The sequence below is a fragment of the Dipodomys merriami genome, unplaced genomic scaffold (genome assembly GCF_024711535.1).
Source record: "Dipodomys merriami isolate MVZ:Mamm:240054 unplaced genomic scaffold, mDipMer1.0.p SCAF_247, whole genome shotgun sequence".
Lineage (NCBI taxonomy): Eukaryota > Metazoa > Chordata > Mammalia > Rodentia > Heteromyidae > Dipodomys > Dipodomys merriami.
In genome coordinates, this window is record NW_027203904.1 from 1,440,287 (window position 1) to 1,584,465 (window position 144,179).

General features: G+C 40.1%; 1 non-coding gene across 1 annotated transcript; it reads right to left on the reverse strand.

Moving 5' to 3' along the window:
• Nucleotides 1-120,731: 120,731 nt before the first annotated feature.
• Nucleotides 120,732-120,838, reverse strand: LOC138836039 (U6 spliceosomal RNA). Its single transcript, XR_011374880.1, has one exon. It is a non-coding gene; the product is annotated as a U6 spliceosomal RNA (small nuclear RNA).
• Between the last annotated feature and the right edge of the window lie 23,341 nt (nucleotides 120,839-144,179).

Sequence of the window (144,179 nt, forward strand, 5' to 3'; positions counted from 1 at the left end):
AACCAAGTTATCTCAGAAAGGCTCAAGGTACCAGTGGGATGAAAAGCTTGCTAGATTTTAAGGCTAAGATTAGGGCTGGGTCTCATTCCTCTTACTACCTCCATTGATTAAAAAAATATCTCCTTTATCTTTAAAAGTCACCAAGGAGGAAGCAGGTTATTACCATACCAGAGCCAAACTAGGCTGTGACCCTGAAGTGCCTAAGGCAAGCCAATGATAGCCTTGCCCCCAATATCCACTGTGGGAGTAGAGAAGGTTATTGGATATCACCAAAAGAATGTCCCACAAGATATTAGATTTAGGAGCTTTCAACCTGGAAGCCGTCTCAGGTGATGGAATCAGGCAGGAGTTCAATCTACTTTTACCACGATGGAGGTGGTCTGGATGATGATGTAGATTTCCTCTCGGTGATTGTCAGTCTGTCGTTGAACTTTACCCATTAGGGTGTGCAGCAGCAGCAGCAGCAGCAGCAGCAGCAGCAGGGTCTTTCAGTGGCTCCAAGGGACTGTCACACCACTTGCTGGGCTGCAAATTCCTACACAGACTGGTTAAGGATACATTGCATAGGCTTGGAAGGCTGTGACCCCACTGTTTTATTTTAAGACTATTTAGACAATAGCTCAGGACAATTTACCAAGATGACAACTTTTTTTTTTAAATTTTATATTATTTTATTTGAGAACATATTGTACAGAGGGGTTACAATTACATGTGCAGGATAATGCATACATTTCTTACCAAGCATTGCAGCCTCCTCTTTTGTTTACCCTTCACCTCCCTTCCCAGCCTCCCCCCTCCCCCCCACTCAATCATACCCCTCTCCCCCCCCACACCAACATTGTAAAGCTGGTTTTGACATGACATTTTGTATTTCTCATTGTTGCAACAAGTCCACCTGAATCCTTAAACGACTTGTTTGTCCCCATCTCCTCCACATGTTATACTGACAATCAAATATAGTGTTAGCGGGGGGTTACACTGTGGGGGAGGGACATACAAAGCAACAAAGAAATAATCTTACAAATGCGTTAGAAACACATGCATGAAAGAAACGAAAACATTAAAATACATATTTAAGGGTTCATTTTCCTAACATCATATTATCTGACCTTTTCTGCTTGACACATACCTATACTAGATATTGCAAATAAGGGAAACCATGGGACCTATGTTTCTTTGGGCATGGCTTACTTCACTTAATATAATTTTTTCCAAACCTTTCCATTTCCTAACAAATGGGGAAATGTCATTCTTTCTGATGGAGGCATAGAATTCCATTGTGTGAATATACCACATTTTCTTGATCCATTTATCTACTGAGGGGCATCTGGGTTGGTTCCATGTCTTAGCTATGGTAAATAATGCTGCAATAAACATAGTTGTGCTGGTAGCTTTAGTGTGGTCTTGTTTGTAGACATTTGGGTAAATGCCCAAAAGTGGGATTGCTGGATCATAGGGGGGATCTATGTGAAGTCTTTTGAGGAACCTCCATACTGATTTCCAAAGTGGTTGAACAAGTTTACATTCCCACCAACAATGAAGTAAGGTTCCTTTCTGTCCACATCCCCTCCAGCATCTGTTGTTGTTAGAGTTCTTGATTTTTGCTGTTCTAACTGGAGTGAGGTGATATCTCAATGTTGTTTTGATTTGCATTTCTTTTATGGCTAGGGATGTTGTACATGGCTTCATGTGTCTATTGGCCATCCTTCTTTCTTCTTCAGAGAAGCTTCTCTTTAAGTCTTTCCCCCACTTATTTATTGGGCAGTTGTTTCTTTGAGGATTTTTTGTTGGGTGGTTTAATTTTTTGAGTTCCAACTATATTTTAGATATGAGACCCTTGTCCGTTGTATGGCTAGTAAAGATCATCCCCCAATCGGTGGGCTTTCTATTGATCTTGCTAGCTATGTCATTTGCCCTGCAGAAGCTCTGCAACCTTATGCAATCCCATTTGTCCAAACTTTCTTTGATTTGTTGTGTTTCCGGGTCTCTATTCAGAAAATTTCGGCCTGAGCTAAGGAGACCTAGGGTTTCTCCTATTCCATCCTGTAATGTTTTCAGAGTGTCTGCTTTGAGTTCAAGGTCTTTGATCCATTTGGAGTTGATTCTGGTGCAGGGTGATATATAAGGATCTAGCTTTAGTTTTCTACATGTAGTTAACCAATTTTGCCAGCACCATTTACTGAAGAGGCTGTCTTTCTTCCATTCTATTGTTTTAGCTTCCTTATCGAAGATTAGATGGCTATAGGTCTGTAGGTTCATTTCTGGGTTTTTAATTCTATTCCATTGGTCCTGAGGTCTGTTCTTATGCCAATACCAAACTGTTTTGATTACTATGGCTTTATAGTAGAGTTTGAAATTTGAAAATACCAGATTTTTTTAATTTGCAAGTTAAAGAATCTTTTTCTGCGTCTATTGAGATAACCATGTGGTTCTTGTTCTTTCTCCTGTTGATGTGATGAATAATATTAATTGATTTGCGTATATTGAACCAGCTTTGCATCCCTGAAATGAATCCTGTTTGATCGTGGTGTATGATTTTTTGGATGAATTGTTGAAGTCAGTTGGACAAAATTTTGTTGAGAAATTTTGCATCAATGTTCATCAAAGAAATGGGTCTATAGTTCTCTTTCTTTGATGAGTCCCTGCCTGGTGTTGGGATGAGGGTTATGATGGCTTCATAGAATGTGTTCGGTAGTGAGCTTTCTCTTTCAATTTCATTGAAGAGTTGGAGGAGTATTGGTGTGAGCTCTGCTTTGAAGGCCTTGTAAAATTCCGCTGTAAAACCATCTGGTCCTGGACTTTTCTTAGCTGGGAGGTCTCTTATTGCTGTTTCTATTTCAATGCTTGATATGGGCCTGTTAAGATAGTTTAACTCATCTTGGTTTAGTTTTGGCATGTCAATATTTGCTAGGAAGAGGTCCATTTCTGCCAAGTTGTCAAACTTATTAGCATAAAGTTTTGAGAAGTATTCCCTTATAATGTTCTGAATCTTGGTTGTTTCCGTGGTGATGTTTCCATTCTCATCTCTGAGTTTATTAATTTGGGTGTGTTCTCGTCTTTTTCTTATAAGATTTGCTAAGGGTCTGTCAATTTTGTTAAGTTTTTCAAAGAACCAACTCTTTGTTTTGTTGATTCTTTCTATACTTTTTTTGGATTCTAATTCATTTAATTCTGATATAATTTTGATTATTTCTTTCTGTCTACTGGATTGGGGTTTATCTTGCTGCTCTTTTTCATGGAGGTTTAGATGTGTCATTAAATTGTTAGTTTCCGATCTCTCCAATTTGTTGATGTAGGAACTCAGAGCTATAAACTTGCCTCTGAGTACTGCCTTTGCTGTGTCCCAGAGGAGCTGGTAATTTGTGTGTTCATTTTTGTTGAATAGCATGAACATTTGAATTTCCTTTCTAATCTCTTCCATGACCCACTCATGATTCAGCAGTGTGTTGTTCAGCCTCCATGTGATACCAAACTTTCTTTGGTGGCTTTTGGTGTTGAGTTCTAATTTTATTCCCTTGTGGTCAGAGAGAATGCAAGGTATAACTTCAATGTTTCTGAATTTAGACAAGTTTGCTTTGTGGCCTAAAATGTGGTCTATTTTAGAAAACGTTCCATGTGCTGCTGAGAAGAACGTGTATTCTGATGCTGCTGGGTGAAATGTTCGGTAAATGTCTGTTAAGTCTAGTTGATCTGTGCAGCTGTTTAGATCTGCGGTTTCTCTGTTGAGTTTTTGCCGAGTTGATCTATCTAGTGGGGAGAGTGGTGTGTTAAAATCCCCAACAATTAATGTCTTTGGATCTATATGGCATTTGAGGGAAAGTAGTGTTTCTTTGATAAATTTGGGTGCTCCATTGTTTGGCGAATAGATATTTAGAATTGTAATATCCTCCTGAAGGAGAGATGCTTTAATTTGTATGTAGCGACCTTCTTTATCTCTTCTCACGAATTTTAATTTGAAGTCTATTTTATCTGATATTAGGATTGCAACTCCCGCCTGTTTATGAGGGCCGTTTGCTTGGTAGATTTTGTTCCAGCCTTTAACATTGAAAATGTGTTTGTTTTTACGGGCAAGATGTGACTCCTGCAGGCAGCAGATAGAAGGGTCTTGTTTTTTAATCCAACTAGACAGTCTATGTCGCTTAATTGGATAGTTCAGTTCGTTAACGTTAAGAGATAAGACTGAGAGGTATTTGGGAGTTCCTGCCATGTTATCCACCTTCTTGGGGGCTGCGAAAACTGGGTTCTTCCTATGGTTCTTGGATTCTCAGTTTGGGTGCAGTTTGTTGGCCTTTATTGTGGTCTTGTTGGTTTTCTATGTGTAGGACATCTTTAAGAATCTTTTGTAGGGCTGGTTTGGTGGAGATGTATTGTTTCAATTTTTCTTTGCTGTGCAAGGCTTTTATTTGGCCTTCAGTTATGAAGGAGAGTTAAGCTGGGTACAGTATTCTTGGTTGATAGTTGTTTGTTTTTAGGGCATGGCATACGTCATTCCAGGCTCTTCTTGCTTTGATTGTCTCTGCTGACAAATCTGAGGTGATTCTAATTGTTTTCCCTTTATAGGTGATTACCCATTTCTCCCTGACAGCTTTAAGGATCTTTTCCTTGTTCTGAGTTGATCCTGTGTGGATTATAATGTGACAGTGCGATGTCCTATTCTGGTCTGGTCTATTTGGGGTTATAAAGGCTTCTTGTATCTGAATAGGCCTATCTTTTTGCATGTTTGGGAAGTTCTCTGCTATCATCCTGTTAAACAAATTTCCTAGACCATTAACTTCTGTTTCTAGGTGCTCCTCTACACCCATTATCCTTAGATTAGGCTTTCTGATGTTGTCTTCCAGGTGTTGAATAGATCTGTCATATTTCTTGGACTTGTCTTGGATGGTTGTATGTTCTTTCTCTATGATATCTAGGCTGTCTTCAATCCCTGAGATTCGATCTTCTGCATGGTCTAACCTGCTGTCAAGACTCTCTACTTTGTTTTTTTATCTCTTTTTCTTCTAATTGGTCAGCTTTGATGGCTTCAAGTTCTTTGTTGAAGCTCTGTTTTAGGTCTTGTATGAATCTCTTTACTTCCTTAATTCCGTGTTCAGTGTTTGTCCTCAAATCACTTAGTTGATTGGATATTGTTTCTTTGAACTCCCATTCCTTCTGTTGGGTTGAAAGACCCTAGCCCCCTGGATACTTTCGTCAACAGGAGGGCACCCCAGAAAACTCAGACTCCAGGCCGGGAGATGCAATAAGCAAGAGGAGTTTATTTGACATTTGGGCAAGCGGACTCTCTGTCCCGAGCCTACAGGGAGCCCTGAGCAGCGGTTACAAGCCCTTTTTAAAGGCAAAAACCACAAGATTAACGCATAACACAAAGCATCCTATTATTAGTCCATTTAAAGTTCACCATATACACCAACAATCACTTTGCCACGTGGGAAATTTTGTAACACTCTTTGTAAAATGACTGGCCCATGGTTGTTTTAAGGGGGGGGGGGTTACATGGTTACAGGCCTATGATTGGTTGACATTTGGCTTAGCTTGTGGTCTTGCCAAGTGGTCGTTATCTCAAGGTCCTGTCTGGGGAATTTCTAAATGGGAACTGAGGAACACGTACTGTCTGTTCTGTATCTACTACCACTGACCTTGTCCTGGGGCCGGCATCTGGTCCCTGAAACTTCTTAACTCATTTTTGGGAAGGGAAGGGTCAGTGCCAGCGTAAGCAAGTTTACAGAAGCAGAATCAGCAGTTAGCAAGTTAGTAATCGTAATGGTCAATTTTTAATCTTTCATTTTCCCCACTTCTTCTCTGGACTAATTTTAATCTTAAAATTTAGGGTGTCTCTATATTATTTTGTGGGGTGTCAGTTGTTCTCAGTGCTTGGTATTGAGACCTCAGAACTAATAGACGGACTGCACTGATTTTTTTTTTTACAAGAGACATCAGTCTGTTGAATATCCAAGGTCCGATTGTAACAAAAATAACAGTACCAGAGCCCCTTACATTTTTTTTTATCAGTCATGCCTCCGTGTATCACAGTTAACTTCATTTTATACCAGCTGTACTTGTAAGCTCTAATTTTAAGACATACTCATACCATTTGTAACATACCCATACCATTTGCAACATACTAATACCATTTGCAACATACTCATACCATTTGCGACATACTCATACCATTTGCGACATACTTTAACTTTCTGAGGTTTGTCTTTTTTCCCTTTTTTTTTTAAACAATTAAAGACAATCCTTACTTTTTAAATCCTTTCTTATCTAAAGGGGATACCAATTTTTCCCCAATTCCCTTTCCAAGGCTTTCTTTATTATCCCCCTCTCCTTTACAATTCCTTTCCCAAGGCTTTCTTTACTACCTCCCTCTCCTTTATAATTTTAATTGATAACATACTCAGGTCATTACCATACCAGAGCCAAACTAGGCTGTGACCATAGAGTGGATTTTCAGTCACTATGCACTGAAGTGCCTAAGACAAGCAAGCCAGTGATATCCTTGTCCTCAATATCCACTGTGGGAAGAGAGGGTTTCTGGATATCACCCAAAAGAATGTCCCACAAGATCTGAGATTTAGCAGCAGTCAACCAGGAAGCAGACTCAGGTGATGGAATCAGGCAGGAGTTTCTCCAGATGGCTGTCAGGCCGTTGTTGAACTTTACCCATTAGGGTATGCAGCAGAAGCAGCAGCAGCAGCAGGATCTCTCAGTAGCTACAAGGGACTGTCACACCTCATGCTGGGCTGTAAATTCCTACACAGACTGGTTAAGGATACATTGCATAGGCTTGGCAGGCTTTGATCCTGCTGGTTTTTAAGATTTTTAAACAATAGTCCAGGACAATTTACCAAAATCACAACTTTTTTTTTTACTAACCAGATATTTTTGTAAATAGACACAGAAGACTCAGAAGGCTTAGTACAGATGCAGTCTCCACACCTTGCACACCGACGACTGTTAACACTGTTTTTTTATGCCTTTTTTTGCCTCATTTTTCCAAAATTTCTGACTCTGGACCCTTGATCTTAAAAAAAGAGGTAGAAGGGCGAAGGTCCATCTTCTGTAATTTCTTCAAGCTGACTTCAGGGGCGTTGATCTTACCTAGCCAGGAACCTATAACCTTAGCCTATTTTACAAAGAGGCCAGCAGGGTTAGATGTCATTAAGAACAATATTTAACTTTTGACAACTGCACAGACCTTTTCTCCAGCTACAGCAGTGTAGCTTGTTTAGCACTCTGGTTTGTAAAAGCATTTTCCTAGATGGCTTAGGAATGTAATCTCTAGTGATCCCAAATAATGCCTAATTTACCTTTGCAGGCCTTTAGACAGATATCAATAGAAACACTCTCTCAGGTTTACAAACTTTTTCCTGAGCAGATGAATTTCATGTAACTGGTGTCAGCTCAATTAGAGCTTTTGGCACATAAAGGGGTTGAGATTTAAAGTATCCCCCACATTTTATAACATTGGCTTTTTATTATCACATAGGACTGGCAAGTTCCTGTCCCTTACAAGGTAGTCATGAACATTAGGCATGCTTTCAAACTATCTTCCTATGACCTCCCGGCTCTGACCAGTTTTGAAGGGCCACGCACAAATGACTCTAGGATCTGACATTTCTGCCATCCAAGCAGTGGCTTACTGCCTCTGGATGCTCCTCCATTGCCTTTGTCCCAGGAGTGTCTTCTCCACATTGGGATAAATGCCTCATTGGCATTTCCCTTTAGCTGGTCGCTGGACTTGAACTCTGGGCCTGAGCACTGTCCCTTAGCTCTCCAGCTCAAGGCTAGCACTCTGCCACTGTGAGTCTCGAGCTTGGGGCTTGAGTATTGTCCCCTGACTCTTCAGTCCAGGGCTAGTACTCTGCTGGCTGAATAGAGGTGACAGTCTCACAGGAACCTTTTTGTGCCCGGGCTGGCTTTGAACCAGTTTGCAGATCAATGAGTCTTATAAAAGGCCATTTTACTCCAATTAAAAGCAACAAGGTGGTCAACATAGACGTAGCTTTTAAGCATGCTCTTACCTGAAACTTATTAAGAGTCAAAGTTACATCTGACAAACTTTTAAGAATCCTCTGTGCTTTGCTCTGGGCTTGCTGGAAACTTAAAAAAAACCTATAAGAGCAAATTGGAACAGCAATCATTTTGATAATCCTAATTTTTTTCTTCTTTGTGCACATTGAGGCCAATGTTAAGAACAATTTTACATTTAAACTTTATACCCAAAAATCCATTCCCTATTTTTTAAAAACTTCCTATTAATCACCTTTAATATTTTATACTTTAGTTTTTATTTGCATTTTATAAAAAACTTCTTAAAATCTTGAGGCCAAGTGTCACTCATTGTCTCTTGGCTGCTTGTTTTTACACATTAAAACTTTCAAACTCAAATGACAATTTTTTCTTAATGCAAGAATTACAGTCACCTTTACTATACCATAAAGCTAGATTTAACACCTTTATAACTTTTAAAAACATCCTAATTGTAAAATATTAAAAGCAAGTCACATTATACAAATAACTTTTTAGCCCTCTTTTTAAGGCCTTTTTAATTTTAATGTTAACATATTTAAGGGGAAGTTTTAGCAATAGTAATCAGATCATTACATCACTTATTTTAACCATCATGTTTTCAGTGTCTGTCTGCAGGGAAAAGAGAGAACAAAGATGGGCCACTCAGCCCCTTCTATGGAATGGGTACGCACCCAATCCGACTCTTTAGGGTTAGATGAACTGTGTTTGTGCCAGCTTGCCCCCTTTCACCATGTGTGGACTCCTCCCAGGGCCTGTCCCACCAAGCATGGCCAGCTGAACTGCACTTTTGCTTGTTTACCTCTTACCCCTAAAGACAGGTCTTCTGTTGGCTTCTAGTTTTCCCTTTTTTTATCTCTTGGTTTTCAAATGAAATACACAGTTTTTAGACAGACAGAACAAGTAACATCTTTGACAGTGTTAAACTAACATTTACATTTAAATTTTTAATATTTATCCCAAATTTTAGCCAAGGGAACTAGAAACCAAACAGCCAATGCATTTTTGTTAAGCCAGATAACTTGATTACAGTATAAACAGTCTTATGCATTTTAAAACATTAGTTATTAAAATACCAGATTTTTTTTAATTGTATTTTATTTTATTTGAGAACATACTGTACAGAGGGGCTACAATTACATGGGCAGGATAATGCATACATTTCTTACCAAGCATTGCAGCCTCCTCCTTTGTTTACGCTTCACTTCCCTTCCCAGCCTCCCCCCTCCCCCCACCCAATTTTACCCCCCTCCCCCCACCCAATTATACCCTCCTCCCCCCCACACACCGACATTGTAAAGCTGGTTTTGACATGACATTTTGTACTTCTCATTGTTGAAACAGATCCACCTGAATCCTTAAACGACTTGTTTGTCCCCATCTCCTCCACGTGTTATACTGACATCAAATATAGTGAAAGCGGGGGTTACACTGTGGGGGAGGGACATACAAAGCAACAAAGAAATAGTCTTATAAATGCGTTAGAAACACATGCATGAAAGAAACGAAAACATTAAAATACATATTTAAGGGTTCGTTTTCCTAACATCACATTATCTGACCTTTTCCGCTTGACTCATACCTATACTAGATATTGCAAATAAGGGAAACCATGGGACCTATGCTTCTTTGGGCCTGGCTTACTTCACTTAATATAATTTTTTCCAAACCTTTCCATTTCCTAACAAATGGGGAAATGTCATTCTTTCTGATGGAGGCATAGAATTCCATTGTGTATATATACCACATTTTCTTGATCCATTCATCTACTGAGGGACATCTGGGTTGGTTCCATGTCTTAGCTATGGTAAATAATGCTGCAATAAACATAGTTGTGCTGGTAGCTTTAGTGTGGTCTTGTTTGTAAACATTTGGGTAAATGCCCAAAAGTGGGATTGCTGGATCATAGGGGGGATCTATGTGAAGTCTTTTGAGGAACCTCCATACTGCTTTCCAAAGTGGTTGAACAAGTTTACATTCCCACCAACAATGAAGTAAGGTTCCTTTCTGTCCACATCCCCTCCAGCATCTGTTGTTGTTAGAGTTCTTGATTTTTGCTGTTCTAACTGGAGTGAGGTGATATCTCAATGTTGTTTTGATTTGCATTTCTTTTATGGCTAGGAATGTTGAACATTGCTTCATGTGTCTATTGGCCATCCTTCTTTCTTCTTCAGAGAAGCTTCTCTTTAAGTCTTTCCCCCACTTATTTATTGGGCAGTTGTTTCTTTGAGGATTTTTTGTTGGGTGGTTTAATTTTTTGAGTTCCAAGTATGTTTTAGATATGAGACCCTTGTCCGTTGTATGGCTAGTAAAGATCTTCTCCCAATCGGTGGCCTTTCTATTGATCTTGCCAGCTATGTCATTTGCCCTGCAGAAGCTCTGCAACCTTATGCAATCCCGTTTGTCCAAACTTTCTTTGATTTGTTGTGCTTAAGGGTCTCTATTCAGAAAATTTCGACCTGAGCCAAGGAGAACTAGGGTTTCTCCTATTCCATCCTGTAATGTTTTCAGAGTGTCTGCTTTGAGTTCAAGGTCTTTGATCCATTTGGAGTTGATTCTGGTGCAGGGTGATATATAAGGATCTAGCTTTAGTTTTCTACATGTAGTTAACCAATTTTGCCAATACCATTTACTGAAGAGGCTGTCTTTCTTCCATTCTATTGTTTTAGCTTCCTTATCGAAGATTAGATGGCTATAGGTCTGTAGGTTCATTTCTGGGTTTTCAATTCTATTCTATTGGTCCTGAGGTCTGTTCTTATGCCAATACCAAACTGTTTTGATTACTATGGCTTTATAGTAGAGTTTGAAATTTGAAAATACCAGATTTTTTTAATTTGCAAGTTAAAGAATCTTTAAAAAGCCATTCAAAACAATGTGAAGATTTTTTTTTTTTATAATTTTTGGTAATGTCCAAACCTCATAACCTTTTGAATTTTAAATTTAAACTCACCCAATTGTTACAGCATGCTGACAATTCTTATGTTTGAACACGTTCACAGACACACACAAAACACTCACACAGATCTTAAAGCGCGCAAAAATCAAAATCAGTTGTACGTACACCTTTTAAAGTTTTTAAACAAAAATTTAAGACAGTGTTTCTTTTAATCTAGGTACCTTTGTTGGGCTTTATTTTTCCAGAGCTTGCTTATCTAGCAAGGCAATTCACTAATTAGTCTCTTTGAATCCCTTCTGTTGGAGGAGGGCTGGGGGAGGGGGTCACCTAAAACTAAACTGGCCAGATTTTTTTAATCCAATTTTAGACAAGAGCACTTTACAAATTGTTACATTGTCAGGACTAGCTGAAAAAGTCCAAACCAGGCACACAGCCTTCCACACTCTCCCTGCTGGCAGCCTCCACAAGGAGAAAATGCAGCCTGAGGCTTGAAGGGAACCAAACTAGCCCAGTAACCTTCCATGCCTGGGGGGGTAGGCATAGCAGGTCTGTGACCTAGCCCAGCTGGAAGTTTTATTTCCCCAGAGATGTTCAAATAAATAACAAAAACACAGATAAACACAAAAACCAAGGATCCACATTTAAAACTGGTACCAATTCTAATACAGAACTAGACAAGAACTGAAGGCTGAGTTGGGGACTAATGGGCCCCAGTTTATCCCTACCGGAACTCTGTGCTGTTCTCATTCAGCAAGCTGAATCCAGAGTCTGCTGAGTGAGCCTGCCACACTCACCCAGAACTTCCCTACCCCAGAAAACATAAAACAAACACACTAAAGTTAACAAGACAAACAATTGGCCACAAAGACAAAATCAGGTCTCAGTGAATGGGGCGACATCTCACTACCATTCACTTACCAGGGGACTCAACCCCCTACTCACCTCCGGAGGATTTGTCTCTTAGATTCCTGCAGATGTTGACCCAGGGGCCTTCCAAGGCAGAGGAGAATTCCCAGTCATCTTGGGGCAAGGGAAAGAAGTCCCTAACGGCCGTCCCCTCAGACTGACAGGTTCTCCCCCACACTCAGACCCCCCGAGCCAAGGCCCAAGGCTGAGATCTAACTGGGGCCACTTGCAGATGGTCAGTGGCAGCTACATAATTGACAAACAAGCATGTTACAAAAGCAAAACCAGTGGTTTTTGTTTTTAAACTAACTAGGACAAGGTCTCAGGTGTCCTAGGAGTGGACTCACATGTTGACCCATTTCCTTGAAAGTCACAAAACAAACACCAAAGACAATTAACGTCAGACAGACACAGACAAGACTAGACAAATGCCGCGCGGTCCCCGAGTGAGCACAAATGAGGAGAGAAACTTCAGAAGGGCGAGGCCGGCCGTGCCTTAACTCCCCCAAACACAGAGACACTCGGATCTCATCCCCTCTCCACGCGACCCTGGAGCAGTACTCCAGGGTGGGACTAGGGTAGTGGGCACGTCTGCTTTTCCCTCTAGTCCACCACGAATTCACGCACCCTGGGGTAGAACCCCAGGGCGGGACCAGGGTAGTGGGCACGTCTGCTTTTCCCTCTGGTCCACCACACACGTCCTGTACAGGCACTTTTGGATCCCCAAAACATAAAACGAACACGACAAACATGAAAGACAAGAGTTCTATCTTACCTCCTGCCGGTCCTGGAATCTGGGGTTTAGGGGCGCCTGGTTCCCGGCCAACGCACCAAATGAAAGTATCCCCTAGGATACTTTCGTCAACAGGAGGGCACCCCAGAAAACTCAGACTCCAGGCCGGGGGATGCAATAAGCAAGAGGAGTTTATTTGACATTTGGGCAAACGGACTCTCTGTCCCAAGCAGACAGGGAGCCCCGAGCAGCGGTTACAAGCCCTTTTTAAAGGCAAAAACCACAAGATTAACGCATAACACAAAGCATCCCATGATTGGTCCATTTAAAGGTCACCATATACATCAACAATCACTTTGCCACGCGGGAAATTTTGTAACACTCTTTGTAAAATGACTGGCCCATGGTTGGTTTAAGGGGGGGTTTACATAGTTACAGGCCTATGATTGGTTGACATTTGGCTTAGCTTGTAGTCTTTCCATGTGGTCGTTATCTCAAGGTCCTGTCTGGGGAATTTCTAAATGGGAACTGAGGAACACGTACTGTCTGTTCTTTATCTACTACCACTGACCTTGTCCTGGGGCCGGCATCTGGTCCCTGAAACTTCTTAACTCATTTTTGGGAAGGGAAGGGTCAGTGCCAGTGTGAGCAAGTTTACAGAAGCAGAATCAGCAGTTAGCAAGTTAGTAATGGTAATGGTCAATTTTTAATCTTTCAGGGTTCCATTCAGTTTTCCCTTTGTGGTCTCCTTGACTTCCTTCAGCTCTTTGTTAATGGACTCTATGGATGCCTTTAGTGATCTTTGTATGTTCTCTACCTGGTCTCTTAATTCCTGTATTACTCTTTGATTAGCTTCCTCGCGTTCGTGGGATTCCTGCAGTTCTCTTTGAGTGTTCTCAGCCTGCTCACGCCATTCCTCCCTTTCTCTTTGAGTATTCTCAAGTTGTTCACGCAAATCCTGTATTAGTTTTTGAGTAGCTTCCTCACACTTATGATATTCCTGTATAAACTTCTGGGATGCCTCCTCTCTCTCCCTATCACGCTCATACAGAGTCCTTTGTACATTGTCAAACTTCTCATTTATCATGTTTGCTAGTAGTGTTTGGGAACTCTCTTCTGGATTATTCATTATCTGTTCTAATCCCTGATTATCAAGATTGGTAATTGAGACACCCGGATTTGCCATTTTTCTTTTGTTTTTCCGGCTTAATCTGCCCATTTGAGATGAGGATAGCACCAGTTTTGTGCTAGAACACTATCTTAAGGCAACCATCAACCAAAGTTTGCATTTGTACAGTCAATAGTCTACAGACACAATCTAGTTCAACAGATACATCTATACAACATCAAACAACTATATGTTAAAGGACTTCGAACTCCAGAAAAGAATTTGGAAAACCAGAAATTATTAGGATTAGGGAGAGATGTGGGTAAAAAATAGGAATAGATTGGTGTGGGGAGGCACAGAGAGAGTTAACTATGTCCTAGTCACAATGCAGAAAATGGGTTGGGTAGGATGCAAGTAGAGAGAGAGAGAAAGAGAAGAGAGGGAGAGGGGAATGAAAAGAGACCACAAAAAAAATAGAAACGGAAAGATTAATGTTATTATAGAGATTAAAAGACGGTCTATTTAGAGAGGAATGTGATTATGTTGAGAGAAAGGGAGGGACATAGAGGAGGTGTGAAAAACTTTAAGGATGGGAAAGGGAGAAGAAAAGATCAGAAGTTCAGTAGAGCTAGACAAAAAACAAAAAGATAATTAAGAAAGAAAGAAAAAGAGAAAGAAGACAAGAAAAGAAAGGAAAACGCTCATTCACATATTCCTAAAATAAAAACTATAAGGGGAGAAAAAAAAAGGTACTGGAAAACAATTGTTTTTTCAGAAGAGGCAAAAATTAAAGATTAATAAAAGTTTTAGAAGAGAAAAAAATTATATTATATATATATATATATATATATATATATATATAAGGTAACAAAAAACAAAAAACAAACAAAAAAAAGAAAAGAAGAAGAAAAAAAAAGTCTTTTGATTTTTTTTTCGGGTGGGGGGGAGGGGTGGGAAGAATCCTGTATCTCCCTTTTGTCTGTAACCAGTCTCTTGTTGGAGTCTCTGGTCAGCTTGAGGTCCTGTGGCTTGATTGGTTTCTTAAGTCGGTTTGTTGGAAGAGGCAGAAAAATGCTCTGCTTTACCCAAGATTTTGAGATCCCCCTCCCAGGTTAGTTTTTTGGGAGGGTGATCTGCTTTGAGAATCACAAAAGAGGGGGATGCGGTGATGAGGCTAGGTTCTGGGTAGAGTTGAGGCCTTTCAACAAACAGTAGCTTTTCCCTGGGGCTATTTTGTGATAAAACTCACAGCGCCCAGACTGGAGCCATTCTCAGGGTTTCTGTTTTTCAATTGATTGTGGTGGCTGCTAGAGGGAGGGGCAGCCTCTGGCTCTGTTTACCCTGTGAGGCAAGCCACTCCAATGGCTGGCGCCTGAGCTGGGTGACTTTTCCCTGGATGGAGCTGAGTCTGGCAGGTCACTTCACCATTAAGTTCTTGTGACCTGCTAAATGACTCGTTTTATTCCAAGGCCTGAGCTGGACCTAGCAGCTCCTCCGAGCTTTGTCGGTATCCAAGATGGAGATCACCGGTGCTGGGGGGGAGGGGTGGCCTTCCCTCCTCTGCTCCCTGAGAAGGAGTGAGGACGTCGGGCTTGTACTCACGCCGAGTCTTGGATCCTGGGTCGTCTCTGGTCTGCAAACTGTAGGATGAAGATGTCCGCTCCTTGTCTGTTCTTGTTGGTGTTGAGTAGAATCCGCTCATCCGCTGCATCAGGCTCCTTCGTCCCGGACTTTCTGTGTCTCAGCTATGTCCCCGCGGTGGTGGTCGCCACCGCGACCCTGCCGCCGCGACCCTGCCGCCGCAGTGGCAGCTGCTGGCAGGCGCTCAGGTATGTCTTTTTGCCTTGACTTCCCCTCTCTTGTCTAACTCTCTGTCCTGTGATGGCACACTTGGTGTGATTCTCTGGCTTAGGACTGTTCACTGGAACTCTAAAACTGCTTTCTATGCGAGAGCTTGTTCAGATTCCAGCTTCTCCTCCGCCATCTTCCCAGAACCCCAAGATGACAACTTTTTAAACAAATAGTTCTTTTAATAAGGCTAGGATTTTCTAGGCAGATATAGAGGGCTCAGGCCTGTTCTATTATTTCCCATGCCTTTTCCTTCTGTCTATTTTGCCACATTTTAAAAAAAGTGACTCTGGTCCCTTGTTCTTAAAAGGGGATAATGGACAAAGATTCATCTTTTGTCACTTCTTCAAGCTGACAGCGGTGTTGATCCTACCTAGCCACTAACCTTTAACCTTAGCCTTTTTGACAAAGAGGATACCAGGGTTAGATGTCATTAAGAACAACATTTTAACTTTTGACAAATGCACAGACCTTTTTTCTGCCTACAGCAGTGTAGCTTATTTAGCCTTCTGGTTTGCAAAAGGATCTTTCTGGATGGTTTAGGAATGTGATCTCTACTTATACTAACAATGCCTGAGTTACCTATGCAGGCTTTCAGACAGATATCAATAGAAACACAGTCTCAGGTTTACAAACGTTTTTCCTGAGCAGATGAATTTCATGTAGCTGGTGTCAGCTCAACAGTTACTGCCAATTAGAGCTTTTGGCACATACAGGGGTTGGAATCTAAAACTATCCTCCACATTTTACAACCTTAGCTTTTTAGTGCTATCACAGATGACTAAATTCCTGTCCCTTACAAGGTAGATAGTCAAAGATATTAGGCATGCTTAAAAACTATCTTCCCTTGACCTCCTGGCTCTGACCAATTTTTGAAAGGCCACGCACAAATGACACTAGGATCTGACATTATTTCTGCCATTCAAGCAGTGGCTTACGGTCTCTGGATGCTCCTCCATTGCTTTCATCCTGGAAGTGTTTTCTCTACACTGGGAAAAACGCCTTATTGTCATTTCTCTTAGTTAGTTGCTGGACTTGAACTCGGGGCCTGAGGGCTGTCCATCAGCTCTGCAGCTCAAGGCTAGAACTCTGCCACTTTTAATCCTAAAGCAACTCTGTTTGCTCTTTCAGCCTTCTGCTAGCTGAGTAGAGGTGACAGTTTCACACAGACCTTTTTCTGCCCAGGCTTGCTTCGAACCAGTTTGCAGATCAATGAGTCTCATAAAAGGCCACTTTACTCTAATTTAAAGTAACAAGGTGGTCAACATAGAAGTAACTTTTGAGCATGTTCTTACCAGAATGTAATTAAAGTTACATCTGACAAACTTACAAGAATCCACACTCTTTTGTGAGGATGTGCTGGGAAATGTTAAACAAACAAACAAACAAACCTATGAGAGCAAACTGAAATAGGAATTAAGCAATCATTTTGGTAATCTTAATTTTTCCTTTTTGCACTTTGAGGCAAATGTTTAGAAAAATTTTACTTTTAAACTTTATATACAGAAATCCATTCCTAATTTCTAAGCCGCCTATTGATCTGTTTTAATATTCTATAGTTTTTAGTTGCATTTTGAAAAATCCCTTGAACTCTTGAGGCTACATGTCACTCATTTCCTCTTGGCTGCTTGTTTTAAAACAGATACACATTAAAACATTTAAACTCAAATAATTTTTTCTTAATGCAAAAATTACAATCACCATCACTGTACCAAAAAGCTAGACTTAACACCTTTATGCCTTAAAAAAACATATCCAATGGCAGAATATCATTGAGAGCAAATCACATACAAATAAACTTTTCAACCCTTTTTTTAAGGCCTTCTTAATTTTAATTTTAACACATCCAAGGGGCAGTTTTAGCAATACTATTCAGATCATCACATAACTCATTTTTACCATCATGTTTCCAGTGTCTTTCTGCAGGGAAAAGGGACAGAATGAAGATGGGCCACTTGGTCCTTCCTGTAGAATGGGCACACACCCATTCTCAATCTTTAGGGTTAGATGAACTGTGTTTGTGCCAGTTTGCCCTCTTTAACCATGTGTGGACTTCTCCCAGGACCTGTTCCACCATGCATGACCAGCTGAACTCCACTTCTGCCTGTTCACCCTTCACTCCTAAAGATAGATATTCTGTTGGCTTCTAAGTTTCTCCTTTTTGTTAAGCCAGATATTTTGATTACATTGTAAACAGCCTTATGCATTCTAAACTAACACATTTTCAAATTTTCAAGTTAAACAATCATTAAAAAGCCATTTAAAACAACGTGAAAATTCTATAAAATTTTTCTGGTAATGTCCCAACCTCATAATTTTTGAATTTTAAAGTTAAACTCACCTAATTATTACAGCATGCGGACAATTTCTATCATGAACATGTTCATAAACACATACAAAACACAGATCTTTAAGTCCACAAAAAATAAAAATCAGTTTTATGTACATTTTCTAAAGTTTTCAAACAAAAATTTAAGACAATATTTGTTTTATACTAAGTAACTTTGTTGAGTTTCGTTTTCCCAGGTCTTGCTTGTTTAGCAAAGCATTTCACCAACTGGTCTTTTGAAGCCCTTTTGTTGGAGAAAGGCTGGGGGGGGGGCGGGAAAGGTCACCTGAAACTAAACTGGCCTGATTCTTATCCAATTTTAGATCAGAGCACTTTACATTGTTGGGACTAGCTGAAAAGTCAAAACCAGGCACACAGCCTTCTCTTTCACTGAGCCCAGCTGGAGGCTGGAACTTTTATTTCCCCAGAGATGTTTGAATAAATTTCAAAAACACAAAACCAAAAACCCACATTTAAAACTAGTCCCAAGAGGCTGGGAAGGTGGCTTAGTGGTAGATCGCTTGCCTTGCATGCATGGGGGCCTGGTTCAATTCCCCAGCACCATATAAGCAAAAGGAAAAAAGCTGGAAGTGGAGCTGTGGCTCAAGTGGTAGAACGCAAGCCTTCAGCTGAAGAGTTGAGGGATAGAACCCAGGCCCAGAGTTCAGGCCCCATGACCGGATCCCCCCCCCAAAAAAACCCCGAAAAATAACTAGTACCAATTCTAAAACAGAATTAGACAGCACAACAACCAAAGGCTGAGTTTATCCCTACCAGAACTCTGTGCCATTCTCACTCAGCAAGCTGAATCCAGAGTCTGCTGAATGAGCCTGCCACTCTCACCCAGAACTTCCCTGTCTCAGGAAATATAGAACGAGAACAATCAGGCCTCAGTGAATGGGGTGACATCTCACCAACATGTGTTGACCCAGGGGCCTTTCAAGGTGGAAGAGAAGTCCCAGTCATTTTGGGGCAAGGGAAATAAGTCCCTAGTTGCCATCCCCTCAGAGTGGCAGATTCTCCCATATAATCAGTACTCCCTAGGTCAAGGCTTAAGGGTAAGATAAACTCCAAATGACAGACAGAACACTCAGCATACAGACACAACTTACAAAGGCATGCTGCAGCATTGTAAATTGCCAACCAAAAAGTTCCAGACTACAGAAAGAGTTTCCCAAAAAACTGGAAAACTTCCCAATACAGACGGGAAACTTCCCAAAAAATGTCTGCATGAAAGTGCCAGACTACAGATGGAAAATTTCCCAAAAAATGTCTGTACTAAACAGCAATCTATCCAGAGGGGTCTGGGGACATCTCCTCACAGACCTCATTGACAGTCTTATAGCATGTCCGCCAAGACTCCTTGCCAACCAGAATACAGACCTCGCTGGACACCAGAATTACAGATACAGAACCTGCAGGCAACCAAATATACAAAACAGCAATGCCTAGACTTGACAGCTGGGTTTTTGGGGGCGTCTGGAGGGTCTTATGAGGCAGAATCCAGACGAGCCCCCAGAAATGTTTTATGGACTTGGTACCACCGAAAGACCACCAGAGACCACAACCACTGCGAACAGCAAAAGAGTAGTTTCTTTGGAAGCTCAAGCTTGGTCTTCTGTGCACTGGGTAACCAGTGACACAAAGTCCCCGAAAAATCAACACAAAATCAACACAGCTTTTATAGTATTGAACAAACAAGTTTAGGGAATTTCCAAGCAGTTACATGATTGGTTTGAGTCCACTCTAACCACACTGCCCTTTCTCTGAACTAATGTTATTTTCTGTTCCTGGAACGCTTGGGCAACTATTCTGCTTTCTTAAGGGTGGGCAGGGTTGGTGGCAACATGTGTTTTTTCTCTCTCTCTCTTGGGGTTAGTCTGAGGGCAGACTAGCACAAGATGGTGGAGTTAATCTCAAATTGGACTTATTTAGGCTCTTCAGCCTGAATAAAACATAGCATACCACATCCAAACTTTTGGTAAAACACAGGTCTGTCTTACACTGTTGGACTAATAGAAGTGTATGTCTAGTGCTGTTGCAGGTGTGTCTTAAGGTGTGTGGAGTTTTTCATCCTGATGATCTTGCAATGGTGAAATTGACCATCTCCATAATTACCTGAGAAGATCTCTGCTGAGACCTCTATAAGTCACAGCTTAACAAAGAGCAATATTTACAATGAAATATATTGAACAACCAGACATCATGACCAAAATTAGTTTTACCTGATTCAGTGTATTTTTTACACTCTGTATCACATGTACAAGTTCCTCATTCTTTTCTCTCATTATGTTGTCTTTCCTTGTTTTTTTTTTTTTTCAGAACCATGGTATAATAGGATATTTCTTATATTTTTGTCTTCCAGTCTTCAGAAAGTCTGCAGTTAAATAAGCTTAAGTTTCTTTCCTTAGAAAATTAAAAGCACATTGTGTGGGGTCTTCATCATAATTTTTTTATGATCTCAAATATTTTTTTATTTCTGGCATTTTACCTGTATAATCTCACTTCAATGTTTTCCAAAGGGCACTTTAGTGGAAGGAGGAAATTCAAAGTGAATTCTGGTAGAGAATTTCTGTTACTAAAAACTCTGGTACATAATAAGGTAAGCAACTCCAAAATTATTCATTAGAGAGATGAGTTGAAAGTCAGCTTTTTACACACTAATACTCTTTCCTCAACGAAAACAGAGGATTTAAAATAACTAATATTTTTTAAGTTATTGGCACAAATGTGCACGAATTTACTAGAAATAAAATGATCACTCACGGTCTGATACTACAAAGAATGCTTTCCAATAAGAGGAATCCCTTTCAGACATTTTCACACAATGTGTATCTGCCTGGTAACAGCATCCCAAACTAGACTAGCGCATTTAATAGCTATTTATTTTTTGTTGCTTTTTTGCAATACTGTTTTCTTATCATATTGATTAGTATGAATTCTATGGGCAGTATAAAATCGCATTTGTAATAAAAGTTACTAGATGGGACCTTCATGGATGAGGTGGTGTGGGGTTTCTGGTGGAGCCTTGTCTGATTCAAGGGAGGAGTTGGTATTGGCACAGTCTCTGTGGTGGAGCAGGGTGGGGCTTTGAGGCTGAAGCGCAGTCTGTGTAGGGCTTTGAGACAGCAGGGAGGGGACAGGAAGGACTAGACTTGTTAGGGGCAGGGTCTCTTGTGGAGTAGGCAGGATTGAGCATGAAGGCTGGCAAGTGGACCGGTTTTTAGTGGAAGAAGGTGGGGTTACTGGGGAGGAGGCTGTTGGGGGCAGAGCTTTGAGAAGCAAGAACAAGGCTACAAAGGAGGAGGGGTGCTGGTAGAGCACTGTGAACCCTTGTGGGATATTTAGGGTGAGGTTCCCCATAAGGCAGGGAAGGGAATGGAGGCAAGAGGCTGACGGAAGGTGGAGATTCTGGTGCAGGAATGAGGAGCTATGAGGGATGGGTTTTCAAGGTCTGGCTTTGAGAGGGCAGGGTGGTATTAGGAAGACGTCTGCTAGTAATTGGTGAGGTTTCTGGTGGAGAATGGCAGGCCTTAGGGAAGTGTGCTAGGGTGGAGGTGGGGTTTCTTGCACAGCAGGATGTAGTCACAATGTATGGAGGATTTTTTCAGGACCAGAGCTTTGTGAGAGCAGTGAGAGGATAAAGTGCACTAGACTAGTTAGGATGGAGTTTCTGGTGTAGCCAGTCATCACTTCAAAAAGAAAAATCAGGTTGGGTGGGGATTTCAGTGTTGCAAGGCAGGACATGGACTTTGGATAGGGTTTCTAGTAGAGCAAAGAAACCTTCAAAAAGGGACTATGGAGGGACAGGGATTTACAATTCAGTCTGGTGAGGCTTCCAGAGGGAGGCCAACTGGTGCAGTGGTTTCTAGTGGAGCAATGTGGGTGTCGGAAGATTGAATAGTGTGGTGGGTATTTTCTAGTGGGGTTTTTCTGGAGCAGGACAGAGTTTGGAGCCATGGGGCTAGTTGGAGGAGGGGCTTTGAGAAGGAGTGGAAAGGCTACAATGGTGTAGGATAATTATGGGCATGGTATCTGGTGGTGTAGTGTGTGGATCTGAGGAAGGAACCAATAGGGGGCGGGCTTATCTGGGGAGCAAGGCAGGGCATTGAGAGAGTAGATGTGGGAGGTGGAGAGGCTTGTGGTGGAGAAGGGCTGGCTTTCTAGGCAGGACATGGGCTGTGTGAGAATCTTTGGCCAAGCAAGGTAGGGCTTCAAGGGAAGTTATAGGCAGGTGGAGGGTTTTTGGTGTAGCATGACGGGCTTTGTGGGAAGAGGTAGGTTCAGGGCTTTGTTTGAGAGGTTAGGCCACTTAGAAGTAGGCTAGTTGTGGGAGGAGTTTCTGATGAAACCAGGAGGGGCTCGAGGGAGAAGGATGATCGGGGTAGGTTTGAAAGGAAAGGGAGGAGCTTGTAGGTAGTAGGATATGGGAGCAATGGGACTATGCAGGACTAGAGTAGTGAGGGGCGTGGTATCTGGTGGATGAGGTGGGGATTCGAGGAGTAGCCCAATGTAGACAGAGTTCTTGGTGCAGTCAGGTCGGACATAGAAGGAGATATGGATGTGACCTGGTTTCTGGTGGTGCAGAGCAGGGATTCCAGGAAGGGGTGGAGTAGAAGAGGAATTTCCCTATAGCAGAGAAGGGCTTTCAGGAAGGAGTCTGGTTTCAGTCAGGCCTTTGAAAGTTTATAGCAGGGCTACCAGGGGGTAGGTTATTTAAGGTTGGGCTTTTAAAGGAAGAGGCTGACTGGAAGTGTATTTCCAATGGATCCAGTCAAGTTTTATGGACAGAGGGGATAGGAAAGGGGCAAGGCTTTGTGAATAGTGGAGCAACAAAACATAAAGTTACTACTAATAAATACAATATAAGAACACCATTTTCTGTCAGTGTAGAATTATATTACTTTTATGTATGCAAGAGATACTAGTGAAATTTTTCTTTATTCCAGTTGAGTGAAAATAAACCACAGGTCATATCAGGCTCAGAGGCACACAGGAGACTAAGACATATGAAGCATTGGATTTGATTCCCCATCACCACCATTAAGGACCACAAATAAAAAGTTTAAAATTTCTCACTTAGTCATAATGGACACTATTGTCTTAAAATTGGAAATGAATAGAATTTTTACTCCGACCATTTTAGAAATCCTAAATGTAAGTAGTAATGTTTTAACTTTATACAATATTGGGATGTATACTAAAAATAATTAGGAAAATATAAAATTGTATGCAGAATGTTCGTTCTCCACCATCAATTCTAATCTAAAAGAATTTAAAACCAGAAAATTGCCATATAGTGAGGTTGCAGCATGGTTTCTTTTCAGTCATCAAAATGGTGACTTAAGCAATGTGTCTTTATCATTGGATGCATTGATGTTAAAACTTCTAAGAATGTGAAGCACTACTATACAGACCCTGAAGAAACTCAGAAGGAACTGTGAAATGATGTTGGAATAAAATTAATGACTAATTAGTGTAGGCCAATAAATACTTTCCACAAAAAAAAGGCTACATTGAAAAATCAACAGTGAAAAGGAAGCAGGCAGGCAGACCTAGAAGTAAACATTATCCAATGAACAACATCTACAGAGGCATGATTGCAATCTTCTTTTACCTAAGTTACAGTTACTGTCTTATGTTCTTCCCTAATGCCAAATAACAAAGACATGAAAATACAGTAATCATTTTCAAGGCATTAGAATTTACAGAAAGAATTCAATGAATGTATTGCTAGAAAGTAAAGATAGATGTCTGAGTTAAAGAGTGAAGAAAATATCCATAATCTCTGGCCCTCTGCTGTGACAGGGGTACAAGCCGAAGCACAAGGAGAATGGACAGAAGTACAGTAGGACATACCAGTAGTTCGCAAGATGCAATGATGAATGTAAAAGGGGAGAAAATCAACAAGATCATCACTTAGCACAAATGGAATGAGAGAGGGAGAGGGAGAGAAAAAAGGGAATATTAAGAGTTTAAAGTGAACCTGTCTGCCAGGACTATCCTGAGCATATATTAATTAATAAAAATGAGGGAAACCATGGAACTTATGTTTCTTTGAGTCTGGCTTCCGTTCTTTCTGATAGAAGCATAAAATTCCATTGTGTATATATACCACATTTTCTTGATCTCGTCATCTATTGAAGGGCATCTTGATTGGTTCCATATCTTAGCTATAGTAATAATGCTGCAAAAACATAGTTGTATATTTAGTGTGGTTTAGCTTGAGATCATTTCCACAATTGCCCAGGAATGGGATTGCTGGTTCCAGAGCTATATATATTTGACCTTACAAAATGATGCTAATTGAAATGAACTCTAAGTCATAGAAACAACAAGCCTTTTTTTTTCCCCAGATATCAACCTTGATGTAGTAAAGTAGTGTATCTAGATCTTATTTTATTTCATTTGTCTTTTTCCACTGGTTTATCCCTGGAAATATCTGTCTTGATTCTGGTACCTTCCATCTTGTATATGCATTTATCTGATTTGGAGAAGGAAAGGGAAAAAATATAGTGATGAAAGAAGTATAAAGAGTGACCCATTGCAACAATGATATTCACATGGCACTATATCAGAAATGAACTTTACAACTTTGGGGTGGGGGTTGTGGAGGGTGGGAAGGGATATGAGAACAACAATGGAGTGGGTAACACTATTCAACAAGGAAGGTACATTACTCATGTAACTGTAACCACTCTGTATAGTATTTTTGAAATAAAAAAATATAAAATTTGAATCTATCCCAGGAAAAATATCCTTTTCAAAATAATACATCTGTAAGTACTTGTGAGGGATTCTAGAGTCAAGCTATTAGACCTGGAAAGGGATAGATTGGGAAGTCATCTCAAACAGCAGTCAAAAGTCTGAGAGCTGTGCTCTGGAAAGGTCAAACAGTCAAGGGAAGACAGGGGTATAAGCTATTACCTCAAGAGTATTTAAGTTAGAGCTGTTGGACAATGAAAGATTAAGACTTTGGAGACAAGATGTATGTCTTTGTTATGGTTGTAATGACTATTGCTCCCTTGTGCTCCCTAACAATAAGGGATTCATTATCATTATGTATACAAACAATATCTCATGTCAATAGTTGTTGTAAACACCAGCAAGATTGATGTGGACATACCTGTAGCCACTGACCATGCCCCCCCCATAGTATAATGAATATAAAGCATGTCAAGCACGATTTAGGGATCCAGAAGCTGGCAATGAGGCTTTGGGTCCTCTGGTGTCTTCTTTCCTATCACTTCCTATGATTTCTCAGTTCTTTGGCCAGGTATCCCATCATCTTTGCTGTCCCATGGTTGTGGTTAGTGACAATACTGATATTCTGAACACCTCAAAACAAAATGGAAAAACACTTCCTCAAAGAAGATTGACGAATGTATAGGAGCACCTGGAAAGATACCAAACATCAGCAGTCATACTGTGATCCTCTAGCAAAAAAGTACAATTCAGAAGTATCTTAACTTCTGATAATATAAGAGATGGATAATTGTCCCTTTTGTATATTTGGTATTGCATAATTTTTCAGAAACACATATACGTTGTGAAATAATGTTATTTATTTTATAGGTCACAGACCACGTCACGGGAACGATGACCCTATTGTCTTATCTCAGTTGCCTGATTCAGACTTAGATGATTGTGAATTGCCTAATTATGAACATTTCTTCATGAAACTCAACAACACAGAATGAAGTGTCAGGGTCAGGCCATTCCATACTTGTAAGGATTTTTACGTATATTAGAATAATATACACCTACACTGCTCAGCACTCATGGCACATTGGTATGTTATAATTATCTTCAGATCAGAGAAACGCTAGAGCTTAAAATAGAATGATGGGCTATACATTTTCAGTGCAAGAGTGATGATCACCCCCTGCAATTATTCTCATTGGAGAATCCTTCCTATACATTTTACTAACTTAGCTTCTACTCTGTGCTTTATCATTATCAGGGAGTGTCACATTGTCTTGAGCTACAATACTGCATCAACCTTAGCTGCCTTTGAATTTTATCTCCAATATTGATACCAAGGTCAACTCTGCAACTCTAATCACATAGTTAGTTGACACCCGAAATTTTCAAGCCTGGTTAAAAATTCAGCTATCACTGTTCATTGCCAGTGTTAAAGATCTCACCCCTATAGATTTATTGTGTATCTTCTTGTATTTCCAACACTGCCTTAGATGTTGGTTTTTGAAGTAGAGCTTTTAGTTTGCATTTGATTTATGGAGGTACTAGTGATGCCAGTTGAACTGCACATATTATAATGTAAGTAATTTGATGTTTTGACATATGAATTTAATTTTGGCAATTGAATAAGTGAATACACATCACTCACAAAAGTTTCTTTATGAGTATTGGTATTACTTTATTGTGAACTTGCTAAAAGCCAGCCATGAGAGCACATGTCCCTAATCCCATCACTTCTGTCATTGAGACAAGGCTTGAAAGGTCCAGCCCACTTGGCAATTCATAGTGAGAACCTTTCTACAGAGAAGGGGGAGAGAATATCAAAAAAAGCAAATGAATCTTCCAACAGTTTTGTTACATATTCTTTACACTTAGCCATTAAGACCACTATAATAGTATTGTTCATGACTTCTTGCCTACTCTTTTCCTATTCTGAGCTGTTTTGTTAATGGATTTCTAAGAAATCATATAAGAATCGCATAAGAAATCTATATAAATAATATAAGAAATCATATAAAATAGTTTTGTTGAGATATGTAATCTAAAAGGAATAATTTCAGGAAACTATTAAGCACATAGAATGTAATGCAGGGCTTGGAAGGTGGCCCAGTGGTAGAGCACTTGCCTTGCATGCATTAGGCATTGGGTTCGATTCCTCAGTACCACATAAGCAGGGAAAAAAAGCCGGAAGTGGTGCTATGTCTCAAGTTGTAGCGCACTAGCCTTGAGCTGAAAAGCTGAGGGACAGTGCCCAGGCCCAGAGTTCATGCCCCACGACCGGACCCCTCCCCCCCCCAAAATGTAATGCATTGACTCTTTATTGAAAACTTCAGCAGTTGTAGTTTGTTTATTCTGATAACAAAGATTATAAACTAAGTTACAATAGTATGCCAAATGGAACACAGAACTAGAAACATGAAGGGTAGCACTAAAGAATGCTACTGCTACCACTAATAGAGTAAGAATGAAATTTAGGCAAAATTCCCTCAGAGTAAAAGCCACAAGGACAACCACTACATTGCTTTCTTTGTTTCATATGAAGAAAAGACTTTTTTTTAGTAAAGACAAATTTTCACAGTTATTAATATTAATTGGGTATATATTTCTTACGGCCTTCAGGAAGAATGCTGTGACCATGTTGATGGAAGCTGATTTCTCTGGGACCTACTACACAATGTGCAGAATCATTTCAAGCACTGCACCTGCATTAGGGTAATTTTAGTGCTCATGAGTATTTTTCAAGTTAGGAAATGAATTAAGTATTTTATTAAAAACAGAAGTAGGCATAAGGCTAAACAAATTTCCTAAGTACCTAAGACTTATCCGTTGTAGACCCATAATTCAAATCCAGGTTTCCACCAGGCACATGTGAGGATATTCTGTGTCACATTCATTACCTTTCGAGAGCTATGGAGCAGATGAACCCACATTATCTTCCTAATTATGGTAATAATGGCAATGACATTGCTACAGAATATAAATATTTTTAAATGAAAAGGGTGTGGGTAATGACATTGTAAGTGATCTTTATACCAAATAAAGTTCGGTATAATTTCTAAAGAAATAACTGAGTGAACATCATTCTGCTTCCACTGTTTAGTATTCCTGGAGTAATTGCTTAAGGAGAACAAATCCATGTCAAAGACACTTGTGCTGATGAACACAGGCTTTTAGCATTAAGTACCTTGAATACAAAGGGAATAGTTTGTTGTGGATATATAATCCAAAAGAAGTAATTTTTGTGGCTACTTACTTCCTTGTTGTACCAAAGAAAATCTATTCCCTATTCTAAAACATAGATTAATTTAATGGATATTAGTGATATCAGTATAAATTAGGTGTGCATAATATATGTAATATATGCTATTACATAACATATAAATATTATACTTATAATATATATCATTACTGATATTCTATAACTACTATAAATAATATATGTATAAAACTGGTTTTAGTACTATACTGTGAAGGATACAAGGAATGACAACTTAATTTAAATAAATATATTAAGTTTTAGTCACCTAAGTTATTTTTGTGCCAGTACTGAGACTTGAACTATGGTCTGGGTGTTGTCCCTGAGCCATTTCACTCAGACTGGCTTCATATAGCTCTCTTCAGATCTCAGCCCCTAAATAGCTGGGATTGCAGATATTAGTCTTGTTAAATTTTTTAATTCCATCCTTGGTAGGTTCTTACATAATTATTTTTGAATGTTCAATTATATTATGATATTCCATTTCTAAACCAATTCAGAATAAATAACTACTTATTGGGTAAAACTATATATTGCAATCGAAATTGTAAGGACCCTATTTTACTATCAATTTTCAAAGATATTGCTAGTTTAATTCCTGGACAGACAAGTAGAAAAATTAAATTATGTGTGCATAATACATGTAACGTACTATATTGCACAATATATAAATGATATGTTTATAATATATCCGTAATTAGGGATATTGTATAATTACTATAAATAATATATGTATAAAACTGATTTTAATATTATACTGTGAAGAATACAAGGAATGACAACATCCCTATCTTAACTATCTCATTTTCAACAGTATGTAAACTGTGCTATAAACATATATCTTCAAGAAAGCACACCTCTGTAATCACATATTCACCTTCAAATATTCTCCTCATCCCTATGAACATCCTCTAAGATTGGCTACACTTATCCACAGCAAACACTTTGTGATACTTTCTGGATAATGTTGCCTGTCTTCATCCTTATCAGCCTTTCAGCAACTTCAGTGAAGAGCATTTTCTCCTGCTTTGCCTGTAGACGATATCATCTTTGTTATTTCCCAGCAATGAAATTGTGCCTGGCACTTGAGCACTGGTACATTCAGAGGTTCTTTGGTTGTGTTTTAGTGTAAATGAAAACATACTGATTTGAAAATACTACAAATATTCGTTCTTTAAATTTATTGTTAATTCAAATATAATAGGGGTGGTTTTAGTGGTGCATGCCTTTAAATCTAGCTACTTAAAAGTCTGGAAACAGAGAAATGAACCATGAGACACTTATCTTCAACTAAGAACCAAAAAGCTAAAAGTGGAGCTGTGGCTCAAATGGAAGACTGGCAGCCTGAGCACAAAAGAAAAGTAAAAAAACCTATGCCCCTAATTTAAGTCACAGTATTAGCACTCATATTATATATATATATATATATATATATATATTTTACACACACACACACACACACACACACACACACATAGGTTCCTAAAATATCCTGAGTTAATTTGTCAAAACCTGGTCATAGATTACATATGAGGTGTGAAAAAGTATGTAAGTCTGAAGTGACCCCAAGGTATTTTGACAAGACAACTGGAAGAGTTATCACTTAATCAAATAGTAATGAGGGATAGGTTTGTAGATAAAGATCAAAGCTCACTTTGGGATCTTTTGAATTTGTTAAAATCAGTAGCTAGTGGGCTGGGAAGGTGGCTCAGTGGTAGAGCGCTTGCCTTGCATGCTCAAGGCCCTGGGTTCAATTCCTCAGCACCACATAAGCAAAAAGAAAAAAAGCCGGAAGTGGCGCTGTGGCTCAAGTGGTAGAGCGCTAGCATTGAGCTGCAGAGCTGAGGGACAGTGCCCAAGCCCAGAGTTCAGGCCCCATGACCGGACTCCCCCCCCAAAAAAAATCAGTAGCTAGGATTTGTCAGTACACAGGATGTTATTAAGGACTTGAATTAAAGAAAGAACAGAGCTGGAGAAAAAAAGCCAAATAATTACGTGCACTCAGTGGTAACAATCATGAGAAGGAAGATTACAGAACTAAGCCCTGAGATACACAAATATGTAAAACATGACAAATGAAGAAAAACTAATAAGTATTTAATGTGGACTTATACGGATAGGTATTTTTAATGTTTAAGGGTTACGAAGTGATTGTGTGATGACCTAAAATTTAAGAAATTGGTAAGGTCAACTATTCCTTGGGCCAACGATACCTGATAGTTTAAGTAAAACGGGGTCATAAGAGTATGTCTTGATATACCAAAGTGAAAACAGGCCAATATTTGGGAAGCCATTTTTTGGACATGTGGTTGGAGTGACAATTACTGCAGTTTGTTCAAGTGTCAGTAGAAGGGTACAGTTTTAGTACAATGATAGAAATCTTTCAGGGATCTGGTAGATTTTCCCTCTGTCTTCAATTTCCCTTTTTTTCTGAGAACTAAACTATCATCACTGAAAGCCAGTCCCAAATTGTGCCTTTGGCAAGTTACCAGATATTCAGTCTATCACATGCCCAAATAACAGAGAATGGGAACAGGTATACATTGAGCACTCACAGTAGACAGGTCTCTGGTCTTTCTCAGGAAGAGCCTTCTGCAATTGTGGGATAGATAGGGCTGGATAATATACAAAATAAACATCATATGTTGAAAGTATTCTGCTAAGTTGACACCTGAGATATTGGATGTTTTAACTGCATTGTATTGATTATGATGAATCAGTTAATCAGAATGCTTATACAATATGATGTTAGTAGACTGTGAAATGTATGTTTATTTATTGCATTTCCTTTGTATAACATATAGTATGTTTGGAAATTTGGTATAAATCATTCATCGTTTTATTTTTTCAATATGGATTAATACTAGTTCTCAAGCATGGGGAAATGCCCTGGAACTTTGTACCTTGAAGTCATATGTTGCCATGTGTCATATCCTATTTTCCTTGTACAGAGATGGTAATAAATCATATGTAATTTATTTTTAATTTTTATTGATTTTCTATTGCAGAGTTTGAACTTGGGCGCTGGGCACTGTTCCTGAGGTCTTTGGCTCAAGGTTAGCTCTCTAAAACATCAAGCCACAGTATCAATTTTAGTCTTGAGTGATTAGTTGGCGATAAGTGTCTCAAGGGAACTTTTCTGCCCAAGCTGGGTTTGAACTGTGATCCTCAGATATCAGCCTCCAGATTAGCCAAGATTACAGGTGTGAGCTACCAGCACCTAGATATATGTAATCCAAACTGAAGTTTTCTTCAAGTGTTTCATCCTACATTGAAGTTATTTTTCTTTCAAACTTTTTAATAAATATGTAATCTATTCAATTTTGAAAAGTACTGCTGTACCTCCCACTTATTTGTGGCATTTCTGAAATCCAAGTTTCTCTCTGTTTCAGGGTGGATACTTTTGCCTGCATCAAGTATTATTGTTGAACACATAACATCTGGCTGCTTAGAAAACAAAGGATGTGAAACTACAGTAGCCAGATAAAGAACTTCCAGGACAATTCAAGGGCAACTCATGTACTCTCTGTGTAGGTGAATAGGGACCATAGAAAAGAAATTTTTATAAGTGATTGAGTGTGTGTGCACATAGATGATCACTTGTTTATCTGTTGCTATAGATTTACACATTCACTAGTAAAACAATTATATATAAATATATATTATATTTATATATATAATTTATTTATATGTAAATTTATATTTTATATAAATTTATATATATAAACATATATATATATACACATATATATATATATATATATATATATATATATATATATATATATATATGCAGATCACAGTTTCCAAAATCCAGAGAACCACCTTCATGGGCATCATTTTCTTACGTTACTCTTTGGGTAATAAGAATGAAACCTGGAATTGTGCAGTGGTAGAGAAATTACTCAGAGATTCAAGCATTTGTCTTTCAATATGTTGCTTGTTCTTAACTCTAAAATTAGGAAAACTGTTAATATATAATATATGTTATATTATAATATATTTAATATATTATAAATAATGTATAATATATTGTATATTATAATATATGCTATATATAATACCTGACAGTAGTATATATTTACAAAGAAAAATACAATAAACCTATCAATGTCCATAATTTCCTAGCCTTGATTAAGTTCAGGAGAGTTAGGTGCATTACATCTCAATAGGAAAAGTCTACTGAAGTTCTAATGACCTTGAGCTTGATAAGGAGAATTCCTGTAAAAGAAGCCTCTTCTCAATTATGAGAAAAGGTAAGTTTGGAAAATTTTTTTGGATTTTTTTGGGGGGGCGGTCATGGGGCCTAAACTCTGGGCCTGGGTGCTGTCCCTCACCTCTTCACCTCAAGGCTAGTGATCTACCACTCAAGCCATAGCACCACTTCTGGCTGAAGAATCGAACCCAGGGCCTCGTGCATGCAAGGCAAGCACCTTCCCAGCCCAAGTTTGGAAGTTTTCAAGAAGAGGAATTTGTCATTTGCTTTGCATCCTTGATTAGTAATGAATATTTATCATTTTGCTCCAAATTTTGTTTCCTTTTATGTTTCCTAATCAGTTACACAGGATCATCATTCCATCGCATATCTTTAAGTCCTTCTTTTATTTCTTTTTATCATTAATGTTTCGTTGTTGCTGTTTTGCTGATGCTGAATCCTGAACTCAGGATCTAGGCAGTGTCACTGAGCTCCAGGCTAGTGCTCTACCAATTGAGCCACAGCACCACTTCTGGCTTTTTCTTCCTGGGCTTGCTTTGAATCATGATACTCAGATCCCACCCTCCTGGGTAGCTTGGATTACAGATGTGAGCCACCAGGGCCCAGCACGTCCCTCTATTTTAGATATTATTCTACAAGCCTCCTATCCAACGTCACTCCTAAGATAGTAAAAGGAACTATGCCAATAGTTCCTTCACACTCTCATCTCCTGTTATGGCTATTATGTGTCTTTTCCATTTTATCTTAAACCTACTTCACTGTTCTCTTCCTAATCATGGTTCTAGGTGTGTTTCTAATAATAACCTAAATTTAGTGGCTATAAACCCTAAATCACTCAACTATTAATTTCATTTAATTGTTTTTCAATATGATTGGTTTTCTGTATAAATATGAGCTTATACTCAGCTTCGTGCATCTACCTAATGGCATAAGCAGAGACTAGGCTTATTCTACCTCAAATGCAGGAGGTTAGCCAAATAATAGCCTACAGTATTCCTGCCTAGGAGTCAGTCAAGTAGTTGAGTGCCTGAAAGAAGGAATGCATTCCTGGCATGGGAAGGGGTGGGAGAGACAAGAGCCTAGAGAGCAAACTGGAAGTCACAACATTTAACAACTTCTCCTTTGGGGAAACTGACCTCCTGTAAAGTGGCAGTGAGATAACACCTAGTGAATTTTCATATATGAAGGAAGTTGTCATGTCTCACTACACAACTCACTTGTAGTCAAAGAAAGGGTCATTCTTTTGTGTCCTCCATAGATCCAATCTCACTTAATCTCCATATTAGACTTTGCCCAGACGACTCTATTCCTACCAGAAGATCCCTAATGAGGAGAAAAGTGTGATCTCTTGGCTTCTGACTGGCCCTGTGGGAACTGAGGCCACTTTTAGTTTTGAACCTGTTCCTCCTGACAAGGCTGTGGTGGGTGGTAGGAAAGCTCATTCTCTGAATTGTGTCCTAGTACCAAATCTCTTCAGAGAAAGTCAAGGAATGACAGATTCTGCCTGCGGTGGGGTGGGGAGGTGAGTTTCTCCATTTCCAAAGAGTTCAATTAATATCTGATTCTGAGGCCCAGATGTAGGTCCTTCACCAGATCCTCCAAGTTGGAGTGGATGTTAGCTCAGACTCCAGGCCATTCTCATATTTCTCCAGCTCTTTCTCATGAACAAAAAAGTCATGGAGTTGAGTTCAGAAACAAGGAGAAATGAGAGTAGCAGAAAAATCATAGGCAGGGGGAGGAATTAGAAACTTTGGGTGAAAAAAGGGCTCAGAAAATCTAAGATCACTCACATCATTTGGGAATCACATCATAAGATTAGGGAATAAAAGTAATAAATTACTACCTAAATTAGTAACTCCACTGCTTTGACTGCATTACAAGTATTCTGTCAAAAGGTAGCTGTCCTAAATCTATTTTGATGAGGAAAATGGAGCACATTCTTTCCTCACAAAGTTCTGAGTATATTCAGCCATAGCCAGGTTGTTCTTACTCTCTATTTCTCTGTTACTTTCCTTTGCTGTGTTCTATCAATGACACTTGACAGTGTTATCATCTTCCGACATGTAATTACATTTTCTTTTAATCCATTTGCTATAAAAATCAAACAAATTATGGAGAAAACTATGTCTATGGTACATTTTCTTCCATGACATATTTATTTTATGTTAAGTATTATTTTAATAATTTCATTTTTAAAACTTGAGGAAAATGTTTTGTTACTGCACTAATTATTTGTACCTGTTTTTGTATTTTCCTATGTGTGTATGTTTTTTTATTAAGCTTCTGAAATTTTCTTTTTCCCCAACTGTTGGTCTTCTTAAAATTTCTTCAAATTGTAAACTATATATGATGGTCCTGTGTGTGTTCATTGCTATACTTAAATTTTGATCTAATATCCACATATTATAGATTATCTTCAACCTATTGTAATTGCTCTGAAAATCAATATGGAGGTCCCTCAGTAAAGCAAAAACACAATGCCACAAAACCCAGTGAAATTAGGATTAGGTATCTATCCAAAAATATTTACCAATGATACAGTAGAAACATTCACTTCTCACCGGTTGCTGGTGCCTCACGCCTGTAATCCTAGCTACTCAGGAGGCTGAGATCTGAGGATCGAGGTTCAAAGCCACCGGTCAGGAAAGTCTGTGAAACTTTTATCTTCAATAAACCACCAGAAAACCGGAAGTGGCACTGTAGCTCTAGTGGTAAAGCACTTGCCTTGAGCTGAAGAGGTGAGGGAGAGCACTCAGGCCCAGAGTTCAAGCCCATGACCGACCCCAAAAAAAGCTGATAATGAGCTGCTAGAGGTAGTTTCCTTAAAAAATCTAACAGCCAAAACTGGACAGGCAAACCCAGAGCTCTGCACCACATCAGTCTGCCATGCCAATTGCTTCTACCATAGTACTGGCTAGCCAGTTTACCCACTCATGACCTTTTTACCCTGATTGTGCCCCACAATCCCTCACAACTTTTACTCTTTCACTTAGTCTATGCTTTCTTGTCCCCGATAAACTGTTCTGGATGCCTGTATTAGCTACCCCAACACTTGCAAAGCGGTTGCTGCTACCCAATTTCCTGCCAATTCAACTAAGTTATGACACTCACAATTACACTTTCCCTGGTATCCTAGTCTCTGCTACTCTTTTCTGCTACCCATAATTCATAACACCATGGTTCCAGCCACCTGATCCCTGACACCCTTGTCTCTGATACCACATTCCCAAACAAAACAAGAGAAGAGTGGGCACAGAAAGTCGACTTGGGTACTACTCTTGCAGGCACATTGGGACGTTATTCCTCAGGTATTTAACACAGGGGAATTACTGGTGGTGGAAAGAAATGATGTTATTCAGAGGTGACCAATATCCAAGGATATCAACTGACAACTTGTTGCTAGGAAAAGAAAGCCCTAAGGTGAAAGATAATGAGAAAAGAAAATTTTACAAAGATATTGGGGATGATGCAATAGGTTTAGCTTATACTCTTCTACTAGTGATCTGAATTATTTTTTGACATAGATATGTAACTACTTTGCATTTTAAAAATTATATGAGGAGGAGTTCCGGGAAGATGGCAGAGGAGAAGCTGGAATCTGAACAAGATCTCTCATAGAAAGCAGTTTTAGAGTTCCAGTGAACAGTCCTAAGCCAGAGAATCACACCAAGTGTGCCATCACACGACAGAGAGTTAGTCAAGAGAGGGGAAGCCAAGGAAACACATCAGCTGCCGCTGCGGCGGCAGGGTCGCGGCGGCGACCACCGCCGCGGGGTCATACCTGAGACACAGAGTCCGGGACGAAGGAACCAGACGCAGCTGACGAGCGGATTCTACTCAACACCAACAAGAACCAACAAGGAGCAGACAACTTCATCCTGCTGTTTGCAGACCAGAGACGACCCAGGATCCAAGACACGGCGTGAGTACAAGCCCGAGGTCCTCACTCCTTCTCAGGGAGCAGAGGAGGGAAGGCCACCCCTTCCCCCCCCCAGCACCGGTGATCTCCATCTTGGATACCGACAAAGCTCGGAGGAGCTGTTAGCTCCAACCCAGGCCTTGGAATAAAACAAGTCATTTAGCAGGTCACAAGAACTTAACGGCGAAGTGACCTGCCAGACTCAGCTCCATCCAGGGAAAAGTCACCCAGCTCAGGTGCCAGCCATCGGAGTGCCTTGCCTCACTGGTAACCAGAGCCAGAGGCTGCCCCTCCCTCTAGCAGCCTCCACAATCAATTGAAAAACAGAAACCCTGAGAATGGCTCCAGGTTGGGCTCTGTGAGCTTTATCACAAAATAGCCCCAGGGAAAAGCTACTGTTTGTTGAAAGGCCTCAACTCTACCCAGAACCTAGCCTCATCACCGCATTCCCCTCTTTTGTGATTCTCAAAGCAGATCACCCTCCCAGAAAACTAACCTGGGAGGGGGATCTCAAAATCTTGGGTAAAGCAGAGCATTTTTCTGCCTCCTCCAACAAACCGACTTAAGAAACCAATCAAGCCACAGGACCTCAAGCTGACCAGAGATTCCAACAAGAGACTGGTTACAGACAAAAGGGAGATACAGGATTCTTCCCATCCCTCCCCCCCAAAAAAAATCAAAAGACTTTTTTTTCTTTTTTCTTCTTTTTTTTTCTTTCTTTTTCTTCGTCTTCTTTTCTTTTTTTTTGTTTGTTTGTTTTTTGTTTTTTGTTACCTTATATATATATATATATACATATATATATATATAAATTTTTTTCCCTTCTAAAACTTTTATTAATCTTTAATTTTTGCCTCTTCTGAAGAAACAATTGTTTTCCAGTAACTTTTTTTTTTCCTCATCTTATAATTTTTATTTTAGGAATATGTGAATGAGCGTTTTCCTTTCTTTCCTTGTCTTCTTTCTCTTTCTCTTTCTTTCTTAATTATCTTTTTGTTTTTTGTCTAGCTCTACTGAACTTCTGATCTTTACTTCTCCCTTTCCCATCCTTAAAGTCTTTCACATCTCCTCTATGTCCCTCCCCTTCTCTCAACATATTCACATTCCTCTCTAAATACATTAATTTTTACGTTTCTATTTTTTTTCTGGTCTCTTTTCATTCCCCTTTCGGTCTCTTCTTTTCCTCTCTCTCTCTACTTGCATCCAACCCAACCCATTTCCTGCATTGTGATTAGGACATAGTTAACTCTCCCTGTGCCTCGCCACACCAATCTATTCCTATTTTTTACCCACATCTCTCCCTAATCATAATAATTTCTGGTTTTCCAAATTCTTTTCTGCGGTTCGAAGTCCTTTAACATATAGTTGTTTGATGTTGAATAGATGTATCTGTTGAACTAGATTGTATCTGTAGACTATTGACTGTACAAATGCAAACTTTGGTTGATGGTTGCCTTAAGATAGTGTTCTAGCATAAAACTGGTGCAATCTTCATCTCAAATGGGCCGAGGAAGCCGGAAAAACACAAGAAAAATGGCAAATTCGGGTATCTCAATTCCAAATCTTGATAATCAGGGATTAGAACAGATAAAGAATAATCCAGAGGAGAGTTCCCAAATAGCTCTACAAACACTAATAGCAAACATGGTAAATGAGAAGTTTGACAATGTACAAAGGACTCTGTATGAGTGTGATAGGGAGAGAGAGGAGGCATCCCAGAAGTTTATTCAGGAATATCATAAGCGTGAGGAAGCTACTCAAAAACTGATACAGGATTTGCGTGAACAACTTGAGAATGCTCAAAGAGAAAGGGAGGAATGGCGTGAGCAGGCAGAGAACACTCAAAGAGAACTGCAGGATTGCCACGAACGGGAAGAAAGAGAACTGCAGGAATCCCACAGACGGGAGGAAGCTAATCAAAGAGTAATTCAGGAATTGAGAGACCAGGTAGAGAATACACAAAGATCACTAAAGGCATTCATGGAATCCATTAACAAAGAGCTGAAGGAAGTCAGGGAGACCACAAAGGGAATGCTGAATGGAACCCAACAGAAGGAATGGGAGTCCAAAGAAACCATAAGCATTCAACTAAGTGATTTGAGAAGAAACACTGAACACCAAATTAAGGAAGTAAAGAAATTCATACAAGACCTAAAACAGAGCTTCAACAAAGAACTTGAAGCCATCAAAGCTGACCAATTAGAAGGAAAAGAGATAAAAAACAAAGTAGAGAGTCTTGACAGCAGGTTAGACCATGCAGAAGATCGAATCTCAGGGATTGAAGACAGCCTAGATATTATAGAGAAAGAACATACAACCATCCAATACAAGTCCAAGAAATATGATAGGTCTATCCAACACCTGGAAAACACCATCAGAAGGCCCAATCTAAGGATAATGGGTGTAGAGGAGCACCTAGAAACAGAAGTTAATGGTCTAGGAAATTTGTTTAACAGGATCCTAGCAGAGAACTTCCCAAACATACAAAAAGATAGGCCTATTCAGATACAAGAAGCTTTTAGAACCCCAAATAGACCAGACCAGAATAGGAGATCCCACTGTCACATTGTAATCCACACAGGATCAACCCAGACCAAGGAAAAGATCCTTAAAGCTGTCAGGGAGAAAAGGGTAATCACCTACAAAGGGAAACCAATTAGAATTACCTCAGATTTCTCAGCAGAGACAATCAAAGCAAGAAGAGCCTGGAATGACGTATGCCATGCCCTAAAAACAAATAATTATCAACCAAGAATACTGTACCCAGCTAAACTCTCCTTCATAACTGAAGGCCAAATAAAAACCTTCCATAGCAAAGAAAACTTGAAACAATACATCTCCACCAAACCAGCCCTACAAAAGATTCTTAAAGATGTCCTACACATAGAAAACCAACAAGACCGCAACAAAGGCCAAGAAACTGCACCCAAACTGAGAATCCAAGAACCATAGGAAGAACCCAGTTTTCGCAGCCCCCAAGAAGGTGGATAACATGGCAGGAACTCCCAAATACCTCTCAGTCCTATCTCTTAACGTTAACGGACTGAACTCTCCAATTAAGAGACATAGACTGTCTAGTTGGATAAAAAACAAGACCATTCTATCTGCTGCCTGCAGGAGTCACATCTTGCCCGTAAAAACAAACACATTTTCAATGTTAAAGGCTGTAACAAAATCTACCAAGCAAACGGCCCTCATAAACAGGCGGGAGTTGCAATCCTAATATCAGATAAAATAGATTTCAAACTAAAATTCGTGAGAAGAGATAAAGAAGGTCGCTACATACTAATTAAAGGATCGCTCCTTCAGGAGGATATTACAATTCTAAATATCTATTCGCCAAACAATGGAGCACCCAAATTTATCAAAGAAACACTACTTTCCCTCAAATGCCATATAGATCCAAAGACATTAATTGTTGGGGATTTTAACACACCACTCTCCCCACTAGACATATCAACCCGGCAAAAACTCAACAGAGAAACCGCAGATATAAACAGCTGCATAGATCAACTAGACTTAACAGACATTTACCGAACATTTCACCCAGCAGCATCAGAATACACGTTCTTCTCAGCAGCACATGGAACGTTTTCTAAAATAGACCACATTTTAGGCCACAAAGCAAACTTGTCTAAATTCAGAAACATTGAAGTTATACCTTGCATTCTCTCTGACCACAAGGGAATAAAATTAGAACTCAACACCCAAAGCCACCAAAGAAAGTCCGGTATCACATGGAGGCTGAACAACACACTGCTGAATCATGAGTGGGTCATGGAAGAGATTAGAAAGGAAATTCAAATGTTCATGGTATTCAACAAAAATGAACACACAAATTACCAGCTCCTCTGGGACACAGCAAAGGCAGTACTCAGAGGCAAGTTTATAGCTCTGAGCTCCTACATCAACAAATTGGAGAGATCGGAAACTAACAATTTAATGACACATCTAAACCTCCTTGAAAAAGAGCAGCAAGATAAACCCCAATCCAGTAGACAGAAAGAAATAATCAAAATTAAATCAGAATTAAATGAATTAGAATCCAAAAAAACTATAGAAAGAATCAACAAAACAAAGAGTTGGTTCTTCGAAAAGCTTAACAAAATTGATAGACCCTTAGCAAATGTAATCAGAAAAAGGAGAGAACACACCCAAACTAATAAACTCAGAGATGAGAATGGAAACATCACCACAGAAACAACCAAGATTCAGAACATTATAAGGGAATACTTCTCAAAACATTATGGTAATAAGTTTGAGAACTTGACAGAAATGGACCTTTTCCTAGCAAATATTGACATGCCAAAACTAAACCAAGATGAGTTAAACCAGCTTAACAGGCCCATATCAAACATTGAAATAGAAACAGCAATAAGAGACCTCCCAGCTAAGAAAAGTCCAGGACCAGATGGTTTTACAGCGGAATTTTTCAAGGCCTTCAAAGCAGAGCTCACACCAATACTCCTCCAACTCTTCAATGAAATTGAAAGAGAATGCTCACTACCGAACACATTCTATGAAGCCATCATAACCCTCATCCCAAAATCAGGCAAGGACTCATCAAAGAAAGAGAACTATAGACCCATTTCTTTGATGAACATTGATGCAAAACTTCTCAACAAAATTTTGGCCAATCGACTTCAACAATTCATCCAAAAAATCATACACCATGATCAAACAGGATTCATTTCAGGGATGCAAAGCTGGTTCAATATACGCAAATCAATTAATATTATTCATCATATCAACAGGAGCAAGAATAAGAACCAAATGGTTATCTCAATAGATGCAGAAAAAGCATTTGACAAGATCCAACACCCCTTTATGATGAAGGTTCTTGAAAAATTAGGAATCCATGGAACATTCCTCAATACAATAAAGGCTGTATATGACAAACCTACAGCCAGCATTATACTCAATGGTGAAAAACTAAAGCCATTTCCTCTTAACTCAGGAACGAGACAAGGATGCCCACTCTCTCCACTTCTCTTCAGTCTAGTATTAGAATGCCTAGCTACAGCAATAAGACAAGATGCAGACATAAAGGGGATCCGAATAGGGAAAGAAGAAATAAAACTCTCCCTCTTTGCAGATGACATGATCTTGTATTTAAAGAATCCCATGGACTCCACTCCCAAATTACTCAAGCTGATTCAAAACTTTGGCAAAGTAACAGGTTATAAAATTAACCCCCCAAAATCAATGGCTTTTCTATATGACAACAATGAGAAAAGTGTGGCTGAAATTAGGAAAGCAACTCCATTTATAATAGCCCCACAAAAAATAAAATACCTAGGAATTAACTTAACCAAAGAAGTGAAGGACCTGTATGATGAAAACTTTAAAATCTTGAAATAGGAAATCAACACAGAACTTAAAAAATGGCAAAACCTCCCATGCTCCTGGATTGGCAAGATTAACATCGTGAAAATGGCAATACTTCCCAAGGCTATCTACAAATCCAACGCGATACCTATCAAAATTCCACCCTCATTCTTCAAGGAAATAGAGAAGGCAATCCAAAAATTCATATGGAACAATAAAAGACCCCGAATAGCAAAAACGCTCCTCAACGGAAAGAACACTGCTGGAGGAATATCAATACCAAATTTCAAAATCTACTATAAAGCCATAGTAATCAAAACAGCTTGGTATTGGCATAAGAACACACCTCAGGACCAATGGAATAGAATTGAAAACCCAGAAATGAACCTACAGACCTATAGCCATCTAATCTTCGATAAGGAAGCTAAAACAATAGAATGGAAGAAAGACAGCCTCTTCAGTAAATGGTGCTGGCAAAATTGGTTAACTACATGTAGAAAACTAAAGCTAGATCCTTATATATCACCCTGCACCAGAATCAACTCCAAATGGATCAAAGACCTTGAACTCAAAGCAGACACTCTGAAAACTTTACAGGATGCAAGAGGAGAAACCTTAGGTCTCCTTGGCTCAGGCCGAAATTTTCTGAATAGAGACCCTTAAGCACAACAAATCAAAGAAAGGTTGGACAAATGGGATTGCATACGGTTGCAGAGCTTCTGCAGGGCAAATGACATAGCTGGCAAGATCAATAGAAAGCCCACCGATTGGGAGAAGATCTTTACTAGCCATACAACGGACAAGGGTCTCATATCTAAAACATACTTGGAACTCAAAAAATTAAACCACCCAACAAAAAATCCTCAAAGAAACAACTGCCCAATAAATAAGTGGGGGAAAGAGTTAAAGAGAAGCTTCTCTGAAGAAGAAAGAAGGATGGCCAATAGACACATGAAGCAATGTTCAACATCCCTAGCCATAAAAGAAATGCAAATCAAAACAACATTGAGATATCACCTCACTCCAGTTAGAACAGCAAAAATCAAGAACTCTAACAACAACAGATGCTGGAGGGGATGTGGACAGAAAGGAACCTTACTTCATTGTTGGTGGGAATGTAAACTTGTTCAACCACTTTGGAAAGCAGTATGGAGGTTCCTCAAACGACTTCACATAGATCCCCCCAATGATCCAGCAATCCCACTTTTGGGCATTTACCCAAATGTTTACAAACAAGACCACACTAAAGCTACCAGCACAACTATGTTTATTGCAGCATTATTTACCATAGCTAAGACATGGAACCAACCCAGATGCCCCTCAGTAGATGAATGGATCAAGAAAATGTGGTATATATACACAATGGAATTCTATGCCTCCATCAGAAAGAATGACATTTCCCCATTTGTTAGGAAATGGAAAGGTTTGGAAAAAATTATATTAAGTGAAGTAAGCCAGGCCCAAAGAAGCATAGGTCCCATGGTTTCCCTTATTTGCAATATCTAGTATAGGTATGAGTCAAGAGGAAAAGGTCAGATAATGTGATTTTAGGAAAATGAACCCTTAAATATGTATTTTAATGTTTTCGTTTCTTTCATGCATATATTTCTAACGCATTTTTAAGATTATTTCTTTGTTGGTTTGTATGTCCCTCCCCCACAGTGTAACCCTCGCTTTCACTATATTTGATGTCAGTATAACACGTGGAGGAGATGGGGGCAAACAAGTCGTTTAAGGATTCAGGTGGACCTGTTGCAACAATGAGAAGTACAAAATGTCATGTCAAAACCAGCTTTACAATGTCGGTGGGGGGGGGGAGGGGAGTATAATTGCGTGGGGGGAGGGGGGAGGCTGGGAAGGGAGGTGAAGGGTAAACAAAAGAGGAGGCTGCAATGCTTGGTAAGAAATGTATGCCTTATCCTGCCCATGTAATTGTAGCCCCTCTGTACAGTATGTTCTCAAATAAAATAAAATTAAATTAAAAAAATAAATAAAAAAGCTGATGTGTAACTCAAAAAAAATAAAAAAAATAAAAATTATATGAAGATGCACATTTATGTGGCACTTATATTAATTTATGAAATAGTTACATAAGATCACATTAATGATATTCAATATTTTATGTTCAATGTTATGCTCATGAGTCTGCCTTTGGCAATATGAATTGAGATCTCTAACAACAAATGGAATTTCATTGTCAAATACTACAAAGAGATTACTGATGCTAGTACCAAAATGAAAGCTGGAACAAGAAAGCTGAAAGTTTGAAGGGAAGGGATCAGTGGTAAGGGCGATGATGAAAGAGAAATTTTTCACCATAGAATCTTGGAAGAATAGAATGTGTTTTGTTGAATTACTAGCTTTTTAAACCTTCTTAGAAAGCAGAACATTATTTTTTATTCTTGCTTTTTGGAAGCTCTTTAATGAATGGTTTAACCAAAAATTATCAAAATTACTATGAAAATTAAATTATGTGAATTATCAGATTAACATTATATTCAAAGTTGCCTTGAGATGCAGGAAGATTGGATTCTTTTCTATTAAATTAATGGAATAAGCTTCCTTTGAATGGTTGGACAGTCCATGACACTTGTTCCAAAACAAGAAAAGATACTGGAGAGAAAAAAAAAGAGGAACGAGACTCAAGGCACCTGAAATTAGCATGTTCTCATTTGGATTTTAATGTTTTATTTCTACAAAGAATAAGTATTTCATCTTAACAAAATAATTTCAAAATGGATGTGCTACAGGATAGCTTCTAAATATAATATTTAATGTTGTTGGATTATTTGAAGACAAATGTTTACAGAAAACTTTAAATTCCAGAAAAAGTGTAATGTTCCAATAAACACCTAGAAGGAATATAATTTAAAAATTCACGGTTCAAAGCAAACCCTGGCAGGAAAGACTGTGAGTCACTTGTCTCCAAACAGGACGTGGCACTGTGGCTCAAGTGGAAGAGATCTTCTCTTGAGCTGAAGAACTCAGGGATATGCTAAAACCCAGTCCCTGAGTTCAAGACCTAGGACTGACAAAAAGAAATTTAAAAAATTAAAGCATTAGGGCTGGGAAGGTGACTCAGTGGTAGAGTGCTTGTCTTGCATGAATGAGGTCCTGGTTTCAATTCCTCTGCACCACATAAGCAGAAAAAACTGGAAGTGGCGCTATGGCTCAATTGATAGCCTTGAGCTGAAGAGCTCAGGGACCATGCCCAGACCCAGAGTTCAGGCCCCCCTACCAACAACAACAACAAAAAAAATTAAAGCATCAAACAACCTGAAGATGTTGACCAGAATAATGAGTGAGGCATTATCCGTTTACATGACTTAGTGACTTGAAACCTAGTTTACCAGGGGAGGTGGTGGGCAATTTGTGTGTTTGATGAAACCTGCGAAATTATTTTGTACTCTCCCAAGGATGGAGAAAGGAGGGAATGGGGGAAGTAGGATAGGTGTTTGGCGGCCTTGCCTTTTGGTTCAGTGATTGTTTTCTGGAGTCAAATTCAGAGAAATACTGCTTGCAATCCTAGTTGCATGGGGAATGAAGAAGCCATGTCCTGGAAGTGGTTTTTGCACTGCCCTTGGCCCGGTTCCAACCACCACTGGATAATCCAAGTCCCATTTGAGGACCAAGATACCTTGAAGACTACTAATCCACTGAGCAGGTGGACTTAACCACAGCCAGAAAAGGCAAAAAATTCAATGCGGAGGGCAGCACTGGAAAAATCCTGTACAGAGGGCTTTCAGTTACATGAGTAGGGTAATGAGTACATTTCCTATCGAGCATTGTTGCCTCCTCCTTGGTTTTTCCCCTACCATCCCTTCCCTCCCCACCTCTCCAACTCCTCCTTCCACTATCCCTGCCTGACAGTGTAAATTCATTTTCTACATAGTGTCCTGTACATCTCTTCGTCACAATGGGTCAACCTGCAGCCCCATTTAAGCATTTTGCTACATCCTTTCAACTCCCCAAATTACAAAAGTGAATATACAAGATGCACAACATTGGAATCAAATACAGTGAAAACAGGGGTTATATCGTGGGGGGGATGAACCTACAAAAGAAACACATAGTGCCTTATAAGTATATTAAAAACAAAACCAAGACTGATTTGGGGTATATTTCAGTTAACATCATCTTATATGATCATATGTACATAACCTTTGATCTTCTCTGCTTGTCCTAGACATGTACTAGTCCTTGCAAATAAGGGAAACCATGGGACCTCTGTTTCTCTGGGCCTGGCTTACTTCACTTAATATAATTTTTAACAAGTCTTTCCATTTCCTAACAAATGGGGCAATGCCATTCTTTCTAATGGAGGCATAGAATTCCAGTGTGTGTGTGTGTGTGTGTGTGTGTGTGTGTGTGTGTGTGTGTGTGTGTGTGTGTGTGTGTGTGTGTGTGTGTATACATACATATATATACACATATATATATATATATGTATATATATAATATTTTCTAGATCCATTCATCTACGGAGGGGAATCGGAGCTGGTTCCATATCATAGCTATGGTGAGTAATGCTGCAATAAACATGGTTTTGCTGGTAGCTTTGGTGTGATCTTTTTTGTGATCATTTGGGTAAATGCCCAAAAGTGGGATTGCTGGGTCATAGGGAGCTCTATGTGGAGTCTATTGAAGTACTTTCATACTGCTTTCCAAAGTTGTTGAACAACTTTACACTCCCACTAACAATGCAGTAGAGTTCCCTCCAGCATCTGTAATTATTACATTTCTTGATTATAGACATTCTAACTGGAATGAGGTGCGATCTCAATGTTGTCTTGATTTGCATTTCTTTTATGGCTAGAAAACTTGAGCATTCCTTCATGTGTCTAAAGGGCATTTTTACTTCCTCTTCAGAGAAATCTTTCTTTAAGTCTTTAGCCCACTGAGTTATCAGGCAGTTGTTTCTTTGAGAATTTAATTTTTGTGTCCTAAGTATATTTTAGATATAAGACCTTGTCCATTTTATGACTCATGAAGATCTCCCAGTACGTGGGCTGTCTACAGTTCGTGTTAGCTTTTACCTTTGCCTTGCAGAAGCTCTGCTGTTTCATGCAATCCCATTTGCCCAACTTTTCTTTGATTTGTTTTGTTTCTTGTTCTCTATTAAGAAAATTTTGGCTTGCACTAAAGAGCCCTAGAGTTTCTCCTATTCCTTCATGTAATGTTTTCACAGTGTCTGCTTTTATTTTGAGTTCTTTTATCCATTTGCAGTTGATTCTGGTGCAGGGCGATATATACGAATCTAGTTTTAGTTTAATAGGTGGTTAACCAATTTTGCCAACACCATTTACTGAGAAGGCTGTCTTTTCCCATTCTATGTTTTTTAGCCCTTGTCAAAGATTAAGTGGCTATAGGTCAGTGGATTCATTTCTGAGTCTTCAGTCCTTTTCCATTTGTCCTCAGGTTTGTTCTTGTGCCATTATCTCTTTGTTCTTATTACTATGGCTTTTTAGTAGAGTTTGAAATTTGGAACTGATATTGCTCCAGCACTGTTCTTTCTGCTAAGGATTGACAAACCTACAGCCAGCATTATAGTTAATGGCAAAAAGTTAAAATCATTTCTTACAAATTCAGGAATGAGATAAGGATGTCTTCTCTCTCCATTCCTCTTCAACTTAGTATTCGAATGCCAGCTGGGGCAATAAGACAAGATGCAAACTTAAAGGGGATCTAAATAGGGAAAGATGAAGTAAAACTATCCCTCTTTGCAGATGACATGATCTTGTATTTAAAGAACCCCATGGACTCCACTCCCAAGTTACTTGAGCTGATCAGAAACTTTGTCAAAGTAGCAGAATATAAAATTAACCCTCAAAATTCAATGGCTTTCCTGTATTCCAATAACGATAAGAGAGGCTGAAAATAGGAACACAATACCTTTTTAATATCCCCCCCTAATACCTAGGAGTTAACTTAAGAGGTGAAGGACCTCTATGATGGAAACTTTAAATACCTGAAAAATAAAATTAAGGCAGAACTAAGGAAGTGGGAAACCTCCCACGCTCCTAGATTGGGAAGAGTAACATCATTAAATTGGCAATACTGCCAAAGGCTATATCCAAATTCAATGTGATACCTATCAATATTCCAATCTCACTTTCAATGAAATAGAAGAAGCAAACCAACCCAGATGCCCCTCAGTAGATGAATGGATCAAGAAAATGTGGTATATATACACAATGGAATTCTATGCCTCCATCAGAAAGAATGACATTTCCCCATTTGTTAGGAAATGGAAAGGCTTGGAAAAAATTATATTAAGTGAAGTAAGCCAGGCCCAAAGAAGCATAGGTCCCATGGTTTCCCTTATTTGCAATATCTAGTATAGGTATGAGTCAAGCGGAAAAGGTCAGATAATGTGATGTTAGGAAAATGAACCCTTAAATATGTATTTTAATGTTTTCGTTTCTTTCATGCATGTGTTTCTAATGCATTTATAAGATTATTTCTTTGTTGCTTTGTATGTCCCTCCCCCACAGTGTAACCCCCGCTTTCACTATATTTGATGTCAGTATAACATGTGGAGGAGATGGGGACAAACAAGTCGTTTAAGGATTCAGGTGGATCTGTTGCAACAATGAGAAGTACAAAATGTCATGTCAAAACCAGCTTTACAATGTCGGTGTGGGGGGGGGGAGGGGAGTATAATTGGGTGGGGGGAGGGGGGTAAAATTGGGTGGGGGGAGGGGGGAGGCTGGGAAGGGAAGTGAAGGGTAAACAAAGGAGGAGGCTGCAATGCTTGGTAAGAAATGTATGCCTTATCCTGCCCATGTAATTGTAGCCCCTCTGTACAGTATGTTCTCAAATAAAATAAAATACAATTAAAAAAAATTCATATGGAAGAATAAAAGACCCCGAATAGCAGAGAGGATTTATGTGATTCTCATTTGGTATTACCACTTTTATTCTACAAAGTAATCTATGGATTTTAACTTTCTTCCCTCCCTTTGGATAAACCTCACAAAAACCCTGGCTCTAGCTCCCAAGACACCTAACTCTTAGGTCTGGACAATTGTTCCTAGATAGTGAATTACTTAGTTGTATTTTGAATGCATAAAACTAGCATATTTTGATCTCATGAGAAAACTGCCTTTTCCCTCTCTCAAATTCATTTCCTGATAGGCATTTTTAGAAAGAATATATTTTCATTTTTAGATGAAAGTATTGTAGGAAACTATGTTCATAATCTGGCTCCTCCTGCACCTCAACACCTAAACACAAATGTCACAAAGCATTTATAAGAAACAATACAAAGACCAAACACTGGGAAATGCTCAGATGCAGAAAGTTTTACAAAACCCAGAATATAACTCTGCTGTCTGAGGCAGGGGCTCTCTGTGTAAATTAACAAACCCCAAAAGAGCAGCCAGCAGTACCGGACATGAGTGTCCCTGGCTCATAATCCAAGGACAAGGAGCATGGAAGGGCACCCTGAGCCTGCAGGAGAGTGTCTGGAGGAAAGTTTCCTTGCCAGCCTGAGTACAAAAGTTAGCATCACCCCACCTGGGCCTGTATTTCTTGTCTTCTCCCCACAGCTGAGCACAATCGTCCACTGCTTCACGGATGATACTGTACAAGCTGATCCCCAGAGTGGCTTCTGTTTTGTCTGCACTCCTTTCTAGGTGGGTGCTCCCCCGCCCTGCCGTGTGTGTGTGCTATCACGGGCTGATCCTTAGGGCCCAGTCCCATGGGGCTGGTGGGTGCTAGATGTGGGTCAGTGGCACTGTGTCATTCACGCAGCAGCTTCCCTAGTCCAACAGCAGGTACACCCTGATATCCTCCCACAGAATCAGGCGAGATGCCCAGAAGCACCTGAGTTGGGCAGGCTGCCACTTGGATCCTACTTCATCAGAGGGACCAGGATGCCAGATGAAGTGGCTGCTTCCTCAATTAGTAATTATTTTATGGAGCAGTTATAAACAAATTGACCCACATTACTGTATGATATATAATGATATATCCTTGAGTCTCTAGTCTACAAAATCATTGAACTTGATACTAGCAAGAATGGATTTTATTGTATGCGTTTATAAGGCCTAATGGCAAACTGAAATAAAAGTACAACAAAACTCTTATCCAAAAAACACATTCTTAAATCTCAGAATTAAAAAAAAATTGTATGTAAGTGGTGCAATGTAGGGAGCCGGGGCGAACGCCATTAGATGGCGCCCACTCCCTTGCAGCTTTGAGGTAACCACTCCATTTCAGGCAGTGCTTGGCAGGACGGTGGGTCCTGGGCTTTGCGCATGCACGAGCCACGTAGAGTCCCCAGCCAATCCCGTGTCACCTGGTGACGGTGAAAGGCAGATGACCAATGATAGAAAGACACGTGTTCCTATTCCCTATATAAGCGGCCATGTTTCGGGTGCACGCGCTCTCGCGCTCAAGCTCTCCTATCAATAAAAAGGCTCTCCAATAAAGCGTGATCTGAGAAGACTCCTGGTGTGGTGGTCGTTCTTTCTCGCTGGCAGAGAAGGCGTTCGCCGCAGTGCAAATAAAGTTATACTAGAATAGTAAAATACACACAAAAATACTACATTCGTTACATTCAAAAGTAAAATAAGGAGGGGGGACCAAGATGGTGACGGGGCAGTAGGGAAACGCCACAGATCTCCCCAACCAAAAAGAGAGTTGAGTTCCAACGCTTAATCTCCCCAAGAGACCGACAACAACAAAAAGACGAACACTCAGAGAAAAACCAGAGGTGGAAAATAACAAAAAAAGAAAGAGAGGAAAAGAAGAATTTCAGAACAGAGAAGAGTGAAGACCCCTCTCCCAACCTTTACTGGCCGCATGGCAATGTGCCAAGCTGCCGGCCAGCCAGCCCAGCGGGGGCTGCCGGAGCCCCAGAGACACAGGGGGCCGCTTGCAGACCACCCGCACAGAAGCGGACTGAGGTACCATTTTGCAGAACAACTGTTCGCCAGGAACAGAGAAAACTACCAGCCGGGTGTCTGTAAGAGGATCCCACCCCCACCCCTCACTCTCCACCCGAGCATAGAGGCTACATCCTGCCAAAGCCGCCCGGCACTGGCAGCATGACAAAGGAACCTGTCTCCAGACCAACCGCGCAGAAGCTGCCGGAAGCACTAGACCCGCCCGTTCTTGAGCGCAACAACCCGGCAGGGGCCTCCCGGGTCCCAGAAGCACAGGGGGCTGCTTGCAGATCACCCGCGCAGAAGCCACCTGAGCATGGACACTGTGGCCCCAACAGCTTCGATAGAGGCAGAGACAGAAAAGAATCACACAGAGACACCACCGCCCAGCCCAGCCCGCAACCACCCCAACTGAACTAGGATTGCAACAACAACTGATGACCTACACCACACAGAAACAACCAGCTCCAGGGTGAGTACCCCACAGGGGACAGTGCATCCCTCAAGGTAGACCAGAGATGGAGGGAATCCCCAGACCCTGAACTAGACTCCCTACACCAACACCCGAACCACAGGACCCACTAAAATTGGGAACTGTTCGAGAGCTGCACCAGCCCATGGAGCACATTCCGATGGCCAGGCCAGAGAAAGAGTGTCCCTGGAAGGGAGCTTAAATGCCCAATATAACAGTAGAAGAAATTTGAACTGTGTCCTCCAGGCTGCATAACACATCAGCACAGGCCTAAGGAGCGTGGTCCATGCTGGGGCCGGAACCAGGCCCGGGGATCTGGCGCCTGAACAACACAACCAACTCCTCCCAACTGAAGTAAAAAGATGAGCATACGCCTCAACAGAGGGGAGAAAATCAGGAAACAGCACTCCCCGGAAAGCACGCCTGTGACAACAAAAGACCTGGAGGCCCAGGACAAGAGAAGCCCAAACACCACCAAAACTCCACCCATATACCCTAGGCTGGGAATTGGGAAACACAGGCTGCCAGCACCTGATAGTAAGCAGGAGCTCAGACTGTTAAGGCGGCTCAGCAATAGAGTGATAGTCTTGGATGTATGAGGCCCTGGATCTGATTCCTCAGCATCACAAAAGCAAAAGGTTCAGAAGTGGTGCTGTGGCTCAAATGGTAGGGTGCCAGCCTTGAGCTGAAGAGCTGAGGGACAGCACCCAAACCTAGAGTTCAAGCCCACAACCAGCCCAAAACAAACAAACAAACAAACAAAAACGCATCAGGAGCCCATAGCAGACTCCAGTATTTGGGAGAGTGCATCCAGAGCATCTGATCTTCACAAGAGCACCCGTAGGAGCAAACACAAGCAGTCTAGGCTGCTCAACCCTTCCAAAGGTGGGGATTGCCATCAATCTACAGCAGAGAGCTGAGAATCCTAAGTAGGTCAGAATAGCAGCTGGAAATAGGCTCCCAACAGAACCCAGATCAGGCACAGACTCTCTCTACCAATACAGAATGAGCAACCAAGCAAAGACAGACACACCAAAACAAAATTGAAGAGTAGTCTCGTGAACCCCCATGCGAAAATCACAGAGAAAAATCACAAGGTTTACCACCACCCAGGACAGCAAGCTCACCTCAAAAGCCAGCAGCCACGCAGGGGAGAACCCCAGTGGGAGCAAAGCAGGAGTGGAAGACAAAAGCTACCTCCAAGGGTTGCTGGAGGCAATGACTCAAGAAATAAAGCGAGAAATTGATCAGAAATTGAAAGAGCACAAGGATGAACTATCAAAAGAGATACAGGATATCAAACAAAAGTTGGATGCAAAAATAGAAGCTGCACAAACCTCAGTAAGAAGTGAGATAAGCGCCAAATTAGAGGAAATACATACTGAGATCAGTACTCTGAGAACCAACACTGAATCCATAAAGGGATCCATTTCCTCCATGCAAACCACAATAGAAGCCACTGTCAACAGAGTTAATGAAATGGAAGGTAGACTGTCAGATACATAAGACAGAATACACCAACTGGACCAAAAAGTGACAGATTTGGAAAAATCACTCAAATTAAACCAAAGGGAAATTCAAGGGCAAGCAGATAATGCCAAGAAGTTTAACCTTCACATAATCAGAGTGGAAGAATGTGAGGAATTACAGAGCAAGGGAATGCAATAACTTTTTAACAAGATAATCAATGGAAATTTTCCCCACCTCAAAAACGACCATCTTAACTACATTCCAGAAGCTTATAGAACACGCAACAAGCAAGATCCCAGGAGAAACACTTCTAGACACATTATAGTAAAAATGATAGATCTGAATAATAAGGAAACAATCCTGCATGCAGCAAAAATGAAGAAGCAGCTATACTACAACGGGAAAAAAATTAGAATCACTGCAGAGCTTTCCACACAAACAATGGATACTTAAAGATGTCCTACACATAGAAAACCAATAAGACCACAATAAAGGCCAATAAATGGCATCCAAGGGAATAAAATTAGAACTCAACACTAAAAGCCACCAAAGAAAAGTCCTGTAACACATGGAGGCTAAACAACACACTGTTGAATCACTAATGCGTCATAGATGAGATTAGAAAGGAAATGCAAATGTTCGTGATATTCAACAAAAATGAACACATAAATTACCAGCTTCACTGGGACACAGGAAATGCAGTTCTCATAGGAAATTTTGTACCTCTGAGTTTCTACATCAACAAATTAGAGAGATCTGAAAACAACAATTTAATTAGACATCTGAACCTTCATGAAAAAGAGCAACAAAATAAACACCAATCCAGTAGATGGGAAAAAATAATTAAATTTAAATCAGAATTAAACTAATTAGAATCCAAAAAAACCTAGAAAGAATCAACAAAACAAAGAGTTGGTTCTTCAAAAAGTTAACAAAAATTGACAGACCCTTAGCAAATCTTATCAGAAGAAGAAGAACACACAAGGAAATAAACAAACTCAGATATGAGAATGGAAACATCACCACAAAAACAACCAAGATCCAGAACATTATAAGGGAATACTTCTCAAAGCTTTTGCTAATAATTTTGAGAATCTGGTAGAAATAGACCTTTTCCTAGCAAATATTGACATGACAAAACTAAACCAAAATGAGTTAAACCAACTTAACAGACCCATATCAAGCATTGAAATAGAAACATCAATAAGAGTACTCTCATCTAAGAAAAACCCTTGACCAGATGGCTTTACAGTGAAATTCTACAAGGACTTCAAAGCAGAGCTCACACCAATACTCCTCCAACTCTTCAATGAAATTGAAAGAGAAAGTGCACTACTGAACTCATTCTATGAAGACATCATAACCCTCATCCCAAAACCAGGCAGGGACTCATCAAAGAAACAGAACTACAGACCCATTTCTTTGATGAACATTGATGTAAGACTTCTCAACAAAATTTTGGCCTACCGACTTCAATTCATCCAAAAAATCATACAACAAGATCAAACAGGATTCATTTCAAGGTTGCAAAGCTGGTTAAATATATGCAAATCAATTAATACAATTCATCACATCAACAAAAGCAAGGATAAGAACCACATGATTATCTCAATAAATGCAGAAAAAAAACATTTGACAAGTTCCAAAACCCCTTTATGATGAAGGTTCTGGAAAAATTAGGAATCCAGGGAACATTCCTCAAAACAATAAAGGCTGTATATGACAAACCTACGGCCAGCATTATACTTAATGGTGAAAAACTAAAGCCATTTCCTCTTAGGAACGAAACAAGGATGTCCAATCTCTCCACTTCTCTTCAATTTAGTATTAGAATACCTAGCTACAGCAATAAGACAAGAGGCCATCATTAAAGGATCCAAATAGGTAAAGATCATGTAAAACTCTCCCTCTTTCCAGATGATATGATCTTATATTTAAAGATTCCCATAGAATCCACTCCCAAATCCCTCATGCTCATTGAAAACTTTGGCAGAATAGCAGAGTATAATGTTAACCCTCAAAAATCAATGGCTTTACTATACGCCAACAATGAGAATAGTGTGGCTGAAATAAGGAAAACAACTCCATTCGTAACAGCCCCACAAAAAATAAAATGACTAGGAGTTAGTTTAACTAAAGATGTAAAAATCTTTATGATGAAAACTTAAAAACCTAAAAAAGGAAATCAAAACAGAACTTAGAAAGTGGAAAAACATCCCTGGATTGGACAGATCATCATCATGAAAGTGGCAACACTTCCCTAGGCTATGTACAAATTCAATGTGATACTTATGAGTATTCCAACCTCATTCTTCAAGAAAATAGAAGAGGCAATCCAAAAATTCATATGGAACAATAAAAGACCTCGAACAACAAAAACATTCCTTAATAGAATAGTGCTGGAGGAATATCAATACCAAATTTCAAACTCTACTACAGAGCCATAATAATCAAAACAGCTTGGTATTGGTACCAGAACTGATCTCAGGACCAATGGAATAGAAGTGAAAACCCAGAAATTAACCCACAGACATATAGCCATCTAATTTTCGATAAGGGAGCTAAAAAAAATAGAAAGGAAGACAGGAAGCCTCCTCAGTAAGTGGCTGGCACAATAGGTTAATCACTCATAGAAAAATAAAGTTAAATGCTTATATATCACCCTGCACCAGAATCAACTCCAAATGGTTCAAAGACCTGGAGTCACAGCAGACACCTTAGGTCTCCTTGTCACAGGTCAAAATTTTCTTAATAGAGACCCAGAAACACAACAAATCAAAGAAAGGTTGGACAAATGGGATTGCATGAAATTGCAGAGCTTCTGCATGGCAAAGGGTAAATCTAGCAAGATCAATAGAAAGCCCACGGATTGGGAGAAGATCTTCACTAGCCATACAACGGACAAGGGTTTCATATCTAAAATGTACCAGGAATTCACAAAAGTAAATCTAACAACAAATCCTCAAACAACTTCCCAATAAATAAGTGGGACTTAAAGAGAAACTTCTCTGAAGAGGAAAGAAGGATGATCAATAGACACATGAAGAAATGCTCAACTTCCCTAACCATAAAAGAAATGCAAATCTAAACAATATTGAGATACCACCTCACCCCAGTTAGAATGGCTATAATCAAGAACTCTAATAACATCAGAAGCTGGAGGGGATGTGGACAGAAGGGAACCTTACTGCATTGTTGATGGGAGTGTAAATTTGTTCAACCACTTTGGAAAGCAGTATGGATGTTCCCTAAAAGACTTCACATAGCGCTCTCCTATGATCCAGCAATCCCACTTTTGGGCATTTACCCAAATGATCACAAACATGATGATACTAAAGCTTACCAGCACAACTATGTTTATTACAGCCTTATTTACTATAGCTAAGATATGGAACCAACCCAGATGCCCCTCAGTAGATGAATGGATCAAGAAAATGTGGTATACTTACACAATGGAATTCTAGGCCTCCATCAGAAAGAATGACATTGCCCCATTTGTTAGGAAATGGAAGGCCTTGGAAAAAATTATATTAAGTGAAGTAAGCCAGGCCCAAAAAGTATAGGTCCCACGGTTTCCCTTATTTGCAATAACTAGTATATTTGTGAGACAAGCAAAAACGGTCAGATAAGTTGATGTTAGGTGAAATGAACCCCAAGATAAGGACAAAAATGTTTTTTTTGTCTTGATATTGTTTCTAGCTTATTTATAAGATGATTTATTGTTGCTTTGTATGTCCCTCCCCCATGTTATAACCCGTTTTGACTGTATTTGATGTTGGTATAATTTGTGGAGGAGAAGGGAAAAACAAATTCTTTAAATAGGGATACAAGTGGACCCATCGTTTGGTGCATGGGTTGGTTTTGGGTGGGAGGGGATGGGAAGGGATGGGAAAGGGAAACAAAGTAGGGGGCAACAATGCTTGATAAGAAATGTAATCGTTACCTTTCTCATGTAATTGTAACTCCTCTATATGTATTTTCACAATAAAAATCATGAAATAATAAAGTAAAAATCCATGTCAATTTTTTGTGTTGTTTTTGTTGGTCGTGTGGCTTGAACTCTGGGCCTTGGCGATATCTCCCAGCTCTTCAGCTCATTGATTCCACTGAATCACTTGAGCTACATTGCCGTTTCTACTTTTCAAGTGGGTTATTGGAGATAAGAGTCTTACAGACTTTTCTGCCCAGGCTGGTTTTGAACCACCATCCTCAATCTCAGACTCCTGAGTAGCTAGGATTACAGGCATGAGCCACCAAAGCCCAGATCCAAGTCAATTTGTAAAAAGCAAGCTTATTGAAACTTCTGGCTTTTTCCAATAAACAATCTTACTTTTTAGCATTAGTTTATAACTATGAGTTATTTTTAGATGTAACTGTAAAGTTTTTAATAGAAACAAACATAATTTTTACTATTGCTCAGTATCTCACAAAATCCCTTGTAATTGACTTTGCCCAAAGTCAATTATTACATACTATTACTCACTATTATTACACTCTATATTACATATAGTGTGAAGCAAAAATAGTTTGGACCGGGGCTGGGAAGGTGGCTCAGTGGTAGAGCTCTTGCCTTGCATGCTCGAGGCCCTGGGTTCGATTCCTCAGCCCCACATAAGCAAAAAGAAAAAAGCCGGAAGTGGCGCTGTGGCTCAAGTGGTAGAGTGCTAGCCTTGAGCTGAAGAGCTGAAGGACAGCACCCAGGCCCAGAGTTCAGGCCCCACGACCGGGCCAAAAAAAAAAAAATAGTTTGGACCATTTCATATAAATTATTAGATGGTATTTTAGCATTATAAATTTGCATCTGTGATTTTAAAAGAAGGAAAGTGTAAAAGTGAAGTATGTCCTAAATAATGCAAAATTCATGAGTTCATACAGACAAAATTATTTTCTTTCCACTAAAGGTTTGAAGGAATACTATTGGAAATAGTGAGGCAAGAGGAGGAAGAATTCCAATCATGTCAAAGAATGTCTCTGTTATTCTGCTACCCCTTCCACTAACAAGACCTACCCGGTACCAGATGTCACAAAACTTCAAGTATCTCTCTTAGAAATCTATTTGGAAAAGTTCTAAATCACTGATTATTTATGTACTTTCTGTTATATGAAACAAAATATAGACATATAACAATTGAAATAAAATGCACACATATGTTGAAGTCACCACACCTGGAAAAACAACCAACAAAGTAGAACTCCCCCAGGAACAAAAACATGTTGTGTCCGGTTGTTTTGAATCACAAAATCCTCAAATACATGTTATCCTTGAGTAGCTCCATAAAGATAACTGTCTCAGAAGTACAGTTGTGTTAATTTGTAATTAAATTCATCTAGATGAACCTAATATAGCAAATCACGTGAATGGATCAAATTGTTTAAAACAAATGTGACTGTATGTGGAGTGAGAGCTGCACATATTTAAAAGAATAAAATAAAAATCATCACATACTTAAAAAATTCAGAAATGCAACCAATAAGTCCAATAGTATCCATATTGAGACCTAAATCCTACTGATTTAACAAGAACAAAATATGCAAATAATAGAATCTGAGCAGTGTACCTGAGTGTATATAATTTTAAACTACTCCAAATTACACTTTGTAGAAGACTGAATGCGGGTTAATTAAACGAAAACATCAACCCATGATATAAATGACATTAAAAATCTCATGAAAAGAGAGAAGTAGTTTCTGGAAAATACTATTTTAATAAGTGGTGGTCAAAATCTTTCTAGTACAGACAAAATTGCATACCTATTTAGTTAGATCTAAAAAAGATCCAAGATACTCAAAGTGATTTGAAACTTTGGCAAAATAGCAGGATACAACTGTAACATTATTATGAATGTTGACTCTGGCATGGAATTAATTTCCTCTTTGATCTGACAAATGATTATATGAAAGAACAGAATTTCAAATAAATATCAAGACCTAACTAAACATATAATCAGAAAAGTCATCATGCAAGCCATATTGCAACTGGGATAAAAGAAATACCAGTTATGCTGATTCTGTATTTATTGTAAATGTTGATTTTTTCATAAATTATTTCCTTTAGCTTGCATTTTTAAAATACTGTGTTAATTATGTATATCTTGGTGACTAATTTTGGATTCCTCCTTCAATTTAATTCTGAGTATAATGTCTAACTTCAGTTCCTAACCCAAGAAATGATGTTGATTACAAAACAAATCTAATTACCACTGTTTTATTTATTTATTTTTTGGGGGGTCCAGTCGTGGGGCCTGAACTCTGGACCTGGGTGCTATGTCTCAGCTCTTCAGCTCAAGGCTAAGGCTCTACCACTTTAGCCACAGCACCACTCCCGGCTTTTTTTCCTTTTGCTTATGTGGTGCTGAGGAATCAAACCCAGGGCCTCTTGCATGCAAGGCAAGCGTTCTACCACTGAGCCACCTTCCCATCCCACCACTGTTTATAATACACAAAATCTCATAAGCCTGACACCAGTAAGCATTGGTTAACATTTTGATATCGTGGTCTCATGACTGATGAGGCTTACCTGCATGAGTATAGTTGTACCTAGATTCCTCAGCCTAAATTTAGCCACTGTTAAAAAATGTTTATATCTTTATTTGTCACCCATCGGAGATTAAACCTGAGTATAAACCTAAGAAAAATGATAAGGTGAGAATTTATCTTTATAGATATAAAGTAAACAAGATTCAGCATAGAGTAACTCAAAACTTTCTAAGCATTTCCTTACAATGTGTATTATTCTCAAGAAATGAGGAATGTGAGAAGAGGACTAACCTAGCATTATCTTTAAATGCACATAATTTGGATTTACCTCTTTATTTTGCTATAGTCATTTTTGATTTAAAAAACTGTTTGAATAATTGATTTTCAGGTCAGCTATAATATATCCTTGTTGCATATTCCAAAGTACATTCAGAAAATTCTATATAGCAATTAAGTAAAGAAAGTCCGGGCAGAAAAAATGGCATCTCTATACTATGTGACACCCAATACTTAGGTAATTCATTATGCCCCCATTTAATGAATGTGATTGTTTAAATCTTCATCAAGTATTAATTAAAATCAATGTGTCCTATAAAATAATTGTGTATAATTTTATCCTAGAATCATTCAAGAACTACCCATTCAATCATGACATACATCACATTCCATTGGTATTCATATGGATAGGAATGAGTTTCTTAGGATCTCCTACCTGCCATTTGGAGGTGGCAGGACCAGGATTCAAACTGTGGGCTCCAGCTCCCACCACTTCAACCTGAGGATAGGGAACTCACCGGTCTGTCCAAGAACATCAGCAAGACCAGTGATTAGGCAGGTACCAGTGGCTCTCAGCAGTCCTCCTTGATACTTACAAGGCTGTGATAAGAGGATCATGGTCAAAGTTACCCTAAGCAGAAAAGTCCTTGAGACCCCTGTCTAACTTCAGTGCCAACAAAGCCAAAAGTAGAGCCGTATGGCTCCAGTGGCAGAGGGCTAGCCTTGAGCAAAAGCAGCTCATGGACTGTGCCCAGATCCTGAGTTCAAGGTCCGGGACTGGCAAGAAACAGACATACACAACAATCTGTGCAGCCATCCAGCTATACAGGTCACCCTTTTGTCCCCAACTCAATTGGACAGAGTTCCCTGGGAAAGGGGCTAGAGGGCCACTGTCATCTTGACTCCGCCCATTCTGGGTGCATCACAGGATTCCAGCCACACCCCCATTATTTCATGGTTCTTTCTGACCAATGGGATACAAGAATTATTGCCACGCCCACATTCCATGCTATCTTATAGATGGACTAGGCTCTGTTAGCACACTTGGAGGCTGAGATCCACAGGGGGAAAATCCTTCCACAGGAGCAGCAGGCCCGCTGTAGGCACCCGGGCCACCAGGCAGCTCAGTGCCAGACTAAGCTGGAGCCACAGGCCCTCTCCCCCATGAGCTGTCACCACAATATGTGTGGGGATGGGAAGCGGGACATATGGGTATCTAAGAAGAAAATCTGCTTCATCCATGACCTGCCTGATGAGGTGGACTTCCAGAGTCCAGCAAGTGAGCTCCACCATGGATACAGCCAGCTATCAGCACACATCTGAACCATCGAAGAGTCCCTTTTGGTGTGTAAAGAGCAGATGTTGTTCCTGCATGAGCTGTGCTGGGAGAAAGCCGAGTGCTTGCACTGGCTGTCCCAGGAGAAGATGGAGAAGAGGAGAGTGCTGCAGGAGCTGCAGTTGCTCCCAGCAGGGGAAGGCACAGATAGCAGTCTCCAGATGCCAGCACAGGCTGAGCCCCCAACCACCAACACTGCTTCAGATGCCTCAGGGTCGGTGGTGGGTGAAATGAGGGAGGAGCAGAAAGGTTTTGAAGAATTGCAACTTGAAGACAGCATGGAAACTGTCAGAGGAGAGGTCAGGGTTCCTGAACCCATAGTGGACTCCCCCAAGAAGCATATCCTGCCAAAGATGCCCCACATCCAGATCCACCCACAGCTCCCAGGCTCAGGTGAGGAGTGCTCCCTCACTTTCTTCTGTAGACTGATGCAGATGATGACTCTCTATGTGACATACTGACTCTCAAAAGCCTTGGCAGCCACCAGAAGTAAGTGGCCAGGTGCCCTTCTCTCAGGACTCCATCTGCCAGGTGACGGGAAGTTAAACTGGGGGTCGGGTAGGGCATAGGCTGCTGGGACTTGGCCCAAACTCAAGGGACATCTAATGGCCCATTGGTGGCCAGGAAAGAGGCCCATGTTATGCTTATCACAAATAATAAATTATTTACAAAGCAAAAATCCCCGTCCAACAAAGATTTGTTCTTCTAGTCCTGGGGCTTGAACTCAGGCCCTGGCCACTGTCCCTGAGCTCTTTTTTGATCAATCCTGGCCTTCTACCAGTTGAGCCCCACCTCTCCTTCCAACATTTTCTGTGTGGAATCGAACCCAGGGCTTCAGGCATGGTCGGCGACCACTCTACCACTGAGCCACATGTTCAGCTAAGATGATTCCCCCCCCCCCAAACCCATATGGCCATTCCTCAGATAAATAGGGCTAGGATGAATATGAAGCACAAGTCTGGTTCACAACAAAATACTCCCCCGCCCCCTCTTCCCAAACCCTTAGTTGAAGTTTCTCTTCTAACATTGAGGGATGAGAAAGGGAGAAGGGAGTCCTGAGAGAGTACCAACAACAGTGGCCCCCTGAGTCCTACATCCTCTCCCACACGTGGTCCTCCAGATTCTGATCTTACCTGATTCAATGTGGAGTCTACACTGTCTCCCCACCACTGCAAGGCTCAGGATGAACTAAATGTCAGCCCTGGCCTCAGCCCACACCCAGGGTGGAAGCTCCTAGTCCCAGACCCACTTCCACCTCTGACTGCCCCGAGTTAGGCCAGACCCACCACTCACCACTATGTTGGCGGTGATGACCTCATGCATGGATTACAGGAAGACAGTCTATGGCAAAGAGCAGAAGCAGCAGGGTGAGGAGGGCAGAAGAAGGAGGGATGATTGCTGTGGGACCTTCCTTGGAGCCCTCCTATCAAGCCAGAGCCATGCTGACACAAAGCATGGACAAGGCCAAGGGGTGAGACGAGATGGAGGAGCACGGGACTAAAGCAGGTACTGTTTTGTCTTGGAGCACTTGAAAATTCCAATTATATTTGGCCCATGCCAATCCCAAAGCCAACATGCAATGCCTCTCCTTGTTGTTGGCCGTGAGCGCTGTCCCTGAGCTCTTTTTCTCAAGGCTGGCACTCTACTACTTGAGCCACAGGACCACTTTTGTTTTCTGACTGTTCATCAAGGATAAGAGTCTCATACATTGTCCTGCCCAGACTCGCTTGGCACCATGATCCACCAGATCTCAGCTTCCTGAATAGCAATGATGCCAGGCATGAGCCACCAGTGCCCAGTATATGATGCCTTTTGAGGCATCTTGGCAAGTCTGTAAATGAGCCCCAAAGGGCCTGGATAGAACATGACCCACTCAAGGTGCTGGGATGTGGGAAGGCTGACCTAGCAATTATGTTTCCCAAAAATTAAAGATGTCAGGTGGTATATGCATCAAAGACCTAGGCCAGCAGCCACCAGGCTTAGTGGGGAAAAAGTAGAGAATACCCAAAGATTGTAGTGTAGGAATTTCTGATTTTGTATGCATGTGGGGTGTGTGTGTGTGTGTGTGTGTGTGTGTGTGTGTGTGTGTGTGTGTGTGTGTGTGTGTGTGTGTGAACTCAGGGCCTAGGCTCTATCCCTGAGTTTTCTTGCTCAAGGCTAGTGCTCAGCCCCTTGAGCCACAGCTCCATTTGCTTTTCGATGGTTAACTGTAGGTAAGAGTCTCAAGGACTTTCCTGTCCAGGGTGGTTGAAGCATGATGGGGGCCCCAGGGAAGCAAGAGTAAACACAACTCGCAGGTACAATCTCTATGGTGGGCGACTCCTGCTCCCTGGTGGCCAGACGCAGAACATGCGGCCCCATGCCATCATCCTCAAGAGTTCAATTTGGGGAACTGACCAGGGCCAAGCTGACTTTTGCTCACCCTGATTGCTGATGCCAGAGCAGGTCTGTTCCACCCTAGGCCAAGAGAGCTCCAGGAGGCCCGGCTTACCAGGGACACAAGGAAGGGAGAGGTCAGCTCCAGGCTGAGCTAAGAACCTTTGACCACGGATACCCCAACTTGGCCTTACTTATCACCATACGACCTGTCAAAGAACAACCCCACAAAACAAAATGGGAGCTGTGCCTCCAAGTGGTAGAACTCTAGCATTGAACCAGAGAGCTCAGGGACAGGGCCCCCAAGCTTTGAGTTCAAGCCTCCCAGCTGAACTTTCCCCATAAAACACAGCTTGGCTAAATGTGAACTAGTAGGATTTGTGAAGTGTTTAAGAATGGTGATACTGAAGAAAGCACCCTAATTCTAATGACAGCTGAACTTGTGACATACAGCTTTGTGGTGAGTCCTTCAAAAGGCACAATTTCTGGATCCTTCCCACATGGGAGTTTTGTGCTGAGTCCCCAAAATGGTGCTGTTTGCTGAATCATCCCAAAGGGTGCTATGTGCTGAGTCCCTGAGAAGAGTGGGCTGTCCTGGGTTTTTCAAAGGGTGCTGTGTGCTGAGTCCATCACACAACATACTGTAAGCTGAGTCCTTCAAAATGTGTGGTATGCTAATTCATTCCAAAGGGTCGTGCTATGTGCTGAGCCCTTGAGAAGAGAGGGATGAGTTGAGCTTTTTGAGTGCAGTGTGCTGAGTCCTTTACACAGGGTACTCTGTACTGTCCTTCAAATGTTGCTGTGTGCTGAGTTCTTCCACAGTGTGGTATGTGTTGAGGCCCTCAAAATTGTTCTATGTGCTGAGTTTTGTTTGTTTGTTTGTTTGTTTGTTTTTTTGGGGGTCCGGTCATTGGGCCTGAACTCTGGGCCTGGGCGCTCTCCCTCAGCTCTTCAGCTCAAGGCTAGCACTCTACCACTTGAGCCACAGTGCCACTTCTGGCTTTTTTCCTTTTTGCTTATGTGGTGCTGGGGAATCGAACCCAGTGCCACCTGCATGCAAGGCAAGTGCTCTACCACTGAGCCACCTTCCCAGTCCATGTGCTGAGTTTTTGAAGGGTGCTGTGCACTGGGTGTTTTACACAGGGTGCTTCATACTCAGCCCTTCAAAGGTTGCTGTGTGGAGTCTTAACATGGTGTCATGTGTGGAGTCTTAACATGATGTCCCTGGGAAACAGTGCTACGTGCTGAGTTTTTCAAAGTATGCCATGCACTGAGTCCTTTACACTGCAGGCTATGGACTCCCTCCTTCAAAAGGTGCTGTGTGCTGAGTACTCTACCCAGCGTACTGCATGTTGAGTCCTTCAAAGGGAGCTGTGTGCTGAGTCCTTTACACAGGGTGCTTTGAGCTGTTTTTGGAAGTGCGTTGTGTGCTGAGTCATCCCAGAGGGTGCTATGTTCTGAGTCCTTGAGAGGTAGTTATCCCCAACAATCACACACACACAAACACAAACACACATACATGCATGAGTGTCACCATGCAACTGCTTGGTGAGTGGAGTGGAGGAGGAAGCCTCAGGGCCCAGTCAGGGCTGTGACTGTGGGTGGGAGACGGGGCCCAGGGGAGGAGGGGGCCAAGCCCAGGTGCCCACTTTGGTGGCAGCAATGGCCAGGGACCCAAGGGTTCAGGGTCATGTGTGCAACAGGGATGGGGTGGCCCAGGAGAGGATTGTGGGGCCAAGAGAGAGCAGAAAAAGAGTTAGCATGAGCACAAGCACCAGTGGAAACGGCTTCAGTGGTGGTGGCCGCCCAGATCATAGCGTGGGATGCTGAGCCTGCATGGCAGGCACTTCGCTGGGCGCAGCCCCTCAGAGTCGCGGCAGGCATGGCGGCAGGGAGCACAGCAGAGCAGAGGCTACTGAGGTGGAGGCATAGACGGTCGCGGAAGCCACCTTCACAGGGCAGGAGGCCACTGAGGCGGTGGTGGTGGCTGAGGAGAAGGAGCAGAGGCTGCACATAGCCCCACCACGTGCCTGCAGATGCCTCCTCCTCCTCCCAGCAGCACCGTGTTTCAAACATGGAGCTGACAGCACCAAAACTCGGAGCCTCTTGCAGGCACCTAGGGGAGATCGTGTGCCCCTGGATGGCTTGTGGCCTTGACTTGGTCCAGGCCTGTGGTCCTCAGACTCGGGGCACGCACCCGGAGTTGCAGCTTCTCCCAGCAGCACATGTGAATGGCCGCCCTGCATGCCTGCACCCCACGACCCCTGCACCCTGCAACCCCCCTACTCTACCCTTCCCCTACCCGTGAGGACCAGGAACCGTTCCTCTCACCTCCCCTCTCCATCCCTCCCTGGACATCCCCCGCGCCCCACAGTCCACCCTGGCTCTGCCACAAATGCACTCCAGGGGTGGGGGGTGGATGTGGGTGTCTACCCAGGGATCCCACCCTCATCCCTAGTGGCCAGTGTTCCAGGAAAAGGGGAGCTGCAGGGTTGGGTGGGGAGGGGGCACCACAGAACCCCTGGCCTGGAGCAGTGGGAGCCACATAGCCACGCATCTGCACCCTTCCCTGCTGGGAACCTGGTGGCTTTAGTCAGAGGTGGGAAGCAGCACCTCCACACCTGCCTTCTAAGGTCTTTTCCTTTTCACTGGGAGGGGGTGTTAGATGCAGAACATAGGCCCCCTGATGTGTGAACCTTTGTCTTCTGTGCTCAGTCACCCTTTCACCTGAGGACATTCCCAGAAGAGCTCACTAGAGAGGTGAGGGCACTGGGGTCAGATAGAAGGTGGGTATTTGGCAGAGAAACACACCCCCTCTGACAAACATACACCTGGCTTGTACCCCCAAAACTGGGGGGGGCTGACAACCCCAGTTTTCAACAGTTCTGACTGGGTGATCACATTTCCCAGCTCTGCCAACCTCTGCTAGTGTTCCCAGGCCATCTGGTCTCCTTGTCCTACCCAAGAATCTGCCAAGCCACCCAGAAGTATCTAGGCTGGAAGTAGGGAGTCCATCCATATATATAGCCTTTAGGACCACAACAAAGTCCCCAACAACGACCCCACCCCAGGTCAGACACGTCTCTGGAGGCACCATGACCCCCTACTTTGTTTTCTGTCTAGGCTCTAAGGAGCCACCTGTCTCTAGACTCCTTCACCCAGCGTCCTAGGGTTTTGGTGAATGGGGATTCAAGGCTGGTTGTTGCCAAGGGGAAGGGTCTGGCCCTAGGAAAAGGGGGAGGCAGGGTGGTTCTGCATTATTAGAGCATTGTTCCCCTTGGGTGGGAGCCCCTGGTTCTGACAAGGGAACCCCCGTGCTCGAGCTGGTACATGCCCAGATGAGAAACCAACAAACTCAGGAGAGGCACTGCTCTGAGTCTGTATGCTTATGTGTGTGAGTGAAAGAGAGAAAGACAGAGAGACAGAGAGACAGAGAGAAAGAGATAGAGACAGAGAAAGACACAGAGAGAGACAGAGAGAGAGAGAGAGAGAGAGAGAGAGAGAGAGAGAGAGAGAGAGAGAGAGAGAGAGAGAGAGAGAGAGAGAGAGAGAGAGAGAGAGAGAGAGAGAGAGAGAGAGATCATCTTTCTCAAGGTACAGCCTGTCTGTGCTCAGGTGAATAATCAGTTGTCAAATTCATGGATAAGTCTTCTGTCACTGGTTTGGATTTTTGTGTGTTTGTGTTTCTCTCTCTCTCTCTCTCTCTCTCTCTCTCTCTCTCTCTCTCTCTCTCTCTCTCTCTCTCTCTCTCTCTCTGTGTGTGTGTGTGTGTGTGTGTGTGTGTGTGTGTGTGTGTGTTGGGATAGCAGGGAGATGAGAACAATGAAAATATATTTGTCACTGTGTCTAAAAAGAGCAAGAGCATTTTATTTGTTGTTCTTTAATCACTATGTCCAGTATGAGCCCAGCCACAATTTTTGTATTTTCTTTCACCGTTTCATGGCTCCTTTAGGGAAGGTTTCAGTAGATGTTCCTTTCCACCTCTTTCTTCCCCTTTCCTGCAGCCCACAGTAGCTGCTGGACCTGTGTTGGTCTCCCTTAGGAGGCCTGTGTGAACTGCAGACCAGAGTGGACACCTGCCCTTCTGTCTTCAGCCAGAAGGCTCATGAGGCTCCTGTGACCACAGCTGCACTCTTCCAGCCAGACAATATGCTCTGGTGTGTATAATTGGAGCTAATTCAAAGTTGGGAATGTGTCTGCCAAACATAAATAGGGAATGAGATGGGGGGGAGTAGGGCAGTGGCTGTGAAGCTAGGAGGGTTGGGAAGTGTCAAACGGTGTGACATGGCAGATGGTTCACCGTGACCGAGAATGAGAGGGGAATCTTACCCAGGCATTGGCAGTGTCTGTGGGCATCAGGGAAGGGGGCTCCGGGCACCCAATGGTGGTGTGGATACCCTCCCGGGGCAGTGCACTTGTGCGCAGTCCTCCCTGGAGTTCTGCAGACTCCAATCTGTGCCCTCCTGGGCTGTTTCCAGCTGGGCAATGATAAGCAAGTGTGTTCCCCATGCTGGAGCCTGCTTGGGATCAGGACATGGCAGTTAGCTAGGGCTCTCTGAATGCCATTTTCTGTAACCTGCTGTAGGCTGTCTGCAAGGAAAAGGGGACCACTGACTTTGGAACCCTTTAAGTTTGATTGGGACAAGTGAAATACCAGATTTTCCAGGGTTTTTTTTTCTTGAAGCTGGCAATTTCTACTAATGCCTGGGATTCTGGATTGGTCAAATTAGATGTACCATTTCAGCCACCAAACAATGACGTTCAAAGTGGCACAAGCAGAGTTCCCAAGCCAGATGCTCTCCTGCTATGAAGGTCATGCCTTGACTGCCTTTCTCCGGCAGCTGCTGATTCTCCTCCGGCTCTCTCTAGGGTGACCACTGAAGTTGAGGATGTCATGGGGAGCACAGACTGTGACCTCACCATCCGCAGCAACCTGCCAGCTGTGAACAGAGACAATTCCCAAAACCTGTACTGGACTCTGGGAGATTCAGAGACCCGGGATGCCTCAAGGATCCTTTCTCTGCAACATGAAATTTGGGGGCCGGATATGGTGAACCATCCTTTCTGGCCCCAGGGAGTGGAGAAGAGGGCTCTTGAGCCGGGCATTCACTTCCCAGCAACCTTGTTCACACCAGAGTAGGGAATTGAGTTCCACAGAGCTGGTCAGTGGCTGGATAGAGATCTTTGAGAAGATAGGTATCCCAGAGACCCCGGAATCCAGTGAGTACATCATGGCTCACATCCTTGGAAACAAAACAGTTAAGTGGTTGGCACCAGGAGGGTAGGAAAGGAGAGAGAACAGTGAGAAAGCTACATCAGGCTTTGCCCCCACCAAGGATGCTTACCTGAATTGAATGGGACTTTTCTGTAGTATTGTTGTAGGCAGATGCTCATTTATTTATACAACAAACGGTTACAGTGTGTGCCAGGGCCGGAAGGGAAGGAGGCGGCATAGACAATGAAAGGTTCCAGTGCTGGTTCCACAGCACATGAAGAAATCTTGGTTTGAGTTGGATGCCGGTGCTTCACACCTGTCATCCTAGCTACTTAGGAGGCTGAGATGGGAGGATTGAGGCTTAAGGCCCAGGCAGGAAAGCTTGTAAGACTCTTATCGCCTAGTAACTACCAAAAAGAAAACGCCAGAAGTGGATGAGTGGCTCAAGCCACAGACTGTTGGCTTTGAGTAAAAAGGCTCAGGGACAACACCCATGCTCTGAGTTCAAGGCTTAGGAGTGACACAAAGAGAGGAAAGAGAAAGAGAGGAGGAAACGATGGAGGGAGAAAAAGAGGAAAGGAAGGAAGAAGGGAGCATGCAAGCTTTGGTTTGGAGTCCCTGGATCAAGGGAGCCAACCATTCACAATCTCTGTGGGGTCAGTTTAAGAGCCAAAATCCAGTATGTAGGACCAAGCCACAGACCCCTCAGTCACTTCATGACATCCAGAATCTGTATGGTCGCTGACTGCAGAGGGAAACAGTCTCGGGTAGACCATAGGGTTCAGGGTGGGTCACAGAGTTTCAATTTCCCCTGTCTCACCGAGTTTATTTTCCTGTTAGATAAGAAAGTGTCCAATGGCTAGAGAGGTATAGAGTGAAAGAGTGTCAAGAGGGGTTGTCAAGGGATAAGCATTGCAACGGACCAGCTCGGCCGGAGCACTGGGACCGATGGGACAGGGATCTCGGGATAGGTGGGCAAAGGAGTTGGGGAAGTGACAAACAGACATAGACTCAAAAGAGTTGCATCTGAGTGTATCTTTATTGAGGAGAATTAACAGTTTTATACAGTGTGTGATCGTGACATAGATTTTTTGTTTATTTAAGCACGTAATCAATTTTTTAAAGGCAAAGCATTGATGAATTACATGAAAATTAATGACTATTCCACCAACTGTTTAAGCTAAGTGGTGTGAAACAAGTCTAGCATATTGTTTAATAGAATACGTCATCTATTCAGCCTTTTTTATGTTTAATAATTAACAAACCTAAGACAGGGCTGTACTTACATTATACTCTTTTTAATTTTATCCAATTAATTTCATCTTTATAAGCTCCTGTATAAGGAAATGGTTCTTGGTTGGTTCAGGAAATATGTCACTAACTTTATATTTTGTGTGAAAACACCATCTATTCCCTATAATGTAAGTTGGACTAAACTTAATCATAACTGTTGGGAGAATCTTTCTTTTTCTTATATAATCAGAGGTCCCTTCTTTTTTAGAACTCTCTAAACTACTGGGATAACTCTTTCTAACTTAGTTTAGTTTATTGATTTTGTCTGTTGGACATATCTAGAAATTTTAAGTCTCTATATTTACTATTCATGAGCTGCAAAACCGCTTGTGAAGTTGTAGTAGTTTCTGGAGGCAACGTCACATCAGATGATAGATTGATTGGGGGATTGCCCACATTTAATCTTTTGCCTTAGTCTTTATTACTTAGAGAAGCCATCTCTATTGGACTGGAAAAATACAACATGCTCTGTTCACGGATCAATAGAAAAATAGCCAAAACGAGAATAAAGGCAACGAATGTACAGCCAAGAAGAATATAGTAAGAATAAAGGTAGAGGCTATAAAGGTGCAGCCAAGTGTATGGGAAGCCTTGAACCAACACTCCTTTCCTGGGGGCATGCTTCCTTGAAGCTCTTTGTCCAACACAATCTCTCACGCAGACTCCGCAGAAGGTGGGGTGGCACCCACTGGTCACAGAAAGATGTCCACTCAGCTGGAAATACCAGGAACCACTGGAAGTGAAGAAACTTAAGCGTTTGACCTTGTTTCTCTGGCCAGAGATTATTCATTGAACTTGCAGTCCCTTATTCTGTTGTCCATGTCAAATCAGAAGCCATTTATCCACCACAGGCAGCTTTATGGAAGTGCTCTGCCCACCTGCGCCGGCCTCTCTTTGCTGAACCCAGCTAAGGACTCATTGCAGACACATCTTCATGGCTGCTTTGCCTGCTGTGATATCTGCTCCTTTCCAAACGCTTGCTTTGGCAGCTTTCTCTCCATTGTGCCTCTCGGACTGGGTTCCCATGGTGGTTGGATACTGAGCTGCTTGTTAGAGGAGGAAACAAGAGTTGTATACAATGGCAGGTCTGAATTGGCTTGGAGGTAGGACAGACGCTCTCCTAGGTGGGACTTGTCAGGGCACAGGGCAGGCATCCTGCCACTGGGCCCTGGGTCACTGTGGTGAGCAGCAGTCACACTTGAATGTCTCTTTCTCAGACAACAACGGGTTAAGTCTGACCAGATTGTCTTTTTTAGGGAATGCAGTTCTCCACCATCTCCTGGGGGATGCCTGGGGCTTGAGTCTATGCCAAGCTCCACTTCTGTCCAGAACCTTTCATTCCAAAAGTTTCAACCAAGTGTATGTGGCATGGCAAAGCATGAAGATGAAGAGGGAGGACGATCCCAGATCAGGCATGTCAGGCCATTGTAGCCATGACCTCAAATGACAACCAAGACCATCAGTGATAGAGCCTTCGACACAGCCACATGGCTCTTAAAATCCTGGCACTCTGGGTTCACCATTGACGACCTGGTTGTCGTTGGCTACAGGATGCCTGTGCAGTACATCCTTGGGGAATGGGAATTTTGCTGGCTCAATCTGAAAATGACACCCGCAGTGTTCATTCCTGGACAAGAGACAGAGGTACACATGCCACTGGCACAGGACAGCCAGGAAATGAGGGCGGGAGTCAGACCCATGTTGCTCTGAGACTTCCTCTAGGGAACTCTAGGGCCCCGTGACTGCCACTCTCAGAGGTAGAGGTGGGTCTCTTTGCTGGCTCAGCCTTTATTCTAGAAGACAGATGTAGGATTCAGAGAGGGCCGACTGAAGGTCGAGGCTGGTTGGAAAACCAGAGGCACTGGGTTCTGAGCAGGGTTGTTTCTTTGAGGATACTCACAACCCAAGATCATTCCTGGGATGGATCAGCCCATTTCTCCTTCTCGAGAGAGAGGGACCTAGAGCCCTCCAGTCTGCATCCCATGGCTGAGAAATCTATTCATTCCCATATCCTTGTTTGGATAACTAGACCTCAACTGACTGCCCAGTGTCGAGGCAGGACAGGGAGAGATCTTGAGTCCTTGATGAGGTCATGGTCAGTATGAGATGTTTTTTTAAATTTTTTTATTGTAAAGATACTATACAGAGGGTTACAGTTACATGAGTGAGGTAATGAGTACACTTCCTCTTGAACATTGTTACCCCCTCCATTGTTTTCCCCCTACCATCCCCTCCCTCCCTCCCTTCCCTGAGGTTCTTTTTTTTTTTTGATTGTGATTAAGTGATTACATAATTTGCAGAAATTCATAGTATTGTGGAATAATGATGCTCATTTAAAGTCACAAGTTCATTCTAATTTTCCTGGAGCAAATTGTCAATCACAGTCTGTAATATATAACGGTGCTCACATGTTATATACCATATATGTGATCAGCAGCATGGGGATATTTGGTAGTGGTTCAACCAGATGAGTGGGAGTTCTTTGTTTCTTAAGTCCTGTTAGTTTTGTCATATCACCTAACATTTTGGATTTAGCATCCACTTATCAGGGAGACCATGTACTGTTTGTCTCTTCGTTCTTGGCTTACCTCGCTCAACATGATTCCTTCTAGCTCCATCCATTTCCCTGCAAATGCCATTATTCTGTCATTTCTAATGGCTGCATAATATTCCATTGTGTATACCACAATTTTTGGATCCATTCATCTGTGGTGGGGCATCTAGGTTGTTTCCATATCCTAGCTATTGCGAACAGTGCTGCAATAAACATGGAGGTGCAAGTGTCCTTGTATATTGGTTCCTGTTGTTCAGGGTAGATGCCTAGAAGTGGAATGACTGGGTCGTAAGGGAGGTCAATCTTTAGCTTTCTAAGGACCCTCCAGACTGCTTTCCAAAGTGGTTGTATAAGTGTACATTCCCACCAGCAGTGTAATAGCGTTCCTCGTTCTCCACTTTCCCTCCAGCATTTGTCGTTGGCTGATTTGTGGATGTGGGATATTCTAAATGGGGTAAGGTGGTATCTCAGGGTTGTCTTTATTTGCATTTCCTTCACCACCAGAGATGATGAACATTTCCTCATGTGTTTCTTTGTTTTGGCTATTCTAGGTCTTTTGTTCCATATGAAATTTTGGACTGTTTTCTGTATTTCAGTGATGTACGTCATTGGGATTATAATAGGAATTGCATTGAATTTGTATATTAGTTTTGGAAGTATTACCATCTTTACTATATTAAGTTGGCCTATCAAGGAGCATGGGAGGTCATTCCATTTCCTAGTGTCTTCTGCAATTTCTTTCTTTAACTGTTTATACTTCTCATTAAATAGTTCTTTTACATCTTTGGTTAGGTTAATTCCTAAATATTTTATTTTTTGGGAGGTTATTGTGAATGGGGTTGCTCCCTTTATTTCCCTCTCTTCCTGTACATTATCAGTGTATAGGAAGGCAACTGATTTTTGTGGGTTTATTTTGTATCCTGCTATTTTGACGAAGAGAGTTATGATTTCTAAGAGATTCGGGATGGACTTTTAGGGATCGTGGAGGTATAGTATCATGTCGTCTGCAAAAAGGGATAGTTTAACTTCTTCTTTCCCTATGCGGATCCCTTTAATGTCTTTTTCTTGCCTTATTGCCCTGGCTAAGGGTTCTAGGACTATATTGAAGAGGAGTGGAGACAGTGGGCATCCTTGCCTTGTTCCTGATTTTAGGAGAATTGGTTGTAGCTTTTCCCCATTAAGTATAATATTGGCTATTGGTCTGTCATAAATGGCTTTTATTGTTTTTAGAAATGTTCCTTCTATTCCTATTTTCTCCAGAGCTTTTAGCATGAATGAATGTTGAATTTTGTCAAAGGCCTTTTCTGCATCTGTGGCGATAATCATGTGATTCTTGACCTTGGCTCTGTTGATATGTTGGATTACATTTATTGACTTACGTATGTTAAACCATCCCTGTGTCTCTGGGATGAAGCCTACCTGGTCATAGTGAATTATTTCTTTTTATGTGTTTCTGGATTCTGTTACCTAGAATCTTGTTAAGGATCTTTCCATCTGTGTTCATCAAGGAGATTGGCCTGTAATTCTCCTTTTTGGTTGGGTCTTTGCCTGGTTTTCTGAATGAGTGTGATATTGGCTTCATAGAATGAGTTTGGGATAGCTCCCTCCTTCTCTGTTTCTCTGAAGAGCTTGAGGAGTATGGGTATTAGTTCTTGTTTAAAGGTCTTATAGAATTCTGCTGTGAATCCATCTGGTCCTGGGCTTTTTTTTTGTTGGAAGACTTTTGATAGCTTCCTGTATCTCATTGTAGGATATTGGCTTATTTAATTGGTTAACTTCTTCTTTGCTCAGTTTGGGCAACTTGTATTTCTCTAAAAATGCATCCATTTCTGCCCGATTTTCTTCCTTTAGAGAGTATAGCTTTTGAAAGTAGTCTGTTAGAATTGTTTGGATATCTTGGGTACGTGTTGTGATGTTTCCCGTGGCATCCCTAATCCTATTAATATGGGTTTCCTCTCTTCTTTTTTTAATTAATCTAGCCAATGGGCCATCAATTTAGTAAATTTTTTAAAGAATCAGCTTTTTGTTTGGTTTATTTTGGTTATGGTTTTCTGATTTTCTAATTGGTTAATCTCTGCTTTTAATTTGGTTATCTGGCTTCCTCTAGTAGCTTTAGGTCCCATTTTTTCTTGTTTTTCTAGCTGTTTTAATTGCAACATGAGATTATTTACTTGGTCTGTCTCCATTCTCTTGATGTGGTCCCTGAGGGCAATAAATTTGCCCCTCAGGACTGCTTTTGCTGTGTCCCACAAGTTTCTTTGTGAGGTGTTTTCATTTTCATTGAGTTGTAGGAAATGCTTTATTTCTTCTCTGATCTCTTCTGTTATCCAGGCATTGTTAAGGAGTGTGCTGTTCAATTTCCATGTATTAGAGAAATTTCTGCGGTATGCTTTGTTATTGAGTGCTAGCTTGATTCCATTGTGGTCAGATAGGATACAGGGGATTATGTCGATCCCTTTGTATTTGCTTAAGTTCCTTGCATGAACTATGATATGGTCTATTTTGGAGAAAGTTCCGTGAGCTGCTGAGAAGAATGTGTACTGTGTTGTTTTAGGGTGAAATACTAGTTAGATGTCAGTTAATTCCGCTTGAAGTATGGCCTCTCTTAATTCGGTAGCTTCTTTGCCAATCCTCTGGTTGATAGACCTCTCCTTTGGTGAGAGTGGTGTGTTAAAGTCTCCTAGTATTATCGTATTGGGATCTATTTTATTCTGTAAGTTTGAGAGCATTTGTTTGACATATCTGGGTGCACCAATATTTGGGGCATATAAGTTGATGATGGTAATATCCTCCTCTTGGATTGTTCCCTTTATTAATATGTAGTGTCCGTCCTTGTCTTTCTGTACTGATTTTAATGAAAAGTTTATTTTGTCAGATATCAGGACGGCTACACCTGCTGTCTTACTGGGGGCGTTTGATTGGTAGATCCTTTTCCACCCCTTCACTCTGAGTTTGTTTGTATGTTTGGCTGAGAGGTGGGTCTCCTGAAGGCAACAGATGGATGGTTCTTGTTTGCTGATCCAGTCCTCAGTTCGTTTTCTTTTAATTGGCGAATTCAGCCCATTTATATTAAGAGAAAGTATAGAGAGATGCATTGTTGTCCCTGCCATTCCGTTTTCCTAAGTTGTTCTTTTTTCCTTTCCTCCTGTGCTTGCTCAGTTACACTTTGAGTAACGCCTGTTTGGGGCAGGCCCCAATTCCTTGCTGCTTTCTTCAGGTTGTGTCCCCCCTCTTAGAATTCTTTGTAATGCTGGCTTAATGTTTATGTATTCATTTAGTTTTTCTTTGCTATTAAAAGTTTTCAGTTCTCCATCAAATGTGAATGCTAGCTTTGCCGGGTATATCAGTCTGGGTTGGCAGTTATTGGCTCTCAGGGATCGTATGGTGCTTTCCCAGGCTTTTCTTGCATTCATTGTTTGTGTGGAGAGATCTGCAGTGATTCTACTTTTTTTTCCCGTTGTAGTACAGGTCCTTCTTCATTTTTGCTGCATGCAGGATTGTTTCCTTATTATTCAGATCTATCATTTTTACTATAATGTGTCTAGAAGTGTTTCTCCTGGTGTCTTGCTTGTTGGGTGTTCGATAAGCTTTTTTGATGTAGATAAGATGGTCGTTTTTGAGGTGGGGAAAATTTTCATTGATTATATTGTTAAATAGGTGTTGCATTCCCTTGTTCTGGAATTCCTCACCTTCATCCACTCCGATTATGCGAAGGTTAAATTTTTTAGCATTATCTGCTTGCTCTTGAATTTCCCTTTGGTTTAATTTGAGTGATTTTTCTATATCTGTCACTTTTTGGTCCAGTTGGTGTATTCTGTCTTCTGTATCTGACACTATACCTTCCTTTCATTCACTCTGTTGATCGTGGCTTCTATTGTGGTTTGCATGGAGGAAATGGATCCCTTTATGGATTCAATGTTGGTTCTCAGAGTACTGATCTCCCCTCTCAATGAGGTATGCATTACCTCTAATTTGGGGTTTGGCTCACTTCTCACTGAGGTTTGTGCAGCTTCTATTTTTGCATGCATCGCTTGTTTGATACCCTGTATCTCTTTGGATAGATCATCCTTGTGCTCTTTCAATTTCTGATCAATTTCTCACTTTATTTCTTGAGTCATTGCCTCCAGCAACCCTTGGATGTAGCTTTTGTCTTCCATTCCTGCTTTGCTCCCACTGGGGCTCTCCCCTGCGTGGCTGCTGACTTTTGAGGTGAGCTTGCTGTCCTGGGTGGTGGTAAACCTTGTGATTTTTCTCTGTGATTTTCGCATGGAGGTTCAGGAGACTGCTCTTCAATTTTGTTTTGGTGTGTCTGTCTTTGCTTGGTTGCTGATTCTGTATTGGTAGAGAGAGTCTGTGCCTGATCTGGGTTCTGTTGGGAGCCTATTTCCAGCTGCTATTCTGACTTACTTAGGATTCTCAGCTCTCTGCTGTAGATTGATGGCAGTTCCCGCCTTTGGAAGGGTTGAGCAGTCTAGACTGCTTCTGTTTGCTCCTACGGGTGCTCTTTTGAAGAACAGATGCTCTGGATGCACTCTCCCAAATACTGGAGTCTGCTATGGGCTCCTGATGCGTTTTTGTTTGTTTGTTTGTTTGTTTTGGGCTGGTTGTGGGCTTGAACTCTAGGTTTGGGTGCTGTCCCTCAGCTCTTCAGCTCAAGGCTGGCACCCTACCATTTGAGCCACAGCACCACTTCTGACCCTTTTTGCTTTTGTGCTGCTGAGGAATCAGTTCCAGAGCCTCATACTCCAAGACTATCACCCTATTGCTGAGCCGCCTTAACAGTCTGAGCTCCTGCTTACTATCAGGTGCTGGCAGCCTGTGTTGCCCAATTCCCAGTCTAGGGTATATGGGTGGAGTTTTGGTGGTGTTTGTGCTTCTCTTGTCCTGGGCCTCCAGGTCTTTTGTTGTCACAGGCGTGCTTCCCGGGGAGTGTTGTTTCCTGGTTTTCTCCCCTCTGTTGAGGCGTATGCTCAGCTTTTTACTTCAGTTGGGAGGAATTGGTCGTGTTGTTCAGGTGCTGGATCCCCGGGCCTGGTTCCGGCCCCAGCCTGGAGCGCGGCCAGTAAAGGTTGGGGGAGGGGTCTTCGCTTTTTTCTGTTCTGAAATTCTTCTTTTCCTCTCTTTCTTTTTTGTTATTTTCCACCTCTGGTTTTTCTCTGAGTGTTCGTCTTTTTGTTGTTGTCGGTCTCTTGGGGTGATTAAGCGTTGGAACTCAAACTCTCTTTTTGGTTGGAGAGAGCTGTGGCGTTTCCCTACTGCCCGTCGCCATCTTGGTCCCCCCTTATACATAAGCTTTAAAATGTTGCTTCCCCACCTGTTTTTCCTTTTTTGTTTTTCTTTTTCATGGTCATGGGCCTGGGCACTGTCCCTAAGCTCTTAAGATCAAGGCTAGCACTTTACCACTTGAGCCACAGGGCCACTTCAGTTTTTCTGGCCGTTAATTGGAGGTAAGAGTGTCACAGATTTCCTGCTAAGGCTAGCTTTGAACTACCATACTCAGATCTTAGCTCCTGAGTAACTAGGATTACAGACATCAGCTACTGGCTCCCAGCTAAAATGTTACTTATTTTAAGTTCTGTGATTTAGTTGAGGGAGTAGCATGAGTGTGTAGAAAGGTAACTTTCAAATAATCTCCAAATAATTTCAGAGTTTCATTTTCATAATACTTATTGCAGTGATTAATAACAGAAGCTCACAAAGTAACAGAATGATCCTTCATTTTCCCCTTCCTATAGGTATTATTGGAAGAAAATGAGTGAGATCCAAGTCTAAGACAATATGTACTTGAAATTATAAAAAATTATTTTGATGACACATAAACAACCAGATTACACAACATTATTTTCATTTTTTAAAGAAAGGAATGTCATACAGGTATATTTATTGGCAGGTTTTTTCATCTGAAAAACAAAGAAAAAAGTATCATAAAAAAGCTGATGGGAATCAGCAGCTATGTAAGTGTGATTGGAGAGTTTAAGACATGAATTTATTCAGGTAAAATAATTATTTGGGAAAGGTATCTGTTCACTGAATTTATTCATCGTTAATTTTATTCATGTATCACTTAATATATAAACACATACATGTGTGTATATGTGTGTGTGTGTGTGTGTGTGTGTGTGTGTGTGTGTGTGTGTGTGTGTGTGTGTGTGTGTGTATCAGCAGTATCCGTCCAGTGAACTGTTTGGTTATGTAATTTCATGTTAAGTTCATCAAAAAGATGGACTTCCATAAACTTTAACAACCCTGCAACACCACTGCACATGCAAACTTAAGGGGTCACCATTGTAAGCCAGACCTGTGTTTTACCAAAGCATATACAAAGCGTATATAGTGTGTTATTTTTTCATTTAGGCTTGACACAAAATGTGTTTGTCCCTAGAAATAAATAATGGTATTATAACTACAATAATTTATTGTAAATCTTTACATTGAACACATGTTCAACATGAGTTGTTCGTTCTTTCTTTTTCATATTTTAATTTTAGGATGTTGATTTGAGTTTTGATGTTGTGTTTGCCAGACAGGTACTCCACCACTGGAGTCACTACACCAATCCTTTGTTGTTTAAGTTACTTTACTCATAGATTAGCAATTTTTGCACCTAGCCTAAAAAGCAGGGATCATGATTGCATTCCAATATCCCTACCTAGTAGTTGGATATGGGTGATACTTTCCTTCCTAGAATGTCTCAGAAGTGTGATCTTCTCAAATTCTACCACTTTAGTTAATAGTGTGTGATCCAGTTCTGCCTATCTGTAGAAGACAGAAATAAATGATTACAGGTAATTTGAGTTAATCATTGGCTAATATAGGTGATTTGGTATTAAAATGTAGGGTAAGTTTAAAAGTATAATCACAGTAGTCATATTTTGCGAAGTAAATTTTGTTTCACATTAAAAACACATCTTAACCAGAATTAATGACTTATTTTGCTGTCTGTCAACTGGTATGTCATTTGGGAAACCTCATGTCTTCCATGTATGATAAAGGACTTTGAATGATCTGATGTACTGGCTCACATCTATAATCATGGTTAGCAATCAGAAATAAATAGATCACAATTTGAACATAGCCTAACCAAAAATTTAGGAAGTCCCAGCCTCAACAAACTAGTGAATCATGTTGAATCATGCCATTAATCTCAGTATCACAAGAGGCTAGGTTTCTGCCCAGTACCTGAGTCACTTAGGTAACTGGTTCACTTCGAGGCAGTCACCTCTTCTGATGCAGAAACTGGGCTGAGATTTAGCCAAAAGGAGGGAGGAGTCTGCCCCACCTTCCCAGAGTGGACCTCACAGAATGCAGTGAAAACATGCTTGCTTTACTCCTCCAAATAGCTTGAGATGGCATGCTGCTGAGTGTACATTATTTGATTCCAGTGATCTGTGGTAGAGATGTAAGGAAACATTAAACTAAATTTCATATTTGCCCATTGAGCTACTCTTCCCAGCTTGTGAGTTCAATTCAGCAAGTGTTCATTATTTGAGAGTTGAGAATACTGAGGTAGGGGAGAGAGGGAGGTTTAGTGAAGGAGAGGAGAGATTGGTAGAGAGAGGGAGAGAGGAGAGATGGGGAGAGAAAAGAAAGGAAGGAAGGAATGAACAAATGTACAAAGGAACAAAGAAGGAAGGAAAGAAAGAAAGAAGGAAGGAAGGAAGGAAGGAAGGAGGGAAGGAAGAAAGGAAGAAAGGAAGGAAGGAAGGAAGAAATGATTGAGAATGAATGGTTTGGAGTCAGGAATTACATGGCAGAGGTACTACTTGTATTTGGTATTAGGTCTGCCCCAGGCCATGCAGACCCTATGCAGACACCTCCCCACTTCTTTGCTAAGTTTCCACCCTTTAGGTGTTACCTAGTTATCTGGGACTCCTGAAGGCATCCACCTCACCCCTCCCCCCCATTAAGTCACAACCTGGTCAGCTACTGGTCACACTTTCCATCTGACCAGAGGAGAGTCCCAGGCCCCGAGGTCACATCCAGATCCAGTGTGGTCAGACTTTTCCCCAACCTGGGCATACCTCATCTGGTCTTTGGCTTAGATACGACTTGGCCCTAGGTTGGGTCACCAACACACCCCCCCTTTTCTACATGCCTCTCCACCATGTATGGCATGTGCAGCAGTTCAGTAAATAAACTACTTTAGGGGCTGGGAAAGTGGCTCAGTGGTAGAGCACTTGCCTTGCATGCATGAGGCCCTGGGTTCGATTCCTCAGCACCACATAAGCAAAAAGAAAAAAGCTGGAAGTGGCACTGTGGCTCAAGTGGTAGAGCTAACCTTGAGCTGAAGAGCTGAGGGACAGCGCCCAGGCCCAGAGTTCAGGCCCCACAACTGGACCAAAAATAAATCAATACATAAAAATAAACTAATTTACCTGACTGAATACCATGTGTTGTTTTCTTCATTGGCTACCTAATGAAACTTACCTAATTAATATACCTTACACTTCAGAGTTTCTAGTTATGAATCCAAGGATATTTTTCTGACACATTTGAGTTCAGTATCTACAAAACATATGTACTAACTCATCATTTACCAGTATAAATCTGCCTGGAATCTTTTTTTTTTTTCAATTTTTTAAATTGTGAAAATAACTTACAGAGAAGTGACAATTACATGAGCAAGATAATGAGTATATTTCTTATGAAACATTGTTGCCTCCTCCTTTGTTTCCCCTTCCCATCCCTTCCCATCTCCCACCTCCCACGCCAAAATTGTAAAGTTCGTTTTTTGACATAATGTGTTGTACATCTCATTGTTGCAATGAGTCCACCTGTATCCTTATATGAAGAATTTGTATTTTCCCTTTCCCTCTACAAAGTGTACCAACATCTGAATCTTTAATAGCAGCATAATTAACCTTAAAGTTTATTTTGTTTGCTTTGCTTTCTTTTCTTTTTTGCTTAAAGTAATCAAAGATTTGCTGGGCCAATCTGAAAAGATCTCTGCCTTCATACTTTCTAATCACCCTGGGCTATGTGATACCTGCTCAGATGATGGGACTTTGAAATTCTGGAAAGCAGATGCACATCATAAGGCCCTATGGCTTTGGAATTTCCCACATTCTTTTTTAAATGTAATTGTTACTCAGGTGTGTACAGTGAGTTTACCATTTCACAAAACATGTAATGTGTACATTTTTCTTGTAGGCAATGCTATCCTTTCCTGAGCTTTCTCCCAGTTTCTGTTTTTTTGTTGTTGTTGTTTTTGATTGTTTTTGTTTTTGTGCCTGACTTGCAGCTTGAACTCAGAATTGGGTGCTGCCCTTGAGGTTTTGTAATCAAGGCTACTCTACCTCTGGAGCCCAGGTTCCCTTTATGGATTTTTGATTGTTAATTGGAGAGAAGGGTCTTACAGATTTTCTCACTGGAGCTGGCTTTGAACTGTGATCATCAGCCTCCTGAGTAGCTCGGATTATAGGCCTGAGTTCCCAGTGTACAGCTACTGAAGTGTTGGTTGCATGCTTCCCTGGTTGTGTTACAATTTTCCTCGACTCTTACACTAATAGTGAATATTGCCTGGCTCAAATCTGAACTGGTGGAAATGCTTGTATTTTGAGGAAGGCAGGAATAGGAAACTATAGGCTATAGGGACATATACGCTAATCAAATTATTTGGAACATGGCATAAAGACAAGTAAGTTTACTGCCAGTTGACTTTGTCCTGTCTTTACTGTTAATTCTGCATGGCCTGTGAATGAAGTCAGACATACCCAAATGGCCACTGGCAGAAAGAAGTTCACTCGTCCTGTTCTAAAAACAAAACAAAACAACCAAAAAGTACTACGTATGAGTGCAGCAATGTCCTCCAATTAGAGACCAGTCTGCCCTAGTTTATGAAAAAAATGTCTTTTGTTCAAGTGCTGCTACTTTTTCTAACTACAAATATAATTAAATCTGTAGTAGTCTGTAGAATTGTATACCACAGCTTTCATTTTAGTTCACAAGAAATTCAGACATTAGATGCTGGCAAAATTGATTAACTACTTGTAGAAAACTAAAGCTAGATCCTTATATATCACCCTGCACCAGAATCAATTCCAAATGGATCAAAGACGTCAGAGTCAAAGCAAACACTCTGAAAACATTACAGGATGGAATAGGAGAAACTCTAGGTCTACTTGGCACAGGCCAAAATTTTCTTAATAGAGACCTGGAAACACAACAAATCAAAGAAAGGTTGGACAATTGGGATTGCATGAAATTGGAGAGCTTCTTCATGACAAAGGATTTAGCTAGTAAGATCAATAGAAAGCCCACGGGTTGGGAGATCTTCACTAGCCATACAACAAACAAGGGTCTCATATCTAAAATATACCTGGAACTCAAAAAATTAAATCCCCCAACAACAGATCCTCAAAGAAACAACTGCCTCATAAATAAGTGGGCTAAAGTCTTAAAGAGAAACTTCTCTGAAGAGGAAAGAAGCATGGCCAATAGACACATGAAGAAATGCTCAACCTCCCTAGCCATAAAAGAAATGCATATTCAAACAACATTGAGATACCACCTCACCCCAGTTAGAATGGCAAAAATCAAGAACTCTAAATAACAACAAATGCTGGAGGGGATGTGGACAGAAAGGAACCTTACTGCATTGTTGGTGGGAGTGTAAACTTGTTCAACCACTTTGGAAAGTAGTATGGAGGTTCCTCAAAAGACTCCACATAGAGCTCCCCTATGACCCAGCAATCCCACTTTTGGGCATTTACCCAAATGTTTACAAACAAGACCACACTAAAGCTACCAGCACAACTATGTTTATTGCAGCATTATTTACCATGGTTAAGATATGTAACCAACCCTGATGCTCCTCAATAGATGAATGGATAAAGAAAGTGTGGTATATATACACAATGGAATTCTGTGCCTCCATCAGAAAGAATGACATTGCCCCATTTGTTAGGAAATGGAAAGACTTAGAAAAAAATTATATTAAGTGAAGTAAGCCAGGCCCAAAGAAATATAGGTCCCATGTTTTCCCTTTTTTGCAGTAACTAGTATATGTTTGAGTCAAGCAGAAAAGGTCAGATAATTTGATGTTAGGGAAATGAACCCTAAGATATGTATTCAAATATTTTTTTTCTTTCATGCGATTTTTTCTAACACATTTATTTATAAGATTATTTCTTTGTTGCTTTGCATGTCCCTCCCCCACGGCTTTACCCCTGCTTTCACTGTATTTGATGTTGGTAAAATTTGTATAGGGGAAGGGCAAAAACAAATTGTTTAAATAGGGATACAGGTGGACCCATTGCAACAATGATATATACAAGTTGTTATGTCGAAAATGAACTTTATAACTTTGGTTGGGGGGAGGATTAGGTGGGAGGATTGAGGGAGGATGGGAAGGGATTGTAAGGGGAAACAGAGGAGGCTACAATGCTTGATACGAAATGTTCTCATTATCTTGCCCATGTAGTTGTAACCCCTCTGTACTGTATTTTCACAATAAAAAAATTCAGACATTAAAATGCTTTTTTTTTGTCAGTTGTGGGGCTTGAACTCAGGACCTGGACACTGTCTCTGAGATTCTGAGCTCAAGTTAGTTAGCACTCTATCAATTGAGCCACAAAGCCACATTTGCTTTTACAGTAATTAATTGGAGATTAGAGTCTTATGGGGACTTTTCTTCCTGGGCTGTCTTTAAACTGTGATCCTCATATCTCAGAATCATGAGTAGCTGGGATTACAGGCATGAGACACTGGCTCCTGGCTTCAAATAGTCATTTTTAAAATGATGAACTGCTTGGTGCCTCTGGCTCACATATATAATCCGAGCTATAGGTAGGATTACAGGTATAAGAAACAAGAACTACGTGTGTGTTGTTTATGATGGTTTGTATTAGCATGTTTTAATACTGTTTGTTTCTTATACTACATTGCTCTTATTTTTATTTTCACCTAGGTGGGGGTTATAGGTGCTGCCAGTGTTGAACCTTCTTTGGTTGAGATGGAGCCATATGGAAGTTCTTGCCTAGTATGGCATGAAATTGAAGTCCTCCTGCTCTCAGCTCCCCATGGACAGGAGATGATAGATGTATTCCATTGCGCATAGCTAGGTTTTGGGAGCATTGAAGGTAAAACTACACTGTTCTGAAACTGATGTCCCAAATAGCTAGCTTTACAGGCAAAACCTTGTATTCCGTTTCACTTTGAAGAATTGTAGGTACATACTTAGAGAGTACAATGATAGCACACTACATGTTTAATATATAAAATAGTCAATATAATTAGCAGGTTTATCTCCTAAAACATTGAAGCTAATGAATTTGGTAACCTGACTCTGCTAGTTATTTTGGAATATACCATAAACATGAATAAACTGATAATGTGCAGTAGAAGATTGGAAGTTGATAGAGATCGAGACAAATTAGACTATATGTAGTAAATATATATTTATCTATTGCTGCTCTGAAGAACATTATCATATATTCACGATGACAATACCACCACATATCCATCATGACAATGATTTTCCTGCAGTGTAGAATGTTCCATTTCATAATCTGCCATCGTTTATCTTTTTTACATTCTCCTAATAAGTATGAATGTTTTCCAGTTTATTATAGTGTTTTGAAATTATTATATGATGGATTAAAAAATTTGGAGAGTCTACTGAAATTATCTCATTTTGTCTGGTTTTGTGATGCTAAATCATTAAGAACACAGATTCCTGAAAGTTATGCTAGCAGACTATATCACTAAATTGTATTCTAAGTATATCTTATTATTGTATTTTGATATAGGTTTTTACTGTTGCTGTTTTATGATATAGAATGTTATGAAGCTGGACTGAAACTTGCAACCCCACTGCCACCAGTAACAGTTTTATCACCAGGTTCTGGAGGCTCATAATTAGAACTCTAGCTAATCAGGAGGTTGAGACCTGAGATTTAGTTCAGACAGCCTGAGCAGGAAATTTTATGAGTCTCTCCTCTCCAGTTCACTACAGAAAACTTGCAGTGGAACTGTGGCACAATGGTTAGAGCACTACACTCAAGGGAAAGATGCTCGGGAATGTCATATAGCCCTTGAGTTCAAGTCCTAAAACACACATATGCACAAACACACATTCACATACATTCACACACCCTCCCACACACATGTACACACACATATTCGCAGGCAATGTTATATCTTAAATTCTTATCCGGAGATTAGACAACAGCCCACTTATTTGTGAAAGTTTTTCCTGATTATTTTGAATGAGGAGGATAGTTCCTGGGACACAGATGACAAGACTTTAGTGAGGAATACTTTATAAACGACTAGCTTATAAAAAGGACAGGAAAATAGCTTTTATCTTTAAATCTTACATTCCTTCAACTATTGTATTTTGAATTATGAGAAGACAATGCAGCACCTCTTCCCTTCTCCCCCTCACCTCTGTCATAAGATATGAGAAAATTATCAAGATTAGTCTTTTATCTTACAAGAATGAACACCCATAAAAATGTCTGACTATAGGTGTAAGGTTTGTTTTTCAATACTTGTACGATTTTCCACATGACAGCACACACGGGCTTCAAGAGCAAACAGAAGATTAGGAAATAAAAACCTAACAATGTCCTAAGAAGTAGATGTCAAAAATACATCCAAGAATCAAATGGCAGGCGGAGAAGGCCCTGAGAAGCAAAATGATTTGTGAAGGATGAGAGGAATAGTGACAAATAAGGCATGGGTCTGACCTAGGAAGGGTTCCTTGTGGCTGAGATCATGCTGGCTTGTAGGCCTAGCTGAGGATGTTTGGATTTGATCATGTCCACATGTGTACAGAGTGATGTTGGAGGGGAGATTTCAGCCTCCAGGTTGTCTTTGGAATGGTCTTATGTGAGCAAGCAACTCTGATCATTGGGCTCTGAGAGATGACACTGCCTCCCTTACAATGGAATAGAATATGGAACTCTGAGAGACAGGCAACTGTAACCGACAGTCAGCTCAAGCCAGCTCACGTGGCCTGTAGCTCGGGAACAAGAAAGATGTTCCTGTGTTGTTTTCAAAGTTCAAGAGACTCAGGTCTCAGGCATGAGTGGTATGAGTGCTGCACTCGATGCTACAGACATTGGATCAGTGCCAAACCATGAATCCAATGTCTCAGGCCTTTTTATAAAATAAACCAAGGGAATCACAAGGCAACACAGGCCAGGTGTAAGTATGACAAGAAACCTATTTAATCTCATCCTAGCCTACAGTACAACCTTCTTCTTGTGTGCTTTTATATGTGTATACTGAGAAAAATTTACTATGCACTTTTCAATCCACTCTGTTACTCACTTTGAAGTGTACTCCATTTTCCATGTTTCAAAGATCCACTCTTTTTACCACCTCAGTGTGACAATGAGTCAGCCCAAAACCTGAATGTGCCTTATAATATATGCAGCTTGGATTCAGGCTTGTTGTAAATGTTGGCAATGGACCTGTTCCCTGCCTACCAGAAAGGTGATTTCTTCTGTGTTGGAAACTTCCTCCACCACTATAGAGAGTTGGGGACAATGGAGCATTTGCTGGATATTCTGTTTAAAAAATGAGTGTTCTTCTTTCAAACCCAGGGCTGATGATACGCCCCCCCCCGGCAGATTATTGGAATACTTGATACTTCTCTGAAACTGTTTCACTGAAGTCTTATCACAGGAAATTGGCTTGAGACAAAGAAGTGCACTCCCAGTTAATTCTTTAGGACTGGGCTGCCAGAATATTTCATTTGCCTCAGGAGCTAGTGGAGCCTTAGCAGTTTGCTTGCTGAGAGACTAGGATTAAAGAAATGAGTCAGCCCCACGAAAAGTCCACCCTCACCTAGGAAATCACTATCTTGTAGGCCTTTGAGGGAATATAGAAAGAAGCAAGGATGCAACTTGAATTTGGGGCCTGAGTGCTGTCCCATTCCTAGCACTCTACCATTTAAGCCCCAGTTCCAGGTCTGGCCTTGGACTGGTTAGAATTTTACAAACTAGACTGGGTTCAAACTGTGATCCTCAGATCTCACCCTCCTGATTAGTAGGATTAGAGGCATGAGCCATTGTGCACTTATTTGGACAGATGCATATAAACATCCTCACAGAATTTCCTTGAAATTGTATAGACATACCTCCACTTTTTGTCTGTCATGTTTACATTGCCATTTGGGACTTAGCCAGTCCCTTGTGTGTCCTGTTAGTTCAGAAAAGGAGAAGCATAGAGTTAGCATCCTCCTCCCCTTCCATTGGTATAGATCCTTCTACTGTAACTGGGAGGAAGATGAAAAAGATGAAGAAGTAAGTGGATGTTGGCACAAAGATAAGTTCAGTCCTTGAAAACTGGGTATCTTTGAGGTTTCTGAATCAAAGTCAACTTTCTTCTTTGCACACCAGTTGTGATTTTACCAGGGGGTTGAGGCTTGCCACTTCAGTGGATAGCAGATTACACAGTTGTGGATGTGTTTGTGGTTTTGGACTCTCATGGATGACAAGGAGGACTGTGTATAACAAGTCAGATTCAGTGGGGAAACAACTTTCTCTTCCTAGCACATGCAGAATTATAGAGGATTGTATTTGAGAAATTCCTAGAAGTGGGTTGTGAGGAACATCCTGCTTGCAGGAGACTCTTCCCACTTCCCAAAATGCACGTCCTGCCAGAAAAATGCTTTAGTACAAGGCTCAGGATGGGGAGGGCGGGCTCTCATTTTCCTTATCACCAATATGCCCACAGCATGATTTGTTCCATCTTCCCTATGAGGATGCTCTTCTGCCCTGATGATTTCTATGACCACAAGAACCAAGAAACCCTGAAAGAACTTACACAGTATGTCAAGCTAAACATGCACTCTTCAGACTTGCTCTTCTGCTTATATATTCTTCTGGAGCTTACAAATTCAGATGGAGGAATGCATGACCCATGAGACCAAGAAAAAGAGGGAGAAGTCCTTGTTTACATGCCTTAGAGCTGGTGAGTAGGAATGGAACCTGTGTCTCTAGGGATGTGCATGATTGGTCAAGAGCCTTTAGTACACCCCAGCTTGGCAAAATATCCTTTTATGGATATTCTTTAGATAATATCTGTTCTCCTTTTGAAAGAACTTGGAAGCAGCCACTCATTAGAAACACCCTAACTTGGGAGGGGGTTTCCAGGAAGATGGCGGAGGAGAAGCTGGAATCTAAGCAAGCTCTCCCATAGAAAGCAGTTTTAGAGTTCCAGTGAACAGTCTTAAGCCAGAGAATTACACCAAGTATGCCATCACAGGACAGAGAGTTAGGCCAGAGAGGGGAAACCCAGGCAAGGAGACACTTCTGAGCTCTTGCCAGCAGCTGCCGTGGCAGCGGCAGCTGTGGAGGTGGCGGCGGGCGAGCACAGGAGCCATTCCTGAGCCACAGAGAGTCTGGGATGAAGAAGCCAGACGCAGCAGGCGAGCGGATTCTACTCAACACCAGCAAGAACTGACAAGGAGTGGACATCTTCATCCTGCAGTTTGCAGACCAGAGACAACCCAGGAACCAAGACTCGGAATGAGTAGAAGCCTGACATCTTCACTCCTTCTCAGGGAGCAGAGGAGGGAAGGCCACCCCTCCCCCCCAGCACCAGAGATCTCCATCTTGGATACCAACAAAACTCAGTGGAGCTGCTAGCTCCAACTCAGGCATTGGAAGAAATCTAGAGTCATTTAGCAGGTCACAAGAACCTAACTTGACCTGCCAGACTCAGCTCCACCCAGGGAAAAGTCACACAGCTCGGGCACCAGCCCTAGGAGTGACTTTCTTCACTGGGTAATGAGAGCCAGAGGCTGTCCCTTCCTCTAGCAGCCTCAACAATCAATCGAAATTCAGTAAACAGAAACCCTGAGAATGGCTCCAGGCTGGGCTCTGTGAGTTTTTCAAAAACTAGCCCCCGGGAAAAGCTACTGTCTGTTGAAAGGCCTCAACTCTACCCAGAACCTAGCCTCATCACTGCATCCCCCTCTTTTGTGATACTCAAAGTAGATCTGCCTCCAAATGAACTAACCTGGGAGGAGGATCGCCAAATCCTGGGTAAAGCAGAGCATTTTTCTGCCTGTTCGAACAAACTGACTTAAGAAACCAACCAAGCCACAGGACCACAAGCAGACCAGAGACTCCAACAAAAGGCTAGCTACAGACACAAGGGAGATACAGGATTTTTCCCACCCCTCCCCAAAAAAATCAAAGAACTTTTCTTCTTCTTCTTCTTCTTCTTCTTCTTCTTCTTCTTCTTCTTCTTCTTCTTCTTCTTCTTCTTCTTCTTCTTCTTCTTCTTCTTCTTCTTCTTCTTCTTCTTCTTCTTCTTTAAAAAAAATTTTTTTTTGGTACCTTATATAAATTTTTTTTTTCTTTTCCAAAACTTTTTTTAATCCTTAATTTTTGCCTTTTTTGAAAAAAAATTGTTTTCCAGAAATTTTTTTTCCTCTTATAATTTTTATTTTAGGGATACGTGAGTGTGCGTTTTTCTTTCTTTTTTTTTGTTTTCTTTCTCTCTTTTTTCTATTTTAATTATCTCTTTCTTTTTTGTTTACCTCCACTGAACTTCTCATCTTTTTTCTTCTTTTCTTATCCTTTTCACGTTCTCTTCTCTTTCGTTCTTCTTTATGTGACTTAATTCTTGTCCTGCACATCCTCAGATAAACCCTTAGTTGACTATTAGACCCTATCCCCCATTGTGTACACACTTAATCCAGAAATTTATCACTCAATTCAAAACCTCTAAGACTTAAATTCCTTAATAGCAGTACTACCTCTTTATACCTATATAATATTTTAAGCATTTTTATTTTTAGGTTTTTCACATCTCCTTTATGTCCCTCCCCTTCTCTCAATATATTCACCTTCTTCTCTAAATAGATAGTTATCGGTTCTACATAATTTTATTAATTTTTACTTTTCTATTTCTTCTGGTCTCTTTTCATTTCTCTTTCCCTTTCTTCTTTTTTTCTCCCTCTCTATTTTCATCCTACACTAGCTATTTCCTGCTTTGAGATTAGGACTTAGTAAACTCTCTCTGAGCCTCCCCACATCAATCTATTCCTAATTTTTATCCATCTCTCTCCCTAACCCTAATAATTTCTGGTCTTCCAAATTCTTCTTTGCGGTTCGTAGCCCATTAATGTATAGTTGTTGGATGTTCAATAGATGTATCTGTTGAACTAGATTGTATCTGTAGACTATTGACTGTACAAATTCAGACTTCGGTTGATGCTTGCCTTAAGATAGTGTTCTAGCACAAAACTGGTGCTATTTTCATCTCAAATGGGCAGAGTAAGCCGGAAAAACACAAGAAAAATGGCAAATCCGGGTATCTCAATTCCCAATCTTGATAATCAGGGGACAGAACAGATAATGAATAATCCAGAGGACAATTTCCAAATAGCTCTACAAACACTGCTGGCAAACATTATAAAGGAAAAGATTGAAAACATAATAAAGGAAAAGATTGAAAACATAAAAAGGACTCTGTATGAGCGTGATAGGGAGACAGAGGAGGCAATCCAAAAGTTTATACAGGAATATCACAAGCATGAGGAAGCTACTCAAAAATTGATAAAGGATTTGCGTGAGCAGCTTGAGAATACTCAAAGAGAAAGGCAGGAATGGTGTGAGCAGGCTGAGAACACTCAAAGAGAACTACAGGACTCCCACGAACGGGAGGAAGCTAATCAAAGTGTAATGCAGGAATTGAGAGAGCAGGAAGAGAATACACAAAGATCACTAAAGGCATTCATGGAATCCATTAACAAAGAGCTGAAGGAAGTCAGGTAGACCACAAAGGGAAGGCTGAATGGAGCCCAACAGAAGCAATGGGAGTCCAAGGAAATCATAAGCAATCAACTAAGTGATTTGAGAATAAACACTGAACACCAAATTAAGGAAGTAAAGAACTTCATACAAGATCTAAAACAAAGCTTCAACAAAGAATTTGAAGCCATCAAAGCTGACCAATTAGAAGGAAAAGAGATAAAAAACAAAGTAGAAAGCCTTGACAGCAGGTTAGATCATGCAGAAGATCGAATCTCGGGGATTGAAGACAGCCAAGATATTATAGAGAAAGAACATACAACCATCCAAGACAAGTCCAACAAATATGACAGATCTATCCAACATTTGGAAGACACCATCAGAAGGCCTAATCTAAGGATAATGGGTGTAGAGGAGCACCTAGAAACAGAAGTTAATGGACTAGGAAATTTGTTTAACAGTATCCTAGCAGAGAACTTCCCAAACATGCAAAAAGATAGGCCTATTCAGATACAAGAAGCTTTTTGAACTCCAAATAGAATAGGACATCCCACCGTCACATTATAATCCACACAGGATCAACTCAGAACAAGGAAAAGATCTTTAAAGCTGTCAGGGAGAAAAGGGTAATCACCTATAAAGGGAAACCAATTAGAATCACCTCAGATTTCTCAGCAGAGACAATCAAAGCAAGAAGAGCCTGGAATGATGTATGCCATGCCCTAAAAACAAACAACTATCAACCAAGAATACTGTACCCAGCTAAACTCTCCTTCATAACTGAAGGCCAAATAAAAACCTTCCATAGCAAAGAAAACTTGAAACAATACATCTCCACCAAACCAGCCCTACAAAAGATTCTTAAAGATGTCCTATACATAGAAAACCAACAAGACCACAATAAAGGCCAAGAAACTGCACCCAAACTGAGAATCCAAGAACGATAGGAAGAACCTAGTTTTCGCAGGCGCCAAGAAGGTGGATAACATTGCAGGAACCCCCAAATAACTCTCAGTCCTTTCTATCATCATTAACGGACTGAACTCTCCAATTAAACGACATAGACCAACTAGTTGGATTAAAAAACAAGACCCTTCTATATGCTACCTTCAGGAGTCACATCTTGCCCATAAAAGCAAACACATTTTCAATGTTAAAGGCTGGAATAAAATCTACCAAGCAAATGGACACCATAAACAGGCCGGAGTTGCAATCCTAATATCAGATAAAATAGACTTCAAATTAAAATTCGTGAGAAGAGATAATGAAGGTCTGTACATACAAATTAAAGAATCTCTCCTTCAGGAGGATATTACAATTCTAATATCTATTCGCCAAACAATGGAGCACCCAAATTTATCAAAGAAACACTACTTTCCCTCAAATGCCATATAGATCCAAAGACATTAATTGTTGGGGATTTTAACACACCACTCTACCCACTAGACAGATCAACTCGGCAAAATCTCAACAGAGAAACCGCAGATCTAAACAGCTGCATAGATCAACTAGACTTAACAGACATTTACCGAACATTTCACCCAGCAGCATCAGAATACACGTTTTTATCAGCAGCACATGGAACGTTTTCTAAAATAGACCACATTTTAGGCCACAAAGCAAACCTGTCTAAATTCAGAAACATTGAAGTTATACCTTGCATTCTCTCTGACCACAAGGGAATAAAATTAGAACTCAACACCAAAAGCCACCAAAGAAAGTCCAGTATCACATGGAGGCTGAACAACACAATGCTGAAACACGAGTGGGTCATGGAAGAGATTAGAAAGGATATTCAAATGTTCATGCTATTCAACAAAAATGAACATCCAAACTACCAGCTCCTCTGGGACACAGCAAAGGCAGTACTCAGAGGCAAGTTTATAGCTCTGAGCTCCTACATCAAAAATTGGAGTGATCTGAAACCAACAATTTAATGACATATCTAAACCTCCTTGAAAAAGAGCAGCAAGGTAAACTCAAATCCAGTAGACAGAAAGAAATAATTAAAATTAAATAAGAATTAAATGAATTAGAACCCACAAAAACTATAGAAAGAATCAACAAAAAAAAGAGTTGGTTCTTCGAAAAAATTAACAAAATTGACAGACCCTTAGCAAATCTTATAAGAAAAAGACGAGAACACACCCAAATAAATAAACTCAGAGATGAGTATGGAAACATCACCATGAGAACAACCAAGATTCAGAACATTATAAGGGAATACTTCTCAAAAATTTATGCTAATAAGTTTGAGAACTTGACAGAAATGGACCTTTTCTCTAGCAAATATTGACATGCCAAAACTAAACCAAGATGAGTTAAACCATCTTAACAGGCCCATATGAAGCATTGAAATAGAAACAGCAATAAGAGACCTTCCAGCTAAGAAAAGTCCAGGACCAGATGGTTTTACAACGGAATTCAACAAGGCTTTCAAAGCAGAGCTCACACGAATACTCCTTCAACTCGTCAATGAAATTGAAAAAGATTTCAAAAGATCTGAAAACCAGGCAGGGACTCATCAAAGAAAGAGAACTATAGACCCATTTCTTTGATGAACTTTGATGCAAAATTTCTCAACAAATTTTGTCCAATCAACTTCAATAATTCATCCAAAAAATCATACACCATGAGCAAACAGGATTCATTTCAGGGATGGAAAGCTTCTTCAATATACGCAAATCAATTAATATTATTCATCACATCAAGAGCAGCAAGAACAAGAACCACATGGTTATCTCAATAGATGCAAAAAAAGCATGCGACAAGATTCAACATTCTTTTGTGATGAAGATTTTGGAAAAATTAGGAATCCAGGGAACATTCCTCAATACAATAAAGGCTGTATATGACAAACCTACAGCCAGCATTATACTCAATGGTGAAAAACTAAAGCCATTTCCTCTTAACTCAGGAACAAGACAAGGATGCCCACTCTCTCCACTTCTCTTCAATCTAGTATTAGAATGCCTAGCTACAGCAATAAGACAAGATGCAGACATAAAGGGGATTCAAATAAGGAAAGAAGAAATAAAACTCTCCCTCTTTGCATATGACATGATCTTGTATTTAAAGAATCCCATAGACTCCACTCCCTAATTATTCAAGCTGATTCAAAACTTTGGCAAAGTAGCAGGGTATAAAATTAACCCCCCAAAATCAATGGCTTTTCTGTATGCCAACAATCAGAACAGGGTGGCTGAAATTAGGAAAACAACTCCATTTGTAATAGCCCCTCAAAAAATAAAATACCTAGGAATTAACTGAACCCAAGAAGTGAAGGACCTTTATGATGAAAACTTAAAAATCTTGAAAAAGGAAATCAAAACAGAAAATAGCAAATGTCAAAACCTCCCATGCTCCTGGATTGGAAAGATCAACATTGTGAAAATGGCAATACTTCCCAAGGCTATCTACAAATTCAACGTGATACCTATCAAAATTCCAATCCAAAAATTCATATGGAACAATAAAAGACCCCGAATAGCAAAAACGCTCCTCAACGGAAAGAACACTGCTGGAGGAATATCAATACCAAATTTCAAACTCTACTATAAAGCCATAGGAATAAAAACAGCTTGGTACTGACATAAGAACAGACCTCAGGACCAATGGAATAGAATTGAAAACCCAGAAATGAACCTACAGACCTATAGCCAACTAATCTTTGATAAGGGAGTTAAAATAATAGAATGGAATAAAGACAGCCTCTTCAGTAAACGTTGCTGGCAAAATTGATTAACTACTTGTAGACAACTAAAGCTAGATCCTTATATATCACCCTGCACCAGAATGAACTCCAAATGGATCAAAGACGTCAGAGACAAAACAGACACTCTGAAAACATTACAGGATGGAATTGGAGAAACCCTAGGTTTCTTGCCTCAAGCCAATATTTTCTTAATAGAGATTCGGAAATAAAAGAAATCAAAGAAAGGTTGGACAAATGGGATGGCATGAAGTTGCAGAGCTTCTGCATGGCAAAGGACATAGCTTGCAAGATGAATAGAAAATCCACGGATTGGGAGAAGATCTTCACTAGCCATACAACGCACAAGGGTCTCATATATAAAATATACTTGGAACACAAAAAATTAAATCCCCCAACAACAAATCCTCAAAGAAACAACTGCCCAATAAATAAGTGGGCTAAAGTCTTAAAGAGAAACTTCTCTGAAGAGGAAAGAAGGATGGCCAATAGACACAAGAAGAAATGTTCAACCTCCCTAGCCATAAAATAAATGCAAATCAAAACAACATTAAGGTACCACCCCACTCCAGTTAGAATGGCAAAAATCAAGAACTCTAACAACAACAGATGCTGGAGGGAACGTGGACAGCAGGGAACCTTGCTTCAATGTTGGTAGGAGTGTTAAACTTGTTCAACCACTTTGGAAAGCAGTATGGAGGTTCCTCAAAAGACTTCACACAGATCTTCCCTATGACCCAGTAATCCCACTTTTGGGCATTTATCCAAATGTTCACAAACAAGTCCACACTAAAGCTACCAGCACAACTATGTTTATTGCAGCACTATTTACCATAGCTAAGATATGGAAACGACCCAGATGCCCCTCAGTAGAAGAATGGATCAAGAAAATGTGGTATATATACACAATGGAATTCTATGCCTCCATCAGAAAGAATGACATTGCCCCATTTGTTAGGAAATGGAAAAACTTGGAAAAATTTATATTAAGTGAAGTAAGCCAGGCCCAAAGAAACATTGGTCCCATGGTTTTCCTTATTTGCAATATCTAGTATATGTATAAGTCAAGCGGAAAAGGTCAGATAACGTGATGTTAGGAAAATGAGCCCTTCATTATGTATTTTATTTTATTTTATTTTATTTTATTTGAGAACATACTGTACAGAGGGGTTACAATTACATGGGCAGGATAATGCATACATTTCTTACCAAGCATTGCAGCCTCCTCCTTTGTTTACCTTTCACCTCCCTTCCCAGCCTCCCCCCCCCACCCAATCATATCCCTCTCCCCCCCCACACCGACATTGTAAAGCTGGTTTTGACATGATATTTTTTAAATTTTATTTTATTTTATTTGAGAACATACTGTACAGAGGGGCTACAATTACATGGGCAGGATAATGCATACATTTCTTACCCAGCATTGCAGACTCCTCCTTTGTTTACCCTTCACCTCCCTTCCCAGCCTCCCCCCTCCCCCCACCCAATTATACCCCCCACCCCCCCCACACCGACATTGTAAAGCTGGTTTTGACATGACATTTTGTACTTCTCATTGTTGCAACTGGTCCACCTGAATCTTTAAACGACTTGTGTTTTTAAATGTGTTTTTTCTTTCATGCATTTGTTTCTAACGCATTTATAAGATTATTTCTTTGTTGCTTTATTTGTCCCTCTCCCACAGTATAACCCTTGCTTTCACTATATTTGATGTCGGTATAATTTGTGGAGGAGATGGGGAAAAACAAGTCGTTTAAGGATACAGGTGGACCCGTTGCAACAATGAGAAGTACATGTTGTCATGTCGAAAACGAAATTTACAACTTTGGTGCGAGGGGGAGGGGAGGATTGAGTTGGGGAGCCGGGGGAGGCTTGGACGAGATGTGAAGGGTAAACAAAGGAGGAGGCTGCAATTCTTGATAAGTAATGTACTCATTATCTTGCCCATGTAATTGTAACCCCTCTGTACAGTATGTTCACAAAAAATAAAAATTAAAATTAAAATTAAAAGAAAGAATTAAATTTTTAGGGACTGGAAAGGTGACTCAGTGTTAGTTCGCTTGCCTTGCATGCATGAGGCCCTGGGTTGGGTTCCTCAGCACAACATAAGAAGAAATAAAAGACGGAAGTTGCACTGTGGCTCAAGTGGTAGAGTACTAGCCTTGAGCTGAATAGCTGAGCGACAGCACCCAGGCCCACAGTTCAGGCCCCATGACCAACTAAAAAAAAAAAAAAAAGAATGAAATGTTTAATTCCTTATTATATTAAGTTAGAACTATTGCTTACACATGAAACACATATTCCTGGATCAGAAAGGAATAAAGAAAGATCCCTACTCAATCATGCTTTGCTCACAATATCTAGAAACTTCCACTCTTTGCTCATTGTATAAAAAAGAAAAAGAAAAAAAAGAAATGTACTCATTACCTTGCTCATGTAATTGTAACCCCTCTGTATGTTATTTTCACAATAACAAAAAGAAAAAGAAAAATATATGCATGAAAAAAGAAGGATACAAACAGGAAATATGAAGACTTACCAATAGTTCATCTTTAATATTATAACTATTATTTAAATAACATTAAAGGACCATACTCTTTGTCTCATGAGTTATTCTTCATAACTAAACTGAGGCAGATTGCACAGCTTTCCATGTGCACTAGTGTTTTTTTTTTTAATTTAATTTAATTTTATTTGTGAACATACTGTACAGAGGAGTTACAATTACATGAGCAGGATAATGCGTACATTTCTTACCAAGCATTGCAGCCTCCTCCTTTGTTTACCCTTCACATCCCTTCCCAGTCTCCCCCCTCCCCCCAATCCTAATCCTTCTCCTTCCCTCCCTTCCCTCCCCCCCCCCCGCACCGCCGTTGTAAAGCTCGTTTTGGACATGACAACTTGTACTTCTCATTGTTGCAACAGGTCCACCTGTATCCTTAAACAACTGGTTTTTCCCCATCTCCTCCACATGTTATACTGACATCAAATATAGTGAAAGCAGGGGTTATACTGTGGGGGAAGGACATACAAAGCAACAAAGAGATAATCTTATAAATGCGTTAGAAACACATGCAGGAAAGAAAAAAACATTAAAATACACATCTAAGGGTTCATTTTCCTGACATGACATTATCTGACCTTTTCTGCTTGACTCATACATATACTAGATATTACAAATAAGGGAAACCATGGAACCTATGTTTCTTTGGGCCTGGCTTACTTCACTTAATATAAATTTTTCCAAGTTTTTCCATTTCCTAACAAATGGGGCAATGTCATTCTTTCTGATGGAGGCATAGAATTCCATTGTGTATATATACCACATTTTCTTGATCCATTCATCTACTGAGGGACATTTGCATTGGTTCCATATCTTAGCTATGGTAGGGACTTACTGTGTAGCTTAGGCTGCTCTAAAGCTTACAATCCTCCTTGGTGCTGGGATTACAGGCATGTCTACCATTTTTGGCTTTACTCAGTAACTCTATTTATAACATTTTCTGCAAGAAATTCATTCATGCTCATGAAGATATGTGGCTTAAAGCTGTTCACATTAGTATTCTACTGTACAAAATATAAATAATATAGCTGGACATGGTACTATGCTACCACATGGTAATGCCAGCCAATACTCAGGAACCTGACACAGGAGAATTAGGAGTTGAAGAAAGCCTGGTCTACACTGCAGAACCTTGTTTCCGAAGTTAAGAAATTCTATAAATATAAATCTACTATGAAACATACAATATGTTAAATTTATATAATGGAACAAATAGATCTTTGTTAATGGAAATAAAATCTTGGCAGAAATTTTAAATACATACATATGTATATATATTTAAATTTGGAGAAATAAAATTTCAAGTGGTATTATCTGCATCTTTCAGTCTGTCACCTATCTATTTACTGACACATTGATTTCTGTTTAGTCTTCACAAAACACTGTTTTCTCACATAAGTACCAAAAAATGAAAAAGAAAAAGTACAAAAAATGCATTGTCATAAATACAAATGTAGTTTAATCCCTACCATAATAATTTGGAAAACGTGCATTAAGTTATTGACATTGAATACTGCTCAAGAAAGGGAGTCTAGGGGAATGTACATTGTGTGTATGTGTGTGTGTGTGTGTGTGTGCATGTGTGTGTGTGTGTGTGTGTGTGTGTGTGTATGTGTGTGTGTGTGTTTTCCATGAGTGAGTCCAAAGTAGACTAATTATACTTGGTTAGTCTTTTTGCTCAAAGCTGACACTCTACCACTTGAGCCACATCTCCACTTCTGGATTTTGGGCTGCTTTAACCCAAGATGCTCAGTTTTTGACCTCTAAAGTAGCTAGGTTTCCAAACATGAGCCACTGGCGGACAGTAACTACGTTAACATTTTTTGCATGTTTGGATAAATTTTAAAGTAAGACATATATGTTACATTTGAGAATGGTGGGAAATAGTAATGAATGTTTAACAGAATTTAAAGCATACAAAGCTGAGAATGGCAAGTAGCTGAGAATAGGCTGGAATAAATCAAACTTACCTATGACAGTTTTCAGTCTGTGCACAGAAATGATTGCATTGTTGAAGTTCAAGGCCATCAGATAGCTGAGCTCCAGCTGGCTGCTATGCTCATGAGGCCAGCTAGTGCTATCCACAAGAATGTGGTGGTGTTGGATGGCAGGGGCAGCTTCAAGTTCAGAACCTGAAATATTTCAATTAATCTAGAAGGGGAAACATAACAGGACAAGGAATGTGATTAACAGTGCAGAATGCAAAAAGCATCCAGTCCAAGGAAGACAGAATAACTCTTTCTATATCTGAAAAGAGTATTCTCTCACAAAGAATCTTGAGCCGACTATGGTGGTCAATGTTTGTAATCTCTGAACTTGGGAGGCTGATTTAGAAGTTAGCTTGAGACCAGCCCAAGTTTTAGGCCAACAGAAGGACACATAGTAAAATGCTATTTTAAAACAACAACAACAACAACAAAAGACCCAATGACTGGGAATGTGATTAGTGGTAGAGTGCTGGCCTCGCATGCATGACGCACTTGATTTGATTCCTCAGTATGACATAAGCAGAAAAATTGGAAATGGTGCTGTGGCTCAATTGGTAATGTGCTAACCTTGAGCAAAAGAAACTCAGGGAGAGTGCCCAGGCCTTGATTTCAAACCCCAGGGCTGACAAATTTTTTTAAAAAAAACCAAGTGCAAAATGCTGTTTGTTGAAATAAATATGTTGAAGAATTCTTTTTACTCACTAGAAAATTGTGGTGCTGAGAATGCATCATGAACTTGGTTAGGAAAAAGTAAATTAATGATATATTATCTGGCATTGGACAGGACATAGTGAGATCTAAAAATGATTGCTGCCTATGGTTACTTGATACAACTAATGTTACAGATACACTTGCCAGATTGTAAATTTTTAAAGATAGAATAATGGGTTTTTCTTTTTCAAAATAATTTTACTGCTGGATGCCAGTGGCTCACACCTGTAATTCTTGCTACTAAGGAGGCTGAAAACTGAGGGTCTCTGTTCAAAGCCAGCACAAGCAGGAAAGTCTGTGAGACCATTATCTCCAACTAAAGGTTCAGAAAATGTGAAGTGGCACTGTTGCTCAAGTGGTAGATTGCTAGCCTTGAGCTGAAGAGCTGAAGGACAATGCCTAGACCCAGAATTCAAGCCCCACAACAGACAAAAAATAATAATAGTAATAATATTAATTTTATTATTACAATTAAGGTGTTATATATAAAGGCTACCATTACAAAAGTTTGTGTATCTGCTCAAAGAAACATATATCTATATTCATTGCTAACAGCCAGGATTTGGCCATCTGCTTTCCAGCTGATCTCTGGGTGTAGAGGCAATGTGTAATACAAAGTAATACAAACCAGTTCTGACTTTAAATTATTTTTCTCTGCACATCTTAAAAATCAATGCTGACACATGAAATAAAAAATCCTTAAGTTTAAAACATTCTTCTAGACAAGTTAAAGAAATCGTGAGAACAAGTATTTTAATAATTATTTCAGAGAACTTGAACTCTGGACTTGGGTTCTGTATCTGAAATTTATTACTCGAGGCTAGTGCTGCCACTTTGAGCCACAGTGCCACTTCCAGTTTTTTTTGTGGTTAATTGAACAGAAAAGTCTCACCAACTTTCCTCTCCAACCTGGCTTTGAACTAGGCTGTAGACATCTCAGTCCTCAGAGTAGCTAGGATTATAGGCATGAACCCCTGGCACCTGGCTAGAATAATTGCTCACCTTTGACAGACGCCAGTTAGTATTAAATGCCAGTCATGTTTAACTTTGTAAAATAAAGTTAACTGAAATGCCTTACAGTAGAAATAAGGAATAAATTGTGTCTGTGGGTTACAAAGAACTTACAAAAAGCTACATATTTTCCTTGTTTTTTTATCTTCCAAAATTGTGTGATTTCCAGAATCATACCTTATCTTTCCTTGCTGATTTCTTTATTTTATTTCATACAGGGCCACGGGTTCTTCAACTATCATTTATTTATATGAAGAGCTTGCACATATCTATTTCAGTCCAAATTCCTTGTAAGCATCTCTCATCCATATGTTCAACTGCCATAAAAAATTGTGAAGCACTAATTGTCTCTTTCCATTACTGGGTATTAATGTGTAAATAAAATTTAGGAAAATAAAGAATAACATCAATAAATATAACATGATTTTCATAGTAATGCTAAACATAAATTCAATGTTTATTATTTTCTGAGCAATTTAATAAAAACTTCAAGGAAAAGAAATCAACTTTTTTGAGTGCTAATATTTTGGTTTAAACTCAGGACCTTACCTTCTCACTTAAGCTTTTTCCCTAAAGGATGGCGTTCTATACTTGAACCACAGCTCCCCTTCCAACTTTATTTGGGGGATTATATAGAGATAAGAATCTCATGGAATAAAAACTCATTTGTGTCCATATCTTAGGGTTCATTTTACTTAACATCATCTTATATGGTCATATGATACCATGTACTAGTTACTGCAAGTAAGGGAAACTACAGACGGGACCTATGGTTTTGATCCTAACTTCAATGAGAAGGCAGGGATCTGGACATCTCACTTCAGTGTCAGCTCAGATAGTAAAGTCTGTGAGATTCTCATCTCCAATTTTCTGCCAAAGAAAGCTGGAAGTGTATTCGTGGCTCGTAGCCTACAGCAAAAAGCTCAGGAACAGAACCCAAGCCTTGAGTTCAAGCCTTAGAATAGTGCATATACATACACAAGGGAAGTAAGTCACTCAAGTTCTCAACCTTCAATTTCCCTAATCCTAACTGTAATCCTGGTCAGAACCCTAAGAGTAATCTTCATGAAAATAGTAACCCAATCCTAAAATTAATGGAAAATACTCAAGTTTAGATACATCCTTACAGATACGCATTGTCTTTGAAATGATTTGCAGTTTGCTCCAAAGACTACAGATTCCTAGACTTGGACTCTGATATCTATCTTGTTCCCTATTATGAATCATTAACCTCAAATCCTCATATCATGAAAAATACCATAGTTTCCACTAATCTTAACTTGTACAGAACTCCTATATCTCCAAAAAGAAGTCGCAGGTTTGCTTAAAATCTACTCTAGTTCCTAACCCTTACTATATATCTAAACCTTACTAGAAACCTAACTCTAAATTTAACCCCATTGAACCCTGCATAGGAAACTTAGAGAAACTCTGTAGTTTTTGTTAAATTTCAAACATATTTTACTTGAAAATGTTAACAAAAAATTCAATTTTATTTAAAGCTTACCCTTCCCTAACCCTAAGCCTAACCTGAATTAGAAAAGTAACCCTAACACTGGAACTAATGTGCTTTGGATTTTAAAAGCCACACAAATACATTAGTTTTTATTCATCCTAACTTTGATTCAACTTATCTTTCTTAAAATAGTTTGTAGTTTTGCTCATTATCTTTCCATTATTGTAACCCTAACTCTAACTGGAATATTCAGGTTAACCCTCACACTAATCATACCCTAATCTTAATATTATTAGCCGTTTCCTATTTCACATTCATCCTAATTATAACTCGACTTATTCGAAGATTTACTTACAGTTGTACCCTAACTTTCCATTTCCCTAATGCTTACACTAAGCCAGCTGGAACTGAAACCTAACTTTCACCCTAATGATAGTCGAATTCTAATGTTTAAGAAAAAGACTAGTTTTTAATCATACTAATGAAAACTCCAGTTTGCACTCTGGAAATTAGTTTCAGTATGCCCTAATTCCCACAAATTTTCTGACTCTACCTCTGAAGTTATCTTGTTCTCTATCATGAACGATTATATTACTTGTCCTCAAATTCTCTTATCAGGAAAATTTTTTTTTATGTTAGAATATTTAATATTTATTGCCCTGTTCATAAAGTTTTGCTTCAGAAACAAAAACTATATAAATATCTTTAAAGAAAACATAAGATCTTATTTTTCACATTACTATAAAGTATGATATCAAAATTATAAACATTTTGGTAAAAATCAGCGTTTTGTGTCTTCTTCATAGATGATGGTAATTCAGAGATTATTGAGTCAAAATCCAAATGTGAAGTTTAGGGTTAAACCTATTCTTAGACTTTTTTATTTCATTGCAAAACCATTTGAAAATTTTCCTGTCAGATTTGAGCCACTGTACCTAGTTTAAATCTTGATACTCTTAACTTAGATTGTTCCACAATAACTATTTCACGTTGGACAGTTAAGTCCCAGGCTTTTTTTTTTAAATTTTATTTTATTTTATTTGAGAACATACTGTACAGAGGGGCTACAATTACATGGGCAGGATAATGCATACATTTCTTACCAAGCATTGCAGCCTCCTCCTTTGTTTACCCTTCACCTCCCTTCCCAGCCTCCCCCCTCCCCCCACCCAATTATACCCCCCACCCCCCCACACCGACATTGTAAAGCTGGTTTTGACATGACATTTTGTACTTCTCATTGTTGCAACAGGTCTTATCAGGAAAAATTTTGTAGTTTCCATTCATCCTACCTTTTCCACAAACCCTGTACCCTAAAACAGTTTCAGATTTACTTACCCTCTAGTCCATTACTTAATGCTAACTCTCAACCTAAACCTGGCTGGAAAACTCTCATTAATCATTACAAGAATGATCACTGAGAAATAAATATAATGATAATGCTCTAGTTACTATTCAGTCTCATATTTTTGCTTCTACTTGTTAGTGAGAACTGAATTTTATACTAAAAACTTTCTTATTCATAACAGTCATCATAATCAGACCAAAATACTGACCTTAATCTTAATCCTAATTGTATGACAATACTAACACTAACACAAGTACACTAGTTTTCACTCATCCTAACTTGATTCAAATAAGCCTTCCAAAAATAGATTTCATTTTTTCGAATATCTTAGTCATTTTCTAACCCTAACTTAATCTTAACTGGAACATTGACAATAACCATAAGCCTAATTGTAAGTAGATTCTAATATTAATAGCAATACTCTAGTTCACATTCATTCTAATTACCAGGCTTATTCTAAAATTTACCTTCAGTTTGAGCCTCATTTTCTTCTCCTTCACTCTAACGCTAACCATGGCGCGAATCCTAACCATAACCTTGATACTAATAGTATCCCAATTCTAAAATTTATGAAAAATGCTGTTTTCTTCAATCCTAACTGAAATTCCACTTATAATTCTTGAAATAAATTTCAGGTTTTCTGTAAACCCTACAGATTTTCTCACTCTTAATTCGGAATATATCTTGTTCCATAACAGGAATCATTATACCCATTGATCTCAATTCCTGATATTATGAAATAAATTGTATTTCCATTATCCCAGTATTTCCTGAATTCCTAGAACCTAAAATAAGTTCAGCTTTACTCATCATTTAACACATTTCTTTTTCTTTTTTGTTGGTCGTAGGGCTTGAACTCTGGGCCGGGGCACAATCCCTGAATTCTTTAGCTCAAGGTGTGTGCTTTACCACTTGAGCCACAGCACCACTTTTGGGTTTTTTGGTGGTTAATTGGAGATAAGTCCACGTACTTTCCTGCCCGGGCTAGCTTTGAACTGTGATCCTCAGAAATCAGCTTCCTGAGTAGCTAGGATAATAGGTGCAAGCCACTAATTTACCCCATTTCTTTACTCTATCCTCAACTCCGGTTAACCAGAAACCTAATCTTAATCACCGTCTGATTTAACACCAAATGGTTAATGTAAGGAAAATTGTCTAGATTCTATTTGTTTTTTTTTTTTTTTTTTTTTTTTTGTCGGTCGTGGGGCTTGAACTCTGGGCCTGGGCGCTGTCCCTCAGCTCTTCAGCTCAAGGCAAGCGCCCTACCACTTGAGTTACAGTGCCACTTCCGGTTTTCTGGTGGTTTATTGGAGATAGGAGTCTCACGGTCTCTCCTGCCCGGGCTGGCTTTGAACAGCGATCCTCAGATCTCAGCCTCCTGAGTAGCTAGGATTACAGGCATGAGCCACCAGCGCCCGGCGTCTAGATTCTATTTAATCACACATTTTTTGCTTCTACTTCTTAGTGTAAAAGTAAAATTGACAGTAAAGCTTATCCATCCCTATCCCTAGCTAGAACAAACAAAGTATCTCACACTTTAAACCAAATTATATCTGAATGTTTAAAGTAACACTGGTTTTCATTCATTCTAACTTTGATGCCCTTCATTTTTCTTAAAATACGTGGCAGTTTTACACAATATCTTATATCTTTTTTCTCATCCTAACCCAACTCTAACTGGAACACCTTGCCTAATTCTAAGCCTACATATATCTGAATCATCATGTTAAGAAGAAGCCTTTTCACATTTACTCTAACTCTTGCTCAGCATGTAGGTCTAAATTTTACTTGCATTTTGAACCTAAAATTTTTAAGTGTTTTCCTATGTACTGGCAGGTTTTATTTTTCATTATTCTTTTAAAAATTTTATTTTGTTGTAAAGATGCTTTAAAGAGGGATTAAGTACACTTGTAACATGAGGAGTACATTTCTTGTTGAGCATTGTTACCCCCTTCTGTCTTGTTCTCCCACTATCCCATCCCTCCCCACTTCCCTTACTCCTCCCTCCCCAGGGTGTAAAGTTCATTTTCAACATAGTGTCTTGTGCATATCATTGTTGCAATGGGACATCCTGTGTTGAACCTAAATTTTCTATTTCTCTAATTCTAATTCTAATTCTGTCTGGGATCCTAACCCTAACCATAATAATAGTGATAACTCAAGTCAGAAGTTAACAAAAAATATTGAAGTTTTTATTCATCCTATTAATCCACTGTAGATCTTGAATTAAGTTGCAGTTTAGCTTAACTATTCCAAATTAGTTTATATGCACGTATATGAAGACGTAATTTTATGTGAAAAGCAGAACATCTTTGGAGAAAGGAGCAATGAAAAGGAAATAGAAGGAGTATAATCAAATGCTTTAAATATATTATAGAATTGCCACTTCTGACAATTAATAACTATTAAGAAAATAAGTAAAAATTAATAAAGAGCACACTGCTTTCTCGTGTTCCTTAAGAGAGCCATGATATGTCTTGTGAAAGAAATACTTGTGTTAGATAAACTTTGTTCATGCATAATTTATATTGTTATTGGCCAATTATTTAACTTAATGAATAAAAATATATCAAATAATATCCCATGACAAAAAATATAAAACAATTACTTAGCAATTGTTTGAGAAAAAGTTATAGTCATGAGTTTTAGGAAATTGAATTTCTATTTCCCAGAAAGTAATGAATTAGGTTTACTAATCTAGTATTTATAGTAAATTTAGAGAACATAATTGGCATGAAAAACAACTAACTGTACATCTTCTTTCTTGAATGAGTGATATTTTAAACATTGTCTTTTATTCAAATGAATAGTTAGCTTTACATTTCAAAATAAATGCAATTTTATCTCCTTTCAGAACAAGTACTTACCCTGCAATTAAATGTACTAGCATATTCAAGTATTTTAAAGCTAAATTTTCTATGTTTGATATGTAACTCTATATATTCAGAACTACATGACTTTTTATTCATAAATGGCTAAACTCAGATTTTTGCTTCATCAATATAAATTGTTTCATGAGGTTGTAGTGAAGGCTCCAGTAACCAGAGTGGTCAAAACCATTTCCTGAATTCTAAATTTTAAATCTAATCATTTTAAGCCTTTGATTATATCATTTATTGTCTCTTCAGAGCAATTAAGCTAAAATAAATACTACTTTTTAAACATTTCACTCACATTGTAAATAATATTAACATAGGTAAAAAATACACTAATTATTTCAGACTCATCATATTTGGTGATCTTAGTGTGGAAAATGAAGAGAGTAGAAGGACTTTATACTCAATAAATATTTTTGGTTAAATTAAATCATATATCTGGATTTCTAATTTGAAGGTTAAACACATGGAAACAGGAAAACAGTAAAAAAAATAATTACTTTGGGATCATTTTTCTTCTTAAAATTATGAAGCAAAAATATCTCTAAGAAATATATTTTTCAATAAAATATTTCAACCCTTAGTAAAGTGCATTATACTTTAATATGAAGTTTTTCTCAAAATAGAAATTTTGCACTAATCTAATGTATGTATTTATGCACAAAATGCTGTGACTTCTAGTCTTGTTATGTGATTTTATGTATATTTTTAGTTGTGACATGATTCCTACTTACATTTATTACAAACATTTGTAATTATACAAATCATGCCTATACACACTATTTTACATAAGATAATATTCAAACAAAATTATCTTTTTGCCTGTTTCCAACAGGGAAGGATGATGTGCTGAAGTATATTAAATGAAAGCACTCTAATGAAGAGTCTTTATGGAACGGAAATTTGCAACATGAGAATGGAATCATGAGCATTTTCTACTTGGCTGAAAAGGAATTCTTGCTTCTACTTTCTTACCTTTTAATCACACAAGGAAAGCCACAAAATTTGAAGTTCATATGAAGGAATTGCATTCCTAAATGATGTGGCAACCCTGCTCAAAAGTTTGATCTTTTCACTAGTTCTTTGTGCTTGCTGGCTGATCTATTTCTGTATCATATCTTTCATATTATTAAGCATATTAGTAATTCAGCTGTGAGTACATTGAAAGAGAGTCCTGAAAATCACAACTATTGCTGTGTAATAATCAGAACAGAGGAAAAAGATTATAATAATCTCCAATCCCTCCCTTTGGCCTTCAATATACCAATTAATTACCAAAACAATCCTGTAAGATGTTAGTTTATTTTTTTCTTTTTAATTAGAGATTAAGCAAGTGCTTTTAGCAGTTAAAAGTGATGACAGTGGTATCAGAGCCTGATATGAGCACCTTCTCCATAGCAAGTAATGCTCTATGTACTGTAAATATGGAAGATACACTAAAATTCTCTCTCTACAGACAAACACACACACACAAACACACACACAAACACAGAGCTGCCACCAGACACATCAGAGATCAGTTCCATTCATTTGTAATAATAGTTGATTGATGTTTGCTCCATTGCTTTATCTTGGCTTCAAAATCTTGCCTGGACCTTTATCTTTCTCTGAGATCAAGTACCTAGATCTTAGTATGCTCTGTCTGTATATTCATAATATGTTCCTGGCTGCTTCAGGCCAATTCACAATACCCTGAATACAGGATCCTCAAACTTGACATCAAAGCAAACTCCATGAATTTATACTACTATTCCAAAATACTAAAATTTATTGGATCTAGAAATGAAAAAAAGACATAACTTGTTACTTTAGTAGCAATTGACATCATGCAAGTAGAAGAATATTGATCAGGACCTGAGGTAAGAGAAATTGGACTATGTCTAAAATGTAGAATACAGGATCTGTATTACAGATACAAAATCTTGTTCAATAGGCTCATGAATTGAAAACTTGTAATCTTATATTGGAAGCAAAATTTACATATACAATTTTCCAGTAATTTTGCTTACATGTCACTTCTGATCACATATCCTCTTATGAATGTTTATCATATCTTTGAATAAATCACACGATTTGCGTGCACTTATCATCTTAAGGAAAGACAGTCTGATTTTATATCTTTCCTTATTTTTTGCTTCCCTGTTTGCTGAAAAAAATGTATCCCTGGAAACAGGATACTGACAGCAAATCTGGGTGTAATTTTCATTTTTTAAATTTCAAATATAATATAAACTTTGTTATGACTAGCCATTTTCTAACAATGAGTGATATTCATGAGCACTAATATTTTGGTGCCTTTAAATAAATTGAGACGATGTTCTGGTACCTCTTGGTTCTAATTGACTTAATCATTGGATCATTCATGTACAAACATTTGCATTGTACTTTTTAATTTTTATATATAAAGTAGTCCCCAAAGTTTTACTTTAAAGTGATAATGGGAGGGTGTCTTCATGTTCAAAACTTTATATTTATTTCAATTAAAGTACTGAAAACACATGATGTTCACTGGAGCAATATGATGAGAAACATGAGAAAGATGAGAAACATATTTCTAGAAAAATATGAGAACATATTTCTAAAGAGAAGGGATATATTGATTAAAACATAGAAAAGAGTAAAATATGTTTCATGCTTGAGACTGCGTAAATTACATATGAATGTAGCTCAAGATGCGACGGAGAGATGAATTCATATTTATATTACTGAGATTTACATCACAATATAAGAAATATATGTATTTTAAGGAATTGGTCATTCAAAGCCCTAGATACTAATGGATTAAGAATGGAATTGAAAATTGCAGATGAAAACAAACCAATATGCAGGTATTATGATTTTATAATACTAATATGAAATAACTGAAGCTTTTGTCTTCTGAAAAAGAATGGTTAGCCTATAATTTCAATGTAAGGAATCAGTTGTAATGAGTCTAAAATCTTTTCCTCCAAGATATCCAAGAGTACTATACTCATCCACTAAAGAGTAAATAAGTAATTATTTTCCTTAGTTTTGCTTAATATTAATTTACTTGTAGCAAAAGGTTAAAATGTCTGCTCTCTTTCTTTCAATGTAATAACATACATTTCATATTATTACTGTCTCTTCATAGAAGCCTGAAATCACTATTTCAAAGTAACACAAACCGAAACACAAAAATATCCGGATACAACCATCACAAATCCTAAATTATGTGAAAAAAGCCACAATATCAAAAATAAACCTGAGGAAGTGGAAAAACAATGGCAGAATAACAAAAAAAATTACCCTAGCTCTAGCTAATGAAACAGAGATTTAGAGTCCTAGCAGGTACTCCACTTCTAGCAGGTCAAACCAAGTCAGGTATAATTATATATAGATATATAATTCAAAAGAAGATTTTTATACTGTTTTCACAAGGAAACAGAAATCTATGATAAGTTACCTAGCCAGGCAGGTGACTGCTGTGAAAAAAAAGCACAGCTGCACTGTGGAAATAAAAGGGCCACATGGGAAAAAAGCAGGAACAGAGACAGCCACATCCAAACACAGACACAATTCACCTTACCACTGGACAGTTCGAACTGTCTTTGGAACCACAAGTATTAACATGACAACATTTCACCACAAATGATCTCTAATCCTATACTTAACGGTCTAGACAAAAACCTAAGTCTAGAAAAACAAATCACAACAGAAGACCAAACCAACACCTGGCAAATCAACCAAGAACATAGAGAGTCACCTGTTAAGATCATAGATCCCCCAAATGAAAGCCAATAAATCCTCCAAATGGACAAAACAAATCAGAAAAATACAAGAAATCTGATGCCAAGGTAGTATACTTCACACAGGAAATGACCAGACATTAGAACAGACAGTTAAGGACCTAGAAGATAGTATTCAAAATACATTAAAAGTAATGCTGAAAAATGCGATTAACGAAAAGATACAAAACCTCCACAAGGAAATTTGTGAACAAGATGAGACCAACCAAAGATTAGCAAAATAATTCATGTAGACTACAAACAGAAAATAAATAAATTCTGAGAAGTCAAAGGAGTCCAAGGAAAAAAAATAGATACCTAGTTAAAAGGTATGAGAGAAGATACAGCTAAAAAACCAACCCCTCCAGTGCCCCTACCCAAAGAAAAGATGTAAACAAAGTCCACACAAGACCTAAAACAAAGCTTTAATAAAGATAGAAGCCCTAAAAATGACCAATTAGGAGACAGAGAAATCCAAAACCAAATAGAAAGTCTCTACAGCGAAAAGATGACATAGAAGATAATGTTGGGCATCAAAGACAGACTAGGTCTAATAGAAAAGAGGAGATAATAATTTAGAACAAATCCAAGAAATAAGAAACGGTCTTGCTGGAAGTTCCAGATTCAGTTAGAAGATCAAACTTGGGGGAGATAGGTATCAAGAAGGAGAAGAGCAGGAAACAAAATGGATGGGAAACATATTACAGAATTCAAGCAGAGAACATGCCAAACATCCAAAGAGATAGGCTCATTCAGAGAAGAGAAGCCTTTAGAAAACCAGAGAATACCAGAACAGAACAACCCACCACCACATCATAATCCATTAGAGGATCATAAGAGATCAAGGAAAGGATTCTTAAAGCTGCCAGGAGAAAAGACTGATTATTTATAAAGGATATACATTCAGAATAAATAATGATTTCTTAGCCGATATGGTAAAAAGGAGAGCCTGGCATGATATATGGCAAACGTTAAAGGCAAACAACTACCAACCGTGAATATTGTCCCAAGCAAATCTCTCCTTTACATTTAAAGGATATATAAAAATATTTCATGACAAAGAGAACTTGAAACAATTTATCTCCACCAAATCGGCAAGATTGAAATTAATCAAATATATCCTACATAGAGAAGGTCAAGAAGAACAGCAACTGGTTATATAAAATGCTCCCTACCAGAGAAAAAAGTAAATATAATAAGAATAGATGAGGCACAGCTCCTAACAGCAGGTGTATGAAATAGCAGGAATTATTAGATATTTCCAAGCCTCAACTCTCAATATCAATGGACATAAATTTCCAATTAGAAAACACAGATTAGGGGCTGGGAAGGTGGCTCAGTGGTAGAGTGCTTGCCTTGCATGCCTGAGGCCCTGGGTTCGATTCCCCAACACCACATAAGCAGAAGAAAAAAAAGTCAGAAGTGGTGCTGTGGCTCAAGTGGTAGAGCACTAGCCTTGAACTGAAGAGCTGAGGGACAGCGCCCAGGCCCAGAGTTCAGGCCCCACAACTGGACTCCCCCCCCAAAAAAAGAAAACACAGATTAGATAGTAGTTTCAAAAAACAAGACACATCCATCCAGTTTCCACTAGAGATACATTTCATTGACAAAAACAAACACATACTCAAACTGAAAGGCTGGAAGGAAAATTTTCAAGCAAATGGACAGCATAAACAGGCCACAGTAGAATTACTAACATAAAATAATATAGAATTCAAATTAAAATTAGTAGGAAGAGACATTACATATTGATAAAGGCAGCTGTCCATTAGGAGGATATATCAAGTTTAATATCATTGCCCTGAATCCTGGAGCACCCCACATCATGAACCAAATACTACATAACCTTTAAACACATCTCAACCCATCATTGTCATGCATGGATTGGTTATTCAAGAGAAACTCAACCAAGAAACTGAAGACCTAAATAATTGCATTGACCACCTAGCCCTAAGAGACATCTACAGAATATACACTCAGTGTCAGTATATACATTCTTTGCAGCAGGTCATGGAAGATTCTCCAAAATACAACCTATCCTATGTCACACAGAAATTCTGTCCAAATTGAAAGAAAAATTAATTGAATTCCCATACCTTGTCAGACCACAGCAGAATAAACTTACAATTAAACAGCTAAAGCAAAAATAATTGTCAAACCCATGAAGACTGAACAACATATTGCTGAATGACCAGTAGGACACTGAAGAGATTAGCATAGAAATCTGAAAGTTTCTGGAATTTAACAAAAATGAACACACAAAATACCAGCTCCTCTGGGACATATTAAATGCAGTACTTACAGAAAAATTTATAGCTTTGAATGCCTACATCAAGCAATTGGGGAAATCTCAAATCAGTATTTTTGTTATGTACCTAAAGCTCTTTGAAGAGAGGAACAAGTCCAAACCTAAGTGGGCGGAAACAAATGAAAAAATTAAGTCAGAAATAACTAAATAAAGACAAAATAAAACATAGAAAGATCAACAAAACAGAGCTGGTCCTTTCAATAAATTAACAGACTTGACAGACGCTTATCAAATCTGACTTAAAAGAGACCTTATATAGATAGAAAGATAAGTAAAAACACACAGATTGGGAGAAGGTCTTTAGTTGCTCTGCAACATACAATGACCTCAATCTCAAATATTCTTAGAGCTCCGAAAGTTAACCCCCCCAAAAAAACAAATCCTCATAGAAACAACAACCCTCATAATATAAGTGGGCTTAAGATTTAAGGAGAGACCTCTCTGAAGAAGAAATATGAATGGCCAATAGATACATGAAAAATATGCAACATTTCTGGCCATAAAAAAATGCAAACCAAAGCAAAATTGAGATTCCACCTCACCCCAGTTTGATTGACCATTACGAAGAAAACTAATAATATCAGATGCTGGGCTGGTGGGGATATGGCCAAAAAGGAACATTACTACACTCACTATTGGTGGAAATGTAAACTTGTTCAAATACTCTGTAAAAAAAAGTATAAAGGTTCCTCACTAGAGCTTCCCGATGACCCAGCAATGATGGATCAAGAAAATGTCATATATATTCACAAGAAAATTCTATGCTTTCATCAGAATGAATGAAATTGCCCCATTTGTAAGGAAATGAAATCATTTGGAAACATAATAATTCAAACAAGCCAGACCCAAAGAATCATAGGCTACATATTTTGACTCATTTGGAAAAACTAGTATATGTCTAGGATATTCCCAATAGCTCAATAGCAATATGCATATCACCATAAAATGATGCTTATCGAAATGAGCTCCAAGAAATGGATACAAGATGATTGTATAGTGAACTGTTTTTAGTTATTTCTATTTAGTTTTTACCCTTTGGTTTATTCCCTGTAGTTACTGTTTTTGATTTCTGTACCCTTTGTCTTATACATAAGTTAATCTGATTTGGGGAAGGGAAGGGAAATCACAGAAATGGTCGACAAAGATTAACTAAAGCAACAGTGATATTCACTAGACGCTATGTTAGAAATAAGCTTTACAATTTTGTGGGAGTGCGATGTCAGTGTTGGGGGAAGCACGAAAAAATAAGGAAGGGGTAACAGTGTTAAAAATGTACTCATTACTTATGTAACTGTAACCCATCTCTCTGTATATCACCTTCATAATAAAAAAACAAAACAAAAAGAGAACTCATCCAAATACAGAAAATCAGAGACAAAAATGAGACAACACAACAGATATAAGCAAAATTGAGAAGTTATAAGAGAGTACTTTGAAAATCTTACGTCAATCACCTGGAGAATCTTGGAGAAATTGATGCTTTCCTATACTGGATCTGAAGCAAGAAGTAACACATAAGAAGAAATGAAAATGAAATGTTAGTAAACCACTTCGCATTCCAGAAAAATCTAGGCCTCAATGAATTTACCATGAAATTAAGGCCTGCAAAGAACTTACAATACACAGATGTAACTCTTCAATGGATAGAAAGGGAAATGGAATTATCAAACACATTCTATGAAGCTAGAATTAGACTCTTCCTCAAATCACATAGGGACTCACCAAAGAAAGAGAACTATGAACCCAACTCTTTGATAAGCAATTATGCAGAACTTCTTAATAAAATTCTCACCAACTAATTTCAGCAACTAACAAAAAATAATATTGTATGATCAAATAGGATTCACCCTAGGATACAATTGGATTGAATATTCTTGTCAATAATCATAATACAAACCATCAGCAGAAGCAGGGACAAGAAACACATGATCGTCTATAGGGATGTAGTAATAGCTTTTAACAAGCTCCAATACCCCTTTATGATTAAAAGGTCTGAGAAGCTAGGAATGCATGGAACATTCCTCAATATAATACACACACACACTCACACACATACACATATATGACTCACACACACACATATATATATATGAAACACATATCACACACACACACACACACACACACACACACACACACACACACACATATGACAGAGATAATTAGCATTTACCTAACCGTGGAAGCACGGAGACATTAACATCAGGAATGAGACAAGGATGTCCACTCTCTGCACTACTCTTCAATATGGTAGTGGACTTTCTAGCAAGAGCAATAGGCAAGAGAAAAACATAAAGGGGATCCAAATAGGGCAGAAGTAAAACTATCCCTTTTTTACAGATGAAATGTTCCTGTATTTAAAGGACTCTATAGCTTCCTCCTCCAAGTTACTAAAGGTGACACTAGCCTTCAGCAAAGCATCAGGGTATAAAACCACAAGAGTCAGTAGTTTTTCTGTGTTACCAACAATGGGAAGATCCAGGCTGAAATCCAAAAAACAACCTCATATGTATTAGTTTCAAAATCAAATCAAATCTAAACTAAACAAAACAACAACAGGAATTAATTAATTTAATTAAAAATGTGAAGGACCTCTACTGTGAAAACTTTAAAAATCTAAAAAGGGAAATTGAAGGAGACTCAAGGAAATGGAAAATCTTTTAATGCTCCTGGTTGGAAGAATTTACTTGAAGAAACTGCAATACTGCCCCCAAACAATTGACAATGCAATACTCATCAAAATCCCAACTATATACTTCAATACAATAAAGAAAGCAATCCAAATTTAATACGGAATTAAAAAATTACAGATGAAACAGAAGGCTTAGAAATGAACTCATGGGCCTATAGTGGTCTTACACACACACACACAGAGAGAGAGAGAGAGAGAGAGAGAGAGAGAGAGAGAGAGAGAGAGAGAGAGAGAGAGAGAGAGAGAGAGAGAGAGAGAGAGAGAGAGAGAGAGAGAGAGAGAGAGAGAGAGAGAGAGAGAGAGAGAGAGAGAGAGAGAGAGAGAGAGAGAGAGAGAGAGGAATTCTATTCACCCATCAGAAAGGATGACTTTTCACCAGTCTTAAGGAAAATGCAAGGCTTGGTAAAATTATACTAAGAGCAAAAAGAACGGAATGCAGACTCAGAGCAATATAAGTTTCATGGATTCATTCATTTATGGTAGCTAGAAGGTGCCTACAAATCTTCAAATAAACAAGACTGATTCTATCTCGTCCCAGTTAGAATGGCCATTATCAAGAAAGCTAACAATAGCAAATGTTGACATGGATGTAGCCAATTGGGAACTCTATTACACTGTTGGTGGGAAATTACACTTGTTCATCCACTGTGGAATGCAATACAGAGTTTCCTGAAAAGACTAAATATAGATCTCCCTTAAGACCCAGTAATTCCCCTCATCGGCAGTAATTCAATAAATAACAAACAATCTCACATGAAAGCTACCTGCATAACACAGGCCCAGAGTTCAAGGACTTGCAAAACGTTACCACTGCTGTTATTTGTTTCTTCAAATATGAACTTTTGACATGAGAAACCAAATCATTCTATTTGCAGTAGCTAGGATAGGACTTAAATGTTGTGGGTGATAAAAAGGCTTCTTTGTTGAATGTTAGGAAAAGAGGTAGGCAGTCCAAGAAAAGGGAGATTTTTTTGTTGTTAGTCTGAAGGGCTTGAAGTCTGGGCTTGGGCACTGTCCCTGAGCTCTTCAACTCAAGGTGAGTTCTCTACCTCTTGAGCCACAGTGCAACTTCTGGTTTTCCTGTGGTTAAATGGAGATATGAGTCTCAGGGACTTTCCTGCCCAGGGGGCTTTGAACCACAGTCCTCAGCTTCCTGAGTAGCTAGGATTACAGTTGTGAGCCACTGGCACCAGGATAAAAATGGGGGAATTTTAGAAAAGAAAATCCACCTCTTCACCGGTGTCTAAACCTCAGATATCACTATTAGAACACTTCATCCTCAACTCATTTCATCAGATATTTGTAAAGTTTCTCTTTCCCTTTATGTAGGAATACTGCAGTCAATATCAACTCAGCTGTGGGACTGGATCAATTGTATGTTAATTGCTAGCACCTAAATCAAGAACTGTTACATCAAAACAAATGAACCCCTCAGTTGGAATAATTGTTTTCTCTTTTTATTACAAATCTGTGCTTTATTAATTCCTAATGTGATACTGGACCTCCTAACAGACTGATGATATTTTCTTTCTCTTCAGCAATTGTCCTTCTCCCACATGTGGTCAAATATTTAAGATTTCAAAGATTTCCATTGATAATTCATTAATTTGACCTCTAAGATAATGTGCATTTCTGGAATTTGGTCTGCTGTCTTGTTCTTACATGCACAGGCTTTCTATGATTTATTTGTTCTACAAGCAATTCTACTTTCCAATCTTCGTGTGATCCATTTTAGTCCCTCTCATCAGGCTTTCTGACCCTCTCTCTGGAGTCTCATTTGAGTCTGTCTCATAAAAATATATTATCAACTAAATGACTCTCAACTTCTGTTTCTGGCCTGACTGCATGTAGTCTGTGATAGCAGCCCTGACTGGCTGTGCTTACTGGAGTGTTTTTTGTTTTGTTTTGTTTTGTTTTGTTTTTAGAAGTCTAGGATCACTATTGAAGGTAATAGCTTTTCTGAGCCTTTGTGATCCCCTGGCTTAGAGTCAATGGGTTTTTCTCCTAAAGATACAAAGAACAGGTGACTAAATTCCTGTTTAAATTGTCTCAAAATGAGGCAATCTGGCATCCTTGCAAAGCCATAAAAAATCCTCTATAACCAATTACAGAAATGTTATATCAAGATGGCTTGTTAAGATGACTGTTCATTGGAAATGTTCATCTCCAAGTCTCCACCATACAACTGATCACATTCCTGGGAGCAGACTTTTGGAAGAAAGGTTCCCCTTCCTTCCTTATCTTATTATAGATCAAACCATAATATTCTGCAGTTGTGGTCAGCCTGGAGCACTTTTTCCCAAGAATATTCTGTAGTGTAAAAGAGGACCAACTATCAAAATAAAGGTGAAAATACTTGTCTACTACAGAATGATTTATTGTGCTTATATCTATTGTTATTTTAACAAAAAATCTATTGTTATTTTCATTACTTCAAACACATGGATAATTTATATTGGGATTAGACAAGTGGCAAAGGATTAATAGAATAAAGATTCCATTTACTTTCATATATCCAATATAATACACTTAACCCCTTATGAAAAATTAAATCCAACTGTAGAAACAATGTCAAAAATATAAAATAAGCCTTAATATGAATAATCTGGCACACATAAACCATCATCTACTCAGAAATGCAGTCTCTCTATAGATATTTATTTGGTGCAGAAAAATAATTAATGTATATGACTTTTATATATCATCTGAAATACTCCTCGTGTATATAATTGTATATAATTTTATAGACGTTAGCTAGACAGGAATTTAACGTGCATGTAGAAATCAAATTTCCACAGTTTATGCTAGATGAGAGGAGTCATACTCTCTTGTACTGTGTGGTGTGAATTTTACCACAGTGCTGAACCCTTCCACTTAATACCAAAAGTCATTTGCAATAATTTATTATTTGATGTTAAGATGAGTGCTAATTGTAGAATACACTTAGAATTATTACATTAATTCACAGAATTAAAAAGTAATGATATATTATTTGTTTAAATTCCAATGCTTCTCAATTATACAATTCATGAACTATATTATTAAAATTAGATTCACTTTCTTCTTTTCTATAGCTGCTAAAAGTAAAATTATATATTAAGGATTCAACATTAAGAAATCAATAATAAGTAACTTATTAAAATGATATAGTACTAAACTGTGATTTGAATTACAGTTCTAACAAATTGTGATGTAAACAACTGTTAATAGAATTATAGTTAATATTTTTAAACTTACCAGCTTGTTATTTGTTTCCTAATTGTGTCATTTGTTATTTTTGGTCCAAGTTGTGTCTTCATCTTTATTGTTTAGTTTTCTATTTTATCTCTATTGGTTTGCTGATTAGTTACTGACATGAGGCTGAAAATCTGTATGCTAGTTAATTACTTCCTATGTTAAAGTAAAATTTCTGCTCTCCACATCTGTTCTACTCTTAGTATAGTATTTTCCCCAGTCCCATATCCTGTATTGCTGCTCTCATGTATTTTATTTTAGTTTATTTTTATTGTGAAAATACCGTACAGAGGGATTACAATTACATGGGCAAGATAATGAATAAATTTCTTATCAAGCATTGTTGCCTCCTCCTTTGTTTCCCCTTCTCATCCATTCTTTATTTTATTTTGTTTATTTAAATTTTACTGTCAAGGTAATGTACAGAGGTATTATAGTTACCTAAATAAGGTAATGAATTTATTTCTTTTCTAATTTGTTATCCCTTCCCCCATTTTTCTCCTTCTTCCCTCCCAACAGCCCCTCCAAGATTATTTCCAACATATTGTCTTCTCCCCCTTGTCCTTTGTCTCACCATTTTTCCCTTTCCCTAACCTAGTTCATATCAACATATTTACAATAACCAGGGTTATTCAAAATCAAATACAGTGACTAAATATTAAATATTAATCAAATGTTAATCAAAACCAAATACAGCGACTACAGGGGATAAACTATAGGTTGGGGAAAACACAAAAGGATAAAAAGAAATCATGCAGTACATTAAGAACAACAACAACAAAAAACATGTCTTGGAGTTCATTTCACTTGGAATCATCTTATACGGTCATATGTACATAGCTAGAGGGCTATTCTGCTCATCTACTAAGATTATCCTTGATGTACACAATAATGCTCCTCTATTACCCAGTAATCTCACTTCTGGGCATTTAACCAGGTGGCCACAAGCAATGCCACAGTAAAGCTACCAGCACAATTATGTTTATCACAGTATTGTTTACCATAGATAAGATATGGAATCAATCTAGAGGCCCCTCAGTAGATGAATGGATCAAGAAAATCACACACACACACACACACACACACACACACACACACACACACACACACACACACACACACACACACACACACACACACGGAATACTATGCTTTCATCAGAAAGAATGATACCACCTCATTTGTAAGGAAATGGAAGTTCTTGGAAAAAAATTATATTAAGTAAGCCAGACTTAAAAAAATATAGGTCCCAGAGTTTCCCTTATTTGTAATAGTTTACACCAAGGATAATCTCATGTATTTTAATTTGACATTTTGTCCTATGTTGAGCATACAAAATTATTGCTGTATTGTTTGTTATTATTTCTGCAAACAGGCAGGTATATTTAAAGAATTATGTTTCTCTTATCCATTACTGGAGGAAGAACACCCAAAAGAGCAACCCCTATAAGGAATAACAACTCCTACTTATTTAGCTTCATTCCTATGTAAGACCAGTGTTGTCCCCTGTATCCTCATGTTGTAAATTACAAATCTATAGCGGTTCATCCTGTATCTCTACTATTTTCTACATTATGACCTAAATGCCCTAGCAATTCTACTTTAAAAAATTCTCTCTTAATGTTTGAGGTGTGTGTGTGTGTGTGTGTGTGTGTGTGTGTGTGTGTGTGTGTGTGTGTGTGTGTGTGTGTGTTTACAAAAATCAGAAGACAACATTTTTCCTCATTTAGAATACATCATTCAGGTCATTATAGGTTGTGGATAATGGGAGAAGTCTCATTTTAAGGATGAAACATAAAAATATATTTGTGCATGCACCACAGTTTATTATCTTGGCTTTTGTGAATAATGTGAATAACAATGAAATACAGATATATATATACAAGTTACTCAGAGAGAAATAATCACATGATTGGTAGATCAGATGATATTTCAACTTTGGATTTCTTTAGAAAACTGCATACTATTTTCTACAAGGAGAATACTAACCTGTATTTTGACCAAGAGTGTAGAAAGTTTCCCTTTCTCCACACTCTCATCAGCCAACATTATTACCTTTTGAGTTTTTTAAAAGGGCAGGTTTTTACTGTGTGCAGGACCCAAGATGACCTCAGACCCAAATCCTTTTACGCCTACCTCCTAAATGCTTCGAATTACAAGCCTTTACCACCACACCTGGTTCTTTTGATTTTTTTTTGATGAGGGTTATAATAGTTATGAAGTAGTATCATAGTAATTTTGAATTGCATTTCTCTAATGACTTCTGTTTACAAAGCATTAAACCATCATAGAAGTGGTATTAAACACAACTTTGTAAACCCACTGGCAATTTTCTTTGGGCCTGGCTGACTTCACTTAATATAATTTTTTACAAGTTTTTTCATTTCCTAACAAATGGGGCAATGTCATTCTTTCTGATGGAGGCATAGAATTCCATTGTGTATATATACCACATATTCTTGATCCATTCATCTAGAAGGGACATCTAAGTTGGTTCCATATCTTAGCTATCATAAATAATGCTGCAATAAACATAGTTGTGATAGTAGTTTTAGTATGGTCTTGTTTGTGGTCATTTAGGTAAATCCCCAAAAGTGGGATTGCTGGGTCAAAGGGGAGCTTTATGGGGAATCTTTTGAGGAACCTCCATAATGCTTTCCAAAGTGGTTGAACACGTTTATCTTCCCACCAACAATGCTGTATGGTTCCCTTGTGGCCACATCCCCTCCAGCTTCTGTTGTAAAAATCTGGAACACTCCACGAATTTGCATGTCATCCTTGTGCAGGTGCCATGCTAATCTTCTCTGTATCGTTCCAATGTTAGTGTATGTGATGCTGAATTGAGCACAGAATATTTTTTATATTTTTTAAACTGCACAATTAAAAAAAAGGAAGTTCAAAAGAATTGTCGAGAAATTTTACAACCATATATTTCTTTTTTTCTTTTTTTTATTTTTATTTTTATTTTCTGTGAACATACTGTACAGAGGGGTTACAATTACATGGGCAAGATAATGAGTACATTTCTTATCAAGCATTGCAGCCTCTTCCTTTGTTTACTCTTCACAACTCTTCCCAGCCTCCTCCCCCGGCTCCTCCTCCCCCCCCCCACCAAAGTTGTAAAGTTCGTTTTCGACATGACAACTTGTACTTCTCATTGTTGCAACAGGTCCACCTGTATCCTTAAACGACTTCTTTTTCCCCATCTCCTCCACAGATTATACCGACATCAAATATAGTGAAAGCAGGGGTTATACTGTGGGGGAGGGACATACAAAGCAACAAAGAAATAATCTTATAAATGCGTTAGAAACAAATGCATGAAAGAAAAAAAAACATTTAAATGCATATCTAAGGGTTCATTTTCTTAACATCACATTATCTGAATCTTTTTTGCTTGACTTATACATATACTATATATTGCAAATAAGGGAAACCATGGGACCTATGTTTCTTTGGGCCTGGCTTACTTCACTTAATATAATTTTTTCCAAGTTTTTCCATTTCCTAACAAATGGGGCAATGTCATTCTTTCTGATGGAGGCACAGAATTCCATTGTGTATGTATACCACATTTTCTTGATCCATTCATCTACTGAGGGGCACTGGTTCCATATCTTAGCTATGGTAAATAATGCTGCAATAAACATAGTTGTGCTGGTAGCTTTAGTGTGGTCTTGTTTTTAAGCATTTGGGTAAATGACAAAAAGTGGGATTGCTGGGTCGTAGGGGAGCTCTATGTGAAGTATTTTGAGGAACCTCCATACTGCTTTCCAAAGTGGTTGAACAAGTTTACACTCCCAGCAACAATGAAGTAAGGTTCCCGTCTGTCCACATCCCCTCCAGCATCTGTTGTTATTAGATATTAGAGTTCTTGATTTTTGCCATTCTAACTGGGGTGAGGTGGTACCTTAATGTTGTTTTGATTTGCATTTCTTTTATGACTAGGGAGGTTGAGCATTTGTTCATGTGTCTATTAGAAAGAAGGATTCTTTCTTCTTCAGAGAAGTTTCTCTTTAAGTCTTTAGCCAACTTATTTCTTGGGCAGTTGTAGAACCATACATTTCTTACATAAGCACACATTTAAGAATAAAGTCAAATTGACATGTCAAAAACAAAATAATTCCAGATGTTTGTTATTCAAGAAATGTATAAGAGGAGGAATTCAACTATTCTGTACAAGGCACCTGTCATAATGAACACTGCAGCAAGTGTTAAGGTTTGTTAAAAGTTTTAATGTTTTAAATATATTTAATTTTGGGAATTTGTTTATATATGCCAAAATTAGGACTGTTTGGCAGGTATAAAACTTTTCTATAAAGTATTTAAGATTTATAGTAACAGACATATACTACTAAGTATGTGCATTTCAGAGTTTAGGGAAATTTTATTAATGAGAAGTCACAAAGTTTTTGTGTAAAGAAGCAGAATAAAGAGTTCACACTTTGTTTACTACACAGTTTCTGTTAAAACTTTAGGGCTTCCTTAGTTTATATGTTAATGAGGAAAAATGATAATATAAGCCATAAACAAATAATGAGATATGCCATAAATAGTAATCTTAGTGGGTAACTTTAAAGACTGCTCATATTCTATAAAACTCTTGTTGAACTTCACAAACTTAGTCAGTGTTAAATGTACATGATTATGAGAAAATAGTAAAACCGAATATGTAGCATATTTCAAATAGTTAAAACACATGTTTTTAATTTTATTAATTAATATTTAATTATTGGTTTTCTTTATTTGTAACATTGTTTTACTTGTTGACATATAGTACAACTTTTTATTTGGGGGGGGGGTATCCAGTCATGGGGCCTGAACTCTGGGCCTGGGCCCTGTCCCTCAACTTTTCATCTCAAGGCTAGTGCTCTGCCACTTGAGGCCCAGCGCCACTTCTGGCTTTTTTCTTTTTGCTTATGTGGTGCTGAGGAATCGAACCCAGGGCCGCAGGCATGCAAGGCAAACGTTCTATCACTGAGCCACCTTCCCAGCCCTTGTACAACCTTTTGTAAGTCATCATTAGGAGGTACTTTGAGAAGGTTACTTGGATGGCCAAACCAATTTTTATAGGTGCATGTTAATTTACAAAGAGGAAAATTAAGAACAAAATATGTATTATATCTAAAATATACTTGGAACTCAAAAAATTAACCCCCCCAACAACATATCCTCAAAGAAACAACTGCTCAATAAATAAGTGGGTGAAAGACTTAAAGAGAAACTTCTCTGAAGAAGAAAGAAGGATGGCCAATAGACACATGAAAAAATGTTCAACATCCCTAGCCATAAAAGAAATGCAAATCAAAACAACATTGAGATAGCACCTCACTCCAGTTAGAACGGCAAAAATCAAGAACTCTAACAACAACAGATGCTGGAGGGGATGTGGACAGAAAGGAACCTTATTTCATTGTTGGTGGGAATGTAAACTTGTTCAACCACTTTGGAAAGCAGTATGGAGGTTCCTCAAAAGACTTCACATAGATCTCCCCTATGATCCAGCAATTCCACTTTTGGGCATTTACCCAAATGCTTACAAACAAGAACACACTAAAGCTACCAGCACAACAATGTTTATTGGAGCATTATTTACTATAGCTAAGATATGGAACCAACCCAGATGTCCCTCAGTAGATGAATGGATAAAGAAAATGTGGTATATATACACAATGGAATTCTATGCCTCCATCAGAAAGGGTGAGTTTGCCTAATTTGTTAGGAAATGGAAAGGCTTGGACAAAATTATATTAAGTGAAGTAAGCCAGGCCCAAAGAAACATAGGTCTCATGGTTTCCCTTATTTGTAATATCTAGTATATGTATGAGTCAAGCGGAAACAGTCAGATAATGTCATGTCAGGAAAATGAACCCTTAGATGTGTATTTTAATGTTTTTTTCTTTCATGCATGTGTTTCTAATGCATTTATAAGATTATCTCTTTGTTGCTTTGTATATCCCTCCCCCACAGTATAACCCCTGCTTTTACTATATTTGATGTCAGTATAACTTTTGCAGGAGATGGGGAAAAAACCAGTTGTTTAAGGATACAGGTGGACCTGTTGCAACAATGAGAAGTACGAGTTGTCATGTCCAAAACTAGCTTTACAACGTCGGTGCGGGGGGGGGGCAGGAGAAGGATTGGGATTGGGGGGAGGGGGGAGACTGGGAAGGGATGTGAAGGGTAAACAAAGGAGGAGGCTGCAATGCTTGGTAAGAAATGTACGCATTATCCTGCCCACGTAATTGTAACTCCTCTGTACAGTATGTTCACAAACAAAATAAAATAAAATTTAATTAAAAAAAAGAAGGTTGAGAAAGTACCTAAAAAATTATCAAATAGAGTCTGAATCAGGAGTGTTGATAAATGTCCACACCTAATATCTTAGCCCTAGGCTGAAGCAGTGGTATTACAGAGTTGAGGCAACAAAACGTGACAGACTGTGTTTTGTTTTGTTTTGTATTTTGATTTTGTTGATGATGGGGCATTAACTCTGGGGCCTGGGTGCTGTCACTCAGCTCAAGGCTAGTGCTTCCACTTGAACCATTGCACCACTTCCATCTTTTTTGCTTATGGGTGCTGAGGAATCAAACCCTGGGCCTCATGCATGCAAGGCAAGCACTCTACCACTGAGCCACCTTCCCAGCACCTGAGAGACTGTGTTTTAAAAAAACCATCTAAACAACATTTGCTTTCTGCTTTGGGTTATATAAGGAAATATATAAATATATTTTTATATTTTTGTGAATTGTACTTCTAAATTTATACTAACTTCAGCCACTTTATCCTTTTCAAAGTCCTGAAATATCTCTGAGAGTTTGCTTCTGTGAAAATTGTTTTTGCATTTATAATTTCTCCTGAGTTATTTTTATTTTTATCAAAATAACTTTATATTTCATGTTGATGGGTTATCATACATCAAATGCCTTCAAATGTACATGTAGAGTCTAAAGATAGCAGTATGAATATTCTCATACAGCTCTTGCTTATCTGTTATGCACTTCCAGTATTATGATATTTCTCTCTCTTTCAATCTCTCCCATTTCCTCTCTTTCTCTTTCATGGTCCATGTCTGCTACTTAGAATTTTTTCTGATCTACTATTCCTTCAGGATCCACTGGTTTTGTGGGAACATGATAGCGACCATCAGTTACCCTTGCATTCTTTAAGAGTTATAACAGTTACATGATATTATTCTTTGCCATTCAAAATGGCAAAACAGCAAATCTAGGAATTCCTTTTCATTTTATTACTATTATAAAGTTTATCTCATAAAAATTGTTGGGATGGATAAGACACTCTGACCTGTGACCTAAAAGTTCTTTTTCTTGGGGCTGGGATGGTGGCTCAGTGGTAGAGCTCTTGCCTTGCATGTCTGAGGCCCTGGGTTCGTTTCCTCAGCACCACATAAGCAAAAAGAAAAAAAGCCGGAAGTGGCACTGGGGCTCAATTGGTAGAGTGCTAGCCTTGAGCTGAAGAGCTGAGGGACAGCGCCCAGGCCCAGAGTTCAGGCCCCACAACTGGACCCCAAAAAGTTCTTTTTCTTTTACAAACAACCTTTTTCTTTTATTATCAGTTAGTTACTACATATAATGAAAACAAAGCTATCCTATAGAAAGTACACCGAAGTTGATCATAGGGATGAAAAACAAAGGAATGTGAGAAGTGAGTACAAAGGATGCCCATCATAGAGCACAGATCCTAGGAGCAATTTATCATGTACACTTTGTGAGAATGACAATGTGCTGGAAGTATAGGTTAAGTCACTGAACAACTGATATATATATATATATATATATATATATATATATATATATACATATATATATATATATACACACACACATATTTATATCTGTATATTTATTTATATTTGCATATATATGTTTTTATACCCTTATATATGTACAAATGTATGTTACTATACACACAAGTACAAGCATACATATACACATGTATACATGCACACATGGAGAAAGACACATAGTTACAGACAACACAAGTTTCACTAGGTGTTGAATATGCCTTGGATGGAATGCTTGGAACCAAATATGTTGAAGATGTATTTGTCTCTAAGAATTCTTTTACCACTCCTCTTATCTCTTAAAATTGGTAGTTTTTGACAGATTCGATTTGCAAAATGCGGTACAAGTGATAGCAAATCACTCAGAAATCTCAGTAAATAAAGGTCATATGGTGTTTCCTTGCTCCCTACAGAATGCTTGCTCTTGTAGACACTCTCAACAATCAAAGCATGAGGAGAATACCCTGGTCAAGAATAAAGTTATAAAGCTTTAAATGGCATCCTTACTTGAACTCCTTTTCAACAGCATCAATTCCTAAGCAGATGAGTGAATCCTCAGAACACTGGATTCTACATATACATTTAACCAACCCATGTGAAAAGTCCTATGTGAGAAATGCTGACTGAGGTCTTGCTGATTTCCTGGCCAAGAAAATAAGAAAAAAGAAAATATTTTTAATGTTTTAAAGTTTGAGAATAATTTGTAACCTGTCAACAAATGTGTAGAACACAATTATACCAAATGAAAAAAATGCTGGCGTTTCATTTATGTGCTCTTGGCCTTGGCAAGTGATTTTAGGTGTGTCAACACAAGTAGAATCAGCAAAAATCAAGCCAGCACTTCTTCATTTAAGATACAAGGAAAGGATACAGGTTGACCCATTTTAACAATGAGATGTACAAGACAGTCTATCAGAGTGGGGGTGAATGGGGAAGTTGGGGAGGTGTGAAGGAAAACTATGGTAGAGGAAAAACAAATGATGGGGTAACAATGCTCAAGAAGAAATGTACTCATTACCTTACTTAGGTAATTGTAACCCCTATGTACAGTATATTTGCAATAAAAATATATATTAAAAAGATACAAGGAAAACTTCTGTACTTATAGGAATTTGTATTTGTCACTCAATATCAGTAAGGTATTGGTTTTAGGACCAGAGGCTATGAACACTTTGGATACTCAAATTCTCTACATGAACACAGTATATTATTTACTTTAGAATCTGCCCACAAGCTAGTGCAGAGTAATTGCTATGAAAATTTTTACTACATTCTCTGTTTGTAATGAAATATAAAATTATATTCACTATGAACAGATACAATTTTTTCAGATAAATTTTGTCTGCAGTTTGTGGATGGAATTGGGACAGCAATTTTGAAAAGCACAAATTTCTTCACCAAGACCGGTCTGCAAATTGTAACAAGGAGCTAATACAGCATCATTGAATAGTATGGAACTCCAAGGAGAAGTACTTGAATTGAGACATTATCAGAAAGTGTAACAACCCAAGGACTTTTTAGAAATTCAGCTGCTAGATTTCTCATGGAGAGCTTTCATAACACTTTGTGAAGCACAAGTCAGAACCTCACTGAAGTGTAGATGGTTTTCCCTCTCCTTTCTGTCATGCTCTGTCATTATCAATCAACATATAGCTAATCTTGAATAATCCTCTAATAACAAAATGTTGATGGAGTGTTTATATGTAGAAAATCTGGGAAGGCTAACTTTTTCCAATTAGGACAGTCTGTATTCTATGACCCAGCAGAGAGAAATCTAGTAAGCATCCATTTGCAACCTTCTGAATAATTCTGATTCTGCCCACATCAGTTATCTATCCATACCTGTGCACAAGTAAGAAGATTTTAAAAGCATTTAGTATTTAAAATTTAAACTTAAATATAGAATGAAATTAGTTCCAATGCATAACATTAAGATATTTAGAAACAACTGAGAAACCTAAAGGTCTATAAGATTTATTTTTATTGGAAGTGAAGGAATATTGGAATTTGATTCTCTACGGTTTAAGCAATTTGCAGCAGACTTGATACTTATTAAATTTTGTATATTTAAAGGAATACAAGCCTCAACAATATGTCAGTACTATCCTCTTATTTATCTCTAAAGGTTTATGCTTCTGGTCTCTTAATATTAAAACTTCAAAAAAAATTATCTGTAGCAAGTTGTGCAAAGGGGTTTCACTTCCTCATGTCAGTGTTGAATAGAGTGTATGTGCATTTCAATGTTCAGTGCATCTGGATCATTGTCAAATTTTCCATTTTTCTTCCTTCCCTTACCCCAAACCCACCTATCCCTTCAAATTTCCTACTTATAGTCTCACATATGTACATTGAGTGTTATGACTGTATTAGTCCACCATTTCATTCTCCAGCCTTCTTCTCTACTCCCTTTAAGCCAAGATCCCCTTTTAAGACTTGTTTCAACTTCATGGTATTTTGTTAAATATCTCTACCTTTGGCATTTGGCTATGGGCTTGCCACATCCTCTCTTCCATGTTTGACCACATAAATGAGTATATTTCTCCACATTTCTAATCTCTGAATGGCTGAGATAGGTCTCTTTTACTATTCACCTTCTGTCCTAAATTTAGAATTGCACCTTCAGAGCCATCCTATAGAGTTTTTTCTTCTCTACACACTGAAGATGGAAAGGAAATAATTTCCATGCTCTTAGCATTATGCTATCCATCATGAATTTCCATGCTTATCACTTGAGCAGTCTATGTTTAAGGAAGATCTTCAATTTCTGATGATAGGAGCATGAGTCAGTTTTAATTATGCAGATTCCACTATGTAGTGAGCCCTAAATTTTCAATAAATTTCGAGTAACTTTTTATTAATAATTTAAAAAGTTTTATTTCAGTATTTGAAATGCTGCCCCAATTATTTTAAAAGTTTCACAATATGTTAGACTGAACTTTCCCTCCCATTTTCCCCACTAGTTCAGGTTAAGTCTCCTTTGGCTTTATTGTTTGAGAGGCCAAGTGATGAGGGTAAACAGAGAGATGATCATTATTCAGATATCTCCTTCCTCTTCTGTTTCTGCTATTCTTGTTGAGAGGAAGACTGGAGCAGGGAACAAGAGTGATGCTTGACTTCACCATACAAGGGAGCATTCCTGGCATGTCAATTATTGTTTCTCAGTATAACTTAAACTGCTTACTCTTGCCTTCTCTGTAACAGTAACCGAACTCTGACTTCCTTGGTGCAGGAGGAAGCACACTAACAGGTTACTACCTGTAAATTGGTATCTTATATCTCAGCTTACTACCAAAAATATAAAGCTTTGGCTACATAAATGCAAAGGTACTGATTGTCCAACAATACCTTAGTGAGCAGTAGACAATTCTACTCAGCTGCCCTCTTCTCTCATATCCTCCTCTTAATTCCCCTCCACTCATTTACCCTTCCATCCCTTCTTTCTTTGTCTCTTTCCTCCATAATAATCTCTATCTTCTCTCTTTTTCTTTTCCAGTAGCAAGTGATTTGGTTTATCAGACAACACATAAATAATTGAACAAATATTTATTTCTCCTCTTTTTGTGATTATTTATTCTTAAGAAGTGAGTTCTAGCACAGCACCAGTGGCTTACACCTAGATACACAGTAGGTTCAAATTTGACAATTGCAATTCCAAGCTATTTTAAGTAGATAAACCTAAGACATTCTTTTCTCCACTTGTGGTAAAAGGAAGAAGTGAAGGTGTGGCTCAGGTGGTATAGAGCAAACATTGAGAATTAAAGCTCAGATAGAGCTCAAGGCCATGAGTTCAAATCCCAGTACCAGCACAATATAAAAAAAACTGAGTCCTTTGTCTTTGAAAAGGGATATTTCTCCAAAAATTCATACCCAGGGAAATGTTCAAGGTCCAAGACTCTTTGTAAGTCTCTTTCACATCTTAAACTGATTCCTCTGCTTGATTCACATTATGGAAAATAGGAGTCACACTTCACATTAAAAAGTATGTGCATTGCTGAACAGTTCTTACCATTTTTAATGTAAAGGAAGCATGAGAGAGGAATTCACCTCACTTGTGTGAGTTAGGTTTGACTCACTGACAGACTTTTGCAAGTAAATGAGGGTCGGTTTACACATAAAGAAGTCTATACAGATGGTTTTCTAGGAGAGAGAACAAGGTAGCTGTGGTCCAAGTTTCAATCAGAGTAAGTTTATTCCGATGATATGGCAAAGAGAAGCTTATCTCATAGAACTCTATGCAGACAGTAATTTCAAAAGGATTAAAAACCCATGTCTATGTTGTGAACATCCAAGTTTTCACAAACAAAAAGCAATTTCCTTAGCCATGAAAATATAAGTTAGAGCAAAAGGAACTATGTTAAATATAGTTAATGGCTGAGTGACATGTTTTAAAAGAGTTCTGTAATTACAACTAAACTATAAATTTTTCATCATGTCCCTAACAAGAATCTCAAAGATAGGCCTGGCTAAATCTGTCATGGAGGACTGGGTTCATGCAATTGTCAGTTTTGTTTAGAGTCCAATATCTTCTACAGTCGCTTGGGCTGCAAACCGCTCACACCACATGCAGTGTCTGGAAAAACATGCTGTCTTGCTAGGCAGCTAAGGGATTTTTGTGCCACTGTGAATATTTATCGTTTTTCTTATAATTATACCTGTCAGTGTGAAGTCATTTCACAATAAGAACAATAGTTACTGTACCCTTTGTCCCACTAACAAATCTCAGATGTAAATATAGCCGGTAGCCCGTGGCTCATGCCTATAATCCTAGCTACTCAGGAGGCTGAGATCTGAGGGTCACAGTTCAATGCCAGCCCAGGCAGGAAATTCCATAAGATTCTTATCTCCAATAAACCACCAGAAAACTGGAAGTGGAGCTATGTCTCAAGTGGTAGAGCTCTTGCCTTGAGCTGAAGAGCACAGGGACAGCACCCAAGCCCAGAGTTCAAGTCCCAAGACTGACCAAAAAAAAAAGTATGTGTATATATATATATATATATATATATATATATATATATATATATGCATAAATGATGAGATGAATTACATTTAAATATAAATCAATATTTATGATATACATTTAAAATATATATGATATATTTATAATATATACATATATTTATATATAAGATCATATTATATCTATATGTTTATAAATATATTTGTAATTAATGTCCAAAGAGTACATCTGAAGATTTTGGGGAAAATGTAGTGTGTCTAAAGGCTTATTACTGATCCATCATACTTTCAATCATTTTTTCCACTTATTACAATGTCTGGAGTACCAAGACAATGATTATTTTATTCCTTACAATTTTGGATTAGAAACACCTACTTACTTGCTATGAAACCTACCAAAATATGATCTTGAAATCACACACCACAAACTGGACATCTACATCAATTTAGCAATTTACAGGTCTCAAACATTTATTTGAATCCGGTATCTCGTATACATTGTTTCCTTCGAGTCAGCTACATATACAAACATGCCTAGATTTTCATCCTCACATGACATAGTAAACATAACACTGTAATAAAAAATAATATGATACTGAAAAAACACCTTCGCAAAAGTAATTAAATTTTATTTTTTAAATTTAATACACTATTGAAATACTGATGAAAGAGCAGCTGAGAGAATGTTTCAAATATTAGAGTGCCTGCCTAAAGAGCATGTTTCTCATTCCAAGCATCATTATTTACATCCTTCCTCCTCCCACATAAAAAATAAATAACTACAGAATTAACCTACATGTTCCTTAATCACTCATTGAAGAAAGAAATTGTTATATATATATATATATATATATATATATATATGTATATATGTATATACACACAATGATGTACTATTTAGCCACACATAATTATGAAATCATATTATCTTCAAGAAAATAGAACTGGAAACATTCATATTAAAGCAATAAGCCATTCTGTGAAAAACAAATACTAGATTTCTCATATGCAGACTCTAGACACAGAAAATAAAATAAATGACCCAGGTGTAATAGATAGAACTGATTAAATTTGGAAAAAAGTAAGAGAGGAGATAAAGAGAAATGCTGTGGAGTAAATATGTTCAAATATTTCATAAGTTAGTATGATGACATAATAAAACATAACTATAAAAATAGGCTAATGAAATTAATAAAAGGAATAAAATTTAGCAAGCTACATTATATGGACATATGTGTATAACACAATAAAATACCTTGTGAAATTATTATTTGCTAATAAAAAGGCAAAAATTAATTCCAGTTTTTATAGATTCATATGTTAATTTCCATTTTTTGCCCAGATATTTCCCTGATAAAGTAAAAGGAGAAATAGGTTTTGTTCATTTAAATTATTCCAGTTAACTACTGTCAATGTGAAATTGTTCAACTTAATTATTATATTAGAATATTTCCAATGTACTCTTCAAAATATTACCCTATAGGTATATACTTTTTGCTATTTATTGAATATGGTTCCTTTACTTAATTAGTATAGACCATTTTCTGAATGTAGTTTGGTTTATGCAACTAAGATATATAATACCTGACCAGGAAATCAATTATTCAAACAGTTTTTTATCAAAAATGCCTATAACAAAATAAAGAGCTAAATCCAAAGTATGTATATTTGAAGACAATACCTGTTTAGTCCTCTTCTCAAATTCCCCATTCCCTTCTTGAGAATAATACACATTGTAAGGAAATGCTTTAAAAGTTTTACAGAAATAGGTTGACTTTAGACCAATGAGTTACTCTATGCTGTATTTTTATTTACATTATATACAAAAAAGCTAAATTCTTACCTTATCATTTTCCTTAGACTTTATACTCATGTTTAAGCTCTGATGGGTGACAGATAAAGATATAAACATTTTTGAACAGTGGCTAAATTTAGGCTGAGGAATTTATGTACAACTATACTCTTGCAGATAAGCCTCATCAGTGCTGAGACCACGATAGCAAAATGTTAACCCAAGGTCTTAACAGTCTCTGAGCACCCTGAACATCCCACCCCCAAGATGTCACTACCATCCTCAGACCAAGTGTAGACAAATCTCAGGACATCTCACACATCTGGAATGGCTCATAACACATCTTGGCATTTCCTAACTGTACAAACCACTATGCAGAAAACTCAGCTACCTTATTATTGGTTGTAGGTCATGGGGTTTGAACTCTAGGCCTGCACGCAGTCCCTCAGCTCTTCAGCTGAAGGTGGGCGCTCTACCACTGGAGGTACAGCACCACTTCTGGCTTTCGGGTGGTTCACTGGAGATAAAGTCTCACAGATTTTCTTGTGCAAGCTGGCTTTGAACCGCAATCCTCAGATCTCAGCCTCCTGAGTAGCAAGGATGACAGTTATAAGCCACCAGCAGGGACCGGCTTCAGCCTCCTTCTTAAACACAGGGGAAACCCAACTCATCAGGCCACAAACCACAGGCAATCCTTCAATTCAGACTTTGTCACCAGCATCCAAAACCATTCTTCCATGGATGGACAGCATATAATTGACACTACCATCCCACCCCTGCTCCCATTCACCCACTACCTGCCTGCCACAGGCCATGACCTCTGGAGTTCTTGGTAAGGCACTGCCCACCCTGCTATGGCTTCACACTGGGGCAAACCTGGAGAATTCTTACAAATGTCTGTACAGTGAGGCCAGCATCTGGTCTCCCAATCCCAGCAACCCCACTACTTCACCATCTATTGCAAGCAAGGAAGGGGTGTATTTCTTTCTTTCTTGGTTTTTTTTTTTTTTTTTTTTTTTTTTGGTTTAGGGGCTTGAACTCAGGGCTTGGGTACTGTCCCTGATGACTAATTTTCCTCCAGATCAGTGCTCTACCACTTGAGCCACAGTGCCACTTCTGGTTGGAGATTGGAGATGAAGCTCTTGTGGGACTTTCCTGCCTGTGCTTCGAAAACAGATCCTCTGGATCTCAGCCTCCCGAGTGACCAGGATGGCAGGTGTGGGATGACAGGCATGAGACACCAGCTTATGGCGTAAGGTGTCTAGTCCTTCAGAATTTCCACCTAGTCTTCGTCTAGATGCTACCACCTAGACACCCCTCCACCTCCATCAGGGAGAGCAAAGGAAGGCTCAGAATCTGGGTGGGGCCATGGGAATTAAAGGGCCCCCTCCACACCACTAGCCGTCGCTAAGCTCCCATCTGCTTCCTCCAGATTGCCTGGTCATCCAGGGCAGATCAGACCCACTAGGAGTTCTGGGGCCTGCCCTATATCCTCCTGCCCAACCCAACCAGTATCTGAGGATTTCTGGGGCCAGCTGCTCTATGTCCCAGTGGAAGACTTTGGGAAGGTTTCTGATAACTGGATCCAGGGGTGCCCAGGGGAGAAGGAGTGTCCAACTCCCCTCTGTCAATGGAGACAGAAAGCATGGATTGATCTACTAAGAGCTTTAGGGCATAGTCAACCACCTGTCACCAAGGTCCCTGGGAGAACTGTTTTATGGTGTCAGCCCTGGGGCCTGACCTCGGGGCCCTGGCGATGTCACCCACTTTCTTTGTCTCCAGGGGAGCGCTCTTTCACCTGAGCCACAGTGCCACTTCCAGCCTTTTCTGTGTATGCAGGACCTAGGAATAGAACCCATGCTTTCCTGCAGGCTAGATGAGCACTCTACCTCTAACACACAATCCCAGCCTTGGATAGCTTTTTTTTTGTGACCCCTCAGGCCTGTCTCGGGACAATCTCACATATCTATAGCAAGTCTCACACATCTATACTGAGTATCTCACCAGCATCCCTGGCTGGACATGTTGTCCATCATATTCAGCACCTTTGATCTCTGTGCTTCCTGTCAGATCCTCCTTGTTAAGCAAGAACCACTTTTCAAGTTCTGCCTCCAAGAAGCCCATTCCGGTCACTTAGGCAGAGCTGGAGAGTCTCCGCTGTGCAGGTTGCTGGCCTTGTCATACTCTGTCTTCCATTCAGTGTGGGTTGAGAGCACACAAAAGGGAAGACCTGGATACCAGCACCGGATTTCTGACAGCCCTGATATACCACCCAGGGACAAGTATTGTATCACACTCCATGAGAGGGAGCTCAAGGCCCGGGCAATCTGTGGGCAACAAGATGAGGCCATTTCTTTGTGTGAGCTTGAACTGAGGATCTGGGAGCTTTCTCTCTGAGTTTTATTGTTCAAGGCTGGTGCTCTACCACTTGAGCCACAGCTCCACTTCTTGCTATTTGGTGGTTCCATGGAGAGTAGAGTCTCATGGGCTTTCCAGCTTATGACTGGCTACAAACTATGATCCTCAGATCTCAACCTCCTGAGTAGCCAGGATGACAGGCATGAGCCTCAGCCCCAGGTGACGGGCACCAAAGGCTTTTTTTTTGCTCCTATTTATCAGCTGTCAACTAGCAAGCCCAAGTTAAAATAATCAGTTACAGGGGATCAAAATCCTCTGCTAAGTCAGTCAATCCAAGGAGATAAAGTGTCTTTGGAATAGGCTAGTCTGAATTGGCTTAAGGGTGTTTGTGTGTGGGGGGTGGGTGGGTGTGTGTGAGTGTTGGGAATACCTACCCTCAACTCTGCGGTGTCTCATCCTTCCAGCAGGGAGTGCATTCAGAATCCTGACCCCAAGGAAGGTGGGTGGGAGAGGGTACCTAAGGTCACATCCAGGAGGATGATTCGAATTCTGTCCTGCAACCGAAGCCTGGACAGATAAAGGAAAGAAGGAGAGGTTTAGGGGAACATCAAGGGGAGCCCCTTACCTTTGGCTACAAGTACCAGCAAGAAGACAGAATCCATCTTTCTTGGTAGTCAGATAAAAGGTGTATACTGTTAATTTATTTTATGATTGTGTTGGTCCTAGGGCTAAAATTCAGGGCCTGGGTGTTATCTCTGAGCTTCTTTTGTTCAAGGCTGAGGCTCTACCACTTGACCACAGCACCACCTCTGGCTTGTGTGTGGGTTTGGGGAGGGAGATATTTTATGGGAGATAAGAATCTCACTGACTTTCCTGCCTGGGTTGGCTCTGAGTCATGACCATCAGACCTCAGCCTCCTGAACAGCCAGGATGATGGGTGGGAGCCATGAGCTCCTGACTGCCACCGTCCATTTATAATCCCTTAGGCCCAGTGCCGGGCCACCCACACTGCACCTCCTTGTTGGGAGTAGGAAGCAGACATGAGTGGGTTTGATAATTCAACAGCCTACCTATCTTTGAGCATTGTTCTGGGTCAGTCTGATGGAGGTTTCCTCCTTATCCACAGGAATGACTTGGCTGACACAAGAACAAATGTCCCCTGGGAGCTATCAGGTCTGGGGTCTTTCCTCTGCACCCCCCCTCACCGAAATGAAACTCCGCAGCAAAGGGTAGTAGACATGGAGTGTTTTCATGGTCTTATAGCCAGGGTCTAGCCAGATAGGTGGGGGTATGGGTCAGAGGCATGGGATTGTGCTAGGCAGGGGGACAAGGCGACACCTCCTCATCCACTTTCCTTCAATGGTGTAGCAGAGGGATGTGGGGAAGGACTCATGGGATGGACAATGAATAACCATCACGGTCTAGCCGGGGTACAGAGGGGCTTACCTCATAAAGCTGGTTCAACCGGCTGAGTGAAACAGCTCCTGACCCACAGCCCACTTCCAGAATGAGAGGGCCACCTTGGGTTCCAGGCACATGGGGATGCTGGACCACCTCCTCCAGCACCCATTCAACCAATTCCTGAGAGAGAGGGAAAGAGAGAGGGAGAGAGAGAGAGCAAAAGGGAGAGAGAGAGTGAAAGGGAGAGAGAGACACAGAGAGAGAGACACAGAGAGAAAGAGAGGAAGAGAGGGACAGAATTATACTTAAGCTAGGTGCTGGTGCCTCAGGCATATAATCCTAACTACACAGGAAGCTGAGATGTGAAGATCATGGTTCATAGCGGGCCCTGGCAGGAATGTCTGTGAGAATCTTATCCTCAAAGAACCAACAGAAAACCATAAGTGATGCTGTGTCATGTGGCAGACTGCTAGCCTTGATCTAAGGAGCTCGGGGACAGCATCCAGGCCCAGAATTCAAGCCCTACGAGTGACAAGAAGTGGACTTCCCACCACAAGAAGTGGACTGAAGAACACCCACTGTCCTAGGAAGCATGGCAGAGAAGTCAGGCCAAGCTTCCTGTCAGCTGGGGGTCATGAGTAGGTCACCTGGCTATTGCAAGCCTCATTTTCCCCAGCTGCAAAACTGAATGCAGTGAAGGATCCCCTTCCTCATGGAGATAGGGTAATGATGAAAGACAGCCATGTTTCATTTCATAATCCAACACCTGTTGCATGATTAATAACAGACCCAATCTGAGCCTTTTCTGGGTAACTTCCTGTCATATGTGCACAGAATTGTTGAGAACCGTATCTGACAGATGCTCCCTCTGTGCTGGTCCTGCTCGAGAGATCCCTCTGTATTAATCCCTTGTTTCCTCACAATTGTCCCGTGTGGAGACTGAGGTCCGATGGTCGATATCCAACACAGAGCTTCACCTGTGGTCAAGAATGGGCTGCCATGGACTAAGAGTTTGGTACAATCCATTTAAAATGAAGACGCTAGGTGTCTCCCATCCCTCCCCCCATACACAAACATACCTCCACCGTCCTTTGCAAGCAAAGATGCATTACTTTCTTTTTGTTGGTTGTGGAGATTGAACTCTAGGCCTAGGTGCTTCCCTGAGATCTTCAGCTCAAGTCCAGCACTCTACTACTTGAGCCACAGCACCACTTCGGATTTTCTGGTGCTTTATTGGAGAGAAGAGTCTGAGGGTCTCTCCTTCCCAAGCTGGCTTTGAACCGTGATACTAAGACCTCAGCTTCTGAGTACTTAGGATGACAGCCATGAGCCACTGGCACCCGACCAAAGATGCTTTTTCATGGCTGTCATCCTATCCCCTCAGGAGACGGAGATCTGAGGACTGCAGTTGGACGCCACCCTTGGCAGCAAAGTCATTGAGAACTCTTATCTCCAATTAAACACCCAAAAACTTTGCAAGTGGAACTGTGACTCAAATGGTAGAATACTAGCTTTGAGCATAAAACAAGGGATGTGACACAGACCCTAGTTCTAAGCTTTTTCTAGCATAGACCCACCCAAGAAAGGGAAGCAGGTGAGCATACAGGAGCTCAAAGCTCACACATAATACTCAAGACTCACAGAATAGACCCTATCCTGCTCTGATTCTTTAGATTCTATGTCCTAGGTCATGGCAGTCTTAGACGGGACTAACCATGCACCAAGTCAGGACGTTCAAGTACAATCTCATACTGAGGATCCCGTGACCTCATCAAGGACTCAACATCTCTCACTGTCCTGCCTCGACACTGGGCAGTCAGGTGAGGTCTAGTTATCCAACCACAGGATATGGGAATGAAAGGATTTCTCAGCCAAGGGATAGAGACTGGAGAGCTCTAGGTCCCTCTCTTTCAGGAAGGAGAAAAAGGCCAATCCATCCCAGGAATTTTCCTGGGTTGTGAGTATCATCAAAAAAAAAAACAAAACAATCCTGCTCAGAGCCCAGTGGCTCTGGTTTTCCCACCAGCCTCGACCTTCAGTCAGCCCTCTCTGAATCCCACATCTTCCATCTAGACTAAAGGCTGAGCCAGCAAAGAGACCCACCTCTACCTCTGAGAATGGCAGTCATGGGGCCCTGGAGTCGCCTAGAGGAAGTCTCTGGGCAACACGGGTCTGACTCCCGCCCTCATTCCCTGGCTGTCCTGTGCCAGTGGCATGTTTACCTCTGTCTCTGGTCGAGGAATGAACACTGGGGGTGTCATCTTCAGATTGAGCCAGCAAAAGTCCAAGTCCCCAAGGATATACTGCACAGGCATCCTGCAGCGGACAACAGCCAGGTTGTCAATGGTGAACCCTGAGTGCCAGGACTTTTAATAACCATGTGGCTGGGTCGAAGTCTGTATCACTGATGGTCTAGCTTTTCAAGTGAGGTCATGGTTCCAATGGCCTGACACACCTGATCTGGGATTTTCCTACCTGTCAACTTCCTGCTTATCCCTTGCCACCCCTCTGTTGACACTCCCTCATCCTATACCTCCCTATCCCTTGGACACTTTCTTCTTATCTGACCAGAAAATAAACTTGGTATGCCAGGGGAGATTGAAACTCAGTGACCCACCCTGAGCCCTAGGGTCTACCTGAGGCTGTTTCCCTCTGCAGTTGGCCACGACACAGATCATGGATGGCATGAAGTTGCTGATGTCATGAAGGAGTCAGTGGCTTGGTTCCACATACTGGCTTTAGGCTCTGAAACTGTCCCCACGGAGATTGTGAATGGTTGGCTCCCTTTATCCAGGGACTCCAAACCAAGGCTTGCATGCTCCCTTCTTCCTTCCTTTCCTCCTTTTCTCCCTGCATCCTTCCCTCCTCTCTTTTTCTTTCCTTTCTTTGTGTCACTCCTCCTCTTGAACTCAGAACCTGGGTGCTGTCCCTGAGCCTTTTTTTGTGTGTGGGTCGTGGGGCTTGAACTCTGGGTCTGGGCGCTGTCCCTCAGCTCTTCAGCTCAAAGCGAGCACTCTACCACTTGAGCTACAGAGCCACTTCCGGTTTTCTGGTGGTGTATTGGAGATAGGAGTCTCACGGTCTCTCCTGCCCGGGCTGGCTTTGAACTGCGATCCTCACATCTCAGCCTCCTGAGTAGCTAGGATTACAGGCGTGAACCACCAGCACCCGGCTGTCCCCGAGCCTTTTTAACTCAAAACCAACAGTCTACAGTTTGAGCCACCTGCCTGGGACTGAAGCTTCAATCCTCCCATCTCATCCTCTTAAGTAGCTAGGATGACAGGTGTGAAGGACCAGCAGCCAGCTCAAACCAAGATTTCTTCATGTGCTGTGGAACCATCACTGGAACCTTTCATCGTCTATGACCCGTCCCCCCCTCCCGACCTGGCACTCACTGTAACAGTTTGTTGGATAAATAAATGAGCATCTGCCTACGACAATACTACAGAAAAGTCCCATCCAATTCAGGTAAGCAACCTGGGTGGAGGTAAAGCCTGATGTAGCTCTCCCACAGTTCTCCCTCCTCCCCCTTCCCACCCTCCTGGTGCCACCGCACTTAACTGTTTTGTTTCTAAGGGGCCTCTGGGATGCCTATCTTCTCAAAGATCTCTGTCCAGCCACTGACCAGCTCTGTGGCACTCAATTCCCCACTTAGCTGTGAATAAGGTTGCCTTGAGATGAACGCCCGGCTCAAGGGGCCTCCTCTCCACTCCCTGGGGTCAGACAGGATGGTCCACCACATCCAGCCCCCATGTTTCATGTTGCAGAGAAAGGATCCCTGAGGCATCCTGGGTCTCTGAATCTCCCAGAGTCCAGTACAGGTGCTGGGAATTGTCTCTGCTCACAGCTGGCAGGCTGTGGATGGCGAGGTCACAATCTCTGCTCCCCATGACATCCTCGCCTGTGGTGATCACCCTAGAGAAAGCCGGAGGAGAATCAGCAGCTGCCAGAGAAAGGCAGTCAAGGCACCACATTCATAGCATACCATCTGGCTTGGGAACTCTGCCTGTGCTGCTTTGAATATCATTGTTTGGTGGCTGAAATGGTCCATCTAATTTGACCCAGAATCCCAGGCATTAGTAGAAATTGCCAGCTTCAAGAAAAATCTCTGAAAAGCTGGCATTTTTCACTTGTCCCAATCAAACTTAATGGGTTCCAAAGTCAGTAGACCCCTTTTTCCTTGCAGACAGCCTACAGCAGGTTACAGAAAATGGCATTCACAGAGCCCTAGCTAACTGCGATGTCCTGATCCCAAGCAGACTCCAGCAGGGGGAAAATACTTGCCTACCATTGACCAGCTGGAAACAGCCCAGGAAGGACACAGATTGGACTTTGCAGGACTTCAGGGAGGACTGCCCACCAGTGCACTGCCCCAGGAGGGAATCCATGCCACCATTGGGGGCCCGGAGCCCACTGCCCAGATGCCCACGGACACTGTCAATACCCTGGATAAGATTCCCCTCTCATCCTTGTTGTGATGAACCCTCTTATCCTGTCACATTGTTTGTCACAGCCCCTGCCCTACTCCCCCCATCTCATTCGCTGTTTATGTTTGGCAGACTCATTCCCAACCTTGAATTACCTCCCACTATACACACGAGAGCAGACTGTCTGTCTGGAAGTGTGCGGCTGTGGTCACAGTAGCCTCACGAGCCTTTTGGCTGAAGACAGAAGGGCAGGTGTCCACTCTGGTGTGTGGTTCACACAGGCCTCCTAGAGGAGACCCATGTAGGCCCAGCAGCTACTGTGGGCTGCAAGAAAGCAGAAGAAAGAGGTGGAAAGGATCATCTACTATAACCTTTCCTAACGGAGCCATGAAACAGTGAAAGAGAAAACAAAAAATGTGGCTGGGCTTGTACTGGGCATTAATGAATAAAGAAAAACAAATAAAATGCTTTTGCTCTTTTTAGACAGGGTGATTTAAATATATTTTCATTGTTCTTATCTCCCTGATCTCCTAACACACACACACACACACACACACACACACACACACACACACACACACACACACACACACACACACACAGAAACACAAACACATACAAATCCAAACCAGTGACAGAAGACATATCCATGCAGCACCAGCAATTTGCCAACTGATCATTCACCTGAGCACAGTCAGGCTGTATAATGAGAAAGACAATCTCTCTCTCTCTCTGTCTCTCTCTCTCTGTCTCTGTCTCTGTCTCTGTCTCTGTCTCTCTCTGTCTCTCTGTCTCTCTGTCTCTCTGTCTCTCTGTCTCTCTGTCTCTCTGTCTCTCTGTCTCTCTGTCTCTCTCTCTCTCTCTCTCTCTCTCTCTCTCTCTCTCTCTCTCTCTCTCTCACACACACACACACACACACACAGACTCAGAGCAGTGCCTCTCCTGAGTTTGTTGGTTTCTCATTTGGATGATGTACCAGCTCAAGCATGGGGGTTCCCTTGTCAGAACCAGGTGCTCCCACCCAAGTGAAACAATGTTCTAATAATGCAGAACCACCCTGCCTCCCCTTTCTTCAGGGCCAGACTCTTTCCCCTGGGAACAACCAGCCTTGACTCCCCATTCACCAAAACCCTAGGCCAGGACACTGGGTGGAGTCTGGAGACAGGTGGCTCTTCAGAGCCTGGACAGAAAACAAAGCAGGGGTCATGGTGCCTACAGAAAAGTGTCTGACCTGGGGTGGGGGCATTGTTGGGGACTTTGATGGGGTCCTAAAGGCTATATAATTGGATGGACTCCCTACTTCCAGCCTAGTTACTTCTGGGTGACTTGGCAGGTTCTTGGGGAAGATGAGGAGACCACATGTACTGGGAGCACTAGCAGAGGTTGGCAGAGCTGGGAAATGTGATCACCCAGTCAGAACTGTTGACAGCTGGGGTTGGAGGTACAGGCCGAGTGTATGTTTGTGAGAGGGGGTACATTTTTCTCCCAAATATCCACCTTCTAGCTGACCACAGTGCTCTCACCTCTCTAGTGGGCTTTTCTGGGAACGTCCTCAGGTGAAAGGGTCACTGAGCACAGAAGACAAGGGCTCACAAGGGGGGGCTACCTTCTGCATCCAACACACCCCTCCCCAGTAAAAAGGAGAATACCCTAGAAGGCAGGTGTGGAGGTGCTGCTTCCCACCTCTGACTAAAGCCACCAAGTTTCCACCAACGAGAGAAAGGGTGCAGATATGCGGCTGTGTGGCTCCAACTGCTCCAAGACAGGGGCTCTGTGTTGGCCCCTCCTCACCCATCCCTGCAGCTCCCCTTTTCCTGCGACACTGGCCGCTATGGATGGGGTGGGATCCCCGGGTCGACACCCACCTCCACCCCCCACCCCTGGGGTGCATTTGTGGCAGAGCCAGGGAGGATTGTAGGGCACGGGGGAGGTGCAGGTGGGACAAGAGAGGGGAGGCCAGAGGCGCTGGTCAGTGGGGGTGGGGGGGAAGCCATAGAGTAGGAGGGGTCGCAGGGGGCAGGGGTCATGGGGTGTGGGCCTGCAGGGCGGCCACACATGTGTGCTGCTGGGAGAAGCTGTAGTCTGCGAATCCAGGTGTGCACCCAGAGTCTGAGGACCCGGGGCTGTGACTAAGTCGGGCCACAAGTCGGCCAGGGGTGGGCCCTCTCTGCCGCGTGACTGCAAGAGGCTCCGTGGGTCACAGCCGGCAGCGCCATGTTTGAGACGCAGGGCTGCTGGGAGGGGGCGGGGACATCTGCGGGTGTGTGGAGGGGCTGTGGGAAGCCTCTGCTCTTTCTCCTCAGCCACTGCCGCTGTTTCAACGGCCTCTTCCCCTTGGCCACTGCCTCTGCCTCAGCAGCCAGTGCCTGTGCTGTGCTCCCCGAACTGGGACCTCAGACTCAGGGCCGCCATGGCTGCTGCGCTTCCGCAGGACTGTGTGCAGCAATGTGCCTGCCATGAATGTTCCACATGCTTTATGTTCCCGGCCAGGACCCACACTATGATCTGGGCGTCCACCAGCCACTGAAGCCATTTCCACTGGTGCTTGTGCTCATGCTCACTCTTCTCTCTTCTCTCTGCTCTCTCTCAGCCCTATACTCCTCTCCTGGGCCACCCCACTCCTGCTGTGCACACGCCCTTGCCCCTTGGGCCCCTGGCCATTGCTACCACCAAAGTGGGTCCCTGGGTCCTGTCCCCTCCTCCCCTGGGCCACGCCCCCCACCCCTGGCCACAGCAGCCCTGACTGGGCCCTGAGGCTTCCAGACCATGGCAATTGCAGCATTACTTCAGCTCAGCACTCCCCCCCCCAACCCCACTACCGGCCCGGGGAATCAAATATCCCCTCAGCCCCACCCCTGGGGGAGACTCTCCTCCATCCCCCTCCACTCCACACACCAAACAGGTGCATGGTGACATTCGTGTGTATGTGTGTTTGTGTTTGTGTGTGTGTGATTGTTGGGGATAACCACCTCTCAAGGACTCAGAACATAGTACGCTTTGGGATGACTCAGCACACAGCCCACTTCCAAAAATAGCACAAAGCACCCTGTGTAAAGGACTCAGCACACAGCTCTCTTTGAAGGACTCAGCATGTAGTACACTGGGTAGAATACTCAGCACACAGCATCCTTTGAAGGAGGGAGTCCATAGCCCGCAGTGTAAAGGCCTTAATGCATGGCATGCTTTGAAAAACTCAGCATGTAGCACTCTTTCCCAGAGACTCATCACACCCTGTGTTAAGGCTCCACACACAGCACTCTTTGAAGGGCTGAGTATGAAGCACCCTGTGTGAAACACCCAGTGCACAGCACCCTTCGAAAAACTCAGCACACAGAAAAATTTTTAAGGACTCAGCACATGCCAAACTGTGGAAGCACTCAGCACACAGCACCATTTGAAGGACAGTACAGAGCACCCTGTGTAAAGGACTTGGCACACACATTCAAAAAAC